The 112,029-nt window shown below is 45.4% G+C and overlaps 1 protein-coding gene across 2 annotated transcripts; it reads left to right on the forward strand.

The window, feature by feature from the left end:
- The first annotated feature begins 8,958 nt into the window (after positions 1-8,958).
- SUFU (SUFU negative regulator of hedgehog signaling) lies at positions 8,959-100,945 on the forward strand. 2 transcript variants are annotated; one of them, XM_026851192.1, is made up of 12 exons: positions 8,959-9,053; positions 9,420-9,554; positions 30,465-30,601; positions 53,738-53,880; positions 56,388-56,473; positions 58,558-58,630; positions 63,451-63,607; positions 65,139-65,250; positions 75,948-76,082; positions 77,554-77,692; positions 90,832-90,900; positions 94,072-100,945. In XM_026851192.1, the coding sequence occupies exons 2-12, from the start codon at positions 9,454-9,456 to the stop codon at positions 94,159-94,161; spliced, it is 1,242 nt and encodes a 413-aa protein (XP_026706993.1). In that variant the 5' UTR covers positions 8,959-9,053; positions 9,420-9,453; the 3' UTR covers positions 94,162-100,945. The 2 variants fall into 2 exon arrangements, with proteins under 2 accessions (XP_026706993.1, XP_026706994.1); XM_026851193.1 differs by having other exon boundaries at positions 8,960-9,053; positions 63,454-63,607.
- The last annotated feature ends 11,084 nt before the right edge of the window (positions 100,946-112,029 follow it).

The following is a 112,029-nucleotide window of genomic DNA, read 5'->3' on the forward strand; positions in this document are numbered from 1 at the left end:
CGGGGAGCAGCGGGGCTGGGGACGCTGCATGGGGTGGAGGGGTACAAGGCAGTGGGGCTAGGGAGCGTTGCAGCAAGGTGAGTGGGACTGGGGGTTGTGTGCGGAGTTTGGTGTGAGATGCAGGAGGTTTGGGGATGTGCAGTGGGGCTGGGGGAGGAGGCACTGGAGATGAGGTTGGATGTCTGGGAGGTGTATTTTGGGGGTGTTCCTGGTGAGGATGCACTGGGAACAGCAGGAGGGGTCTAAAGAGGGGTGCATTGAAGATAGGGGGATGTATTGGGGTTTCTGGGGTGGTTCGGAGCTTCCCTGACCGAGGGATGGCTGGTGAGGGCCTTGGCTGGGACAGGTCATAGGAAATGGAGTGTGTGTTACTCGATGGAGGGGCTGGCTCCCACGGGGGGGGCTGGGTGGGTGGTGGTGTTTGTGGAGTTTCCCCCCTGTACAGGAGACACGAGCTCTGTTTTCTGGCCTGGAGCTTGGGGTTCGAGTATGGCCAGCACTGACCGGAGTGAACCTGCCTTCCAGCCTCTAAGCCGGATGCGTGCCATGCATGTACCCGTAAAGCCCACAGGGCAGAGCCAGCTTCTCTTGGCCTTGCGTGGCCATGTGTTATCGCAGACTGTGAATCTGCTGCTCACCGTCTCTGCTGACACAGTGTCTGACACCAGTAACAGCAATTGTTCATGTGGGAGAGTGGCATGAAGGAAGTACTTGGATCTTCATCTATCGAGATAAACGTCTAGCCCTGTGCAAACAGGAGATCATTTTGCTTTTTACTATCGGTTTGCTGCTCAGCCCCCTCTTCTGGGCCTAAGGAACATGATCAGGTCACCCCGAGTGTTTGCTGGACCTGACATTGACCAGTCCATACTCCAGCACTTGGAAAAAAGATTAGTAAACATTCAACTTCTTTATTTACAGTTTATTTTAACCTGTATATCTTTATCTGATTGACTCCTGAGCAACAGCAGGATATCATCCTCCCTGTTCTGCTCTGACACCCAAGGTATTGCTGTTGTCTTCCAAAGAAGTGTTGGGTTTTTTTTATGTGGTTCTAGCAAGACATGTGTCTGTTAGCTCTTACTGCTTAGGGCTTTTTGTACTTAAACTGGCACAGTGGGCTGAGACAAGATGTTGCAAATCTGAAACCTCAAAATACAAATAATTTCTTAATCATCTATGTGGGTCAGTACTGTGGTACTTTGGTGGTCTGATCAGTCTTCTTTTATACCTGTTTCTAATCTTAGATACTCAAGCTTGATTAGTTTCCGTTCACCTTGATTTGGGTTGGGAGTAAGCACTTCTTTTCTGTCAATGACTTAAACCAATACTGACTACAGTAATGTAAGATTTATGTGGGATGGAGGGAGATTTAGGTCTATAATGAAGAATGGCAGACACCCTTCTTTGGGAGGAAAACTGGTTTCTTCTTTGCTTAAGGGGTTGCTTAGGGCTTCACTGCAATTCGTGCTCAGACACTAGAAAAACTGCTATTGCCAGTGTTGATTGGTTGCAAGTAACAAGTAATGTGAAGGCCTGTTTATCCTGGCATTTTCCACTTAGTCGTTCTTCTGACTGTCAGCTCAGCCGGCAGTGAGAGCTGAGATCTTCGCTTCTAGAAATCAGAGATGAGCTGCTTACTGCTATCTTGTGCAGGAAATTCTTGTGTGAAGTTGATCCTGTGTGTGTGCTACAGGTACCTGGTCTCCCTTTGATAGCAAAGTTGGTAGAATTTGGAGGTTGGTTTTGTTGAAGCCTAGGAGAATGACTTCTGCCACCGCTCGTTCTCTGCTAGTCTGTCCTCCTCTGTCTGGGCTGCCAGCTATTAAATTGGTTTAGATTAGAAGAGGAAATTGCTGAACAAAGTTCCCTGCCTTAGGAGAAATATTGTAACACTAATCAGATTTTAATTATATGTATCAGTTTCTCTATGGTTAACAGCAATTTTTTTTTGTTCAAGGAGCTGAAGTTATATTGTACCACTTGCATGGCAGAGAAGATCCTTACTTTATAATGTTGGAGAATCTGCAGAACCAAATACCTATTAAATGAAGGGGTTTAGCCGCTTGGATTATTTCATGGAATTAGTCTTTTTTTAAATGCTATTTGCATATCTTGTGAGAGAGTTCGTGATTGCAATCGGAACTTGGAAGAGTTCCTGGCTGTATTTATAAAGGCCATGCACTAAGAAAGAGTTTCTCTCTGTTGACATCCAGTATCCGCTTTTATTTTTAAAATGTGGTTGAGTATCTCAAAGTAAAATACCTTGATGCACAGAATTCATGCTAGTGAAAAAACAAATTTGTACTTTTCCTTTGTGATAGGTTTTAAGATCGGCAGAATTTGGGCCGGACTCTTGGTTTTTCATCATCTGTCTTGAATTTAAGCCTTGTACTCAAAAACCAGCATGCTGACCTGTGGTCTGAAGCTGCTTGAGGATCACAGGCTGCTTCTGAAATGTATCTGTGAAAAGCTGTCCTGTTGTCAGCTGCTGTGAAGGGGACTACAAACAATCCACTTTCCACGGTGAATGGATTTGGAATTTTCTGGGTTTTTTTCCCTGTTGTGAAGCTGTTTCCTCTCTGCCTGCTTTGGGTTTCTCCTTCTGCAGAAACTTCAGAGCGCTCTTAACATCAGTCAAGAAAAGACTCTTGATGCAGATGCAAATACAGGCTTTCCCCCGAGGCTGCCCTTCTTGCTCCTGAATGAGCTCCATGAATAGAGAATGTAACAAATTTGTACTGTACCTCTGGCTTTGAAGTTGGGCTCTTCCTAATAAAATCCTCCAACGCTTCCAGCTCTTTGTGTGAATGCATGTACTGATGTGTAGATTGTGATATAAAGTCGAACCCTGGCTGTGGGCGGGAGGATGTACCACAGCAGGCATTAGCAGTGCTTGACTAGTTAGTGTAGCAGTGAAACTTTCCACCGAAACTGGATAAATATCTGTGCTGACTAACTTTTGCTGTGCATTATTGCCATGGGTATGTTACTAGCTGTGCTCCAGGTGGCTGGTTTAAAGCTAGTGCTGGATGCTCCGGCACTTGCAGCAGTTTCAGGATAGGTGTATGGCTTGGACGTGTATTTTTCAAAATGTTATTAGTCACTGCTGCAGGCTTTTTGTCTGACTCTCTTCCTAGCCGACCACATTTCTCAGGGAGCAATGACGGTCTGTCTGGATTGTTGTGCAGCACGTAAACTGGTGGGTAGTTAACTGTGGCTGGGTCAGCTCTGGACAGGACAGAGCTCGGCTGCTATGAGCTTGCTGGTGCTGCATTGCTGCAGCTGTCTCCCAGGTAGTGTGGTGCTGAGGATCCCCAGCGAGGCTTGGCCTTTGGAGAGAAGCGTGGGGTCGCAGGCAGGAGCGAGAGAGATGTGTCTGGCTTACCTGGTGCAGTCTAGGGAGGACTGGCTTGCTGTCTGCATCAGACCTGACAAATCAGTTTGAGTAGCCCTGGGGAAGAACATGCTCACGGAGTCGTCCCTGTCCTGAAAAAGAGCACTGTAAGGCTTGTCTTGCGAGTTGTCGGTGTCAAAATGCCTGTGTCAGCAGTGTTCCAGTGCAAATTGTTTGATATCTAAAATGTTACTAAACCCAGTTTGGAAGCAGGGAGATGTTTGTTGCTTATCAGGTGGAGGTGTTTTCCCTTCATTGCAAATCCTACACATCTGCTCTGAACACTTGCTAACCTCTTGCACTTGGTTTTCTGGTGAGTGTGTTACCTCCCTTACTCTGAAGTCTTTCCTGTCAGGTAATAATTGTATGTGGCTGCTGCTGTTCACTGCCCTTGCTCAGGGGTGAGTGACTATCCCGGCTGGATTTGCTTCTACCTTGCTGTTTCCACCATGGATCTGCAAGTTACTTCTGTGAAGAGCCTGGGCACTGTCCAAGGCATTGGTGCCACACTCTGAACATAGTCACCTGAATAGATATCTATGGCAGAGCTCTCAGCCTCCAGTGGGACCTGGTGCCCGTGAGAGGGAACAGGGGGAGCTGGGGTATGTCAGGGGGGGACTTGTTCTTTTTTGAATATTTCAAGCTGTTGTTAGACTTTGAGAACAGGTTTTCCCAGGCTGCCACTGAGGATCAAACTCTGCTCCATTCCAGGGTCTAACATGCATTCCCTGTGCTTGCTCACCAGTTTGCCTTTTACGCCACAAAGATTCCGCTTGTAATACGAGAAGGCTGCATAACTCTGACTTAGCCTTTGCCAATGGACCTCAGTGCCATTACTGGGGTGGGATGCTCACCCCCTCTGTCCTGCCCTGATGTCCTGGGCTGTATCCTTGACTGACCTGCTGGGAAGCTGGAGCTGGCCTGGAGCCACCATGGTGGCCTTATGTGACTTAAGAGGAGGGAAGCTGTCCTAGGGAAAGTCACTCATGTTAGATAACTCTGCTTTGGTTTATTGGTTGGGGGTTTTTTTTGGTTGTTTTTTGGGGTTTGTTTGTTTGTTTTTTCCAGCAGCACAGCACACTTGTGGAGAGATCCCACAGACCTTTTAATACAACAGACTGATATATTACTTTGTACAGACTCGATAAGGGTGGGCAGCAGTAGGTGAGGAGAGGATTTCAAACTCATTGTCACTAGAAATATGTGTAGAGTATGTAGGTGCCTTCTGGAAGCAACAGGAAACCTGCTCTCATGGTGCTTTCTGGCATCATCTTTTCTGATGATAAACTTGGGGAGTTCTCATGTGCATTAACTTTCCTTAGAGCTCACCCTGGAAAGCACCTTCTTAAAGGTGCTTTGCATGTCAGCTCAACTGGCTGGCTGGCCTCTTACCAGACCAGTGAGCTACCAGGAAGGGCTGGGTCCATCTATCCAGCCATGGTGATGACTTCTCCAGAGAAGTAATCTTCTGTGGAGATGTCCAGGTGCTGCAGCACTGTGGCGAGGATGGTGCAGAATTGCAAACTGACGTTTTAGCACCTCTGTTCTGCAATGCCAGCTACCCCGGCTCTGAAAAACCCTGTCTTCTCAAGGGTCTCTCTTAAATTAACTTCAAGAAATTGCTGTACTTAGTGAATGTGATCTAGGGGTAATTGTCCAAGCTTAGTGTTAAACCTCTTCTGCACTGACTGCCTGTTTTCTTAAGCCAGTGGGTGTAACTCCTGCTTTAGTACCAGCAACCTGACTACTCTCATGCCTGAGGATTGAAATGCTCGTCAACATTTCCTCAGTGCTGCTAGATGGGGCTCTGTGCTGGATTTGTGTAGCAGGGGAGGGGGCTACAGTGGTGGCCCCCCTGTGAGAAGCTTCCTGAAGCTCTCCCGGCTCCAAGTCAGACCCACCTCTGGCCACAGCCAAGCCAGTTAGTGATGGTGGCTGTCTCTCTGCGATAATGTGTTTAAGAAAGGGAACATGGAAGGAGGAATGGGAGTTCTAAGGAGGAGTTGGGGGGAGGACACTTATGTGAACACCAAGGTCAGTGGGAGAAAGGAATAGGAAGGGGTGGAGGCGCACCAGAGCGGAGACCCCCCCCACTGTATTCCCTGGTGAGATGGAAGGGTTGCCCCCCTCTGCCTCCCATGGAGATCCAAAGTGGAGCAGAGATCCACCTGCAGCCTGTGGAGGATCCCATACTGGAGCAGGCAGCTGTGCCCAAAGAAGGCCGGGACTCTGAGAAGCAGCCCCTGCTATTGTAATTCAGAGCTGTGGGGATGACCTACACCAGAGCATCTTGGGAAGAGTTGCAGCCTGTGGAAAGGACTCATGCTCGAGAAAGTTTGTGGAGGACTGTCTCCTGTGAGAGGGGAATCACGCTGAAGCAGGAGAAGAATGCGAGGAGTTCCCCTGCCCTCTGAGGAGGAAGAAGCAGCAGGACTGACTGCACCCCTCCCCGTTCCCTGCCCTGCTGTAGGGGAGGAGGTTGAGATACCAGGAACAAAACTGAGCCTGTGAAGAAGGGAGGGGTGGGGGGAGCTGTTTTTAAGATGTGGTAAGGCTTCTCACTGTCCCACTCTGTTAAGTGGTGGTGTATGAATTAAAGCGATGTTCTTTTTTCTTCCCCTAACGAGTCTGTCTCTTACCCATGACAGTAATGGGGGAGACACAGACACCCCACCCCCCCTAAGCCTTTTACTTTGTTTTCCCATTTCAATTCTTGAGGGGTAAGGGGTGAGTAAATAGCTGTGTGGTGCTCAGTTGCCCCCTGGGCTCAAACCAGACAGACTGTAAGAAGGGTGCAGGCCTTATGTGGGATAATTGCAATTAAGCTTTGCTGTTTGATCATCCCAGAGCTTCCTTGGTAAGGCAAGTTACGGATCTCCACATGTGAAGCACACACACACTTCCAGGAGGCATGCAGCAGTAGTAGTATAGGATGCTACATGACTAGCTAGATGCTGAGAAAGTATTTCTTGCCAAGCCTGCCAGTGTTTGATATAAGGCAGCAGTACTTTATTCTGGGAACAAAACTGAGGTGCTCAAATTCTTTTTGTGCAGTAATTGTCGTGGGCATAATGATGATACACAAACCGCCAGGGCTAGCAAGGGAAGCACAGGCATGCCCTGCAACCTGAAGATGATAGTTAGGGTCTGAACAGACGATACAGATGAGGAGTGTTCATGTGTAACAAGTGGTTTGAATGAAGGGGGTCTCCTAGTTTGGATTTTGTTTTGAACATTTGAGAATATTTTACTTAAAGAAAAAGTGAATCGAAGGTGGGAAACCTGCTCAGGAGAGCAGACTTTGGCCTCTTCAGGGATCTGCTTGGTAGAGTACCATGGAGTAAAGCCCTGGAGGGAAGAAGTGTCCAAGAAAGGTGGTTAATATTCCAGGGTTGCCTCCTCCAAGCTCAGGAGTGATGCATCCTGACAAAGAGGACGTCAGGTAAGAACGCCAGGAGGCCTGCATGGATGGACAAGGAGCTTCTGGACAAGCTCAAACATAAAAAGGAAGCCTACAGAGGGTGTAAGCAAGGACAGGTAGCCTGGGAGGGATACAAAGAAATTGTTCAAGCAGGCAGGGATCAGGTTAGAAAAGCTAAAGCTCTGATAGAATTAAATCTGGTCAGGGAAGTTGAGGGCAGCAAAAAAAAGCTTCTATAGGTGCATTGGTGATGAAAGGAAGACTAGAGAAGATGTGGGCCCTCTCCAGAAGGAAATGGGAGACCTGGCTATCCAGGACATGGAGAAGACTGAGGTACCCAACAACCTTTTTGCCTCAGTTTTCACTGGCACATGGTCCAGCCACACCACCCAAGTTGCAAAAGGCAAAGGCAGGGACTAGGAGAAAGAACTGCCTGCTGTAAGAGGAGAATATCAGGTTCAAGACTATCTAAGGAACCTGAAGGTCCACAAGTCCATGGGACTTGATGAGATGCATCTGTAAATCCTGAGAGAACTGGCAGATGAAATAGCTAAGCCACTATCCACCACATTTGAGAAGTTGTGGCAGTCCAGTGAAGTTCCCACTGACTGGAAAAGGAGAAATGAAAACCCCATTTTTGAAAAGGGGAAAAAAGGAAGACCCAGGGAACTACAGGCCAGTCAGTCTCATCTCTGCCCAGCAAGATCAAAGAGCAGATACCACTAGAAACTATGCTAGGGCATATAGAAAATAAGAAGGTGATTGGTGACAACCAACAACTTAAGGGCAAATTGTGCCTGACAGATGTGGTGGCGTTCTACAATGGGGTTACAGCATTGGTGGGTAAGGGAAGAGCAACTGACATCATATACCTGGACTCGTGCAAAACATTTGACGCTGTCCTGCACAATATCCTTGTCTCTAAATTGGAGAGACATGGATTTGACAGATGGACTACTTGGCAGATAAGGAATTGCCTGGATGGTCGCACTCAAATTGTGGTCAACAGCTCGATGTCCAAGGCAAGAACAGTGACAAGTGGTGTTCCTCAGGGGTTAGTGTTGGGACCCGTGCTGTTTAATATCTTTGTTGGCAACATGGATAGTGGGATTGAGTGCACCCCCGAAGCTGTGTGGTGCAGCTGACACGCTGGAGGGATGTGCCATCCAGAGGGACCTTGACAGGCTGGAGAGGTGGCCTGTACAAACCTCATGGAGTTCAACAAAGCCAAGTGCAGGGTCCTGCCCATGGGTTGAGGCAATCCCATGCACAAATATAAGCTGGGAAATGAGTGGCTTGAGATTAGACCTGTGGAGAAAGACTTGGTGGGTATAGCTGTATGGAAAATTGAATATGACCCAGCAATGTGCAATCACAACCCAGAAAGCCAACCATATCCTGGGCTGCATCAAGAGAAGTGTGGCCAGCAGGTCAAGGGAGGTGATTCTCCCTTTCTACTCTGCTCTTGTGAGACCCCACCTAGAATACTGTGTCCTGCTCTGGGGCCCCCAGTGTAAGAAAGACCTGGGCCTGTTGGAGCGAATCCAGAGGAGGCCATGAAGACCATCAGGGGCTGAAGCACCTCCCTTATGAGGACAGGCTGAGAGTGCTGGGGTGGATCAGCATGGAGAGGAGAAGGCTCCAGGGAGATCTTTCAGCAGCCCAGCCCTAACCATTCTAAGAAACAGTTAAACAGCTGCTCATGCTATTCTGTAAATGCTTGTGGTAGGTGGTTTGATGTCTTGTCTCTTCTTGCTTGCATCTGCCTGTGTGTTCTGTGATTGACAGGGAAAACAGTGAGCAGAACAGTCTAGCCTGTCCTTTCGGTGGGGAGTTTATTTGCCTCTGTGCAGGCAGATATGATGGCGAGTGACAGGAGGGGTGTGCTGTGCTCTCTACTGGCACACCAGCCTTGTTTCCTTCTGCCTTGGGAAGGGGAAGGGTGATTGCTGCTTAACGTAGTCTGGCTGTGCTACATTGACTTTTAAGTAATGTTCTTCTAAGGAACCCATTCTAATGTTGAAGCAGAGGGTGCAGTGATGCTTTTTACTTGTTCTTGATTAATGCAGCTAATATATTTTACAAGTTCTTTTACTAATTTTTCTGAATCAGTATTTTTCTCCTCCACTACTTTACCTGCATGTCTGTGTTCAGAAATATGGATTACTCTCCTCAAAACTTGGCCATTTCAAATTCTGCTTTGAGGAATGGCATCAGTGGTGTTTTTTAATTGAGGTATGTGCCTCTGGACTGAATTAAGAACTTTCAGTGCAGATACAGCTATTGCTCTTTTACTAGTACAATTTTTCATTTTTCTTTGTGTTTTGTGGAAGCTTTAATATGATTTTCCAGATATCTTTATGCTTTAATGTTAAAAACATTGTCGTGTGTAGCACACGTGCGCTTTGCTTTCCTGTGCTTGAAGCTTTCTGGACTTAACCCAACCTTTCTCCTGAATTTTTTTTTGTTTTAGAGGTAACATGAACATGCTAATTTCATTTTTGTCGCTAGCTACGTTTTAAAGCAGGTCTTTGTACAGAGATTTCCCGTTTGTCTTGAATAAACTTAACTTACATAAGAGTCATTCTGGTTTTGATGCAGGTTGGGAGGACCTGACCCTCTGGACTACGTTAGCATGTACAGAAACCTGGGAAACCCAGCACTGAATGTTCCTGAGCACTGGCACTACGTCAGCTTTGGGTTAAGTGACTTGTATGGAGACAACAGAGTACATGAGTAAGTGTCATTTCAGTTCTGTTGCTGCATGTTGTGTTTTGTGTTGTGTTTTGAGGGAGTGTAGGTAAAACCCTGTCCTACTGTTATTATCTGAACAGCTGGTTTTCTGCTGAGATTACCCTAGCCTTTCTCTTATACGGAGCGTGACATATGCGTGTTCTTGGATGTAGAAGAATTACTGTGTTCCCCTCTGCAGCCTTTGAATGCAATATATTTCTTTGTCAGTGTTGAGTGACTTTTTTTTTTTTAATTTCTTTTTAACTGGTTAGGATTTTTTTTTTTTAACTGGATGTCTTGTTGTGTTTTTCACTCTTGGTAGTCTGTTATGGTCATACACTTAAATTCTGACCCCTCCCTGTGCATGTTAAATGCCTTCCTCTGGAAAACTGCTGTAAGGGCATTTTTCCTACTGCTGGCACAGCGGTGTTACTGTCAGTGGACTGCCACCCCAGTGGCTGCTGTACAAAGTGCCAATTTGTGCAACAGGAGCATAAAATTCTAATTGTTTGACTGTCTTTTCTCCAGTAATTAATTGATTATCTTAGCTTGTTGGCATGGATGGTCTTTAGCAGCCATTTTGTATTAGACCAGGCAAGCAGCATGATCTAACCTTATTGTCTGTCTTTTACTGACCTTGCTCCTTAACTCCAGTTAAAATGAGTAGCCGTAGCCAAGCTGTCATGAAGCTGTGAACACAGCCTTCTAATCAGCCAGAAATGGCAGAAGGTTTCTGCTGTTGCTGTTTAGTGGAACTGTCTTTGTGCTGTTTCATAGTTTCAGGCTAAATGTCCTTGATGAATGGTGCACCAAAGTCCTGGTTTGTTCACCCAAGTTTTCCTTCTTTAGTTTGTCTTGGTTAGGATTCAGCCACCATTTTTTTTAACCCAGGTGCTTCTCCTGCAACAGCAGCAGTCATGCAGTTTCTTTAACCTTACCTAGGTCCTCAAGGCAGTTTCTTCTGTTTTGTTTTGGTTTGGGTTTTGGGGTTTTTTTCCTGTTTGTGGTTACAGAACTGTTTTTCAGACGACAAGTCTCTTAAGACTGGAGTTAATATAGGACCCTAGTGTCACAGAGATCTGCCTGGCATATTTAGCCAACACGTCTACTAACAAACCCCAGTCATTAGTTGCTGGGGCAGAGGGAGGGTAGGGTGAGTGAAAGAAATGAAATTAAAGCTTTCCTTCCCTCACTTCCACAAAAGATCCTACCATGGACATGCAGGCCTTTATATGGTGCCTTTGTTCTCAGATTATGATATTTCATCTTTGCCACTGAAAATAGGAGGTTGCCAAGATTGGGTGACCTGTGTTTGCCTACCTTGTTGACTTGTCAGCCTGAGGTTTTCCCATAGTGAGAATATTCTCTTTACTCAGATTCTTTTGTGATGGTTTTGGGTGAGAGCAGGGAGTGGACACAAGGGTCTCAGCTGAAGACATGAAGGGTGATGTGTTTTTATGAATGAAGAAGCAATTTATGTAAGGATGCAGTCTCCTTGGCCCTGGCACATGCTCTGGCTTCTCTCTCCCAAAACCTGTCTGCTAGACCAAAAACTGTTGCTGCTGTAGTGGAAAGCTTGGGGATAGAGGAGTGAAAGCATCACACAGGTGGAATGTTACAACTTCGAATAACTTCCTGGCATGAGACCCCTTAACTCTTCATGCTGTCATATGGTTTCGTCTGGTGATTGGATTGAGATAGTGGAATATACCTTTTGCTGGTTGCAGGGCACAGGAATTGAACCCCCATCTCTAGATATAGGCTGCAGGTGATTTCCAAGGCCTGCTGAGTGAAGCAGGAGCAACGTATGCACTATGCTCTGGAAGGTCCGAAGTCCCTGAATGCCCTGTGTGTATGTGAGCCTGGGAGGAGGCACTGAGACCCGGCGTGCCTTGGCTGCCCTTGGCATTGTGCTGCTGGAGGCTGCTGCAGCCAGGCACTGCAAGCAAATAGCATCCTTGCTGCTGCACTGCTCTGATGGTGTTGGAGCCAACCTCTTGAGCACTGGCCTGTTCAGACTCATCAAAACGATCTCCATGCCTTGAGTACATGCATGTGTTTCCCTTCATTATATGTGGCTGGAACAGTGTTCCTGGTTCCACAGCAGGGTGTCCCTGTGTCACTTGCCCTGAGATGTTCAGATGTCTACAGTCTGTCACCTTTATTTTGGCCTCATTCTTGGAGCTACAAAACTTAATACTACACATGCTGTTAAGAAGGCTGGCTCTGCCTTTATGGTAAAAAGTCATAATGTACAATTATGCATGTGGTAAAGCTTTCAAAACCTACACATCTCTTAAACACTGAACCTGAAGTTATCACGTGATAGGTGAGCACTGTACAGGCAGAGAGAAGATTTTCAAAGGAGCTGAGAACTCACCAGCAATTCTTCTACCCAACAGCAGTTGCTGTTTGCTAACTACTCTTGAAACGTGACTGCCATGTGAACTGCACGTCACCAGACCAGCACTGGGCGCATGCTGCAGGAATGTAGTGGTTTTTCTATGCATTCAGGAGGCTCTTGTTCTCCAGCAGGGAATTTAATAAAGCCTTTGTTAAAGAAAATGGGTATCAAGTCTCTTTGTTGCTTCAAGGACTTTGGGATTCTGCTGTCCCAGGTAAAGCATGCTGTGGGATGGTTGGCAGGAGCACAAGGTGACCGGGGATTTGTTGAAATCTTAGGAAGATTTCCTTTAAAGCTTGGTGTGGCTCTGCTCAACTGCCCTGGCCTCTGGAGATAGGAGTTAGTTTGTGGGGTTTTTTGGTTTCCTCTCTGCAAAGAGTGCAGAGCTGTATCTGCCTGTGACAGTCAGAAAGGTTCTTACGATAGGGATGTGCTTACATAACCTTGCTGTCCTTCATCCTTTAGAAAGGAAGGATAGTATGCTGACAAAGGTCTTTTTAATCTCCCAGCTTGACTTTGAGTAATGTATAGCTTATTTCTTGTGGACCTCTTCTGGTAATACAGTACAATCTAGACCAATTATAATGCAGTATTAAATGAAAAGGACTTTTTGATTTTTTTGAGTAAACTAATGGTGAATTGGAGGCCTGTGTATTTTTATTTATAATGCAATAGCAAACAGATGTAGCAAGTAATGTGAAAATGTTGACTTTAATTTATATTTTTAATAAGAACCTGAAAAGTCTGAAGTGGAGCTCTCCCTGTGCCTCCTTGTTGACAGATTTATTTTCAGTTAAAGCAGCACTATTTCCTGCTCTGCTTAAGTATCAGCTATGGTTTGCTTACAGAACTGGTCTGGTTTTAAGAGTCCAGAGAATAAGATGGAAGAAATCGAAGAATTTCAAACGTGGAAACCTTTTTCATTTAAAACCACTCAGTGTTTCATAGTATAATGGCAACCATGACACCAGCTGTGCTGGGCTGATCACTCTAAAAATCCTAAATCATGACGTCATGACAACATTAGGGAACCGCAGGCCTTTCAGTGGGATTTCACGCCAAGCTGCTTGCATGGAAATAAGTCTCTCCAGTCGAGCATGTTGCACAACTTGAGTGGCAGCAGAAATCCTGCTGGGATATTTTTGCAAGTTATGCTCCATTTTTAACTTTATCTACTTTAAAATCAAAACCAGTGTGTAACTTCTTGAATCTATTCAGCAGGGTTAGAGTAGAGCCTTTTTTTTTTTTTTTTTTAATATTCTTGCTTTCTGAAGAGATTCATCAGTAACGAGTGTGTGTGTAGCATGTGAGCACACTGGCAGGGAGCATCTGACCTGTGCAGTTGTGGGAGAGGAGACAGGTCCTGCACCCTTCTCTGCTGCTGGTAGCTACTGGCCCACAGCAATGTCAGCAGCAAGGAACGTGTCCCCATGCATCTGCACAAAGCACGATGCCTCAGCTGCAAAATGCAGATTCATGCTCTGATACCAGAACATCAGCAGGACCAAGGCATAGGCCCCTGATCCTTTCTGCAGTTTGCAGACATGATGGTGACTTCTGCCTACGTGGAGAATGGTTGCCTGAGGAAGGCAGCGTCAGCAAACCTAGCTGGACTCAGACTCCGTCAGTGCAAACGCCAGCTTCAGCTGCTGTGGTGCCATGTCATGCTCCAGCCCTGGATTGTGCTGGCGCAGGGCTTTGCAGGGCTGTCCAGGGAGCTAGGAAGTGATGTGTGTTTTCACCAGACCAACTTTTGTGTCCAGTTTGCTGTAGGGCCAAGGCTGAATCTCCAGTTAACTGTTCCTGTAGTTCGAGTGCTCACCCTTTTCTGTTAACAATTTAAAAGGTGCATGGAAAATGAGAACCGTGATGTGACAAAATTCCTGAAAACTGTGAATAGTCTTATTTGTATTACATTTGCAAGGTCACAATTTGAGCCACAATAGAAAGCAAAGCTTAAATTACAGCTAGGTTAAGAAATAAGATGTGTATTTGTGTCCTTCCCACATCCTGAGAAGAAACATGCCAACTGTGTTTTGATGTTTAGCTTTTTATGCAAATTCCAATAATTGGGTTTCCTGCTCTACATAAACTTTATATTGACAAGGGTGATGGTTTTTGTTTTGTGGGGTTTTTTGGTGTTGTGGTATGTTGTTTTTTTTCTTGGAAGCTAGCCAGGAGCCAAAGCACAGCATTCCATTTGCATAAAACCGAAGAGATTACAGCTGCCTTCATCTCTAATACAGATGCAGGGTACCACCCGCGGAGACAACAGGTTCCAACTTGCTGTGGTCCTTTTGATTTGTGCTACTTTCCATTTGGATCAGGAGGGAGCGGTGCATGCTGGGATAACGTGTTGTCTCTGTGGGTGGTGCCTTCCTATTAAAGGTGAGGGTAAGCATGAGCTTTTCAAGATCTCCAGTCCAGCTTGTGTTCTGCTTGCTTGTATAGATCCTCTGAATGACCTTAACTTGTAAAAGGGCAGGGATGCTTGTTAGAGCTGGGAGGAAGAAAAAGGAGTGCAAAACTGGATCAGGTAACAAATGCAAGGCTTGCAGAGGGGTGGATGTTTTCTGGAAGGCTTTTTCCGAGTGTGAAAGGAGTTTGAAAAGAGTATTTAGAAAATAGCCTGAAAGTTGGAACGAGTGTTCTCTTTCTTTTGAGTGCGTGCTGGCTTCTTCTTTGAGCCTGCATGAATGTAGGATGGAGTGGTGCTGACAGCTGTCACTTTAGTGGTCTCTTAGTTCTGTAGCTTTTCATAAATTTAAAAGCTCACTGCCCTCAGCTTGCCAGCCTTTAGCCTTAAATTTTGGTATTTAATGGGTCCCTAAGTGCTTTATAAACCACATGCCTAAAGCACTGCTGAAATATTACACCAAACTCCAAGGTGACGGTGAATGCTTTTAAAATGGTGGAGAATGACTCTGCTTCTCTTTGTTTTCATGAAAATGCAATAAAATAAGGGGCCTTTGGGAAGAGAGTAAATTAGAGAGTGGTGGTGGTTGTTGTGGATCTATATTTCAGAGGAGATTTTGTAGAGTTCAGCATGTCTGCCTTGGAAAGATGAAAGATTGAATCAGTTTAGTTTGAGAGTTGAGCCTGGGATTCAAGGAAGATTATTTAAAACTCAAGGTTTTCTTCCACCTTTCATGGTGTCCAGTTTCCTTCCAGTGTGCTGTTGAAGCTTACTTCACACAGATGAACCTGAGGAATTTTTTTAATAATAGCATAGATGTGCAAAGCGTCCCTTACTCATCCTAATTTTGTTTCACTAGGCTATTAGCTCTGAAGTGAAAGGACACCTGCTGTGTCAGCTGGGGTAGCTACTTCAGCACACAGAATAGGGAAGTGAGGTTGAGTTTTGGGGGACATATCCTCAAGTTGAGGATTAGGTAATAGTGGTTGCTTCTGGGTCAGACTTTTGTGAGGTGTGACTGTGATGAGTTGGTTGTGGGGAACAGCCATGACAGTAATGAAATTCTGGGGATTTACAGTCACCCTGAGGAGCTTATTCCGGGTCTCCATAACTTCCTTCTTCATGTTGTCATGACTTCATCTGTGGGAACTGAACAGCCAGTGCACTGAAGAAATGTTTCTGGACGTGGATCATCTGCCCTAGCTAAAGGGAATGACATGGAAGAGGACGCTGGTAAGCATCAGTTAAGGAAGGAGGTACAAGGGCTAGGACTTGGAGGAGGGAAAGTCCAAGATGGGCACTATACTCTGGACTTCCTTTTCCTTCCTAGGTCTCTTGTTTGTCTATCAAAAGATTGACCCCAAATGTAATGGTTATTATTCCAGTTGGTCTTTTTTCTGAGGCAGATGAGAGAGGAAGGTCCATGGCAGAGTGGGAAGGGAGAGGCCACAAAAGTAGGAGTTCTGTGACAAAAATGTATTTCCTTTTAATGATAGTTTATTTGAGAATCTATCAGAGTTGAAATGAGTAGTTTAGCTGCAGCGAGACAATAAGATCTGTTTTTTAATGGATTTATCTTGTGGTTGGATTTTTTCATGTCTATGAAGATATGAGGTAGACTGAGATTTTCCCAAAATGAGTGTACTTTTAAGAGGTCTCACCTGTGTGGATTCTCTGGTGTCAAGAAATAGTTGTGGTTCTACTGAAACTGCTAACTTGGGAGTGCCTGTGGATCCTTCTCTTCTGTCTGGCTGTTTGTTTCTGCCTACTTGATAGAAATGTAGTATTGTGAGGACAGCTCTTCCTTTGAAGAACTTGACTGAATTTGACCAATGAGTTCAGAAATTCTGGGAACATTTTAAAGAAGCACATGAACAAATATGATCATGTAAGCTTCAATTCCCTATCTCCCAGGGAAAAAACAAGCCAAGCATCATGCTTGTTTACCTGCCCCATTGACACTGTCCCTCCAATGACTGAGGCAGTGCACCAGGACTGTCTAAGACTTGTGTTTCTCTGCTGGAGGCAGACCTCCCTTGAAGCTATGGTCACCGTGGGGAAATCTTTTTTTCCCTCCTCTCAGGCAGAGTGTACTTGGCTTCCAAATGTCACTTGTTGGAGGTAGTTAGCACCGTTAATAATATGAAAGATATGAAAGATGTAGGCCACCTATAGAGAGAAGTCCACTTTGTGCTGCAGTCTGTGTTTGCATGCAGAGGTTGTGGAACGCGAGCATGCTTGAACTGTACTAGATTTGGAAATGTTTTTTTTTAAGCATTGAAGGAATATTGTTTAACATTTACAGCATGGTAGTTGAATTTGAAAAGAAGGACTGTTCTCAATAAAAAAAAAAAAAGGCAAAAGATTGGAAGTGGGTTTATAGCTGAGCGTTACTGAAGGCTGGCTCTGCTTCCTGTTCAGTAGCGCATCTGCACGTACATCCCGGTTAGATGAGCTTCTTGCTGCCATGCAGGGGAAGGGGCATAGTGTTCAGACTGGATGATTTCTTTTTATCAGCAGAACTTCGACATTTATGATCTTGGCACACAGGAGGAGAGTTGGCCCAAGGCAGGGCTTCATTACCCTCATCTCCCAGCTGGGTTAGCGCTGAATGACGTGGGAGAGCTTGCATGCTCTGCTCTCCCAGTGAATTCAGACTGCCGAGGAGTGACTGGGGATCAAAGTTGTGTCTTCTAGTGAAAGATTGTTTTACGTGATAAAGATCTGTTTAGGATGTTCTAAAAAGCAAGAGTTAAAAGATAGTGGGTGTTTTTTTCAGTGGGACATGAAGGCAAAAGCATTTTTTGAGCTATGTGGCCATGCTGGTTGTGAGATCAAAGGAGGGTTGACATATTTTTTTTATCCCTTTGCTGCCTGGAATAATGATAATAACAAAATGAATGTTTGAAGAGATGCATCTGAGTGCAGTTATTCATACCTAATCCCCTTTTTTTCCTTAACACAGATTTAGCATTGGGAACATGCTTTCCTGATTAGTACTAGAATAGTCTGTGTTTCTTGATGGGACAGTGGTTACAATTGGAAACCACAAATTATCACTGGTAATAAAATTACTGATTTTGTTTGAAATTGTGAGCTATTGGTATTTCTCTCTTTTAAGCTGGAAACTCCATAGTGATTACCTAGCTCAGCTGCCTCTCTACTGTCATCTCAATTTTGAATCGAGGCCCAATAGGCAAGTGACACCAGCCTAACAAAAGAGGTCTGCAAATCTTTGGTGGTCTCCCATTCAGATGGTATTCCCGTCCTTGGACAAAGGGGTGGCTAGGGCTCCTGAGTGCCACTCTGCCTCCAGGGATGGTAAACAAGAAATGGATCGTCTGGTGGGAGGCATTTTTTGATCACTTGACAAAGCTGGGTAGATGGGATACCACCTGACAAAGGGCTGAAGTTTAAAGGAAGATTTTGCAAGAGCTCTTAAGATCAAAAAGTGGGGGAAAAAAAGGCCAGAAAACTGTTTTTTGGAGGATGTAAACAGGGTGGGCGGAGGTGAAGGGGGACTCAGCCATTCTTGGGGAGCTCTGATTTAAGCCTTGAGGATAGACACAAGGGAAGGAGGGAAGAGTGCACAGATGGCTCATTGTTTTGTCTAGCTCAGCATTCTTGCACTGTTCAAGTGAAGGGCAATTGTTTTAAAATCCCCTTTGCAAAGAGTGCTGTTTGCTTTTCAGCTATCCCTGGTCCCCAAGATGCAAACTGTAAACCAGAGGGGCTGGACTTTAACACCCATTTGTTTTGGAGGGTCAGTGCTCTGTCCAAGGGGCCCGGGGCAGTTGCTGGGCTGCGGGGCATGGGGGAAAGAGTGTGTGCCTGGGAAATGCACTGTGGCAGTTGGGGAGAAGGCAGGAACAAAAGGCTGCGCATGGAGGGGCTGATGCAGAGCGGTGTCTGTCTTGGGGAGCTTCACCAAAGCTATGAAATGTGGCATAAAACTGGCATGTACCTTACCTGAAACAATATCTGATGTACAGTATAAGTTTTTTACAGCATTTCCTTTTTTTGGTGGCAAATAATTCATTAATACAGAGAAATATTGCCATTTCTGTACTGTTATTCTTTCTAACACTCCAGTTGCACTGGCATAGCTCCTTCCCCTTCTCCCCTGTGAATTGTTGTGGCCTTTCTGGAGCAGGGGTCTTTGGCATAATTGACAAAAATAAACTGTAAAGGCGGCTGTTGTTAGGAATAGGAATAAGGCTCAACAGGGGAGTTTTACCAGCAGAACTACAGCAATATAATTATACTGGTAGACTAGTTACAGTAAATTTCCTCATGAAGACAAGCCTTAAGTTGACATTTCCTAGCTAAGTTGAATCCATATGTATAACTTTATTACACAAAAATAATATGTCTCTGGGCCTTGAATTCTTTTTTTACCCAGAAGAGTAACATTAAGCAGAAAAGCAAAGAATTTAGTGTTCAGAGATGGATGGAGGATTTTCTGTAATGGAGTGGCTGTGATGAGCTGTATGCTGAATTGTTTTTCTGGGTAGGTTATTTCTCCTAAAGTGATCAGGAACGTGAGGACCTTGTTTGTGCTTACTGCACTAAAAAGTAAGAGGTACTGAAATATGCTGTAAGATGACATCTCTCTCCCAGCTTTACCCCTGTTTGTAAGAGAAGCTGAGCCATTTTGCAGTTAGTTGCCATAACTGAAGTGGTTTGGCTGCAAGGCAAAAACTATTTTGCCGCTATTCAAATCTTTAAGGGGTAAACCTGGACCCACTGAAAGGAAGCAGGGGAATGATGCTTACTTTCCTCCTTCTCTTTGTTTTAAAGAGGCCAAGATTTATTTTATCCTTTTGGATTTTGTCTTACAGTGGATGAACTCCATGGAACATTCACAAGCGAGGCATTTATTTCTATAGATCAAAAATATCAGCCTATGATTCTTACCTGTGAAAGTTTCCAACACTTCAAAGGAATGATAGTCTTGCAGGAGAAGTTTAACACTTAAAAGGCCGATTTAAACAAAACAAAACAAAACAAGGTACACTTTTCATTGCAGCTGTTTCATGTTTCCTTTTTGGGGGTCTTTCACCATCAGCCTGGTGCTTTCTTTTCCCTGGAATTACAGCTCGAGCTCCAGGGGCCTTTCCCTGCTTGTTTAATTGGTTAAGATCTCTTATAGTGCTCATCGGTATGTTTTTGAATGCACCCTTTACAATGAAATGAGACTATGTAACAGCCCAGCAAGTAAGGAAGTATTGTCTTGATTTCCATAGCTAATGAAGTGAAAGATCAGAGATTGAATCCCAGATCCAGCAGGATACTTGGGTGCCTAGACCCCACTTGAAATCTCTTGGAGTTCAGGCTCCTGAAAGCTCCTAAATACCTTTTATTCCTCAAGCTTATTTATTGCACAGCTGAGAACTTCACTGTACGAGAGTCCTAAAAATGTGCTCAAGAGTGTGCTGAAGTTTTCTGTATGATTTTTTTAAAATTTATGTTCTTTAGCCAGCAGGAAAGTTATGAGAGACACCAGTGTTTATATTCTACGTAATGTATTGGAGACCTTGATCCTTGCCTGAGAATTTTAGGCAATGCTGAAAAAAACCTAACTGTAGCTGTCAGTGTAGCTTCTGGCTTTGTTTTTTTTCTCTTATTCTTTCCACCCTCCTATACTGCTTTTGAAAGCTGCTTTTGTTATGCGAATGGGTTCCTCCCAGCAGCTGCAGAACTTTCCACAGTAGGAGTTCGGAAGGAGCCAGCAGACATTGCAAGGAAAGTCGGTGCCCTTTTCCCAGATGCTCACCAAGCACAGCAATACAGTCCTTCCCAGCCACGCTGGCTCAAACTGGCCCCCTTACTTATGCTCTCTTGCCTGATGAGGTTGCAGCTGAGCTCTTAGGTGAAGTTTTGGAGATGTATTGCCATTCCCTGCAGCTGTGCAAAGAACAGTGTGTAAGAGCTACAGATTCAGTCCCAGAATGAGACAGGATCCGTGTGCAGATGAAAGGTTGTCTTCCCTAGTGCACTGTATAGCACAGTGACTGCGTGCTGTATTTGCAGAATCACATCCAGCTCAGGCCAAACGAGAGCACTGTGCTGCTGGACCTTGGAGAAATGAAGGATAAATCGCTCTGAGTGCAGCATGGTCAACTTAAGTAAAATGTTAAAGCACAGATCTTGATAAGTTGTTTTCTTTTTCATTAGTTCCCTGGCCCTTGTTCTGTGAATGCAATAGTAAATCCTTATTGAACCCCTAGCTATTCTTTCCAGATCCTTTCAGTAGGCATTAAGATGATGCAACTCTGCTGCAACTTCCCCAGGTCATTGCAGTGAGACTTCGCACTACTTCTGTGGCGCCAAGCAGCTCAGCCTCCCTGGCAGTGCTGCAGGTGGTGGTTGAGAACCTGTTCTCAGGGATACCTCAGATGGGTTGGGACCGGTACTCTGGCTGTGCAGTGGGAAGCCTGGGTGACTCTGTGAAGAAATGTGAGCCCTCAAGCTGAAAAGCATGGCCAGTCCTCTAGTCACTTGATTTCACATAGATTATTATTTTTTTAGATGTGTTTTGGGAATCATAAAGATTAAATGGTTTGGTCTTGTCAGTTTAGCTATGACTGTAATGGGAGATCAAACATCACATACTGGTATAGCTACATCCATGCACCGTAAAACAGAGAAATAAAAAATAAACTGTCTTCACATTGGACATCTATCTTTTGCTAGGGTAGAGATTGATGTATCCCATGCAACCTTCTGTTTCATATGTTGTTGTTATAGTCATTTCTCGTGTTCAGTGTTTGTCCATGCTGTGCAGAATGTGGAGTTAATTTCCCAGCTTTTGTGACCTTGATAGATGGAGTATATAAGCATTTCCTATATGATGAGCGTGTCACGTTACTCTTTGAAGCAGGGAGATAGCATTGTTTTACATATGAGAATCAAATTCTTTAGTAACTTTTTGAGGAGGATGGGAAGTTTGTACCAGACAAGATTCAAATTTAGGTCGCTCGGATGCTGTTTTAGGACTTTAAGTGTGTTCTGAATTTTCTTGACTTAGTGTTAGTAATGAAGCAGATAGATCCCTTTGGCACTGACAGGGCCATTACAGCTTTTTGCCCTTAAGCTACACTATCCTTACATGTAATGACTGTATGTTGGCACTCTCTAGAATGAGATGATAATGCTTCCAAGCCTCTAGAGTTCAAAGGGATTAACCTCCAGCAGCTAAGTGGGAGTGGGATCCTATCCTTCTAGATGCTACTACTTTCATGGCATGAAAGAAGCAACCCCTAAATTGGCTTAACTTGCAGCTCAGCACATCAAAGTGACCTGAAAACTGATGGTGGTTTACTTTTAACATGCTAGCCTAGAGACAGCACAGTTCAGGAGCTGCTTCCCATGTGGCTGGGCAGCAAAGTATAGTAACCACTTCTGTCAAAACGAGTTTAACTCATGTGTTGGTGAATTATCAGCTGTGGGTCCTGCCAGCTCAGTTTTGGACACAGAGTATCACTAGTAAAAGTTCGTTGGCTATGATGCTTCACAGGATCATTTGGGTTGGAATGGACCTCTGAACGTTTCCAGTTGATGCCTGCTCAGAGGGTCAGCTTCCACAGACTCCCTGGATCCTGTTTCAGGGTTTGATCTCTACCATGTGAAAAGGATTTCCAGGTACATGTAACTGGAATCAAGCTTTGCCATTTTGCAGTGCATCTTCAAGAAAGGTCTGGCTCTGTCTTCCCTTTGCCCTCCCAATAGGTAGTTGAGCGGTAAGATTCCCCGCTCCTTTTAGCCTCCTTCTGTTAAGGCTGGACAAACCCAGTGCCCAGCCCTTCCTCATGTGATGTAGGTGGCTGTGGTGTGGACATATTTTAATGACACTTGTGTGCCAAATGCTGCTCACATGCCTGATTGATTTAGTGTCTAAAAAGTGGCCAGTCTGTCAGGTTTACAAAATGCACATAACAATTACTGTGCTGCTTGTGTCTAAAGCTGCTAGAAACCCGTACTGTATTATGGTCTAATTCAGGTGACACTCTCATAAGACAGTTGTGTCTGCAGAGTTAGGAGTAAGGTTGACTTGACTCTGTAGGCTGAAGTTTTAGGGGAAAAATCAATTTATCTGTTGTATCAACATTATTTATAGAAACAACTTTTTAAAAACAAAACCTAAACTGTGACTCTTCAGGGGCAAGATTGTCACCAGCTGAGTCTTGAAGAAGCTGAATAGTAAATGTGTGAAATCAGTGTTGGAGTATGTGCAAGTAAAACTTAAACTGAAGTCTCTTCTTTCCCTTCTGCCCTGTAGCAACACTTCATTCGCTAATGGTAGCTCAGTGAAGCACAGTTCTGTTTTCATACTGGCCAGCACAAATCGATTCACAGATTTTGCTCAGATCTATCTCAATGTAAGTTTTCTAAGCGGATCCTATAGGAGCGTTTTAGAAAGCCAAGAAACCTGCCTTGATATAAGTGCAGAGCAAGTGCCTCTGCATCTGTTTGGATTTACATGTTGGAATAATTCTCTAAAAGCAGTTTAAGTTGCTGTTTCCAGAAAGGTTTTCCATTTGGTTGATGATTTACACATTTGATATGATCTACTGCAAGACCAAGCTCTAAGCAACAGCTTTGGGCATAGCCATAGACTGATGTCTCAAGCACCACATGTCACTTGCTTTCCAACCATGATTTTACATGAACAGCAATCTTTGAGCATACGTTCTTCTTGCATTTGTATTTGCCCTGCTTATGCACAAAGCTTTTTCTAAAATCAAGCTAGAAAGGAGTCCATTAATACCCTGCACGCAGGTTTGGGGTGGTGAGAATTCCCTCATGGAATTTCCTGTGGAGTGCTCTGAAGAGATAACCATCTGATGTCCAGATAACCACCCTCTGCTTCCTTCAGATGTTTTTATATGTTTTTCTTTAAAATTGATGCTTTTTTCAATGCCAGGAGACAATCCGGGAGAATATGTGAGTAAGCAGGTGGGTTTTGGCCAAAATAACTTTTCAGGATACTTTTTAAGCCTTTCATGTAGGGCAGTTGCTGTGCGTATTTTCTTATGAAATTGCTTCACAGGAACATCCCAGGATGCTGTCAGAGCTTTCAGATGAGACTTTTATGTTGTTTGACAGCTGCACTAAAACCAACCATTTCCTGTTAGGCAAGATGCTGGAAGCACGAGGTAGGGTCATTTCTCCCCCCCGCTCCCTGAAGCTCTGGAATATGAGAGTCATATGCTTACAGTCGGAAAACACTGTGTAATGCACCTGGAGCTTGAATTCAGAAGACTGACTCTCTGCATAATCTTGTTTGAAGCACATCAGCTCTTGCCTGATGTCCTTTCTGGGAGACGAAGATACTGAGGTGTTCAAATCAGTGGCTCTGACAGCCTGCTGAAGGCTTCTGTCTAAAATCCAAGGAGGAGACCACCATTTGTGTTGCTTGCTTGTAAGCAGGCATGTGTGGGCAGTGAAAGGGAAATTGTATACATCTTGATTTTTCTCAGGGACAACCTGTGAAGTCAGTTATTGAGTACCCTGATGCTTTTTGTTACAGCAGTCCTCTGTGTTGCTAATAGTAGTATCTTTACTAGCTAACAGAAAAATCTTCTGGAATAGTTACTAGCTACAGTCTTAGAGCACTAGTGAGAGTTGGACCTTGAAGTACTTCGGTCTCATCATGCAGAGTGGTGGGCACTGCCTATCAGCTTGGTTTAACCACCTTCTCAAACTTCTAAAATGCCCTGATAGGCTGATCTGGAGTACGGAAATCTAGGGATTGACAGTTACCATGGCTTTTTATTTTGAGGGGAGGTGGATATGGGGTGGCAGTAGAATTAAAACTACTTTCTGATGGAAATAACAGCAGCTCTTCCTGATGCCAGGCTTAGAAATGTAGTGATACTGTATTTCTGCAGGCTTCAAAATGGTATCAGAGTAGTTCACCAGCAGCAGAGCATGAAGCTTTGTATTTGTAGATGGGGGGGAATGCAATTAGGATTTGAAGCAAATGGCATCTGAAGTGGCTTCACAGAAGTAGTGGTGATGGAGCTGAAAACTGAAGCTCAGACAAGTCAGTCCAGGGTACTGTGAGCCTGCCCTTGCTTCCCAGAAGAGACGTGGTTTATCTCCCTGGAGCTACTGAGAGTGGAGCTGTGACGTCTGAAAGTACAGTCCTAACTATCCCCAAATACCTTGAAAGAGCTTTCTTGTTGTTCCCTGGCTGAAATAATCTTAGTGAAGGGCCAGCATTTCCCTACGTAAACTCCCATTTTCAGGGATTGGTTCACCTGATATATTTATACACACATACTCTTAAACTCTCAAAAATAAACACCTAGTACACTCTGCTCCTTGTCCAGAGCTGTGTAGCATTCAAAAGCAGAATTTCAGAAATACAGCCATTTTGCACTGCAGTGAAGCAAACCTTCTCTCATTCCTTGCAAAAGCGAGAATGAAAACGCTTTGGCAAATAGCTTTGATTTAAACTGAAAAGCCTCTGGTTTTCAGAGCTGCTTTTAAAGCAAAGGGCCAGTTTGGCTTTTGATCCTCTTAAGCTGGGTTATTTGATGTGAAAAACGCCCTGGGTACTCTGCTGCAGAGGGGAGCAGCTTTTCAGTTCTCTGTGTGTGGCTTCAGGAGAGGGCCTGGCAGAGTGTGGGGTGGTGGGGGGCTTGGGGGGCCCGGCTGCATGGCTCTGTAAATAAAGGGGCCTCTATTTCTTTGGATTCTTTTGCTGGAACTAAATATCATGATCAGTGAAACTCTTACCTCATTAAAGGAACAAGCCAGGCTCCTTCAGTGTATGTGCAGTGCTGCAATGTGGTCTGTTCTGCTGAGCTGATTTGCTGAAAGGGAGTTTTAACCCAAAGAATGGCATGTAATATATGACCTTGGCTTTCAAAAGGTTTATTTTTGTTCATGCTACAAAATAAGGTTTTAATATTAAATATAGGGTTGGATTTGACTTGGCAGATACCAGAGCCTTCCATTACTGCTGTAGTCATAATATAAAACTATCTGATCTGTGCCAGTGGGCATGCAGCAAGCCAAGAATTTCTCCATCAGTATTTGCTTTTGTGAAAACTTAGCTGGCTGCTTCAAAATTGGGTTGGCTGTGAAGGTGATGTGCCCTCATGTTGGAGGGGGCAAAGCAGTGGTGGGTACAATACAATCTATGCTATCTTTTTAGACTTAATATCTTTAGTTTTGGGGCAAAATATGGAAATTTTTTTCCTTAGCATTTTAGGGGTGTTGAAAAGAAACTTTCACTCAAAACTGCAGAGTTCAGCAGAACCAAGCTGTAAACCATACTATGTGAAATATTCAGATCTGTTAGTACAGAAACTTAATGCTGTGTTGCAACTTTCAGTTTATGTACCTGGGGTCACGCACAGATGCTAAAATACTAATTTCGAGGTTTCCTTCCTGCACATGATCCATCTCAGATCATCATCTTACTGTAAAGCTGAGGCACTTTTGGACTACTGTACTGTAATTGTTTTGCCGAATAAATGACCTGCAAAAAGTAATTCAGTGTTGAGATGCTGAACTGAGCTCTGTAGCTTTTGTTCTAAATCAGCTGTAGTCTGAATTGGTCACCTTCAGATTTAAAAATAAAACAACCAACCAAACCGCAACCCAAACCACGCCAAAACCACCGCCCCAGTCCTCACTTCCCTTTCTCACAAAGAAACTAACACAAAGACTGCCAGAATCTTGCCTCTGTAGAACAAAATGTGTGTAATAAAAATGCATTGCCTCCACAGTTGACACAGCAGTCAGGGTCAGGCTAACCTGCTGTGGATGCTTTGCTGCCTGATTGGAAGGGAACAAGTTAGTACAGGTGCAGGTGGCTGTGAACTTGGGGGGGTTGATGGAAGAAGTCATGAGCAAACCTGGCTTCCCTGTGCAGGACTTCTTTCATCCCTCCACCCAGTTTTCTATGGAAATGAGCCTTCTTCAGTCTGTCTCTTCTGCAACTGTGCTGTTTGGGTTTGTTTTTTTTTGTTTTTTTTCATCTTGTTGCTTGACCGTGGCTGGCTGAAGGTGATTGACTTTTCTGGAAGTTTGGTAAAAATTAGGAACTTGCAGGGAGGAGCATGAGTCAGCATCAACAAGCCTGCAAGTGTGATCCTTTTTTTGGTCCAGTTTCTTGGCAGCCTACTAAGATAACCCCCAGGCAGTGGGGACATACCCTACAAGAAGGAAGCTCCTGTGGGAATCCAGTGTTTCCACATGGAAGTAATGGAACATCTTGGTATGAATTAACGTCTTTATGGGGAATCCCACTTTATTAGCTCCCCAATCATGGATGGGTTTCTTGGTTATGATAGGTGCATCTTTTGTCTTGTTGGTGAGGCCTTGAACAAAAATGGACATATGTGCTTTGGGGGAATCAGCAGCAGCTTACAGCCCAGATATAAGGGAGGAGATTCTTTATCCTTGTGGGGGATAAAAAGCCATTTGCTTAGTCTTCTCTTCATATGGCACAAATATCTCCAGGTTTTGGGCTTCTTACCAGGCAAATTCATTTCCCATGCATTTGTTTGCTGTGGCTGCTACTTGCCTCCCTACCAGCAGACTGATGCATCCGTATCCTCACAAATTTTGGAGTTGGGGCTGGTGTAAGCACTTGTTCCTTAGTGAAAAGGATTTCCATGGGAGAAGCCGAGCTGCATAACTCAGCTACTGGGTTCTTTCTCTGATTTTCATTAGACCAAGCGACAGAGGCACATGGCAGGATTATAGGTTTATTTACTTCCTGAAGCTCACATCTGCCTCCATTCTTACGTACGTCCTCCAAACCTTATCCAGGAGCTCTGGTCCTGGATTGTGGTTCATTGTTCATTGAGAGAAGTTTTATGGCAACTGTTGAAACTCTATTCAACTTACTTTCACATACAAGATTTTTTTTAAGAATAAAAGCAAAAGCTTTGGCAAAAATGCTAACTAAAAATGACTGTCCTAATTACATTTGGAATATTAATATTTATTCCAATGAAAGACTTGTCTGAATTAAACATAAAGGATTTCTAAACTAATTGCAAGCAATTAAAGCCAGTGTGTCGCAATTTCTTCAAAACCAAATCATCAACCTAATATTAAACAAACCTTTGCTTTATAGACTGTTACCTTGGAACAGCTGCACAATACAGGTAAATTGCATGTATTTAAATTTTCACCGTAACAAAGAAATGTGTTTTCAGCCACATATGACCATTAACTATTCAAAAACATTTTAATTCTAATATTTAAATACAAACATCTTACATGCAAATAGGATTCTTCTAAGATTTACCTGTTAATTTGAGAATTATAGGTATTGTATGCTGCTGCATTTTTGAGTGTTTTTAGAAGATGCATCTTTTGATTCTTCAGGGATTTATTTTTTTTTAGATCTCAGAAGGAAGTAACTTACTGCTTGTTTCCTTCTCTTTTAATCTATTTATTTTCTAGTAGTTCTTCTCTGCTTTAGAGTCACTTTCATTCCCCCACAAAAAAATCATGCAATTAACATTGCCTGTCAGTTTTACTGCTTTGTAACTGATATGTTGCTTACCAGCAATGTTCTCCTAAATGCTCATCTTGCTTTAAATTTGATGGATACTCACCTGAACAGTTCTAATACTCAGTGACTTGTGTATAGATCAACATGAAGTATGTGTGGTCTTCTCTTACACAGTTATTTCTGGGAAGCAGAGAGATCTGTGGAACTCAAAAAAAAAAAAAAGCTGTGTTGTTTCAGACCATGCCTTGAAAGGAGGAAGGGGAACCATCTTACTTTCCAAAAACTTTTAACTGTGAAAGATCAGCTCAGAGGCTTTTTGTTAACTTTGATCTTTCTTAAAATTGACCTATTCATAACATATTTCAGTTTCTGGTATATGCTTTTTCCTGGAATCAATCCCTGAAAAGTACCCACTTCGAAATGTTTTGTTTCTCCCTTTAAGAAATATTTCAGTTTTTCTGTTGCTAGCTGTTATGTGAAACTAATAAAACACTACAGGAGTGCTGCATGTACAAAGTACAACTTCGCATTTGTGATGTCATCACCATCCTGTATCAAATCTTTTTGGTAGACCTGCATGACTGAATGCAGAACACGGGATTCGCTGCACACCCAGATTCTGAGAGCTGCCTGGGTGGTTATTCAGTAAGCTCTTGCTTTGTTTAAAAACTTAATGTAATTATTTGACTTGTTGCTTAAAGGTACACTTGTTTCCTAAAACAGGTTTTCTGTGTACTAGTTGACCATTCCAAAATGTGTTTTCTGCTCTGTTCATAGAGAATTTGCTTCTGTAATATGTAATTCTCAAATTCTTTCTTGAGGATAATGTGGAAAGAAACAAAAATGGACATGCTTGTCTATTTTTATACTAATGAAACAAAATATTAGCTATATTGTTTACCCACCTTTACGGCAGATATCTGACCGACTTTCAGTACCACTCTCTCGTTTTCAGTCATAGATTTATTTACTTTTATTTTTCCCCTTCTTAGCATTTTAGAGGTGTTGAAAATAAACTTTCACTTAGAACTGCAGAGTTCAGCAGAACCAAGACAAATAAACCAAACTACATGAAATATTCAGATCTGTTAGTACAGAAACTTAATCTGTGTTGCAACTTTCAGTTTATGTACCTGGGGCCACTCACAGATACAATATACTAATTTTGAGGTTTTCTTCCTGCACATGCTCCATTTCAGATCGTTGTCTTACGGTAAAGCTGAGGCACTTTTGGATGGCTGCTGTTGTTCTCTTTGTCCTGTCCCATAGTCTATTTCTGTCCTGGGGTATGTTTCTTAACTACTTTCATTACATCATTTGGAAGTCTACTCCAGTCAAACTTTCCTTGAAGAATCCTCAAATAAAATTACATTGCATGATGAATGAGTTGTATAGATGCTTAAGTCTGATCAGTTTTAACACTTGTTGTTGGGCAGGGGCACTATAAAACGTTTCTGCTTCAAACCAAAACTCCTTGCTATTGGAACAATCCTTACAATGCTTGGAGCTGGTCACCCCGTTGCTGGTGAGCTGTGTTTTTCAAATGGAAAGTGCACTCATTACTTTCCTGACCTTGTTTTTAGAAATAGTACAATGTCAATGCTTTGTGCATTGTATCTTTTGTATGTGCCAGCAAGGTATCTGTGTCCAAGACATTCGCAAAGTTTCTCCAGAGAATTTGCCAATGGCTGCAAGTGTTGGAGATTGGAACTTGCAGAATGATACTGGTTTATGAAAGGTTCTGTAAGGTGTCTTTATGCGCTCAGTGTAAATCCTTCATTCTTTCCTCTACCTTTGTGGAACTGTCACAGCAGATGAGCGAGGGATGCGATGACAGTGGTAAAAAGGACACAGATGTCCCCAATTTGCTGCCAGGTGTGCAAGCTTACGTATTTGTCCATGAGGTTCTCATTTTCCAGAGGCAAATGTGTCATTTTTAGCTGTTGGGGTCTTGGAATAGGAGATTTCCCATATGTATAAATATTTTTTAAAAAAAGGATTCTTGAGGACTAGTTTTGTGGAAACAAAGAGTAGTATGGGGTTTTCTTTATTTATTCCTTTTTGTTATAGCCTTGATACTTTGATTATGACACTGTTCTCCTGGGTAGACCCTATCTGACCAAACCAAATAAATGGGCACCTATCTCTGTCAAATGGAGAAATGGCCAAACTACTGCTTCTTGAACTGCATCTGTCATGTTCAGTGCTTTTCCACTGTTGTCTCCTAGATACATGAGGAGAATGTGTGCAGGCATATATTGGAGCAAGATAAGAATTAGTGTGTGTATTTCTGTCTGTATCTTCTTGTTCCCCTCTCCCCCGCTGACTCTCTGCAACACAGAAATTGTGTGCTGCACATCAAAATATTCAGCTGTTTCAACCCAGAAACCTACTACCCAGTACTTTAGTTGCATTCCACTTCTCAGAATGTGTAGAAATCTGAAATCACAAGGGTGGAATAATGTTGAACACTTTCTTTGGTGTTCCATTTAGCTATCTGTGCAAAACTTACAATGATGCTTAAAAAGCAAATCCAGGTTGCTGAAAATCCCACCTGGTCTTGTTACAAGGAGTATGTTATGACTTTTTCTTTTTCATTCCCTTCAGGTTTACAGGAACAGATGGACCAAGTGGTTTTGGATTTGAGCTGACATTTCGACTAAAGAGAGAAACAGGGGAGTCGGCACCACCTACCTGGCCAGCAGAGTTAATGCAAGGCTTAGCCAGATACGTCTTCCAGTCAGGTACTTCAGGGTTAAATACACTGCCTCGCTTTTCCCTGCTGTCATTCTGAAGGGCCACATCTGTTAGATGGTGTGATACTTGTCTCAGTGTCACTCAATCAAATCTTGGGAATTATCTTTGTGTGAGAACCCAAAAGAGTGTGTTCCTTCCATCAGCCCAGCTTGCTGGGGATAAAATCCAACTGCCTTTCAGGTAACCAAATTCCTAGTATTGAAAAGCTGAAGATATGGAACAGTTAGTAACCATAGGAAGCCTGCCCAGTGATTGTTGCTTTCCTGTGTTACTGGTTTCATCTTTTCTCTGTAAGAAAACCTCATTTGCTTATCCTGAAATGGCTGAGAAGCACCTATTTGGTAAGGTCTCACTTCTCAGCAGAAGGGCTGTAACTTCCAAAAAAATTGCAGTTCCCTCACAGACACATCTCTTCCTATGGTCTCTGCAGTTGAGCAGCAACAGTGTATGTAAACAAGGAGTTGCTGAGATGAGAAAATATAAAAGTCATGAGGGATGCCAAGGCTGGGAGGGCTAAGGAATTATCAATTGGGAATCATTAATGCAGATGGAGACTTGCCAGAAAACTGGGAACCAGGGTGCCTACAAAATGTCCTCTTGCACTACTGTTTCTGGGTTTTGTTTGTACTAGATTGAATATTAGTTTGTAGCGTGAGAACGTGAAGACTTGTGGAATGGTTGAGTGCATAATGTACTTGAAGGGCACTCTCCAGCATCACAAGAGCTGAATGAAAATATCTGAAGGACTTTTTTTTAATCTAGTTTGAGGTCCTTTACAGGTAAAGTACCTTCTAAATCAATGATTATTGAATTTGTAACATTTAGTCCTTGCTCTACTAGTTAATAAATTGCTCACTGACTTCTGATTCTATTGCTGGTTTTCAGTCAGCTGGCTGACGGCCAAAGGGGGAGATCTGGATGAAAACAGATTGCTCTGCTAACCTCTGACAAATCTCTGAGGCAGTGGCAACTCTTGCAGGGTTTTTTTTCTACATATTGACTGACAAACACCAATGCCAGTGCAGACTATTGCTAATCTTCATATTGGGAATGTCTCTTGTTGAAGTTTGACATGACACCAGCATTTTTTGGTAACCTTTGCTGTGTAGCTGTCTACCTGGTTGCCATCCAAATTTGGGCTCACCTTTCTATCTTGATTTTTTTGCTACTCTTAAACATCTAAATCCATGTGACTGACATCACTTTTGCCATTGTTCGAAGTTTCCATCCTGCCTAAATTATATTGTACAATAGGTTTTTGATACTGACTGTGCTGCAATTATTTCATACATTTTTCTATGTATTGACTGCAGAGTCTGAAGAAAACATCTGAGTCTAAAATCTCCCTCTTAGATATAAAAATAACATACAACATATTATATGTTAACTTACATATAAGACCCATTTTAAAGTTTTCCAGTCCAGTGTAGATTCTCATAACAGTCTCTTTAATAGAGTAGTTTCAGTGCCTTTTATTTGCACATTAAGCATCCTCTCTATAGTAGTTGCTTGTTTGTCTGCCTTTTTCATGGGTGAGAGGAGGTCTGCAAAGTGAAGTGGCATTTGGTAGAGTACTTTAGGGCAAACTTCTCAGTGAATAAACTGTCACTCAGGACAGAGACTTTCCTTGTTTGGTTTTCTGCACTAATGCTGTCTTATCTTTCTGACCTCAAAGCCAATGAACTGTTTTATACTGGAAAGAGTGGTTGTGCCCATGCATATCAGTCTGACATGAACTTCTAAGGGCCTCCAGTATTATCCTTTGCTTACCCATGCTGGTTTTGATTTTCTATCCACCATGACTCTTTAAAGGCACTGCTCAAATATATGTTAATGGATTCTAGGGTGTTTAGTTCTTAATTTACTTTATTAAAAAACCCAGTGTATGAATCATAAATTGACTTCTTTCTTTGAATATGAATTGAGTATGAGCCAACACTATGCTTATCATGCAGTAGGCAAACCACATGCTGGATTACCTTCGGAAGAGCATGAGCAGCAGATTAAGGGAAGTTTTTACCACTTTGTCATGGAACTGGGGAGGCTTCACTTTTAAAATACTGTGTCCTGTTTTGGGCCTTCTGGTTTAAGATGCTGAAAAACTGGATAGAGTCCAGGGTACCTGGGGTCCTAGAGCATGTGAGCTGTAAGGAGAGCTGAAGGGAGCAAGGTTGGTTTAGCCTGTGAAGAGAATGTGCAGGGAGATCTAATGAGAGCCTACAGCTGTTGGGAAGGTAGTTTCAAGCTTGGTGGGTAAAGCCCTAGATAATAGAAGAGGCTACAGATCTGAATTGTAGTATGCGAGATTCTGGAAGGGCTTCGGGGAAAACTTGCTCACAAGGAGCGTGGCAAAGGAAAAGTTTATAAAGAGGTGGTTGATCTTCATTCCTGAAAAGGTTCAGGACTTAGCTCAGCAAAGCTACAACAGCCTTGATCTAGCATCGGTGATGGCTCCACTTCAAATAGGAGGCTGGACGAGAGACCTCCAGAGGCCCATTAAAATATCACACCAGAGTTGGATTTTTTGTTTTTTTTCCATACAGCTTCATGCCCTTCAGCAAGCAGCTGTATGATGTCACCAAGTATTACCAATTGTTCCTTGCCCTGTATAGAAGTAAATGAATTACGCTGTTGTAGCAATTGATCAAGCTCTAGGGTTTTTTTAGTACAAATTTGTTTATCATTTGTCATTTTTGAATAAGAACTTTCTCGGGCTAAAATCTTCTGGCTAATTGTAGACATCAGGTTAATCCTGGAAAGATGATGTGTTTAAAAGTAAGACTTGCAATGGGGCAGGCTCTACCATGCTGCTTCTTGGTCTCTTAGGGCAACACCAGTTGACCACAGCTAGATGCAGTCATTTTCTAATTTAGTGTAAGCTTGCTCAGTCCATTGCTCTGCAGAGTCCCCAGTCCTGCTGCATCTGACATGTCCCACTTTGCTTTGCTGTACTCCTGTGAGCTGCCCCCTCTTGGGCTGGCAGTCTCCAGAGCAATTCCTGTGTTCTGTCTTGCATCACCCCTAATCAGGCACACGGTGCTTGGCAGTGTTGGTCTTGCTTTGTTTTTTAATTCTGCCTAACGGGATTTACCTCAGTCTTAACATGCTCGTTCTGCAAAGCCATCAGCTTCTGCCATTGTCTTTTTTCCGTAGTCTTTTACAGGACTTCTCTGGTCAAACCTAAAACTTTAAAACTGTGAAGTATTTAAAGGGGTGGTTCTTCTGAAGCCCGTTAGGCACTAGGCAGGCTGCGGCGCGACAGCATTGTTTTACATGATGAAAGGTTTCTTTTTGTTCAAGTTCTTTCTGACTGCCACTTGAAGCATTTGTCAAATGCAACAGTGATAAGTGTTGTTTGACTCTGGTGTATGTACCTTAATGTTGTCCTCTTTGGTTGTTTAAAAAAAAACCAACCTGTGAAATCTCTTCAATACTCCAAAATAGCCTTAAAAACATTTGATGAACCAAACCAACTTAATGCTTCCACTCTGAACAAGAAGCAAGAAGAAAAATAACACTGGCAGGAACTTTTTGGATAGGCTCCAAGCACTTTCGCATGTCAAAGGATTGTTTACTCTGAAAGCTATGCTAAGAACTAAATTCTTATCTCTTGAATAGCAAGCCAATTTTTTGGTTATCATAGATGTGCTTTGCTGGGTCCAGTTGAAGTTGGGGGAGAGTAAGGTGTAGTTATGCTTCTGCTGCCAGAGCATTTTCATATGGTGATGGCTGAGTGAGACTCATCTAGCAGCTACTACTGTCCTCAATATTATGTGTATTGCAGTTGCAAAGCATGCCTCATTGCCAAGTGATGTATTTTTGTAACAAACACTTCTAGGTAAATGAATGTTCCATTCCTTCTGTCTCTCCTGCACTGTGACTGTGCTTTAGAAAAGCAGTTTTCTGCATTGAATTTCAGATCTCTTTGAGCCTTGGCTTTTCTGTTCACTGTAACAAACACTTGATGCTTTGTGCTTTTGATTAAGTGGCACTGCTTCCTCTCCTTCAACAAAACCAAGCTTGCAAGTCTCAAAAAATTTTATTTGTGGCTTTGTCTGTTCTTAATTTTATCACTGTTTGACCATGACCACAAATTCCAACTCTGTTACTTTAGTTTTAAAAAAACCCAAACCTGCAAACCTTGAAAATGAAACTTTGCACAATTCAGTGACCTTAACTTGTCATGGTTCATTGGTATACTGAGAGTATCTCATGGTAGAACAAGTTTATACTTCAGTTCAATTGAAGAGGAAGAAATGCTCTTCCTACAGAAAGCTTATCCAGGGCTTACTACAATTTGTTAACTCTATAGGTACTGCAATATTACAACGCTTGATCAGTATAGAGAGGCTGTGGTTTGTGCTTTCCTGAAATTAAAATCTGTGGGGTTTTTTCTTCTCTAAAGTAAAGTTAGGTTGTTTTCAAGGGCCTGCCTGATACACATCATGAGGGAAATATATTGATGTAGCATGGAAACAGATGTGTTGTGTGTATAAGCTTTGCTGCTTCCTTGTTTCTTGGCCTGAAAGAAGATAGCTGCAGCCGTAAGGTACAAGTTTGGAGAAACTGTCAGGGGAAAACTCACCATGCATAGGGCCTAAAGATAATGGTATAGCATATGTCACGGTTATATTCTCCACAATGCATGAATTGTAGTGGGGAGCTAACTAGTGAAACTACCTTCAGAAGAATTAAGATGACATCCATGAATTAGAGGTTTGCAGGTTGGCTGAGCTTGATAGTATTTACTCCAGAGCACATCAGCCTGAGAGGTCTGAGCCGCTGCTGTTGCAGGGGGAACAGGTGGCATTACAGGAGGTTGGAAAATGACAAATGCTGTTCTTCCTCCCCCCCCCCCCAAAAAAAAAAAAAAAAAAAAAAAAAAAGCAGAAACCTCAGGTTTCTAATTGGTCAATCAGACTTCAGGTCTTAAACTGCTAGGAAGAACAAACCATCTAGAAGGCATCTAGGGAATAATGGGTGTTCCAACGTGGATTTATCAAGAATAAATCAGAACAAACTAAGTGTGGCTAAGTAACGGGCACAATGGGAAGCAGTTAATGTTGGTTACCTTGATACTAGTGAGACTTTTGATGTTGTCCCTTCCAACAAGTACGTGAGTTGAGGAAACACAAACTTGATTAAAAACTAAAGGAAGAGGGATGCAATACTGGTTGGATATTTAGACTCTGAGTAATTGTCAATGTGTAGTCATCAACCACAGAAGATATGCAGAGTTTGGCTTCCTCTAAAATCTGTCCCAGAGCAGTTTAGTATTGACCAGGATGATGATATGCAGAGTATCCTGATGAAATCTACAGACACAGTAAAGCGCTGTGGTGCAGAGGGCTAGAATTTGGAACAACCTTTGCAAATAGCAGAAATGGTCTGAAGTACCAATGTGCAGTAAGGTCAGGGAGGCACAAGTATGAGGTCCTGTGCTTATACAACAATAATCCAATGCACAATTATCAGTTGGAGAAAGGCAGAAGTTCTGAAAGGAGAAGAAAACAATTTGGAGTTAGTATCACCAGTGAGCTATACCTAAAGCAACACACTCTTCATGCTGAGTGAGAGAAGTCAAATTACTCTGATGTATAAACGAGGTGTTGTGTGTATTGCATATGATAGGGTCCTACACTGCTGGTAACACCTTGAAGGGAAAGGGAGAGCTTTGTACCACATTTTGGGCAAAAGACTTCAAGTCAGATGCATTGCAGTTGGAGAGATTCTGGAAGAGAGCAATAAGAATGACCCAAAGGTCCAGAAGATATGACCTGTGCAGGAATGACCAAATGAGTTATGTTTCTGTAGTCTAGGGAAGAGAAGATGGAAGTAAGATGTGTGAAGTCTTCAAATATTCAAAAGGTTGGTGTAGGGAATAAAGTAATAAATTTTTCATGTGCCTACTGGGGATAGGAGAGGCATATCACTAAAATTTCTGTGAGGCAGACTTAGGGTTTGTCATTAGGAAAAACTTTAAAATGACAAATGCACTGAAGCACTGGAATAGTTGCAATTCCCCATTGCTGCATACCTTTGAGAACAAGTCAAACTGTTCTTCATGGGTATTTGTCATACTTTAGGTGGGGACAGAGTAGGAGCTGCCTTAGTCTCCTCTGTATTTTATAAATATGTCTTGACTGATAAGGTATCCTCTTCAGGTCTTCTAAACATAATTCTCCATGGTTCTATAAATAAATGATGTATCTTTTTTCATAGTCTCCTGATTACTAGTGCACTAAAAGATATTTAAATATGAGTTTGAAGTCTCAACTAACTTAAAAGTTTAATTTTAATGTTTAACCTTTGACTAGTTGGTAGTAGGAAGCTGTTTGTGTCTTGGGGACTGCAAAACAGTAGTGACAAAATGTGCAAGCAAAGGAAGTAAGCATGCAAGGTGCAATTTGTGGGTGGTGATTTAATGTGGATTTCAACTGATTACTTCAGGAAAAACTTATATCAATTATTCCTTAGAAAATGTATTGATAACATGTTGATAACATGTCGAAACAATGACCAAACTAGCTACAGCTTTGTGATGAGGATTTTCCCATAAACACCTCTCAGCATGTCTGCCTCCTCTGCACTGTCACGGTGAGGGATTCCCTTTTCAGAGGATAAGGTATGAAATACTTTCTCTTGTCCTTTAGTTATTTCTGTGAAACCTGCAAGAACCTGGTATCCATGAGCTATGCTCTCTGTCATGATTCTGGTCTATGGGCCAATTTCACAAAGTTGCTGGGAGAGAGGATTGTTCTGACTGATGTGTGCAAGTGCCTGAGGCAGCACAGCCGCACAAGCCTTTGGCAGTCAGGCTAAAAGCAAGCCCAAAATGAGGTATGTCTATCCTTTCTTAGTTATTTCTGACATGTCATACTTTCTTCAGGTAGAAATAATTGTCTGATGCCTGTCTGTGGTTTGAGGGAGCATGTATACTGTTCCTGCCTAAGTCCATGTTGGCCCGGTGCATCAGTCTGGCCCATTAGGCCAGCTGTCTGTGCTGCAGTTTCTCCCTTTTTTAAACAGGGGTGATTACAGAAGTTGTCAGGACTGCAGGTGTAGATGCATTCTTCTTATTCAGTAGTTTTCATCTGATTCAAGTCAGAGTAGTGTGAGCCACGGAGGCACTTTGTGTTTGACAAGCAGTATAAATTTTACACTGAAAATGGGACTCAGTGGGATTAAGTCGTTTGACTGGGGTCACAGAGCTGTGGCCATTAAGCAGCAGATACCTTGACACTTGCTGCCCTGGTGTAACTGTAGGCCTCATCTTCAGATCTTATGGAGTCCAGAAAGCTTCAGTGTGGTATCCTCAGTGACTCTTTCCTTGCCAATGTTTTCAAACATTCTTGACACAGGCCTATTTCTATGTGTAAAAAGGAAAAAAAAAAAAAACAACCCAAAACCAACACCAAACCCACAAAAACCCCCAACAAACCCAAACCCAAAACAAACTCCTTCCTTCCTTGAATACAAATGAGGCTTGTCTAGCTTGTTTGTAAAACACTGTTTATTTCTTCCCAGTAGGATGACTAAAGCCAAATAAAATCTCCCAGTAATTCATATATATTTTTCCCAGACTGTGCCTGTTTTTTTTTTTCCTTTTTAACCTAAGGCTGATTTATTGTTCTCTTCTGGTTGCTATGGCTCTGTAAAATATATTTTTTTTTTCTATCATCTGTTTGTAATATTGACCAGTTTCCAGTGTAGAGCTGGCCTTGGCTCCTCCGTAGTATTCCAGGATTTTAGATTAAAAATGGGGGGTATTAACTGTGGTTTTTACCTCCACAAAGAAGTATAAATCAACATCAGTTTAATTTCAACAGAACCTGTTGTGTAGTGAACTCTGCTGCACAAACACTGAAACTGTAGCACAGTAAATTGCCATAGGTGAACAAGACTCAACCAAGTGCTCAGGCTGTGTGCCTTTATTCTACAAAGGGCTATGGAAACATTAAGTCACTGGTTCCAATTTAACCCAAGTTTGTCATGGCCAAAAGCTCTCATCATCTGATAGTTATTCAGTGGTCCATAAGAAATTGGTTGGGTTTTAGCCTAATTCCTCTTAGATGTTTCCCATAAAACAAGCTGTTCTGTGAGCAGCAGCGCAGATCAAGCCGGGTCCTTTACGTCTTTGTGCACTAGCTCTTCTACGTCCCACACTGCTGCAATAAATCCACTTCTCCCCATACTGCTGCCTATGACCTCACCTCCCCAATATTTCCCATCCCTCCCCTCCATCTCCTAAGACAGCCTTGTCACATCCCATAGCTTCCAGCTGGGATGTACGTGCTGTGGCTGGTACCAAACGATGTGCTGGCTGATAAACTGGTTGCTTGTATGCAGAGCGGTTGGCTGACGTGCCAGGCACGACAGGCAGCTATCGAGCTCGTGCTTCAGTCTCCAACCTGTCACTGGCTTCCCCTGGTGCTCGATGGAGGCTCTGAAGTTGTTGGGGAAGGGACTGCCAAATGCGACTTTTGTAAATTGTGCTGATAGGCATTGCAGCAAAGTGCTGGTTGCACATGGACCCAGCCCTTTTTACTCCCCCCTGTAGATCACAAATAAAGCTTATGCAGCACTGCTAGTAATCCAGAGAGAAGCATCTGTCTGCAAAGCTGTCAATCAGACAGACAACACTGAAGAGACCTGATGGAACATGTTTTGGTCTGCAGAAAGCATGTCTCTAAGCGAAGACATTTTGTAGGCACATAAATGCATCTTCTCTTGAAATACTGACCCAGGGTTGTGCAGAGAAAACATTGAAGCTGGGACTGGATTTACTCTTTCCATCTTGTTTCTGTTACTGCTTGGGATGCTCAGGGGTTGCCTGCTGGCACAATGTGATCACCCTTTTCTGCCCAAAGCTGAATGCCTGATACCTGTTGCATGTTCTGACAGACAAGGCTTGTTCTGCTGTAGCAGCTCTGCTCACTTTGTGTGTGTGCCCATTAGCTGACAAATGAGGCAGTACCAGTTGCAGGAAACCCCTCCTTTTGCAGCCCAAGAGATAATAGTTTGTCTTATGCCAGCCTCAGCCTGTGCGTGCAGTTGTAACCCATGCTGACTTGCTTGTGTATCCAAGCTCTTAGAGGAAAGATGTTAGTGTTGCAGCATGGCTTTATGTGCTTTTTTTTTCTTCAGTGCACTTGAAAGATGGGGCAGCTAGGCACCTATCCGCTTTCCTGACATAGCAACTCTCAGGCAAGCCTCAAGAAGCCTTCTCTCTGTTTAGTTTTTGGCATCAAACTTTTTTCTCTAATGTTTTGGGTTTTTTCCTGTGACTGTTCTGAATTTGGTCCAGCAGAGCTCATTGAAAGGCATTATTATAGCTCTTCTTTTCCCTCTCAAAGAAACTGTAAACTTCCAGTGCCTGCTTTTAATGTTAAGGTGGTCTTGCCAACAACCCCTAGCCAGGGGTCTGTAGGGAATAAGCATAGTAGTATTGACCATCTACAACATCCAGGCTCTTTGGCGAAGGGAGCATTTCACTTGGAAAGGAAGGAGAGGGCAAGTCTTGGCACTGGTTATGCAGACTGGTGCATGGGTCAGCATGCAGAGGTGCTTCTGGGTTCCCTAAATGAAATTAATGCAGTTCATTTTTGCATGCTTGCAGAGCTTAATATTATTTGTCTGGTTTTATGATTGTAATTTTTGGGACCTTCTGAGTCCAATGCTTTTATCCTTACCTGTGAGGCGGGGAAACACACACAGCTCCATTTTGTTGCTGGGTGCTGAGGCACAGGCTTGCTAGTGGCCCCAGCTGTGGTTGAGGCTTCCCAGGCTGTGAACAGGCATGCACCTGATGGCCTGTCCTTTCTCTGTGCAAGTCCTGTCTTGGTCAGAATGGTTTCAGGTATGGGTGGTAAGCTAGCTGATGGCATAGAGCAGAAATACAGCTGGGAATGCTGCTGAGTGCTGTTATGCCACTGTGCAGGTGGTGTGCCTCTCTTCTCCTTCCTGGCAGCATAAATGGAGTTGCATGACCTTATATTTTGGCTGATTAAATCAACTTCACTTCTCTTTCTGTTCAGAATAGGCAGGGTGCTGCCCCTTTGCAACACTGGAGGCACCCTAGTGCCAGGCTCAGTCCCGCCCTTTGCTTTGGAGCACTGTCACGTCTTCAGCTGCTCATGGGACAAGTTGGCAGTTGTTTAGCTCTTGCTGGTTTTGGTGGGTAACATCTCCCTGGCCTTTGTTTGGGACTTAGTATGACATTGTGCCACACTGGAGAATCTACTCTCCACAACATTTCTTCTGCTGCGGTGATAGAAAAGCCTCTGCAACCCCCTGGCCAGGTTTAAAAAGTGCCAGATGCTTTCTCAGGAACCTGAGAGGTGGGGACCAGCACCACTGCTGTGTGACACTGCCTTTTCTTTGTCAACACTGGTGGTGTGTACCTAGACTGGGCACGAGGCTCCTCCAGGCTTCCTCCCAGTCTGCAGTTCAGTAGTAGGAAAGCATGACTGGAAACCCAGGAGCTTCAGAGGTCACCTGTACTCTCATTTGACTTGGAAAATGAATAGTTTATAGCTTATGTTGTCAGTGAGCTAGCTATATAATATAAAGCCTCTTCTACCTCCCTAACCTCATGCAAGTTTGGTCTTTCTTCACTCCTGCAGTCTGGACTCATGGGTCAGGCTGGATACTTCTGTGGCTTGTCATGGAAGCCACTATCATCTCTCTAACTTATAGCTCTCAGCTGAGGTCTCTGACATTCTTTGGCCCCAAGGGGTAGGCTGACACTGAGGCACAGAGAGACTTTATGCCAGGAGCAGAGGCACAGAAAGTCTTTGTTCCTTATAAAAGACTTTGTTTAAGTAGAAGGAAAGCTGTCTTCCCCAGACTGCTTTTCTGATTGCACAGTAGTTCTAGGTAGTAAGCAAGGGATCTCAGCACTGCCTGAAAGAGAAGGCTTGTTTATAGCTGCTACTGCACTTTAGATAAAGCAGGTTTAGGTCTAGTTTGAGTTGGCTAGATTTCAACTGATGCTGTCCCTTTTAATTCTGTCAACTTATGTCCTATTCCTGCCTGGGAACTGAAGTTGGCTCATTGCTTTTCAGCTGTTCAGTACAGTTCATTCAGTTGGTCTATTTAAAAAAAAAAAGAATAAAAAGGGAAAAGGGGGGAAAAAAGATCTCTCTTCTCTCTCTGCTTTTTATCAGTCCATGTGCCCTTAGGCTGCTCCCAAACAGGGATGGACAGAAGGAACACTTGTAAATCTGATACACGGTTGCATTTATAAGCCGCTGGGAGAGGGAGGAAAGAAATGGGCGTGGAGACCGGGTGGAAGCTCTGTGGCATCTCCATGCTGCAGCAGCTGGAGTGGTAGGAGGGCAGCCAGCAGGCCCCGTGCCCTGGGGTGCATGGATGCTGGCCCCTAGCAGGTGTTTATCCTGTGTGGCCCCAGTTCAAGTTCAGAACTGATCTTGCTAATGCTTTTTGACTGAAGTGGAGGGGAGATGAGCTCTCTGCAGGAAGCCTTTTCTCCATCCTACCCGGAGCCTCCCTGCTGCAAGAGAGTAAGGAGTGCTGGGGACTAGGAGGCCCTGTTAAGAAGAGCATCTCTGACCCCTGTGATAAGGAAGCAGGGGAGAAGCTGCACATGGTCAGCCCAGCCTCGGACAAAGGCTCTGTCCCCTGTACTGAAGGAGAAATGCAAGACAAAAGAAAGCTCGCGGAAGGCAGCAAACTCCCCCTCCTGCTGGTGTGAGGTCCTTTGGTGTCTTATATATGAGGTCTTTGTCCCACCCAGCCTTTCCTGGGAAACGGAAGCAGGCGCTTTAATAGTTAAAAGCTTCTGCACAGAACAGTGTTGCCTCCTTCAATCGAGGAGCTGAAAGCCACAACAGAGAGGGATTGTTCTGCAGTCACAGGAGCATCGTCTCTCACTGCCGGTGTGCAATTGTTTGGGATGTAGAGAGGAGAGTTTGAAGGCTGCATGTACTGAGTAGCCTTCTGAAAAGGACTGTTTTTTTTCCCCTGACAGCTGCCAAGCCCATGTTAGATGAAACTGCAAAGTGGACTGAGCTGGAAGTTGGGTTCACTGTTAATATCCATCTTCTTACACTTTCTATTGAAGATCTGTGCAGCAAGTGGTGCTCAAACTGTGCTTTCTGACTAACCCACTCTGCCTGTGAGAGTGGCAGTATGCGGAGCTCATTACAGACCATCTTCTGACAGCCTCAGATGCAAAGATTCTTTGCAGCAGCCTGCTCAGCCAGGAGTCAGCAAATGGGCACAGCAGGGGAAACGTTTTGTTCTTGGTGGGGAAGAGAAACTGGGAGAGTATATTCAGAGGCTGCAGGCAGCCCAGAGGCTGTGGAAAATGGACTCTCCTGCTTTTTGGTTTAAAATCAGGGGCTTAAAGGAATCATCTCAAAACACTTGGGATGGCATTTCAAAAGGTGCTTCATAAACAGGCTGGCCATTTTGCATTTGAACCATAAATATAGTTCTTGGACTAAGTTTGTGTGTTTCTCTTACACTGCTGTAATGGGTTGGTTGAGCTCAGTGCGTAACTAATATTTTACACAAATATGTGTGAATGCAAAGTTCCTCTGTTTCCTGTCCTTTGACCTCCTGCTTTGCCAAAGGAAAACAAAAGTTTGGCCTGTGCAAACTTTTAAATTCCTGAAAATTTAAGAATAAATAATCAACCACTGAGAAAAATTCTACAGTGCTTTCTCAAAGACCCCTGCCCTTCCTGCCTGTTACAAGCCCCAGAACTAATGCCTGGGTAACTAGAACTCTTTTCTGAAGAGATAATGATGTGATAACTCTGTAGGTGTTTCTCACAGACTGCCTTCCCTTTCTTGCCCTTTATCAAGTAATTTTTGCTAAAAGGAATACCCTAGTGCAGTTTAGCAGTCTTTCTGTCAGACACCTGTGCTGTGAAGGCTATTAAAATAAGCTGCTTGCATCTTCTTTGGGTCCTTCAGAGAAGGATATTGCCTTGCTTTTTTATCAAGCTTCTTGAAAGCTCTTCAAAAGAAACATCTTGTAGACAGATAACTCGGGGAAGATCACAAATGACTGCACAGTCTTATGGTGCTCCTGTGTCCTTCTAAACACCCATCCTTCTTGATGGCTTGCACATGCACAAGTATGTAGGAGGTCCAACAACAGGAAAAAGTTTTTCTCTCCTGCTGCAGTTCATTTCCCTTGCTGAGGACACTTAAGGGTTGCTAAATGCTTGTTCAGGTTGCACCTGGCTGGAAAACATTGAGGTAACAGAAAAATTCTGACTTGCATGTGCAAAGATAGGGTTTTTAAATGAAAGGCAAGTATCTCTTCAAATTGGCCATGGGGGAACCACATAGTCTGTAAATAAACTGTCATTAAGTACTTATTTTGAACTGAGTCCTTATCTGACAGGAGATCCCACTGTATAACATCCTTTCTTGCTTGTGGGCCTCCACCCCAGCCTGAGGCTATTCAGTTTCTGAAACTATTGAAGACATAAATACCATCCTTTGAAGGGGAGCTGTAAAACATCTTGTTCAGGTGAAGGATGCAGAAAGTGGGTGGCAGTGCAGCTGGACAGAGGTGGAAGGGTCTCTCTCCTGGCTGGGAGATTTGGCAAGTGGGTCACTCCTGCTCCATTGTGGTTGCTGGGATGGGGGATGGAGAGGATAAGGAGAAGATTGTCCCACTTGCCTGTTGGAGGAGGTGTAAGCAGTCCAGCCCTGCAACACCCAGGGGCGATGGGTTTGAGTGACAGGGTATAGAGGAGCAAGAGCTTGGAGCAGGAGAGTTTTGTGGGGCTGTGACCTCTGCCATACTCAGCACTGGCAGGTAAGTCCTTTCATGCTGCTGTGCCTTCCTCCAGCCTTCCCTCCCTGTGGGAGGGAACCATGCAGATAAATCTGTAGATAGGTGAGAAGTGTGTTGTTGGAAAAGCAAGGTGGGAGATGCATCCTGCTGCAGGGCGTGCTTATGCAGAGGGGATGCCAAGTTCGATGGATGTGCCAGCCCCTACCTCTTGCTGGCTGTGAGGGGAGCAGAATGAAGCTGTGGGGAGGAGAGGAAGCGTGGGAGGAGGTGGCTGGCGAAGCAGGGTTTATGGAGTCAAGGAGAGGACAGGGGGCCCACTGCTTGCAGAGGGTGGGAGCATGCCCTGGGCATGGGAGTCACTCACTGGGAGCCTGTGTGAGAAATTCTCGGAGGCTGCAGTCATGGAAATTGTATACATGCGTAGAGATGGGCAGGAGCAAGCCAGACACGCAGATATGTAAGGGATGGAAAGAAATGTCCTGGAAAATAGAAGAGGTAGAGGAGGCCTAGAGTAGTTTGTATGATAGTATTTTAGCATTTGTTTTTTGGCTAAAATATTACACTCTGCAGTGTCGCATAAGGCATCCGGATGCCTGGGATCTACTTTGTGATAAGAAAAGCAGCATTTGCAACTCCATCAGCAGAAACTGCAGTACAGCGAGACACATTTTCCACCATCCCCCTGCCAGCCGGGTGAGTGCCAGCTCTGAGCCAGGCACAGAGGAGTGAAGAATCATGCTGTTCTGCTGGTGATGTACATGGGGAAGACATGGGAGGCCCTTCATTGGGTTTTCAGTCCAGGAGATTTAAATGATCAAATAAGTTTATGTATGCTTGCATAAATTGATGGGGCTCTTTTGAGTGGCTTGTTAATTTTCCAGACTTAACACCCTTGAGCTGTGCCTTAACCACCTTTGTATTTTCAACCTGCTAGTCAATTTTTTTTAAAAAAAATGCATCACACTTCTTTCTAAAACTGTCTTCAAACCTCAGAGGTCAAACAGTCCTTACAGTACTGATAATCTTTTTTTTTTTTTCCACGCTATGGTTTTTTTTTCAAAGAACCTTTTGCCTAGGCCCCTTGTTTCTAAAAGCCCAATTTGAATCCCTGCAGTGGAGCTATTGTTTAATTGTGCTACAGGGATTTAATTCTTCCTAAGGCATCTTGTCTGTGCTGCATGTCTGCAGCGGGTAGCAGCACTGTATGAATTTGCACCTCTTTGGAGTGCCTGGGCTGGGGCAGTTCCTGTTTCCCAAACAGGAGATAAGGGGCAACAAAACTGAACTGAGAAAGAAAAACAGGGAGGAAAAGCATTATTTTAATGTAGTGCAAATATTTAATTGCTTGGATTCTATTAATTGCTTGTATCTTCTTAAAACATGTTCAACTTGACTTGAAAATAAAATTATAATTGCCGGTGGGCCTCACAGATCATATCACAATTGTTTTTTCCCTTTACCAATCCATGTGTGCAGTCCTTTGTAGGTTAGGAAACTAAGCAGACAGACTGAATTTAGCATTAATTTGATTATCCCTAGATTATCTTAATTTAATGTGGCTGGCAAATGAGTCTGAATTAAGTCTTTGTACTCTTGGGTTTTTTTTAATTTGCATCTATATAATGAGTTGCAATAACAGTATTACTTTGAGATTTTTAAACACGATTTTCATCTTTAGCTTTTGTATTGGTCTGTTATTGCTACGTCTTTGCCTGCATGCTTATATCCATTATTGAGCTAGTTAGAAATATGTTAAGTAGCTCTGGTGAAAAGTATAGCTAATACATTTCAGTGTTGGACTCTGTCTGCTCTTAGTTTTTCCTCAATTAATTCTAGTTGTCCAGTCTGCAAAATGGTACTGAAAACCAGCATCAAATCTTATTTGTGACAGATTGCCAGATTACCTTTTTTTAACAAAGCCAGACTGAATATTAAAAACGTGTTATAGAAAATACATTTATATAATAAATTATACAGACTGTGCATGGGGTAATAGAAATGCAATAAATTACATTGTTTCTCTAAGTATAGGATAAGCTGCATTCAATTTAAATGTCTGGCTGCATCACTGTCATGCTGGTCAGGAACTCACTGGGGGCCTTTTTAACATTCCTGCACCCATAAGTCATGGAGTCGAAATCCTTCTTTGCTCTGCTCTGAAATACAGAATTTCTTTGAGTTACAGGGCCTGACGTCTGTGACTCACTGCCTGCAGTTTAGCTGAGATCTCACAGATACAAAATGCAGGTTTGTACCCCTTAGAGCAGCGAGTGTTCAAGCTGCTGAGTGATGTGGATAATGTAGGTCTGCCTCACGTGAGGGATGTGGTCATCTTGTTTGTGTGCCGGCATCCCCAGTGTCGCACACTGTTGCAAATTTATTTTTTCAGACCAAGCTAGCAGAGATGTGCCAAGTGTTGTGCTAGCATAACTAAGCAATGTTACTGGGGATGATCCAGTAACATTGGATGTTGAGGGGATGATCCAGGTAGCTACTGCTTTCTCAGAGGGACAGGCAGGATTGTTTCTTTCAGCATCAGCTTGCACATATCCCAGAATAAAGTGACAATGTAATGATGGCTGGGCTTTCCACAGAAACAAGAGAGGAACACAGAAACTTGCTTTTGAAGGATATGAGTGTAGTAGAGCAGCTGTTTTCCCAAAACCAAGCACACTTAACTAGTTAATGTACTTAAGGCTTTTCCCACTCTGTGCCGTATCAGCTCATAACCTGTGACACACTGTCCAGGTGGATTTATCTGACTGATTAGTCAGAACAGTGTAACCCTCCTGTTGCAGATTTTAGCTGGCATTTCAAAAGAGGAGGTGTCTTAGAAGTGATACAGAGAAACAGTCGGGCTATAAATCTCTTCTCCTAATTTGAAAATCTATCTAGCGAATTGCATGGTGTGATCAAGTCAGAAGTTGGAAGTTTCTGGCCTTTGGATGAATCAGGGTGATGCAGTCTGAGCTGCTGTGGAGCCAGACATAGTCTGGGGACTGTATGCCAGGCCATGCATGGCCAGGAGATAAGCTTCAAGCTCCCCTTGCTGTTTCATTGCTAGTGGAGAAGCATCAGCTCCTTGTTTTCTTCCATACAGTCCCCTATGCTCAGAGAAGATATTTGACTCCCACATGCCCAAAGGCCTATTTCCTATCTGCTCAGGGTGCAGGGTGGCAAGCTCACTGGAGATGTTTCCTGACTCAGATTCAGCCTGGTGCCGTGGTCTGGATGGAGCTCTCTTAGCTCCTAGTACTTGTCTCGGTTTGCCATCCTTTTGAACTTACTCCCTGTGGCTATTCAAGGGAGTAAGAGCTCCTAGCAGGATCCAATACATGCAAAACTGGCAGGTTTAAAAAAATAAATTGAAAATACAGTGGGAAGTAATCTATGTTTCTCTCTGGAGCTAGGTAACACCTCTTGAGTATAGATGGCATCCATTACACTGTCTATAAAACATCTCAAGACCAAGAATATGACTTGGTTTTATTTCTTTAGGCATCAGCTGTATTTAGCAAATTAAAGATGGGAGGGAATGCACTCCAAGAAAATACATGAGCAATGTTACACAAAGAAAATTTACTAGTCTAAAGTGGAATTGTTCCCTCTGAGTTATTTCCCCAGTTCTCATTATAGAGCAGTTGGATAGTAAAGTTAGGAGAGATTGCGCAGCTGAATTATGACCATTGCTGCATGAAGGAACCTCACCTGCTTTATGTGGGCTGTAAAAGAAAATGGATAATGACATTTTAAAGACTTCAAAATACGGAAAGCTTAACAGAGTGGTCTGGTATAACTGTCTTACAGGTGCTGCTTTTGCATAATAGAATGGTAAAAGAGCTGGTCTATGGGAAATTTAGAGACTTCTCATTTTTGTAGAGCTAGAGAGAGGCTTCAGATTTGCTATTACAAATTATGAAACAAAATAGTAAGTTTGAAATGAAATGTTTTAATGATTTCCTTGTTGAGTTCTTATGAAATCAATACCTCCCTGCGAAGCAATTTGATTTCATGGAATCAGCATTCCCTAACAGAAAGAAAAACTAACAGTAGAAAAAGAACCAGTTTTAAATCTGTGAGAATGGGTCACCTTGCTGCATTAGGTTTAGGTCCTGTTAGTGCCCCTTCCAAGCAGGAAGGGTGCAAGTGTCCGAGAAGTTACTGTAAGCAAGTCTGTGTATTTACAACATATCCAATGCACCCATGGTAACTGCTGAAGGATATGTATTTATCCTGAGGCAGGTCAGGTAGCTTAGCTCTTCCTTCCATGGAGGGAACATGTAACCACCTCAGGTTTACTGTGAGGCAGAAGTATTCAACAGCAGTCTATTTTGAGTCGGCTTGTACGCCGTAAATCAGAGCCTCAGTTTCCTCCTGAGGATTTGCCATTTGTCCATACACTAAAGTAATTTGGATTTCATTTTTTATCATATTTCCTTTCAGTTCCTTTGCTATTTAATTCCTCATGTTGATGGCTAGATTGTTTCTGTGCCTCAGCATATGTCCTATTGGCAATTCTGTGGTGAGGTCCTGGTAGCTTTTTCCCATGACTGTTGTTTTTGCAGTGCTCGCCTAAGGAAACAAGGCTTATGCAGTCATGCTGTTCGCATGTCTAGAAGACTGACCGTGCTACCTTAATGGTGTTTGAACCTGTTGGCCAATGTCAAACAGACCTAAAAGAGTGGTAGGACTCTTGGAGAGACTTGGTTTTTAAAGGATTGTAAAAATGAGCAAGTGAGAATGCTAACTGTGTCCCCTGCACTGGAGAAGAGTGAAGATGTGTTATGCTTGACCTTAAACATAAGTGAACCTAGATAGGGTCCTCCTATGCATGCCATAGCTGCAGTAAGAGCTTTAGTCAGAGCTTCCTCCTTAGGTGAGGATGAATCCATCCACAGTGTGCACAACCACAGAGAAGAAAGTGTCCATAGTTCCACCCCTTCATAGAAGTCTTCTACAAGTTTAATTCTGAGCATGGCAACATGCCAACTGGTTTGAGGCCTTGCTATTTATTATAAGAATATGTCAGGTTCCTCCCATTATATAAAATTATTTCTCTGGATGTGTCACATCTCTTGGCTTTGCTGTGGAGTCAGGTAACACAGAAGTTCAAAGAGGCAGAAATCTCACGATGCCTGAGTCCTGGCATTTGCTGCTCCCAAACTGATTGTTGCCCTCTTGTAATGGTAGAGAAAGTGCTTGTCAAGTAGAAACCCATGATTTTTCACAGCTACCACTGAAAGCCATCTCGCCTTTTCCTGGATTCTGAATGCAAATGCATTTTGTCTTATTAAGCAATATAGTGCAGAAGGACTTTTGTAACATCTGTTGTGCTTCAGTCCCTCCTCAAAACCAGTAAGAAACTTGGCCACAGGTGCTAATCTGCACAGCGTTGTAGCAGGTCAGAAAGGTTGTGGTAGCAGAGCTGGTTGAGAGTGAAAAGTGTTGGATCAATAGTTGCCCTTAATGGGTGAGGCTGTTCCAGAATCTAGGAGGGCCCAGGACAGCATCAGTGTTGTGATGTGATCCTTGCAGAACCAGCTTTGTTGCTGAGGCTGTAAACTTTCAGCTTTACTAAACTGAGATAATTTGCAAAGGAATGTTCTGTGCTTATCTGAAAGGGGAGTCATGTTTTGGCCTAAAACTAGAAATTGTTTTGGGATGCTTGTAGCATCAGACTTGGGTCAGTGCTCCATGGACATAAACCTCTTCCTGTGATCTTTTATTTTACATACAACATTTCTTTTACCTGTTTATTAATACTTATTTTCATGTCTGTATTTTGAAGTATTTTATATAGAAGTGGCTTACAGTTGTTAGTGTAGGTGTCTCATTTGATATCTGCAGTAGGCATCAAAATGTACACTGAGAGCTATGGCTATAAAACTGTATGCTGTTGAGACAACCATATTGGCATCATTATCACCGGAGGTCCTAGTCTCATCCTTGGTTCATAGCAGTGCAAAACAGAGATCTCAAATTAGTTTGGAGATGACAAGCTACTTCTCCAGTTAGTCCACGTGGTATGGGAGATACAGGGATGCATTTTTGGGAACAAAAGGAGCTGTCTTTAGTCATGTCTGATTGAAGCGTGTTGCCGAGTGCATGTGTCCTCTGCCAACTCATCTCATGCTTCTATGGAAATATGTATGTACATTTATGAAATATGAGCACATGGTACATGTTTGTGGATGAAAGGCAGGTTGTACAAAGCGTGTTACTGACAGCACTGCAAATTACAGAAAGGTGCAAAAACCACAGGAGATTTTTCACATCCATCTGTGCTGTGATGACTGAGGATTTATCTGGATGTTTTATGTTCTAGCTCAACATTTGTGAGAGCCATAAATTTAGTTATAAATTTACTTTGAATGAGTCATTTATGAAAACTTTAAGTTTTTCTGGATAAAACATTGTTTAAAACAAATGCATAGCAAGATTTTGATTGTCTTGTTTTGAAAACATGAGTGTGAAAGGTCACAAGGGAGGATGCTCATCTGTTTCCAGCATGAGGCAAGAGAAAGTGGTTATCTAGTCTTTTGTTTCTGTAATTTCTTAGTTTCTGTGGCTAGAAGTCCTACAGTTCAAGCTGTCCTCAGTGCTGTAATGGTCTCTGTACAAGGACTGATCTTGTATTCCATATGGGTTACAATGCAGCAAGCAAAGAGCCGAGTTTCAGGCTGTGATTTAGTTTCTTGCACTCTTACAGGTTTTAATTTGGCTTAATGTTATTTGCAGAATTTTTTTTTTCTGATTTAATTGAGCAGTCAGTGTGAATTTTGTGGTGTTCATGTGCATGCGAGGGAGAGGGAGATTTTCTAAGTGTTCAGTGTTCACATGGACATAAACAGGTGGGTTTCCAGCAGAGACATTTGCATTTGAAAACCTGCTCTAAACGGGCTGGGCTTTCCCAGGAGAAGCAGCACCAGCAGTGAGACACAGCGATCGATCAGCATAGAATTGTGTGAGCATTTGATGGGCAAAATGTTGTGGTATAAAGACAGGACCCAAGAATAAGCTCTTTGTGGCTTTGTTTCATTCCTGAAAACTGTGACTGAGAGGCTTTTATCATTTAAAAAAATAAATAATCAGCCACATTTTGTCTAACCTGGAAAATATCACAAGATCTTTTGCAAAATTCTAAGTGCTCTTTCTTTAATCCAATTTTGATACTAAAAAAAAAAAAGTTTTCCATTTCTGTCTGCTTATCTTTTCCCAACGCTAAAAGTAAAGTAATATCGGAACCACTCCCTTCAGTCGCAGAGCTGAAAGCATGTAATTTAGTGTACATAACGATAAACTCTTTCTTTCAAGCAGCTTGCATCCGCTGTTTTCTTTCTTTCCTAATTTTAACTAAGGAAAACATTCCCTTACTTATCACAACACTTCTGTTACATGCCTTGTTTTTCGGGCCAAGTTCCTTATGGTATTTGGAGTTTATTTTAATTCTTAATCAAAAGAGCTATCCAAGAAATTAATCTGAAAAAACATATATAATGAATGTTCAAATACACACCAATGGGGACACCTGGTGGAGAAACTATGAGTTGCCGAGGACGCCCTGCATGAAACCCGTGAATGGGTGAGTGTGAGTTAGCTCATCAGTGAGATGACTGAGAGTATTTTTAACTACAGTAACTGCGAGGTAACTCTCGTTAGTTTACCTGCCTGCCGCTGAAGGCTCCCTCGAAGCATCCTGCACTTGCTCCTGGCCAAGAGTCTGTGCGCGCAGCTGTAGTGGTGCTGATACACAGTGAGTGGTGTGCAAGCACTCAATTCCTTGGTGCCTGTTATTTAATGTGACTGGGGAAAAAGCTGTAATTACTAGCAAATGCTGTTTCTCGCTTGCTGCTGCAGCTGCTGCCGTGTCCAAGGATTCTCAGGTAAGCCTTATAGATAGTTATTTAAGAAAGGTCCTACTGACACGTATTTGGAAGGTCATATGGGAAGGTTAGTTCAAGATCTAGGATCGCGTTTGCTCGTAGCTGCAGGGCAGAGAACACTCCTCTGAACTGGATCTTGTTCTCTTTCATATGAGGTGCCTCAATCTCAACAGACAGCAACTGAAGTAACCACTAACATTTTTCAGTCTGCAGTGGAAGTCCTAGTCCTCCTCCAGTGAGCAAGGCCTCCCTTCCCACTCCTCTGTAAGTGTGGCCTTGGAGAGACCATGGTGAGGGCAATAGCCCAGACTGCCTGCATCTATGAGCTTGGTCAGGGAGAGGGATGCTGTGCTTGCCACTGTCCTTGGAAGCAGTCAGGCAGTGCTCCGTTCATCCCTGGAGCACTGCACCTATTTCAGAGGGCAGGATATGGATTCCAGGCTGTTTATTTGTATGTGCTATAAAATCTCTACCCAGAGTGGGATAAGCACAAGACCCAAGGACAAGGTAGTTGGCTAGGCAGCATTGTTGCACACATGCTCTAGGAACTGTGTACAGGAGCATGCTTTAATTGGTGTGAAAATGGTCATGGTTGGTTGTTTTACTTCTAGTTCACTCAGAAAGCAAGCATTAGCTTTTCCTGTGATGGGACAGTGACATACGGATGGGTTCTGGTGTGCCTTCTGGCATGCACCAGCTGTGGAACATGGGATTATCTGGGGGTTTTGTCTTTCTAAGTAGGAGAGGAGGAAAAGAAAGGAATGCTTACAGTCTTTTGAAGAAAGAAGGATAATTTCTGGTTCTTTGTTTTGATGCAGTCTGTTCTGACATAGAGGGAAATTTATAGCCTACTGGTTTTCTCATTGTTTGGGAAAGAAGGAACATATTAATTATAATTCTGCACCAGAGCCACCAGACAATTGAGAGAGAAAGTGACTTTGACTTAGACCATTACAAGTTAGGCAGCAGCCTGTGGATTTTTATTAGATATAGCAGAGTATTATTTGTGTTTAATTCACATTTCAAAACCTTTTCTATGTGGCAAATCAGAGCTGAAAATTAAGTATGAATCACCGTCCCATAGGCATCCAGTACGGACTGCTGACTTTCTCACAAAATGAGACCAATAGTAAATGAGACACGAGCTAATTTTATTTGTTAGTATTCCTGTGTTGGGATTAATATAAAAGCAGGACACAGTTTTTTGTCACAGGACTCAAGAGTGGGCAATTTTCAAGTCGGTGCTTGAATTCAGATGGCTCAGTGGGACTCCTTTTCTGCTTCAGCTGACTCAGAGACTCAGCAGAGCTGGCTGGAGGTAGTCACTGTGAATAGCCACCAGCGACTGTCCTGGTCCAGACCAGAGGTCCCTGCCTGACAGCGGTCAGGATCGGATGCTAACAGAAGGAATAATCTAGCAGATTTTATGGACTAAATATTTCTTGCATCTCTTCCTTGCAGAAAACACCTTCTGCAGCGGTGACCATGTATCGTGGCACAGCCCTTTGGACAACAGTGAATCTAGAATCCAGCATATGTTACTGACAGAAGACCCTCAGATGCAGCCAGTTCAGACTCCTTTTGGGGTTGTCACTTTCTTACAGGTATGACCCAGCAATGGTGGCTCTGTCATCTCCTGGGCATGGAATGCAGCTATTACATTTCATTTAGCTTTGATAAGTCAAATGCTTATCCTGTCTTCCACCTTTCCTTTTTATTTGATTACTGTGGATCTCATCTTTGAGTTGTTACTCTGGAGGTATTTAGTAAGCATTTTACTAGGATTAAGCAATGACACACTCAGTTCTCAGGATGGAGGTCTATCTGATAGAGAGGAGGTTTACACCCTGAAACAGACCTGGAATTGAATATTACATTACTACTCTGAAATTTCAAAGATGAACATAGGGAGAAGAGCTGAGATAAATACTTTTAAAAGGTAATGTAGAGCTAAATTCAGTTTAATTCTGTGGCAGCGTTGGTAAGCGATCCACTGGTTTGTGTTCCACAAAAAGAAGAGTTTGAGGCAGGACTTGAGAGTTGCTTTAGCATTATTTAATGTTACAAATGTAGCTTGCAGCATTGACACAAAGATTCTTCAGGGGCTAAGTGAGTTTTCCTGTACTGATCTACTGTTTAAGAAAGGTTCATGTTTGCTTTGAAGAAGAAACCTTTTTTAAATCCCTTGCGATTTAACCCTACTGTTCAGTGAGAGGAGCTTCCTTGGCCAAACAGGTTTGCTTGCTTTCCCGAAGTCCTTCTTTTCAGTGCTGTCTCTTAAACATGGGCTGCTTTGGATATCTTTAAATTGCATATGGAGTTACTAACCTTAGTGGAAGAGCTGGCATAGTTTATGCCAACTGCTGATTTCTCTCTGCTCCATGGAAAAGGTTCCATCCTTTGGGAAAACGCAAGCATCTGTATTTTACATTTTAAGCTTCAAGTTGCTCCTGTTTGTCCTTGGCTGTAGTTTCAACATGTAAGGGGAAGCTCCATTTCCACAGACCTGCACAAGGCAATTGCTATGCAAGGGCAAAGGCTTTCCTGCATTTTCTGAGGTACCCAAAGGTCTGCATTTTATCAACAAGAAAGAGACAGGTGTGGGGTTAATCAGTGAAAGGTTAGTTGTGGGACCTTGAATCAGAGACAGAGCACCAAGCTAAGCAGGGTGATTCCTGGCTGACTCTCCAGTTAGTGCTGCATTAGTTCGCATCTCTCTAGTGACCAGCTATCCTGGATTGGATCAAAGGACAGTCAGCTTGTTTCATCCTGAGGCTCTTGGCCTCAAATCTTCCACAATGCATACGTTTGACTTGGTTTTCCCCATTGTTCGATGCTTGTTGTTGTGAATTTATTTTGACCCATGGGATAAATGATTACAAAAAGAGAAGAATGAACACAAAATAATTTCCTGTTTAGAGTCTTGCTGTTTGTATGCAATTAGCGAGTGAAGGCACAGGGAGGGATGTCCTGAAGCAAGGATGATTCAGGCTGTTCATGGAGGAAGCCTGGGTGGGGATGAAGTGCATCTCCAAGGGCTGGGTCCTGAGAAAGTGAGCTCCGTGAGAGGCAGGGGAGGTAGGGTGTGCAGAACTGGGGACATGCTGACGTTGGTGTGTTTTCCACACAGTTATCTCTCAGTGCAGATAGGCACATCATGCACTTCTGCTTTCTGCTCTTCAGAACTTAGTTTTCAGTTTTCATCTCTACTGATAAAACATCAGTTGAACAGATTTTGACAAAAAATTCAGTGTCATTGGAAAAGGCTTAGAGTATTGAGGAAGAAAACAGGTGGCCATGGCTAAAATAATTTTTCATCCCAAAGAGTGAATCATTGTGCTCAAAGGCGTGAGCCAGCGGTAGATGGATCAGGAAGAAACTGCCTTCCTCTATCAGCTGAAGGGTGTTTCACCCCTCCGTTTGAAGCGGCTGATCTCAGCTGCTGCGAGAGACATCTGGTATTGCTCAGCATGGCAGCTCCTATCCTGAAAAACAAATGCATTTTGCCTTATACAGGAAGGCAGAAGTCTGCATTTGCCTGCAGTGACGAGTGGATTATGCTATGTGTAAGCAGCTTTACTTTATGGTGCTGGGCAAGATGTGATCAATCAGCAAACTGAGTTGGTCAAGGATTTATGAGCACCAAAGCACTCCCTTGTGGCAGCGAGTCCCTTGCCTGATTGAAATTGCTGGTGCAGTATTGCATTTGCCCCTAGCAATTGGCTGACAGAGCAACGTTTTGCATGTGCTCAGACCCTAACCTGTCCTGTCTTGTGTGGACTAGATTGCAAAGTGAGAACAGACTAGTGGATCTTCAGTAAACCCTGATTTGTCACCAGGCCCTACTCATAGTTAAGTTCACACAGACGATGCAAGATTAAATTTGTCATGACCAGGGCACTTCACACAGCACATGTAAATAGAGGGCATAAGGAATTGCAAAATCCCTCTGTTGTCTCAGGCTCCATTTGTCCTCGCTCATCTAGTTAGTTTAAAGAAATGGTGCTTCTCTGTGTCTGCACTGTTTGATCCAGCACCATGTGATACATTTTCTCTACAGTTCTTGCACAGTTCCCATCCAGTTTAGTATCTGTTTTTTTGTTTATTCCAGATTGTTGGGGTTTGCACTGAGGAACTACATGCGGCTCAGCAGTGGAATGGACAAGGGATCTTGGAACTACTTCGGACTGTGCCGGTGTAAGTGCTCATATAGTCCATGTAGGGGAGCATTCCCATAGAGGACAATGCAGTTGTTTATTTTTATTAACAAACCTCAACTTGTTGATGGAACTTATTTAATCCTGTGCTGTAGCAAGAGACGGGAATTCATTGAAAATCTGTTCTCACACACAGACACTTAGAGGCAAATTAATGCATGTGGAAGTCCACATGTTCAGGGTGAAACAGAATGAGGTCTTGAAAGCTTAATTTCCTTCCTCTTACGCCTGCAGCATTTTCTCATTGGTCTTCCTGAGAGAGCTGGGATAACTGTTACTGGTGACCTCCCTGTGTAGTTCAAAAGAAAGGAAGAGAGGGTCTGACTTAGAGTGCCTAGCAAAGCTTGGGTACTGTCTGAAAGTTAAAAAGTCACTCTCAAACTGGTCCCACTCTTGGTGGGCCAATTTGCAACTGAAAGAGTGTTCATGCAAGTGAAATTTATTGTTATTTTTCCCGTGGCAAAGCAAAGATGTTGTTAGGTTAAGGAGGAAATGGGTTTTAAATGTTAAATGGTAAGTTGATGCTTTATTTGCTGCCAGGTTGCAGCTAAACTTTTGGGGATTTTAGGTGGGTTTTTTAAATACTTTTCTCATACTTAGTGGAATATATTGCCACGTGATTATAGGTCAAAAGATTTTTTTTTTTTTTTTTAAACAAAATGATACTGAACATGTATTCTGGGCACAATAATATGCTCTCTAGTGTCATAATGGCCTTTGATTATTTGGAAGAACCTTTGCTGCTGGTCTTCTTAAAGTTGAACTTTTCCCTTTTAGGCACAAATGCAGATAATTCATGAGAATGCCCTAGAGTGGAGTGAATTTGTACAGCTGCAGGCTTGTTTCTGGGACCCCAAGACAATAAACACTGGAGCCTGCAGCTCCCTTGGCTCCTCTAAGTCAATACAGATACAGCACCCCTTTCCTCAGTCTGTTCTCATGTTGGATTTTGGCTTTTGTGCTGTGGTACAAGCACCTTTCCAAGGATAAAATGAAACCCAAATGTGCATGATTCAAAGGAAAAGCTGCAGACTACTAAGCTGCTGGTGTGGAGTTAGGGTAAAAGTCTCTTGCATCCCACTGAGGAACCAAAGCAGTTCACACCTCTAAAGTTAGTAACTAACAGCTTCCAAAGTGATGTGAAAAAAAAGTGGCTAACAATGCATCTGAAAAATTATGAAATATTAACTTCTATTGCTCCCACTCCAAGTGCTTTAGGAGACTATAACATGGACAAGGCCAGAGGAGGGGGCTTTTGACTGCAATAAAACAAAGTATCTCATGAAAAAAAAAGAAAAATTTTATGGCAATTCCAAAAGACTTCAGTTTTTACTTCAAATGAAAAGCACCATCTAAGGCTGACATATGCAGTCTGCCTGCCCTGTGACCCAAAGTAAAGTCTCCCAAGTAGTTCATCTTTACAGTAATCTGTTTTCTATCACTCTTGTTGGGAAACATCTTGACCCTTCCGACTTTTATTGCTAATGGAAACAAAGATTTCCCTGAACCATCTGAGTACTTGGCCATTAAGTACCAACTGGGCAAAATGTCTATTGTGAGGATATTTATCAGAGCAATAAGCTTTTTATGGTACTGAACATGACTGCCTATCTCAGCAAAAAGCGCAGCCCATTGGAACCCTGCTGCATCTTTAGATATGTAATAGAGGTATAAATCTCAACCCCATGCCTTGCCTATCTTTCTTAGACCTAGGCTACACTGGCCTTCTCGGTCCCAATTCAGTTACCTGTAAGATTAAAACCCAGTTCAGTCTTAATCTAAGTGTAGGGGATAGCCTGTGTCAGTCCTGAGTGCTTTGTAAGACTTGGCAGTGCCAGACACTAGGCAAATAACAGCTAGGTCATGGAGGGCTTTCATTATGTATTTGGGAAATGCAAAGGACAAATGCATGCTCTGGGATGTGTACGCAACATAGAGGGGCTTCTAGGCTTGTTTTAAACTGTCTTGTGCTTCCTTCCAGTACAAGTCCACTCTGAGGACTCAGTTGGGGAGTACTGGCTAAAGTGCTTGTTTGGTTCATTACCTTTCTTTCTTTCTTTGTAGAGCTGGAGGCCCCTGGTTGATAACAGATATGCGAAGAGGAGAGACAATATTTGAGATTGACCCACATCTGCAAGTATGTCTTTAGTTTATAAAATGTCATGTCTTTTCTAGTAGCCAGGGAGAATTGGCTTAGTGGTATAAACCAGGTCTACTATTTTCTGTAAAGGTGCTGTGATCTTCTCAGTGTTTGCAATAATCCTGGAAAAGTCTTAGAGATTCCCTTTGCTTGTCAGAGGTGGTTCAAGAGTGCACATGTCCAGCCACAGGTAGATGGCAGCTCTAGGAAGAAAGTTAGAGAAGGGAGACCAGGAAAACAGAATCTCATATATGAGACAAATTGGTTAAGATCTGGACTACATCTTTTAGAAAGGAGGAAAATAGAAGAAGATAAAAAAATAGAACAATATAAGATTTAGAGATGGTAGATCAGGAAATTCCTCTCTTGTTTTAGGTACAAGCATAAGGAGATATAACATGCAGAAAGCTCAAAACCAACTAAGTAATATTTTTTTCACAGCAAATGTGACAGTGTACCTCATTCCAGTAGGGTGTCATTTGAAGCCAAGTAGTTAGTGTGATCTGAAGAAATAATGGGAAGCCAAAAGTATCTCATGCAGTTATTAATAATCCATGCAGGAAGATATATTAAACCTTCTGCAGAATTCAAGTTAACTTACAATGTTTACAGATCAGAATAGGACCTCTGTGGAGGGGTTGCCATCCCATGGGCTACTGCTGATCCATGCATTTGGGAGACAGTTCTGCATCCCTTCAGCAGAGTCACGGTACTGGAGTACATGGGTCCCAGGCAAATCCGGTGTGGTGCTGACCTTGTTTCAGTGAATCACTGAGTATTTGCCTTTAACAGAGAACTTATGGCTTAGCCTGGTAGGGCACGTGCATATGTGCACGTTTTGTACAAGCTGTTGCGTTTACTTATGGTCTGCATGTCTGCATCTGATTACCCTCAGTTGCCTCACAGCATCTTTTATTTTGAAAGCTTAAGAACAAAACCAAATTCTACTTTTACTGTTTTTAAGGATTTGTTCATCTAAAATAACCCCAGTCTGAGACACACACATACACACAAAAATGTTCCACAATGTGGGAACTAATACAACTGCAAGTCTTGTAAAGTTTTTAGACTCTTTAAAATTTTGCCCTCTCCTCTCCTGGAGGGTGTTTCTGTTCCCTGCACACTGGTGATTCCTGATGATAACAGGGTTTTCTTCAATTTACTGTAAATGAAAAGTAGCTCAGCTTACTGGAATCTGAGTCAGCCAAGGCAAGTCAAGGCAAATAGAGTACCTCTGCCTCACCAGTGTGTCCTGCCACTGAAAGCTGCTATGTCTGTGGTCTTTCCGGACTTCCTCACATTGAAGACATTCCTGTTTCTGTTCTCTCTTGCCCTTGCAGAAGTCTATATGTGCAGGTGTGTGTGTGTGTGTATGTGTGTACCTCCTTCCTGCTCTGCAGCCGCAGCCCCTGGGGATTCACAGGGCAAAACCTGCTGCTGTGGTGCTGAGTCCCGCAAAGAGCCTTTGCTGAGCGCAGGATGCTGGGCTGTGCCAGGCTGGGTTCAGCTATGTCATACACCTCCTGCTCTAGTTAGTTGGGGAAAGGATAAAGTGTCATTCGCGTGGCATTTTCTCAGTGGTGGTACAGGGTGTGTGAGAGCTGAAAGGCAGCAGTGGAAGATAGGTGGAGGGGAGGGAGGGAGCAGGCAGAGCAAACTGGACAACTTTCCTGGGAGAAGGCAATGTTGACTGCCTGGGAAGCAGGCAGAGCTTGTTTTGAGGCTGCATTGTTTCTTGTGGGAATTGGTTGAGGCCTAAACCCAGCCCTGGCAGGAGCAGCTGTACTTTCTGTTCAGAGTCGCTGAGAATGGATCCCAACTAAGATGTCATCCCAGGATGTCAGCAATTAACACTGTGGCAATGCTGGCTGTTTTCAGCCAGGCTTCCCTGTAGGCCATTCAGATTTCTCTGGCAGCACTGTCAAACAGTCCATGTCGGTCCCCAGCTCTGTGCTGATTCTCGGCGCTTTGCTTCTGTTTTAGCAGATATCTCAAAAAAGAATAAAGCTGATTTGAATTTCCTGAGTTGTGGTTGACGCTCTGCGGGTCACGCTGCAGTGCTCTGGCTCGTTTAGAAAGGGATCAATGACTTATAAGAGCCTCAGAGCATCCCTCCCACATGCTGAGAGGAAAATGGGACAGAAACATCCTTTCTTTGAGGAAGGAAAAAGCTGAACCTCCTTTGCCCTGGGCTCCTCCAACCTCCTGCTCAGGCTGCCCTTTCAAGAGAGGAAGAACAGCCCCTCAGCCCAGGCACATTTTTGCTGTCTAAAAATGGGGTAAAGCTGTGCATTGCTCCAGCTGAGAGTCTGCACTGGTTAGAGTTTTGTGTTTTGTTTTTTTTTTTTTTCCCCTTTCAACATCAATACTCGCAAATGTTACAAAACAGGCATGCAAATTAGGCTGTCTTAGGCCAGGTCGTTTCCATCAGCCCCCCTTGATCTCCAAGAGATGCCAACAGAGCAGCACTTCTTCCCCTGAGGAAGTGCTTTGCAAACCGGCTTAGAAGGAGATGACGTGTCCCTTTCCCCCTCCCTGAGGCTCTGCACACTGTTCAGACACCCTGACTCTGTGAGCAGGGGCCCTGGCCGCGGGGATGGAGAAGCACATCCCACCAGAGCCTCTTCCCAATGGAGTCCTCAGGGTCCTCTGGGCTCTTCTGTTCCTTACTCAAGGGCAAGTTTGGTGGCTCTCCCATGCTTCCTCAATTACTGAAATGAAAAATAACCATGCTGACAAGTTAAACCTCCCTGTGCCAGCTGATTTGGGTCCTCACAGAGTGCCACAGAGAGTCCCAAAGGAGCCACGTGCTAAATCTCACTTAGAGCATTGTTTGCGTATGCAGGATCAGATGTATTTTTATTTCTTCTTCCACAACTTCTATTTCTGGGTGAAACAATTTTATGTTTAGGCTATAACAAAAGAAAATCCCAGCAGATTTATTATTTCTCAGATTTTCCCATTACGTTTTCATAGAAGCCAGTTTCCCCTGACGCCAGAGGAAGATCCCAATGAGTAGTCTTTCGGGGAGAGCGGCAGAAGGAAGGCAGTCACTTGAATGCTTAAATCTAAGTCAGGACTGCTCTGGTCCTGCCTCCAGCCACAGGCTTCTGCCTCTGCTCTTGGGCCAAAGAGCCAGTTTAGGGAGGTGATTCAGCTGAAAAAAAAAAGGAGCTGGCTCAAGGGAAGGGGTAGGAGCACATGGAGGAGGGTGGGACTGCAGCCACTGCGAATTACATCAGATTAAACTGCTGTGCAACCACACCCTGGATGCCTGTGCTTATCTTTGAGCTGCTCAAATCCTCTCTTGAATGGTCACAAGAACAGGCAATGCTCTTTCTCAGGCACAGCATGTGCAGCTGGGCAAGGGGAGGAACATATGTGGGCTTTAGTCTGGAAACTGCTTCTTAAGGAATAGATTTTGCAAAGCGCTGGATGCTCCCACGGTCTCTTGACTCCAGTGGCAAGGTCAAACTGGAGGGTGATAATAATGAGCAGAGAGATCCGCTCCCATTGTGTGTAACGTGGCTCTGCTATTTTCTCAAATCTTTAGTTTCTTGTCCTGGAAGCAGTGGGACTTACCACCTATTTTGAGGTGACCCAGATGTATGCAGTGAGATGGAGATCTTGCTGATGCCACTGAGTGGTACCAGAAGTGACAACCCTTCAGAAGAGGGGAAAATGAGCCGGGTTGATTCAGTGCCAGAGGAGAGGTGACAGTGGTAAGAGCAGCCATTCCTCTGAGTAGCTCAGCTCTGAGTTTGTTCAGCTCAACATTACCCCCTTGTGGGATATAGGTGAAAATTCAGACTAATGCCATTTCCTCTAGCAGGTAGGTAGGTCTCCTGTGGAAGTTCTGGCTATAGTTTAGGGCAGTCTTGCTGGCAGCAGATGCACATGTCCTTGAGAGAATGCATGGTGTCTGAGAGCATCCAGCTGCATGTGGTTGGTGTGTGACACCTTCCAAGACCCAAACGGTGGTTACATGCTTGGAAGGTCCAACTTGCAAGGGACATTAGACATTATAGGAGAATGGAAAAGTGAAAAGGATGCATCTGAACTGCATCATTTGAGGTTTATTTTCAAATGTGACCTTGAGGCTAAAGTTTACCCAGCATAAAATTCCTTTCTTTTGTGAATCTTGTTGTTGTGTATTTTGCCAATAGAGAAGGCTGTGTAAAATTTTTGACATTGTGAACAGACCTGTGTCTCTTTGCACGCTTGTCCCTACTGAACATCACAGCACGTTAAAAAGCAATGGTTGTCTGGGCAGTTTGTAAATGACGAACTTTTGTGAACGATGAGTCTCTCTGTAAGCTGTTTTCATTGTGGGACTCCTTGGTAAGAGAACTTCAGTTCAGTTATTCAGGGGTTTGTTATCATTGACCTATAATACGTAGACTATCAGGCTGTGCTTTGTACAGGAGTACGTAGTGTCATAAATACTTTGAGTTGATGTAAACCCAAACTAACACTGGAAGAAGCAACCCTGCATACCCCAGGTTATTGATTTCCACTTCTCTCTTTCCCTGCTTTGTGCCTGCCAGGGCAACATAGTGAAGCAGTGGGGAAAGGGGTAGGAGTTCAGACCAATCTGCTATGGAAAAGGTTTGTTCCAGTTTAGACCAGCTCCCTGATTTGTCTCAATGTGCAGTCACTGTTAGCTGATACATCAAAGCACAGGGGACAGAGAGTGGAAACTTTCTGTGAAGGAGGTATATGCAGGAGCTGCAAAAGGCTGGGTTGAGCCAGGGTGGGTTCCAGCTCAGGTTCAAGCCACACCCAAAAAAGTCTTGGGGGTTTTGGATCTTTTCAAGCAGGAGAGAGTTGACAAAGGGATTGAGACAGATGGCTCAAACCTGAGTGGAGTGAGTGCCAAATGTGCCTGGGATGATCTCAGCCGGCCCCCAGAGGATGACGAAGACAGCAGGAGCATTTGCATTGGGACCCAGCCGCGGCAGCTCTCTGGGAAAGGTAAGAGGTCCTGGGCTGAGTTGCTGTCATGGCCTTTCGGCTTGTTTCTGATGGGCCTGGGCAGCAGCCTGAGTCGTGCAGTATCTTGGGGCTCATAACAAACACCACAGTTACTGGAAGGCTCAGTATATCAGGAGTGACATGCGTTTTGGTGTGGCCTCTTTGAGGAAGGCAGGAGGGAGGAAAAGAGATCTTTGCATTGTTTTGTTGAAATGTTTCTTTTAGGTTTTAGGCTATTTCTAATCTAGATCTGCAAAGTTAAACTAAGCACTGTGTGAAACCAGGACTGTAAACATCTGCGAAGTGAAATGACTGCATTTTCCTAGGCTGTGTTTCCTTATTAACATTCTCACTTCTTGGGTGGCAAGTTGGACTGACACTGCATATTGCTGTAGCTGAACTCAAGTGATTCTTGCAAATACGGAACTCTGGAAAGAAGAAATAAAATACGGTGGAGTTCCCCTTTGCAATGAGATGCCATCTCGGTACAGATGTCACAGACATTACATATGCTTGAAATGATGCATTTTACTTTTCAAATGGGTGAAGCAGTATAAAATCTGAGGGCTTGAGATTTCCTGGAGTTAATGATGGTTTCCACATAAATGGTATCTTACTTGTTTTTAAGTCCAGGGTAAAAAAAAAAAAAATTAAATGCTTATTGGGTTCCTTCTGGCTCTGTGCAAATATTTTGAACTGCACTGGATCTAAAAAGGTTATTTTCCATCAGCTCTGCAAATGAAAAGCCCAAGAGAGGTATACATAATGATATTTGTATATTCTTCAAAAGATTTTGAAATAATTTGGATATTTTTTCTGTACCCAATTCCCACATTTCTCAGAAAAAGATGAGGAAACTTCTAAGAAAGGTAGGAAAGCATCCTATTAAAGTATTTGGCCATTAGACATTGTAGGAGAATGGCAAGGTGAAAAGGCTGCATCTGAACTGCATCATTTGCAGTTTATTTTCAAATGTGAGCTTGAAGCTAAAGTTTGCCCAGCATAAAATTCCTTTCTTTTGTGAATCTTGTTGTAAATTAATCAACAGATTTGCAAAGCCAATTGCAAAAACTCAGGAACTTCCTTGCACTTGATTGGTAAAGGAACAAATTCCTGTTATGCTTAATGGGAAAGTGACTTCCAGCACAAAGGCTGAAAGTGTCAGGAGGTTCTCCGAGAGCTGCAGAAAACTAAACACCTCATTTATGAAAGGATACAAAGCTACTCAGAATTTTCTCATCAGGAGGACTCAGTACCAAAGGTTCCAGCCCTCCTTGCCTGACATAACATCACAGCCCAAACCAAGAGAATTCAAGCTCACCTTATAAAGTGAATTAACTCCTAAGGTGCAGGAAGAGCTGCTAAGAATTCAGCCTTAGCACATTCATTTCTTTCTGAAGGGGAAGAGTTTAGATGAAACACACCATAGAAATAAATGGGCCTTTAAAAAAAAAAAAAAAAGCTGACATCTCTTTGTGTCTGTAACGTTTCTGGGGACTCTAAACCACATTTTAAAAAATTATCTTTGCAGATACAGAGCAAATCAGGGAGACTCTGCGGAGAGGGCTTGAGATTAACAGCAAACCTGTTCTACCTCCGATAAATGCACAAAGACAGAACGGGTTGACCCATGACCGAGCACCGTAAGTTTCACTGCACTCTCAAATGCTGGGAGGAGGGAGGCTGAAGAGCTCAGAGTGGAAAACAAAGTTAACGCTGGGTGGGAAGAGACTTGGCAAGGGGAGAGGAACGCTAGCAGCAAATACTCACGAAGTGCAAGGATAGAGGGAGAAGAGGGCAGGTTTTGACAGGGGTTTTGGACAATCCTTGTTCATGCAGAGTGGCTCTGTGTTCTGTAGAACTTGCTGTTCATGGTATACAGTGTTTGAAATCAGACTGGACTGAGCCCTATGAAATGTATTGTGGTGAACAGTGTTAGGTATCCAAAGAGCTAGGTGGCATAGATGAGTGTTTGCAGATATTTTTGCCGGAGCATTTTGTTTTCAAGCTCATAATTGCAAGCCTTTTTGTTAAAATGTTGAGGTTTTTACTTTGATCTTGCCTTGCTTAAGCAGGCAGGTACTGGCAGTGATTACATGCCAATATCACCCTAGTCTCTAACAGTCTGTAGGCTAACAGGTGATTTAGGTGGGACCTGTGGGCCTGTAAATCGCTCCTCATTTGTAACTTTTGACTTCAGTGAATCTATAGGAAATCATCTGTGGCTTCAAGCAATCTGCAGTATCTGCACTTCCATCTCTTTGGGTTTCTCCCCTTCCCCTCTTAGGCTTATTTCAGTTGCTAGTTAAATGTCTTCCCATAAATTTTGATGTTTTCATCTAAATGATACAGAAGAGCATGCATCTTTGCTGCACTCTTTCATCTTGGTATTTCCTTTGGTTTCCTAGTCTCTGATAAACATTTGTGCTTTCTTGTTCCAAAAGTAAAGATCATCATGAAATCAGCTCTTTCCTGTAGTGCCAGGCAGGGACAGCATCCTGCTCTGTTTCAATTCCTGTTTGTTTCTTGATTCAAGCATTTCATGAGAAAAATATTCCTTATACTTGGTTAGGACCCTGATGTTCTTTCTTGTTCCGTTTTGTGTGTGACTTCTGGTTTGCCTTATGTATGAATGTTTCTGAGTTGCCTAATCCTTTGGGGGAAGTAGTATGTCAATTGCTGATGCTGTGTACTAATAAGTAATATGAGAGATTTGTGCTTATAAAAAAAACCCAAACCAACACCTCAAGTGGCTTTATTATTGCATTAGGAATAATCTTACTTTTGCTATATAGTAATTATATGGAGCCAGATTCTGACCTGACTCAGATTTTGAGTAGTACTTCCCTTCCTGAAGGTTGGTCCCACTGGACCATTGGTTGGTCCTGTTGGCCCCACTGAAAAATTTAAATTTTACCATCTGATTTGCACGAATCACACCCAGCCTTGGAAGGCTCAAAAGTGCTGAGCAGGATTTCTCACAGATGCTGGGCTCCTGCATGAATCTGCATGCCCAGTAAAAGCTCTGAGTTCAGAGTCCTTGGGGACAACCAGAAACATTTAGGGTGTGCATCAGGTCAGGGAGGCAACTGATGTGTAAGCCTTAATGCTGGGAGGCAGTTGTTGCTTAGATAAGAAAGCTTTACGTTATTCAGGGTAAGATAAACAGATACACACAAGACAGAGTGGTGAAAGGTTAGGAGAGGTCTAAGATGAAGCACACAAATATTTACCTGGGTTTTTAACTGTTCTGAGACAGAGAGGAAGGCAGGTCAAATGCAGAGCCTCATATCTGTGACAGTGCTCTTTGCAAATCTCTCTTACCTGTAGCAGCTGTGCACTCACCCTACCTGAAGCCTGAGTGGTAGGAATGGTGGCTCCCAGCATTTGCCTCCTGGAAGATCAATACATTTCTGAGGTCTGTGGTTACCACTATGGAAACTGATTGCTAGCCTGTTTCTCCATAACAGCAATTCAGTTAAGGAAAGAGCTATCAGCTGTGTGTCTTGTCAGTGGTTACTCTGATGATAGTTAGTATCGGAAGAATAGAGGAGATCTCCTCAACTTAAAACAGCAGTGTGTCCTAATACTTTCTTCCTCTGTCTTACTGACTACTAGGAGTTTGGAAAAGGTCTTATTCTACTTGTGCAGTGGCTTTTTTTCTGCAATTCATGTAGCGGATACAACGAGACTTGTTCAATGCATTGACCATACTGAGAGGGGTGGTTTTGTGCTGGAACGCAGCGTTTACTTACAACCTCTAACTAACTAGTGCTTAAATCAGACCTGATGATTACCCTTACTGTGGGCAAAACTTATCAGTCAACATATTTTCCAGCACAGTGTGGTATAGATGAAGCAGAAGAGGAAGATCTTACTAGGTCTCAGCCTTTCTTAATACACTGTCTCAGCATGTCTTACATGTTTGAACAAAGTTGTTCAACGTGCTGTTAAGAACATGAGCATGATCTGGAGACTCTCGTCTCCAGCTGCTGCAGAGGGATGTAACTTAGGAATTCATCAGTTGCATGTAGTAATAAATCTGCATCCATGTTCCCCACAGATACCTGCACTGGAAAAGGCTGAGACACAAAAGGCACAAACCCCAGTGTAGATACAGTAATTTCATAAGACTTAGAAGCACCTGAGATGAAGGACAGCTCTGCGCATAGATCTGGTCCTGGTGCAATCCTTGCTTAGGCCTGGTAGGGATGGGACTCAGGTCTGTCCTTCACTGTAAATCAAAGGCAAGTAATTTAGCTATTGAGCTTCAGTTCTGAATCTATAAAATGGGACTAACAACAGTGTCATCTTCTTGAGGCACCACAAGGATAAATACATTAATGATTACAAGGTGCTGGCTTATGGGAAGCAGGCTTGTGTGTAATAATATCCTGCACTATACACACCAGACCATAAAATATCAAACCCGTGGTTCATTGCAAGGGTCCTGTGAATAACTGGTGCATTAGAGGCTCCTCAGGAACTTGACAGAAACGCTCCGTTGGGGCATGGCAAATGCCCCAAATCTACTTTCCATAGGGAGCACTGCAGAACCCCAGGCCATCAAATTTGCACCCAGCTGATGTTAGGATGTTAAAGCCTGACACGGACTCTAATGACTTTGTGAAGAAGAGGAATGTGCTGTTTATTTATGATAGATTTGAAGCCACCAACTGCTTTGCTAGTAGCTTTTTTCCTTTCTTTTATCCTAACCCTGCCACCCACACACAATAATCTATCAGGGTTTAAAGCAGACAACCTGTTCTGCATTCAGTATGACAAAATAGTGTCAGAAACACTCAAACTTTCAAATATCTATTTGTATAAAATGTGGAGGATCCAGATTCCATACAGATTTCCCTGTCTTTGTGTAGATACAGTTTTCAGCACTTATGCAAAAGCCTCACATTATCTGGTTGTAGATAGGGTTTGATTCAGTGTTCTGGCTCCAGCAAAGCACATACTTACATGTTAAGCATGCATATTACCCGTTGTTCACTGTCCTGGAGTCCTTTTAAAAAAAAAAGTTCCTTTGAGAAAAAGCTGGTTTCTGTCAAAACCCTGTTGGGCAGCTGTAGTACTTTGATTCATTAGTGTTATTACTGTAGACTGTGTAGCCCTTTTTCTCCTAAGGATATGAATAAAAGCACTCTTAATGCTTAAAACTGCATTGGACATCTGTTTCTCAAAATGACTGTTAGCTCAGTTCATAAGCAGCCATTAAATCAGTTCATATGCATTAAACAAAAGAACATGTAAATTAATCTTTGGAAACATCACTAATCATTTCAACCATAGGTAACATAATACTCTTGATTACCGCTTGGAAGAATGAGGCTTGTATGAATACAAATGTACTTTACAGTGGCACATTATTTATTTCTTAGGAACCATCAACTTAGTAGGTGCTGCTCAGACAGACAAGAAAGGCCAGGCTTTCATTCTCCTGAACCATACAGATTCACTCTTGTTGGGTACCACAAGCTGTTACCTATAGGGAATGTTTAGATGTAAGAATAAACGCTGCTGCTGTTACAACCTCAGTAGGCTGGAAGCTCCATATGTCAAAGTTCAGTGACACTTGTGGAGTCTTACTTCATTTGGTATTTTATTTCTTGATGTATTAAGTTCTGGGGCCGAGTCTTTAATTGTCCCTGACAATTAGTTCTGTGCTCTGCTGTGAAGTGAAGTAGGTGAGTAGTATCTCCACTTTACAGACGAGGACAGAGGAGTTAATTTGCCACAGTTGCAGTGAGAGCCAGGGCTGGGATAGGGGAATTTTTGACCTTTTCCACCCCTCAAGGGTCCCCTTGATCGTGTAGTGTTGCTGAAAGTGATGTTTTTCTGCCCCTTGGCTGACTCAGACTGTTCTACTGCTCCAGTCAGCAGAGGCATGGAGTGGAAACCTAGAGCTAGCATGCTGCATTACTACACATGTTGAGGCTAAAATTATCAGTAATTGCTAGATTATGTTGTGCCAGGATTCAAGTATTGTCCATGCACATCCCCAGTGTCTGAAGGTGAGGCTTGAGTGGTGGAAGAAGGTCTCCCAAGGCTGTGTTACTTTGACAAAACGCAAGGTTTTACCAGCATCTCTCTACTGTTTATTGCTCTCCCCCTTCTCAAGAAGGATAAAGTGGTGTGGTTGAACACGCCTGATTCCCATATTTCTGTCTGGGTTTTCCCAGATAACTGTACGTGCGCTGTTCCCTTCATGCACTGTGATCATTTGTCCAGGGACCCACAGACAGTGCCGCAGAGACCTCAAATCCCATCTGCATTCAATTTCCAGGCAGAAAGACAGGTTGAGTCTAGGGAAACCTGAACATATGGTAGCTCTGTGCCCATGTGCTAATTCCATCCAGCCCTGAACAGTTTCCAGCTGTGCAGGGAAATGAAGGCAGGTTCCTGGCAAACAGAGCAGGGAACAACCCTCTGGCAGGTGGGGCTGGCAGGACTGTCCTGGCTGTGACCTTGTGGTGCACTGCACCCTGAGCATCTCAGGTTATTGCCCTTCCATTGTGGAAAGAGGGAGGAGTTGTATCACTCCAGAAGTCCTCCTGGGATAACCCCAAACCATGTGCCTGGTTTGGAGCACGTGAGTAACAGTGGCACCACTTGCAGGACTGTAGTCCACTGCCCATGTAGTTCCTCTGGCCTGGTAAATAGGGCATGCTGATTTCTCCTTTCAGTGAGCAGCATTGGGTTAATGCACATTAACAAGCTCCATCTGAGCAGCATTTTTGAGGAAGCTCTGACGGTAATATCAAGATGTAGGATTTGCTTCAAGGCGAGTCTGCACTTTGCTTCTCCCAGTTGCACTGGGTTTTGATTGCCGCTTTACTTGGGCGGAGGGGAGCTGCTGTCTGTGTAGCTGGTTTCCTGTGTTCAGTTCTTGGAGTCAAGCTTCTACATAAAGGGGAGCATTTCAGCATTCTCTGAAACTGTCTAGTTCTGGCTAGACTTTCTGATTCTGCAACCACTAAGCAGTAAGTTTCCAATCCAGTCCTGCTTATTTAGGCATGCTCTCTCATCGAGATGCCATTCAGTGGTGTCTTGCTTGAGTAAGGAATGCTGAATGGGGGGAGGCGATATACTTTAGGGAGTGTCTCTCAGTATGAGACTGAGTGCTGGGTGACAAGCCTGCGAACGAGAAAAGCAAATGTCTGGAAAACCAGTGTCAGTAGAAGTACAGAACAGTCACCGTGCTAATAATTTGCACTTCTGCATAGCTTTCCCCATCTAAGAATCCAAAAGTGCTTTGCAAACATTGACTTAATCCTTGCAACACCCCTATGTGGAAAAATGTCTCAGTTTTACAGACGGGGAACCTGAAGCATAAAAGAGTTGTTTGACTTTGCCCATGAGTCTGTGGAGTGCCAGTGGCACAGCCTAAATCTCTCGATCCCAGTTCAGCTGCAGGTCTGGAACACCCTTACCCCTGCAAGCACAGATAGTAGTTATTATACAGCTTTCCAAAGGGATATGTGAGTGGCAAGAAGATTGTTGCTACTGGCATTGTCCTTGGAGCCCTTCTGTGCCAGGAAATGCACACAGAACATCTTCACTGTCCAGTTTAACCAGGATGGTGAGCACCCAGGCCTGAGCGCTTGAACTAGTCTTGCCTTGGTGTGACCACAGCAGAAGCTGTGTAACCATGTCCTCTACGTTTCTGCACTTGCCTCTGTGTGTCTGTGACGTGCGCCGTAACTCTGTTTGCCAAGATGCTTAGGGCTCTTTCCCACAACTGCTGGTTTGCCCTTCAGGGGAAGCTGTGGGAAAGACACTGAAAGATTGCTGGTGCTTAAGTGATCTTTGACCATATCTTCATTAAGGAGTGAGGAGGTTTGAAATAGCCACAGTTGGGAAGGGAAGAAAGGAGGAATAAAAAAAAAAAAAAAAAGGGGGCAGGGGGGAGAAGTTGTTCAGCCTTTCTCTCCCAGCTGTGTAAGCTTGCACTAATAGTTTGTATTTGCTAAACTCATGGTGCTGGGTTTTGTACCGAGGAAGCAGGGAGCAGTGACTGTAACTCAGGTTAGTGATGCAGTGGGCACCCACTCCTACAAGGAGTCCCTGTCGTGGCCAGCTTCCAGCAGCATGTCGTTTGTGATTTCGGTACCTGGGAGGGTATCTTGGAAATGCAGCAAAATTATGCTCCGTGTCAGCAACAGAGCTTGGAAGGGAACTGAGACCTCCTTCCGTGACAGATCCACGAGATCAAGTGCTCTGATCATAAAGCAAAACACAAATGCAAGAATAAATAAACATTTCTTAATCCGATCAACCTGGTTATTCCTGAATCCCATAAAATAACAGCCAGTGGGGTTGCTTGAGAATGACTTATAAGGAGGGGACATCCAAACTTTGTGCAACCCAGTGATTGCATTGGCGATCTTCCAGGATCCCCACGGGCTGCTGCTAATTGGCATAAAATTAATCAGGTTGCAGTCACCCTCATCTTTAATACAGAGAGAGCCCCTGGGAGGCTACAGGTTCCAGCGTGTGGCTGCTCACATCGACGAGGAGCACAGCACGCTGGGACGTGTAGTCTCCTCATGCCTCTTCTCCCTGTTGACAGAGATCTGGGGAACTTGCAGGCCACATAGGACACCTTTGCAATGGTTTGACTACTCCTCTCTCTCTCTCTCTCTCTCTCTCTCTCAAAAAAAAAAAAAAAAAATTAATCAGTATTTATGAGATTTAAAAATAAGAAAAAAAAAAAAAAACAACAAATATCATTTCCTCCCTTTCTCCTCCACCCAGAAGCAGACTACTGGTAGAAACCGAAGCTGGAAAAAATAGTTGAAAGTCAGCTAAAGTCACCTTGGTAACTGCAGAAATACACTTGCCCAGAACAGGAGACATCAAACCCAACTACAAACAGCTTTAAAGAAACAAAAAGAATGTAATCATCTAAAGAATTAATCTGACAACTGCCCACGTTTACACCTCCCACAAGCTCCCAATCAGAGGGAAATGTGCTTTAATCTCCTCCAACTCCCCTCCAGTTTCACAAAACACGAGATGTGCAGTCCTTAAAGTGGGGCATTTCCGGCATGCTGCTTCCATTTAAATCTACTGCCTTTCCTAATGCAGCAGCCCTGGCTTTTGCAGACTTGTTTTTTCTGGACACTGAGAAACATGAATTTTTTTGTGTGGGTTGGATGAAGTATTAAATCTGGAATAGACAAAGTTTGCAACATTTTACGTGATAGTCAGCTAGATCTTAGTCATAACAAGTAAAACTCCACAGGCTTTTGCTGCTGATTTATTTGGTGATGGGGTGGAGGAAGCAAAGGCTTACGGGTAACTGACAGTCGTAAAACCAGGGATGTTAGTGTTAGAAAGCAAACTTTTTCTACATTTTCTTTTGAGGCTGAAAACTACAAGCTGTGGATGGCAATCTGTGTTATGACATGAACTTCTTTTTAACAACAAACCTAGAAGTCCTGCTGACCCTTCATCTGGGGCATCACCCTTTGAAAGGGTCAGCACAATGATTTCTATTCCCAAAGAGAGAATTTTAATGGGTCTTGCCAAGTCCTTGTGTCATGTGACATGTTCCAGAGTCTGAAAGTGATGGCGCTGTGGCCTCTTGATGTGTTACATGCAGTCCACAACACACAACTCTGTTTAGGAGGGTATAGCTTAGATAGAAGGTTATTTGATTTCTGCTATTGAAGTTTCGCCCTTAGCTTTAAATAGATGAAATTGTGTGAGCTCCACTAAAGTGAAACAAGTAATACAGAGACTGTGACTATTTTGGAAAAGTTTTGTGGAAAAGATTAATAATTTCATGTCATTCAAAGTAATAACTACCATTTTGCTTCACTCCTTCACCTTTTTGACAGAAGGGCTGGTTACTTATTAATGTGAAGTCATAATTATTGACAGCCTTAAAGTCATGACAGTTCCGTTTGATAGTTATACATTAGTCAACATCTTCTCTTGAGCATGTAATGACAAACAGCATTTGCTGGTTTTAATAAGACTTAGAAAGCTTTGCCCCTTGCCTCCAGAATATTGTCGTCATTCCTATTATTGCATTAACAACCGGAGGCTGTTTCTTCTCCGGACTGTGGCCCGATTGTGCTAGCAGCTTTACTGGCTAGCATGGTAGAAGCCTAAAAACCCACCTTCAGCTCAGGGGATTTGGAGTCCAGAGGTATGGGGAAGTGTCCTGCGTCAGTCTGTCCTTCCGAAGCATGAACCTACAGCAGCAATTGCCTGGGAGGCTGTGTTATGGGACATGTCCGGCACGCTTAGGCAGTCCAGGTGAGAAGGGCACAGTCTCTTGTCTGTAGCAATCACATTGCTGTAAAACTCCTGATCTGCTCCAGGGTGCATAAACTCTGGAACTGCATTTAACAAGTGCAAGCTTATGGCCTGCTTGAAAATCATGCGTTGCTAATGGCTGGCCCTTTGGTAGGGATTGATAAATGAATGATTGGAAGGGGTAGACCACAGGCTGACTTTCCCACAGCTCACTGTGTATATAAGATCTGATAAGGAAGTTGAGGCAAAGCTTAGCTTAAGGTCAATTGATCATTAATCAACTGTAACTGCACTTCTCAGGTAATCAGCCTACGAAATGCTGGCCATTCCCTCTTTGAAGACCCCACCTACAAAGAGCTGTAAAATGTTTGCTGAAGTAGATTAAACAAGTGCCACCTATAGACTACAAAGCATGTTGTGTCTTTGCTTCCAGGGTTAACCTACCAGACTTGCACTCTGCTGTCAGTCCATCAGCCCACCCCTGTATCCTGACCTGTTGTGTCCTTGCTGGGTCCATTACTGCTTTTTTGTGTTGCTAAGGCAAAACATGGGATGTGTTTTACAGTTTTTATCTTGCAGGGAGCTGAGCTGCCCTGATTTTTTTTTTTTTTTTTTTTTCTCTGACCTGGCCACGCAGAGTATTTGCAGGAAGGCACTGTGAGATTATCAGAGTTTAGCCCCTGTCCTCATTTCAGAGTGGGCAGCTCAGCAGCCTGGGTGAAGGCTCCCTTCGGACTAGGTGACCTGGCAGAAGCAATAGGCTGATCTGCTCTGGAAGCCACACTGAACTGTATTACTATGTGTGTGGTGGATGGGAGTAATTTTGGGACAGCACCCAAATGTAAAATCAAGTAGATGTGTGATCTAAGTCAGCTTATGAGGGTCAAGCTGTTTCTTTACAATCATTTCCAGATGTACATTAAAGGTGGCTCCACTTGGGTGGAGGAAGGATCCAGACTTCTTGTAACAGTATTCCCAAATACAGCCACAGCCTGATAGCCTTGTTTGTCTTTTGGTCTGTCTGGCACGGTGGAGCCACATTGCAACGTTGCATCTCTCAGTTCCCTCCTGCTTGCCCTGTCCCTCTCCTCTGGTGATTCTGGATAGAAAATTATCTTAACAAAGTCATACCTCTGTTATGTTTGTGTAGCACACCAGGTATAAATCACATATCAGACATATCATGTCAGTCCATGTCGTCTGCAAAAATTGTAACACACCCCACACCCCCCCTTCATTCTTTGTTCTGGACTATCAAGTAAGGGATCACACTGATGCTCTTTGCTCACATAAAGCGTTTATGGTCAAGTATTTTGAGATATACTGTTTGATTATCTAGAGGATTATGTCTGCCAAAGTTCATAATCATGTAACAACATAACCTTTAGTCGTAGCTTCACAATATGCTGGTCTTACAGAAATGAATAAGAAAGCAAAGCTGAATTGTTTTAAAGCAATCCCACTTACAAAGGAAAACAATCTGCAGATGTCCTATTCGTTGCATGTAGAGTCCATCTTTTGGCTGTTACACTTGTGTACACTCCGCTGGTGGAAGCGGAGCATTCTCAAAACCTTTTGGTTGAACTGTGCAAAGAGGTGATTTGGAGACAATTGTAGGGATACCTCAGACCTCAAAGATATTTGAACAAGGGCGCAAGGGACTGGACAACTCTTTCCTGCAGGCCACTGCCTAAAACATCCTGAAGAAAAAGCAGAAGTGGGAAGGAGGGCACACCTGGTAATTCTTTCAAGCCATTTTATAGTGGTTTGGGGTTTTGGAGAGTAGTTTTGCTCCAGTTCCTTCCAGAAATTTTTATTTCTTGTATGCTGGGAAGGGATGTGTGTGCACTAATTCAGATTCTAGGTCATCAACTCAAGGTGAAGAGGTGCATGCTGGGTCTGGTCGTCTGACAGAGGCTCTGTCTCTGTAGGGGTGATGGAGACTCAGATGTGTCTTTGTAACAGTTTACTCCTATGTCCTTCAATATTCTCACAATCGCTCTGAAACAGCAGAAATAGCACACAGCACTGGGATCCTAAATATGTGCATTTTGTCTCTTAGAAGCCGTAAGGACAGTTTAGAAAGCGAGAGCTCAGCAGCTATCATTCCTCATGAGCTAATCCGCACGAGACAGCTGGAGAGTGTACACCTGAAATTTAACCAGGAGTCCGGAGCGCTCATTCCCCTCTGTCTAAGGTGAGTGAAGCCATCCTCCTCCTCAGCTTGCGCTAACATGCCACTTTTGCCTTGTGGCATTGTTTCACCATACAGACATGCATGCAATGGGTCTTTAAAGGCTAGAGCTGAGATATTTTGCCAGAACACATTAGAAACAGATGATTCTTTGCATGTGTGTTCATCGTGGTAAGATTGTTTCTCATTCTTTTTATATCCTACAGTGTATTTAGAGTGCTGAAATAGGACAGGGTTAGTACAGGGATTTTTTTATTAGTCTAATGCTGTGATAAAGAAGGGATGCTTTACTGTATTCTGTCAAAGAAAACTCTGACTTTAATTTTGGCTTATGGACTCAGACACAAGTGGTTGTGCAAAGACTGTTTGCAGTCAGTTTATGCATGCAAGTGTGGTTTTTAGACAATTTGTGTCTCTCACATGATTGAAGGAACAAAACAGTTTGTGCATACTCTACACGTTGTCCTTTGAAGGCTCAAGCTGTGCATGCCACTGTAAGTGACTTTTCTAGGTTTCCACAATTTCAGTCAGAACTATTTTAAAAAATACCTGTGGCAAATGCAATCCTTAACATAAAGACGAACGGTGGGGTAGAGACAAATGATTGCAGATGATTGGGTTACTTTAGCTTAATGAGTTACATGTCTGTAATATCAGAGTTAGCAGGAGCAGGTGCACACTCGCCTGTGCCTGTTGAGAAACCAATGGGATAGTTAACATGAACATATTTTATTTTGCATCACAAACGCGTGAACAGTCTGTCCTGATCAGTTACCACAGCTCAGCTGACTAGCAGTAATTCATCAAACAACTGTGACTCTGTTAGATGCTATATATCTTACCTGAAGTTTTCCCCCTTGCATGTTGGAAGCCATGCATGCATGTCACACATGCTCTGAGCCTAAATACCAGAGTCATAATTTTCCCTGTGCAAAGCATTGAATGAAAAAAAGGGAAGTGATACCATAGATGGTCATGTATGTGTATATTTTCTAGGCATTTGCTTAAGTTAATACAGGTTATTTTTGTCAGGACAATGGATTATTAGTTATTGTCATGGTAGTTAAGTTTGGTCCCACCACTGAGCCTGCTTAGAAATGCATCTTCGTATTCCCACATCATGTGGTGTCTGGATTCTCTAATGCAGTTTTCATCTCACTGAAAGACTGGCAGTCCCCTGCCCTTACATACTTCAGCACCTCATCATGGGGATCGTCATGCAGTGGGGTTTAGATGTATTCTAGTTTTGTAACAAGGCCCGGAGATTAAGGGGGAGAAATAAAGAGGAACTCCTTACCTCACAAGGAGGCTTGTGACCTGCTTTGTGGAGCAAGTCATTCCTGAAAAATTAATAGTGGCTGCCTTAAAAATGCTTTCCCATGTTGATGGCAGAAGCTATAGTGATATATCTTCATTATTCTGTCGAATGCTGCTCGCACCCTTTCAATTCACATACATGTATTTTATTCCCCAGGGGAAGGCTCTTACATGGACGGCACTTTACATATAAAAGTATTACAGGGGATACAGCAATCACATTTGTATCAACAGGAGTAGAAGGAGCCTTTGCTACAGAAGAGCACCCCTATGCAGCACATGGACCTTGGTTACAAGTGAGCCTCCTTCCTTTTTCCCCCATTCCTCCTTTACTGGGTCCTGAAAATGATCCTGCTAGGAGCTTATGTGGTTTAAAAGTGCAACAAACCTGTGTTTTCTGCTGCAACATATCTTATAGCTCTTGCATAATATTTTCGGTAATTATGGACTCAAAAAATAAGAGTGAACTGTTACTATTTATATTAATGGAGCTCAAATTGATAAGCAGTGACTGGAAAGTTCAAAAATCATCTGTGAATACAGTAATGTCCATTTCCTGGAGGCAGCAAACACTTCACAGGCTGTATTTACTCTTGATTTCTTCCAGAAAGGAATTTGGGGAGGCAGAGTGGAATGACCTAAACAAGAATGGAGCCAGGGCGGAAGAGCTAGAAAGCTGTGGGACTGTGATCCTTCATAGCCAAGATCTCAGTTTTACATCATCCCTAACAGGAGAGCAGCACAGAGAGCACTGCTTCTTTCAGTTTTATCTCTTTCCTATTGAAACTTTGACAAAAGCTTGTGCTTGCTTGAAGCACCCACACATTTTCTGCACCCAGATTTTTTCTGTATCACAGATTTTCCTTGGAAACTCCCCATCTGCTTGGTGTTGAAGGTCAGCCCTATGGAGCAGTGATGCACTAATGATAGGATGGCATAGCACCATTCTAACCTTGAATTTCTTTATGGTTATAAACGTATTGCAAAAATAAAAAAGCTTTGGGGAATGTGTTTATGCAGAAGAGCCCATCTCTGAGGGACTATATGCATACAGTATGTCTCTGCCTTCACTGTTACTCTGGTGTTTCTGCCTTCCCTTCTGTTTTGAAGGCAGGGGTTTGTTTTAGCACTGCAGTGTTGCAGTTAACCTTCCAGTGACTTGTTTTCAAGGCATTCCACTGCCTGTGTTCATATGTCTGGAGGACATCATACCTTGAAATCTGTACGACTTGTAAAGGAGCTGATCTTGGCTAGAATCATCTTGTGTGTAGGAATTTTCAAAGAGCTTGCGTGCTTTGATTGTACTGACTGGAAAGTGCAATGCTCCTGTAATGATTAACAGCAAAGGGTCAAGTTTAAGGGTGGGTCATTTGCTGTTGGTTCCTGTGCTTGCCAACACATGATACACAGGATCTTGTGACTGTGTTAACTCCAAACATAAGAGTGTTTGTTTGCATTTACATCACATCTTGAAATGTATTGATGTGTAGAGTAGTCAGTTAACCTCTAAACAGTGAAGAATGGCAATAATTAGGTCACCATTCAAACATGTAACCAATATTAACCCTTATAAACCTGGTTGCTTCTACGCCTGTTACTTTGGTGCTGAAAATTATGGAAGTTTTTTGGAGTAGTTGGAGGGAAAGGTGAAGAACTGCTGGATTCTCAGGGTAGGGAGAAGTAAGTTCCCTCGGTTGTCTCCTACACAAGGTCGACTTATCGGATCTTTTTGTCTGACATGACCAGCTCTGCTGCTGGCTCCTGCCCCATCCTGTGATGAGAACGAAGGAGGGGAGGAAGGGAGGCTAAAAGCAGCATGGGACAAGAGGAGGAGCACCCGATTGTGTGAGATACATGTGGGAGTGTCTGATGCTCTTGGCTTAATATGCAATGGGAGGCTCGATCTGTGCTCAGCAGTCCCTTGTGGCGTTGGGAGTGGAGGAGGGAGGTTCATGTGGCTTTACTTCAGAAGTAAAAGAAGTTGTGGTGCATAAAATTTCCAAGGAGGCGAGCTGTGTTTGGTTTAGTCCCTTGCAGCCTGGGCTGTCCAAGTTGGCAAGCCCCGCAGAGCTTTCACAGCGAGGCCCAGAGAGGATTTTCCTCCTCCCTCGCTTGGGACCCCAGGCACAGCAATATGCTCCAAGGAGAGTTGGCAGCTGAAAGCAGATCACTGCAACGAAGGGGGGCTTGTTGCAAAGACAAGTAAATGGAGGGACTATGGAGAGGAAGAGAGACAGCAGGCATCTCCTCCTGTGGACTTTTTCCCTATCTTCAGGGAGGAATAAGAGCCTGGAAAATCCTGGCTTCAACTCTGCATCAGCCAGAGAGTGACTCCCCTTGAGCCTGAGCTCTGGTACAATGAAAGTCCAAACCTGCAGACTAAACACAGTACCTCCTGTTTACATCTTGTGGGCTGGAGTGGAGCGTGTCCAAGGTGGGACAGCCTGGAGAGCTGCTGCACAGTCTATCCGGCCCTGCTGCCCGGGCTGAGCAATGAGCTGAGAGTCGCTGGGCTCCAGTGGAGGGTTAGCAGATGACAGGAGTTTGGCAGGTCCCACCACCATTCCTACCAGACAGGTGTCCGTATCACCACCCCAGCTGGTACTCGGCGGGAGCTGTTTTAGCAGTCTCAGCAGAAAAATCAAGGAGTCATTAGATCATGGAGATTGTACACCCCATTTCTATCAACGGTCTTTCCAGGTCACGTTCGAGGCATGTTAGTAAAGGAAGCCTATCCTGCTGCTGCCCATGCTCTGGGGATGATTAGATTATTTCATTCTTCAGAGCTGTCAAATTGGCACCTTTCCCAAGTACTTGGATGATTTTTTTTTTTCATTTAAGTAACATTTAATTAGTTCTAAGAAGCTAAATTCTATTAAAGGTCTAAGCATGTCAGGCTGGTTTATTTCTGTACTTCTTCCACTGTGTCATGTATTGTTGAGTAGGGAAATTGCTTTGACTCAGAAATGTACAAACATATTCAAGAAGTTCTCCTTGTTAACACTAGACTCCTGTTTATGTGCTAGTTACTGTAGCAAAGTCTCTGATGTGTAGCACTTGCATTAACATTGCACATGATCAAAGGCTTCCATGGTTCCTTCTTCCACTCCCACTTCCCCCAGTGCTGTGGCAGCGGAGCCCCCACACCTCCTCTTTAGCACCCCTTCTCTCCTTTCCAAGGTGTAGATGTTCCAGATGCACAGAGAAAGGCTGTGCAGGAGGTCTGTGGCCCCATGTTGGAGGGTTAAGGATGCTGATCATGCAGACAGATTCTGACATTAACTGCCTCACAGTGACGTTTGTATTTGTGGTGAAGTGTCCAAGGTACTTGGTTCAATGTCTGAGCTGTGCCAAGCGTGCAATTCATCACAGATCAACCTTGTTTATCTCTAAAACCTACCCAAAGCAAGATGAGGTGTTGTGTGTGTTCTCCTTCCCTCCCTTACTTGTGTTCTGGGAGATGATAGAGACGCTCTGTTGAAATGTGTTACTGATCAAGCCCATCCCAATAAAGTTGCCTGAGCCTTTAATACATATTAATATTGTCCTGGGGTAGTTTGTGTCAAATGCTGTCAGCATGCATCATCCTTTGGGAATTACCATCATTAAGTCTCCAGTGATGGGAGTCAGGACATGCTTCTGCAAAGCTCCTCTGCTTTTATGTGGAGCTCTCTGCCCGTCTAGCACAAAGCAGATTTCTCCCCTCCTACCTTGCTCACCTGGACTGCTTACTCTTCCCAGAGGGGAGAATGAGGTTTGTTTAACACTACCTTTAGATAATTTTTGCTCCTGGTGCTTTAGGCAGTCATTGTTCTAGGGAAGAAGATGACACTCAAGTCTTTGATCATGTGCACTGTACATGTTACGCATCAGATACTGCTGCAGACTCTGACATATGAGCTGATACAGTGCAGTAAAAACAAACCTATAGTTAAAGAGTCCTCTAACTGCAAAATCTAGCACACAGAATTTAAGAAATATCTCTGCACTTTAGTCTTGCCCTTGTTACACGTGTGTATTTCATTACTATATCTAATTGAAAGATCATACATATTTTTTTACACAGAATGCTTGCCTCATTCAGTGCACAAAGATGCAGCATGTTTGGGGGGTGAATCAAGAGTGTGGAGTAAAGTAGACTCTCACCTATAGGACTTCCACTGCATTCGTTTGTTAAAATTAGAAGGTGTGTAGTGAATGAGGCAGGTAGTTGGAGAAAAGTCACAATAGTCTTATGGTGAAGCCTGTTAAAGGTTGCCCTAGAGAACTGGATCCTGTTCCTGCCTCTACTACTCTGTTCTTTCTCAGTGCTATTCCAGAGTCTTAAGCTAAAATGTTCTCATGAGGCAACTGAGTTTGTGTTCCTCTTTTTCTGGATACTATGCTCAAGACTTGAAGTCTGATCTGTGTTCCCAGTGGCAGGAGGAATTCCTCTGCAGATATCGCTGTGCCCTGCAGGGCTGAGTGGGCTGGAAAACAGGGACCTTCAAGTCCTAAGATGGGCACCTGCAAGAAGTAGACGTTGAGATTCCATTTTCTTTTCATCATTTTCCCATGTCTGTTCAGGAAAACCTTCTTCCAGTCATCCTGTGAAAATTAAGTCAGCGCTTGCCAAGCATTCCAGCTCCACAGATGAACCCCAGAAACAATTTCAGGAAGAGATTAAAATTTGTTCTTGCAGGTCAGGAGAGAGAAAGGATGTCTCTGGGGTAGGGGGTCAGCCTGGGAGTCCAAGACCCCTGTTCAGTTCTCTGCTCTTGCAGATTTTCTCCGTGACTTTGTTAAGTCTCTTAGCTTCTTTTAGCCTCCCGCCCCCATCTGCTGCACGGAGAGGAGCGCTTCCCTGCCTCGCAGAAATGTGAGGCTGAGCACGTCAGAGGCTGTGAGAGAGTGGTAAAGACAGTAAGATTAGGTTCTTCCAGTGTAATCCATGCTGGCAGTAGTTGGATGGAGCATACTAAATAAAGGGGAAGAGAGTAGGAGGGAATGGGGAAGCAACTTGAATGATAATGAAAAGAAAGGATGACTAATGCTGCATTCAGTGAGCAGAACCATCCTGAGGACTGAGCAGGGCAGAGGTCTTGTGGGAGAAAAACTGCAGGCAAGCCTGTGATTACAGATTTGTTTTGTGAGGCAGACATATGCTGGGGCCAAATTAGCATGGCGCAGACATCTCTGTGCAGCCATTTCCAAAGTTTTATATGCCCAGTGTCACTGGTCTCTGAGTATAGAGGTTTTTTTCCCAGGTAATTTACTCAGTTTTGGGACAAATCCTGTTAGACAGATGGAGGCTATGGTTCATTTGTAGTTGGCACCCTCTAATTCTCAGCACAAGGTCTGTGTCTCGGTGTGAGCTGAGGAGCTCACAGCAGTGGTGGGGTATTACCCCTTGCACTAGCCGCTGCTGGAGGACACTCTTTGCTCACCTCCCATGCCAGAAGGTTTGCAGTGTCCAGCAGACAGCATGTGGATGATGAGGCTGTGGAAATGGGGTTCTCCTCCAGTTTCCCTGCCCTTTGTGTCGCCTCCAGCTTTGGCCTCTGATCTGCCTTCCATCCTGTTTTTCTGTGTCACCATCTTCCCTCATCCTGGCCTGTCTCTGCTTTCCTTTCCTCCCCTTCATTCAAGCTGGCAAATTCCTTCTCTTCCTCCTCCACATGGCCTGACTTCCAGCAGAAACACTGAGAGCACTGGAGAGTTTCCCTGCCTTTAGTCCTGATGTGCCTGGTGCCATAGCAATCCATCACTGCTCAGAGGAATGATCAGAGGGAAGAATACTCCTTAGCTACCTCTGCCCTGTGTTTGGGGCAGAGCTGCCTTGGGCTGAGACATGCTCCATGAAGAAGGGCTCTTCAGTACATATTTCTGCCTGTCTTTGAAAGGCTGTAGATGAACAGTGACTTTCAGAAGCCTCTGACTGTGCAAAGCATTTGGATGATCAGGAGAAAGACCTTAGCTTGACCTCTAGAGCATTTTTTATTAATCTTCATCACCCTCCTCATAAGGGGTAATTCTTGTGCTTTGCAACAGAATTATCATATGCATTGATTAGTACTGTCAAAAAATACTTTTTCCAAAATACCTCTCTGAGATAAACAGATTACTTTTCCCCTAAAAACCTTAAAAAAAAAAAAAAAAGGCATCCAGCATGGAAAAATAAGTTGAGGCTTAGGGCACAGCAAGGTCAAACCTCACAGAAAATGTTAAATGTGCCTGTAGGCAGGATAGGTACATGGAGGCTGTGCGAAGCATCCAGCATTCAGGAGCTATCAACATATGCTATCTATGCTGGCAGGGGGAGGGGCGATTACTGTGAGCAGGGTCATGGGGGATGATCCATTCTTCTGGTTTGGCAACCTAAGTGAAAAATCTGGGAAAGAAGATCAGACTGAGCCCAGTCTTTAAATATTTTCAGTTTTTCTTACTGAAACAAAAGCCTTAAAGAGACCAAAAGCTGAAAAAAAAAATCCTTTTGTGTTGAATTAAACCAGAAATAGAAGGTTTTCTTCAAAAAAAACAGCAGAGAAAAAAAAAATCTAGTTTTGCAGAATGAAGCTGGAGTTGTTAGAAGTTTTGCCCTCTCTAATCAGTGTTTGAGGGATAAAATGCTTGTGTAGGGTATGAGAAACTCATGTTTTGTTCCTTTCTTTTTATTTGATCCTCTATTTCTACTTCTTGGCTTTATGGGCACTACAGCTATAGGGTATTTTGGTTCTTCCTCAGCTCATCCAATTGGAGTTGTTCCACATCATATAAAACACTGAATTAGTCACAGAGACAGAGAGCACAAGAGAATGACTCTGTTCCGGTAGAATTAGGACATTCCCCTGGAAATGAGCACATCTGGTTCTTCTCTCTGCTGTACCACATGTTAAATCATTTATGTATATTGGCATAATGGCAGCAGCAGAGGTTCAAAGCAACATTTGAAAGAGCTACTCTCATGCTTGAGATGCTCACTTACAAGCGACAGTTATGGTCGAGTTCTCTCTTGAAGAGATAGGGATTGATTTTTTGGTCTCCTCAAACTTGAATAGGTGTGTTATACCTAGCATGGTGAGTTTAAGGATGACACCCGTAAACGGGTGTAAGTTGTGTACAATTACAAGCCGCTCTTCTCCAAAGCAGTTTTATGCATCTACCTCAAGAAAAACGTTCAGAAACTTTTGGTTGGTTTCCCCCGAATTCTTGAGCAGGTCTAGGAAATCTAAGCTGATGCTTTTTCAGTAAGTTTATTGTCTTCCCTGAACACTCCCCAAGACCTCAACTGCATTATCCCTTTGTGTTCTTCCTCACTGCTGAATGAGACACTGGGAGAAACTTAGACTAGGGTAGAAATGTCCCGTTAGGTCATTACAGTCCTCCCCATATCAGCTCTCCTGCAGCAGTTCTCTAGTACTTTGTCCAGGCTAGTTTGGATGAGTCAAGTCCTTTCATCCTTCTTAAGCCAACTGACTATCCTGCCGCCTCATGCCCCTCCCTTGCTACTCAAACTGCATTTTGGCTACTTTGTGTAGGTTTTCATCCACCCACTTGGAGCATTCCCTGAAATGCCTGTTCTTCCTTTGCTTTTTCACTCTGAAAGAATTGGTATTGCCTGTTGTCTTGGCTCCCTTGTCAGCCTTCTCCCCAACTCAGCCAAACTTTATGTGTTCACTGAAAGCAGCTCTGTCTGCAAGAAGGATCTTGTCAGGCTGGGCTCTGAGGAGCCCAGGTCCCTGAGATCAGCCTTGTAATTGGGAATGTCATGGAGAGATTCTGCAAGGTCAGAATCTTTCAGTGTCATCATATACTTCCTCATCTGGGGTTGTAATATCGTGGTGTGAAGCAATGTGAAGTTCCTGAGGCATCTGTGAGTGGATGTTTTTCCTTTACAAGGAGGATTGTGAATCTCCTGGAAGAGCAACAGTGGAATTTCCCGTCAAAGGTATTTGTTGCAATACAGGTACCTTTGAGGCTGTAATGAGAGCTGTGGTAGATTCAAGCAGCAAGGTGGCCTCTTCAGATAGTGTCAGGGCTGGGTGTGACGTAGAAAGATGCAGTGACAAGGCCTCTGCCCTGAACCACTTTGCAGTCAAAGCAAAGCAATGCAAAGAAGGCCAAGCCAAGGGGAGAGCAAAAAGTTGGGCTGGGGGACGCTCGTGGCACAAAGCATGATTCATCAGGGGGTTTTACTGGTGATGTTTCATTTCAGTGGGAAATGCTGACACACTTTAACTTCACTTTTTGCTCTGCTGTTGATGGGAATTAAGCTGAAACATTTTCAGGGCAAAGGGCTCCAAAAAGTTGTTGAATGTTTGCAGATGTAACAGATGACATGTGGCTGAGGGTACAACTGCACCACCCATTCTAGGCATAGCACCTGGGTGGATGAACAGTTTCTTAGAAGAGTTGGTATGGTTTACATAGGGGTTTATTGGCAATGTGTCCCCACCTCCTCTGGCTGAGCCATACAAGCCTGCTCTGTGCTAAGTCCAGAACTAATAAAATATGGCTTCCTTTCTTTGACAAAGCTGCTAGAAAAGCAAGTGGCAGTGTTTAATGCAAACAGGGCACTAGGGCAAAGTGTGAGATTGTTTAGTTTGTTTCTAGGTAGGCAAGAAAATTGGGTATTACTAATAAAAGCACCCTTGCTTAATTGTCACTTGGCCAGTCACTTGTGTCTTGCCCTGGACAAAGCATGTTTCCTAAGGTTGGACAGAGCTGCAGCTCATTTCCTAGCTCAGTTTCTGAGGGTCTTCCTTGATCAAAGACTTGTCAGTTGTTCCAGGCTTTCAGCATTGGTGTGACCTCTGGCCCCAACCAGCCTTTCCTGAGCTGAGAATTTCAAGCTGTCATGGTAGTGTTGAACCTTATAGCGAGAGATGGGGTGTTAACTGTGGGGTGGTACCTATAAGCTGATTATAAAGTCTTTAATGTTTTACTAAGCACCAGTTGCTTTCAAAGTCAGCCGAACTTGTCTGGAGCCCCATGACCTTGAGTATATTTTTAAATCTCGCCTGTTTTCATACATTCGCAGTCGCGTAACGAGTAACAGGTCATGATACAGGTTTCTCAACTATCTGCAGGTATGAAACCTGCAACACTGAAAGCTTCAACACAAGCTCCTTCACTTGACCTGTAGGTAAGCCCTGTAGGTAAGAAGTAGGTTTCAGCAAGCTCAGGTGAGACTTGCCACGAGAGGGAGACATCATGCACGCAGCCCGTGTGTTCCCTGAACACATCCACCTGAATAAGACAACCTAGCCTGGTATTTGATAACATGTCTGGACACATGCAGCTGTTAGTGAAGCAGTGAGAACCCAAACTTCGGACCTCAGTTCTGCAGTAGGTACCTGTGATAGAAAACAGGGACTTATCTTTTGGCTAGTCATCGTTTTCCAAGCATCTGTAGCATGACTAACAGCCACAAAGCACACAGAAAATGGAATCTAGATCTGCTAGTAATGGGATAGCATGTGTCCAGGCCTCTCTGGGTCAGGTCAGGGAGATCCTGGTGCAAGAGGACCGTGCAGCACTGAAGGAGATCCGCAGCTGGCTGGCAAGGCCGTTCCCTGTTCGTACTGCAAACAGCCATTACAAAGGCTGAGCTACACCCTGTAACCAGCTTCGGCAGGCTGGGCTGGCGGGAGTGTTTGCACAGGGCTGTGAAAACACAGTGCTGCGAGTGCCTGGCCACTGCAGCACCCAGGACACCCGCCGCCGCTCGGGAAAGCTCCTTTGCTTCCTCAGCACCAGCCGAGGGATTTCATGGGAGAAAAGGCCTGTTCAGCGTGCATGGGACAGCTTCGTTTGTCCTCCACATTGTGTTGGCTTTTCCCATGGCTGCAGCACAACAGCAGAGCTCTGTTTTCCTTTGGGAAGGGAATAAGCTGCTTCATCATTGTGATCTCTGTGCGGTGTCCTGTTGATAAGATCAGTTAACAGCATCGGAGGAAATCTCTAGACTTCAGTCTGAAATATAAAGTGAACAGGGCCTATTTGTTTAATTTGAGCTTCTAAGGTTTAAATCCCAGAGGAAATTAAATTAGGTGCCTAGAGCAATGGCAGTCTGTCATGTTTATTTGCTGGGAATGTCACCTTTAATATCATGCACATATAACGTGTGTGTGTTAATGTAATGGGGTATCATACTGTGCAGGAGCAGGCATGCTACAAGAACTGGAAACCTGAAATATTGTGAGTGAGGGAAGCTGAGATGGGATTGGATTTATTCTCATCCTTCTCCGTAGGAACAAAGACTCACTCACCAGCATAAAGGTGGTTTTGCTGATTGCAGGTGAGGATGGCAGTCTGATCTATGAGCACAGGCCTTAATGCTCTTGAGCTGTTTTGATTGGGCTACTTCTACGAGGAGAAATCTTGTCTAGATGTGAATCCAGGATGACAGTGCTTCTTGCTTCAAACACCTCTTTAGCAATTGGTGTGCTGTGGACACATGCCTTCCCCCTGCATCCTCAGGAGAGCTCAAGAGTACCGGTTTCCTGTGCCAAGGGACATGGCTGCTCGTACGTTTGCTTACACCCGTGCTTTGGAGACCCTTCTTCTCCAGGAAGGAGAGCAGGTCTCCCCAGCAGCATGGGGTCGTAGGTTTTGGGGTGGTTTTCTCTGACTCAGGCTGTTAAGGACAGGGTCTGAGTGACACACTGTGTGAACGTCACTGCAGCAGTTTGTCATTGCTGCCTGTGATGCCTGCCCTCCACCAAAGTTAACTGTCTATGCAGGGCTTGCAGAATGGCACTATGATCTTTTCTCACTGTGCTGCATAGAGCAGGCTGCCATTGCTTTGATTCAACAAATGGAGTCCACAAGACAGCTGATCTGCGAGCTGTGGCCTGTCCCACCCCACTTGTCAGACCCTTCAGGGAGCCAGTTCAGCTCACTGCATCAGTGGAATTTGGTTTTTTTTCAGCTGGATTACCAAAATTCCCTGAGATGGCTCAGCCATCTCAGGGGGTTGTACCCCAGGTCAGTGCTAGCCACAGTGCTCCACATAGGTTTGTCCCTACTCTGGGAGTCTGTGGCTTATCAAGGACCTGACCTGTCCTCCCCTTCACTCTCTGCACCCTTTGCTGTTTACCCCTGCATACCCTGTCTTGTTTTCCTCCAGCCTCAGAGCAGCTGGCTGCCTTGCACACATGGTTCCCATTTCTCTCCTGCCTCTGGCACCTTGGGAGCGCCCAGGGGTCTTCCTGCTGCGCTTGTCTTCTAGTCCCCCTGCCAAAGCTGCGGCTCCTCATTCCTGCTCTCTCACCCATCCCAACCTCTGGCATTTTTGCTCATTCGTGGATGGCTGAATATTCATTTCCTCCTTGCCTGATTGCTGTGAATACCAATTCCTCCTCCTTTTTCCGGCTGCTCTGTAGATTTTGATGTCTGCCAAATTGTTTTCATTCCCTCACCCCATTGCAGGCTGCACCTCCGCAGAAACTGATCTGCTCCATGCAGAGACCCAGCTCCCCACCCAGCTCCTCCTTCTGAGCTGAACGATCAGGTTGCCCTCCTGCCTCCAACACGGACAGACAGCTTCCTCTTCCTGCAAACAGTCAACAAACGAGTGTCTCCAGTTCAACAGGCAGAATAGTTACAGACTCCTGCAAGGAGACTGCAGTAGTTTGCGGTGGTACTGCGTGTTTCAGCTGTTTCTCAGCTTGCCAGTCTGCAGCTTGGTGCCAGCTTGCAGAGTCCTGTCCAAAGCAGCAAGCTCCTGGCTCCTAGCTGAACCAGGGTTTTTTCAGGCTCGAGGTATGATCAGAAAGGCCTGATGGAGGTGCCTGCATTCATGCTGAGCAGCTTGGTCATAAACCCTGGCCTGCAGCCTGCTGCAGGTTGAAGCTAAGTGAAGAGGGGAATGTGGTGGAGAGGGGAGGTTGCAGTTCCCTTATTCCCTGCGAAATTTGTGTGTAATGGCAGCAGGGTGACAAGGTTGAAGGGGAGAGAACTGCAGACACCTGGTAGCTCTTGGATCTGAATTTGGTGTTTTCAGATCTCTTCTCTTGATAACCGAAGGAAGAAAGGAAGACCAGAGTCTTACCTTTCTGTCCAATAGCCCTGCCTGTGTGTTACCAAACTGTAGACCAAAGGCTTCCACTTGCCAAATAGCCCATGGCATCCTGGCAGTCACTCACTCCCCACTGTTACTGTCACCAAGGAGCTGGTGGATGTGGGAGGTGGCTTTCTGAATGGGACAGGCTGGCTGCACCTCTTCCAGATGTGAGCAGGAGGGGACAGCGGAGAGTGGTGGGGCTGGGCACTTAGCTCCATCAGTGTTTGGTGCTGGAGTAGTCCCTTTTCTGGGGGGAGCACGGAGCTCATGGTTGCAGAGAACAGGGAAAGGGAAGGGTGAGAAAAAGGGGCATGAGGATGGTGATTGCTTCAGGATGGAAAGCAATGCCAGAGACAGAGGAAAGGGTGAAGCAAAAGAAGGAAAGGAGGAGCAGGTGGGAAGAAACAAACCTGTAGGCTGAAATGGGAATAATCTGCTGGATACTGCTGCAACCTAACTCCCAGGAATGCCGCTCCAAGGCCCCCTCACGGTGTGGGGATGTTTGCCTGGTCCCGCACTGCCGTGTCTGCTCCTGTGCCAAGCCAGCTGGCCGGCCTGGAGCTCTGGCCTTTATGGCTGTTGTGAAGAGAGGCAGAACATGTTTGCTTTTGGAAATCACGTGCTTTTTTAAAGAGGGTCTGAGTTCATCCCCTTGAATTCCTGGGGCTGATTTTCCTCCTGGTATCTCTGGTTTGTGTGACCTGGGGGCTCCATGGAGCCAGAGTCATGGCCCTCAGCTGGGAATTTTGGCCTGTTGGCAGCTGCTTTCATGGGCTGCTTTGTGCTTGCCAGCCTGGCCTTGAGATGAGCCAAAAGCTTTCCCTGCACAGGCACACGGGATGGGCATGTGCAATAACACTGTGGAGGTGCCTGGTGCAGGCGCCTCTGGGAGCACTTCCCATACCCAGCATCTGGTTCATCTGAACAATGTGCAGCACTCGGGTCAGAGCCCTCCCTGTGCCCAGAGCACCAGCTCTGTATGGGTCTCAGGCTCTCCCTGTGCTGCTGTTTCCTGATTAAACTGTGAGTTTAACTTCAATGGATCGGATGAAAGTGGCTGTCTCCCACTGTCTCTCCAACAGTTGTTATCTTGACCCTTTTTTTCCTTCCCCACTCTGTCTGTTGAAAGCCGAGCCTCTAATTTTAGACTGAGGAAGATAATTGAGGGTCAAAAAAGATTACTGTATAATTTTAACATTTTTTTCAGTGGTTGGGGTGGGAGGCAAAGTTAGGAGCTCCTTGCCCTCAAACCTTTGTATTACGGGAAAGAAGAGCACAGGGGAAGGAGTGAGCTGGTACAGTCTGCTCTCTGCAGAAGTCATTCTGTTTCTTGGCAATTAGCTAAAACTAGGAGTGTAAAGGCATAAAACTACTGTATTTCCTTTGCAGATCCTATTGACTGAAGAATTCGTAGAGAGAATGCTGGAAGATTTAGAAGATCTGAATTCTCCAGAGGAAGTAAGGCTCCATCATTCCCGTATCTCCCCTGTCCTGCCCCAGAGAGCTCAGCCTGTCCTGCAGCTCGCCTTTGATCCTCCCCTAGGCTTGAGGCCTTGCTAAACCTTCACATCTGCTGTGAACTAAGGCACTGAGAGAAGGGATTGCAAGAGAAATAGAGGGCAGGATGGGTATTAAGGGAGACTGTGCATTTCCTTTCTGCCAGCATCTTTCCCAGTGTGGTATCTGAGCGCCCTGAACCAAAGTGGTACAGCCCCTGGGGCCAGGTGGTAGAGTTTCCTCCATGCAGTGCATAGTATCCTCGGCAGCAACTCCAGGCACATCACCTTCCCCACTTTCAGAAAGACTGAAAGCAGTGGCAGCACATTTATTGCTGAACAGTCTGTTGTAGGGGGCCTCCTTTTTGGGGTTTGGGAAGCAGGGGGGGAGCTTTTTCACATCTGCTACTTGGCCTTCACCTGCTGCCCCTGCACGGTGTGCAGAGGAACATCACCAGCTTGGAAGCGTTATAGCAGCAGCCAAGGGAGCTTTATAAAGCTTTGCTGTGCAGTACTAAACTTCCCCCTGCCATGTGATCTCTTCCTGGGGAACATTTAACACCCTGTCTCCCATGCATGCCATATAAATATTCTGCTTGACTTCAAAGAGCAGTGGCAGAAATGACATGTAATATTTTTAATCCCATTTTTTACAGCTCCCTGCAGACTCTAAAGAAACTTTCCTTGGCTTGTAGAACAGCCCTCCCATCCCTCACCCTGCTCCCCTCCCCCCAGGAAAATCTCAGGGCTCTAATTGTTTAATCCAGAGTTGATTTAATGCCAGGGTGTTCTTCACTGTGTGAGTGAGGGGAGCATGATGCTGGCTGTGCAGTGACTTTCAGGCCAGCTTTTATCCAGTTAAACCTAATCCAAAGCTCATTTTTGCTAGTGACATGGAAGCCCAGGAGCACTTTGGTTTGAAGGCCCTTTAGTTAAGGCTTTGGACGGCTCATGTTCCTTCGCTCTCCGCTGAGAGGCAGAGGCAGTGAGCATGGCAGCTCCTGGCACAGCAACTGGGCGTTTGGTTCCGAGTTACTGGGACTTCGCTAAATTAAAAAGTGAAAAACAAACAAATGCAAAGGATGACTTCTCCGAGAGGATTGCTTTGGAACCACTCCTGTTTATAGAGAGGAAAATACTTGAGATGAAATGTGATCTTTCAGCATCCAGATTCCTCCAAGGATTTGTAACTCGCAGGATCCTGGTTTGGGCCAACTGAAGGCGTTCCTCAGCAGCCCTGACTGTTGCTGGTGATATCCATGTGGTAGAACGAACCACTTCTGCTGCATGAAGAGCCACCTGTGTTAAGTGAAATTAAGTGAAATGATCTGAGTATCTTTAGCATGTTTTTCACATAGCCTAGACATCGAACTCAGAAGAATACCCTGGGCAGTGTAAGGCAACTAGATTATATGGTGCAAGCTATACACAGGGTTTGAGTTTAAAAAAAACAACCATAAGTGGGACTTGGGCTGTTTATGTTTCCTAGAGGAGAAAGAGTAGGAGTTTATGGTAGCCACTATCCTGAAGGATCCTCCTGCCATGCCCCCAGATCATGGGTCAGACCCTGAACTGCCAGCCTGGCATACTAAGGTCAGTGGGTACCAACTGCAGGTTACCCTCGTACACAGCTACAAATGGAGCAAGGTCAGGCACAAATTTGTGTTAGAACTGTCCTTGCTGTGGAGCAGGCAGTTGGAGAGGATCTCCTTTAGCAGGAACCTGCCACTGAAGATATGTTAATGTCCTTCAGAAATGGGGCACTTATGGGAAGAAAGACAAGTAATTGGATAAAGGTGGATGATGTGTAGGTCACTGTCTCCTTGCACCAACTCACTAATTCACATATTTCATGGGCAGTTTATGGTGCTGCTGGCCTCCTGGGAGGGGACCACTGTATCTGTAACAGTTCTGAATTAGCTGCCTCCAGGTCAGATTGTCGCCTGTGACGTGGGGTTCCTCCCTCGGAATCCCTGTATCGGGGACTATCAGTGTCAGGCGCTGCTCCGCTGTAGGTACAACAGAGTTGCAGAGTTTTAAAAACAAAATGATCCTGCAAACTGGCTTCCAGAGCTGTCCCCCATGGGGTTTGGACCCTCAGCCTGGGCACTGGGATCGTGTGAAAGGTGTGTGCGGAACTGGTTGCATCCAGCTGTGGATGGGGCAGATTTGTAGCCTAAGAGATGCCACCCCCTACCTCCCACCACCCCCACAAAGCTGGTTTGGGGAGATCTGCGTGAAGGCATGGGCCCTGGTCAGATGTGGTTATGAGAAGGGTCAGTGGTGAGGCTTCTTGGAGCTCTGTCCCTACATGGTCATGTTTGGGATAAGAGATGTTGGGGTGATTTCCCAGCCTAAGGTGGGGTGCCCTGGAGTGACATCAAGATGGGACCGGTGCACTTGCCTTGTTTGGAAAACATTGACCAGAGATGGTTCTGTGTAAACCAGACTGGGGCAAAAAGTCTCTGTTCCATGTGCTTCAATGAATGTTTGCAAAACAGCCCGAGCAGCCGAGTGCCTGTGTGAATATGAGGCATTGTACAGGCACTCTGCAGAGCCTTTGTGTCAGAGGTGGATAGGGTTGGAGCAGAAATGCTGTTCAGGCACACTGGCTCTCACCAGCCAGGGCAGCACAGTTTGCCCTTCCGGAGGTGGTGGCCATTTACAAGCCTGTCAGCCAGCAGAGCCATGCTAGCTCATGTGCATCCCACCCTATATGAGCAAGAGTTTGAAAGCTGCCATAAGACTCCCTTTAAAGCAAACAGGGGGCTTTGGGGGCGGGGGTAAGTGAAAGGAAAGGGACATTGACAGGTAGGAAGGAAGGTACTTGTGCTGCAAATTGTCAGGGAGGGGAAATGGTGATGGGGGCAGAAACCCTTCAGAATCAGTCTGATGAAATAAACAGTGCTTGGGCTGAAATATCAGAACTTTACTTTGGCAGCTGAGGCACAGGCCACATTATCTAATGTCCACTGCTGTCCAAAACATACTGATGGGGAAATGCTTTCTTAGTGGCCTCTTGTTTTAAAAAATAATAATAACATGGGGCTGCCTGCCTTTGCAAAGATTTTGTTTTTTCTGTGGGTTAGGTTGCAGTGATATACATTAACTGGTTCTCTTTACTGTCTTACAGTTTAAACTTCCAAAGGAGTACAGCTGGCCTGAAAAGAAACTGAAAGTTTCCATCTTGCCAGATGCCGTGTTCGACAACCCGCTGCATTAGAGCTGAATTACACCCTTCTAACAACTGGGAGAGCCAAGTTACTGTCCATTACCCAGTGACTCACAGGATAATTAATGCAGTAAAAACTCTGCCTGCAAATAAGAGTTTGCTGCACAACCACTGCAAACAGAAGAGAAGCTACTCAGCACCAGCCCAGACCGAACTGAGCCCTTTCCTTTATCCTTCCCAAGGCTGAGCTCTCTGGGAACAGCCTGCGTATGTGTGAGTGCGAGTGAGAAATATTTAACTATGAAAATTAGTAGTAAGAATCCTTTCTCTCTCCTAGCTACAGAACTTCCCTCTGCCTTAGCCCAGGGTGTAGACGCTCTGCACGCCTGTATTTACACATGCATTTCTGCCAGGTGCAAGCCTATAATCCATGGATTAAATGTTCTTTACGTGACTCTGGAGTCCTTTTGTTAGCCAAACTTTTACTGACTGCAGAACTGTTCTTCCATGTGTTTTTTTTTTTTTTCTTTTCAGAAACGGAATGGTATTTCCCCTGTTTAAAGGAGGCCAAAAGCTCACATGCTTGAAGCTGAACAGATTTAAAGATGAACTTTCTAGTTCAGTCAAGAAAAACAAACCCAGATCCTCCCTGCCCTCAAATTAGGCATGTTTTAAGTGTTGGTCTTGGTGCTATTAGCTATGGTATCGCTGCAAACAGAGGCAACTTTATTCTCACGCATCCTGTCCTTGTGCCTGAACCCCAGGGAAGGTCGCAACCTCTGGTTTTGCACAAGCAGGAGGAAGAAAGCTACCGGGGCGGGGGAGATCTCCTGTTTACAGTGTGTTTATCTTTAAAGAGATACTGTCAAGTATTTTTTCCTTGCTATTGTACAGAATTTGAGAAGCTAGAAAGGACCATTTGTTCACAGGGACAACTTCAGCAGCTCTGCAGGATCCAGAGGGCTGCTTAAAAGCATATGAAATGGAGATCTCCACTGCCCTGACGTAGCAGAGAGGAGACTCGGCCTCAATAAAGCCAACTATTCTCTCTGTTCCAGCAGGGTTGTGCCCTGGTGCAGCTCCCATTTTCCCCTCTAGCCTCACTGTGGTGGCTCTTGTTGCTGACGTCCATCCTTTTCAGATAGATTTGAACTGTAAAGAATCAAAATCTTTTTGAAAAGATGCTCTTTCTAGATCCCTGTGGCTTCCTTCTTGGAGCAAAATGTGGTGTGTGGAGGAGATGGTCTCTTCGAGGTCAGGTTGTGTCTCTGCATCGAGATGCTGGCCCCTGTGAATACACTGCAGCAAACCACTGCAGGCTTTACCCCCTGCTGCTGTTGCAGGTTGTTTCTCATGCATATTCCCCAGCCTTCCTCTGCCCATTGTCTTTTGATGACAACTCTTCACTCCTTGTCAGGGGAGGTGCAGCTTTTCTTCCACCCCTTTCTGCCTACAAGATAACTTGGCAATTTATGTGCAATTGCTGTGTGATCATAATACAAGTATAACAAAAGCTTTTAACACTTAACTCCCCTGATCAAACAGCAAAGTCCAGAAGACCTCCCCAGTACCCCAGGGTTGGTTTTCTGTTTGCTGATTTAATTTCTTCCTGGCACAGTCAGCTTTGATGGTTTTTGCATATATTTGAGACTGGTTAATGTTGGTCAAGAAGCAGAGCTAGGAGCCACAAAGCTTTCCCTGGACTTGCTACAGAATTCCTCCATGGCCTCAGGCAAGTCACTCAATGTCTCTCTGTGCAGAGAGGGTGATTATTGACTAGAGGGCTGTAGGACCTACCGAAGCATGCCAGGGTTTTCAGGGGAGGGCGTGCTTCGTGTACAAAGTAGTATTTGTATTATTATAATTGTTGTTTTATTATAATTTAAGGCAGGCCAAAAGCAGGGTCCAACACTGCTCAGCAGAACCTTCCTTTCTGCAAACCTACGAAAGCAATTTACATGTAAATGAGTTTGTCATTTTGTCTGAACTCGGAGGATCATCTTAAAATCCTGCTGCGAAAGAACAAACTTTCAGATATCTGCATGTGCCAGCCAGAGTGATTTCTGTGCTGTGGCAGACTGCATTCATCCGTGGGATCTCTTGGCCAGTTTTCATTGTCCTGGTTAGCACTGAGCATCCCTTCTGCGCTGTAGATGTATATGCAGGGGACAGCATGGGCGAGAAAGTGGCATGAAAATGTACCAGTCCAGCTTCAAAAATGACGTGCCCAAGTGTCCCACCACAAGATAATGAACAGACAAACGATTGTGGCAGTCGGGAGAAAGGCAAGGGCAGCAACTACAGTTTTGTCCCAAAGCCATCCGCCAACGGTAGCCTATGGACTGCTCTTGTATGAGCTTGCTGGGGGTGCCTGCAGCAGAGCTGGCCCGTTGCCATGATGCTGGCTGCTCTTCCTTGTTTCCAGATGCTAGCTCTCATTAAAAGGAGCTTAAAATCCACATCTTAGTGGAGAGGGGACATTTGGAAGGTCAATTGTTGCTGTTCCTGCAGAGATCAGCACGGGGCAGAGAGAAGTCCATCAGACCCTCTCTGGGCTCTGACACACATCTGGAAAGCTTAGGACCTCCTGCCCTATGAACTCTTTGAGCCTTCGCAGCAGGGATGTGGTGCTGTACGCAGGGAAAGCACATCCTCCAAGCTGGCTTGTGCTCCAGTTCTGCCTTTCTTATGTGTATGTTTTTCTCACCATATTTACTCTCATCAGACGCTCTGGGTTGGGTTTTCATTGACTTCAGAGGGAGCACGCTGAATGCATTTGAAAATCCACCCAGTATCCTTGTGTGTGTGTGTATTTTTGTTCCATGTCATGTATTTATATATAGTTCTGTGTATTTGAGTTATGAACAGGTGGCATGCCAGAAATCTCTATTTCTGAGACACTTTCTCACAGATCTTTGCTGGTAGCCAGATAACAATTGAGGGGAAGGTTTGAAGGGAAGGAAATGAAATCTTCCTACTTAGTTAAGGGGAAAAATATTAGACAGCTACTAAAATAGAAATCTCTGTCTTATTGTTAAACCAACTATAAGAGCAAAACTGGTGAAAGTCAACCCTTAAGCTCCAAGGTCGTGTCACTCCCTCTCAGCAGTTATCTAAGAATAAGAAAGTTGCATGTTACTCAGTATCGTGAAGAGCTGTGCACCCACAGGACCTCCCATCCCCTGATTCACATCGAGTCTGCAACTGTGCCAAAGGCTTACTCATTGGCAAGTAAATGAGATCTCAAGTTTGGATATTTTCATCTTGGGGCAAGAGGACATGCCTCTGTGTGAAGAAAATGGAAAGAAACCTCAGTATTTTAGTGAGCAAGTAGTCTGAAAAAGGGAAATGTATCAGTGTTAAACGCCACGGTATTTTTGTAGCCCAAACCTGCTAGGGTGGTAGGTCCACTGGTGCTGATTTTTTCTAGATTGTATAGAAGGTCTGAAGCAGGATTGTATGAAACCAAAACCTGTGAGGCTTGTGTTGGCTAAAGATAGTGATCTGGATGGAAACAAATGCGTTTAGAAGCAGCAAGTAGAGGTTTTCTCCCTCCTGGAGAAAACTTGCGATGCAGGTCGATAGGGATATTTCCAAAGATGAAGAGCCTTATGGCAGACCCACAATGCCTTGAAAATCCAATATGTGACAGCAATTCTGAAACAAGAGAAGTCCCAAAAGCCAGGACTACTATCCCTCTCAACTCATGATTAAAAACAGAAGGAATGTATAGTTTCAATATTAAAGTATGTGGGATACGATCTAAGCAGAGCAGTCAGTCTTGTAGCTGGTGTGACCTACAGTGATATTTTCAGTGGCTTAGATAGGTGGTGCCTGCTGTGCATAATGTCTTTGAGGATGGTGATATATTGGTTTTACTGTACATAGATTTGCCAACAGTGATTTGAAATTATATTCTGAAGCTCTTCACTTCAAACATTCAGTTGCTTTTGGATGGCTTTTGAAATTACACCATCGGGTCATCAAATGGTCTTTGAAGAAGTGGGGGTTGTGTCGTTTTTCATCCACAACCAGCAGAAATATTTAGGGGGTGTACCTTTTTAAAAAAAAACCAGTTAAAAGCGATGCTTGGCTTGGAGGGGGCAGATTTCTGGCGAGAGGTTGTGTGATGAAGGGAGCAGGTTAGCAGCCTCCCTCCTGCACCCAGGGCTCAGGCTTGTTCAAGGCAGTGCAGTCCTTACGTATCTCATGGGTGCAGGGAAGCTAGAAACCAAAGTGAGAATCATCAGGGCCTCAGCACAGCATGGGGTCCCTGCCGGCAAGTCCTCATTTCCATGCCAGGACCCACTGAGATCCTGCACGCGCGCAAGCAGCCGGCCATGCATATCCCATTGCGTGTTCACACCCTGGCCTGGACCCGTCCCTGACAGTAGAGACTTCAAATGGTTGCGTTAGCTGCATCTGAGGTCGAGTCAAAGATGGGGTGTGGCAGTGTGGCTGCTTCAGTCTCATTTGTTATTCTAATTAGTGTGGGTGGGGAATGGAGTTCCTGCTCCACTGCCCCTCAGGAGAACCTCTGGGCTGGTCACTGAGTGAGCTGTATTGCTCACCCACCATCCTTTCCCTTCATCAAATGTCTCTCCAGCTCCTCGCAGAAACCTTTCTCAGGTGCTTCACTGGAAAATGTTTGTCTGACTGCATGCTTTGCAGGACGCTGGGTTAGGTGACAGGTCAGCATGGGATCATTTGTCTGTCCTGATGACTACTCCCTCCTCCTAGATAGGCATCTCAAGTCCATGACCCGCTTTGCCAGCTCATATCTTGCTGGTGCAAGGCAGCATCATGTTGGGTGGGGAGAAGAGATCCGAAGACCTTCAGGCCAGAGGAAACCCCTAGACCCGTGTGTCTGATTTTCCCCTAGCCTGAGGCACAGCTGAGCACCCTGTGGCTCTGCTGTATGAAGTCTTGGGCTTCACAGCCCTTGTGCCATCACAGCCAGCCGAGGAGGGTGTCCAGCACCACGAGAGCCCTTCCACCTCCCAGGGACTTGGTCCCCTCTGTGACTGCCCTCAGTTTAGAGTATATATTGTGCCTTAATTCTCCCTGTGAGTTAAGCTGTAAGGGCAGATGACTTGTCAAGCAATTGGGAATCTCTTTTGTGCATCTGTCCCTACTGATAAACACCATCCTGTGCAGGAGCCAAACTGTATCCACAACATTCTCAACCTGCACATTTGCCAGTGGGGTTCACCTCTCAAGATTTTAAAGCTGGATTTAGGTCTCTGGGATGATGTCAGCTTTTAATGAGCTCCGTAGCAACCTACTATTGTTGTTTTTTCTGTTGTGTAGTGTCTGCTTGTTCTCTTTTCTTTTTAAAAAATATACCTTGTGTTCAACATGAGTCCAAAATTTCAAATGGAGAATAAGCCTGAGGTTGCAAATGTGTTTTAAACCTGGCCCCGCATCAACCTGTCTCTGTCAGGCAGTGAACCTGTCGTGTATCGTGCTTCACCACCTCTTCATTTCTACCATGATTCTGTTTCCCCTAAAATCGCTGTCAGACCATAAAATCATCACAAGCAGCACATCAGTTCAGAAACATCATTTCTAGTCTGCCGTGAAGGCAGCACCTTCCTTTTCCCTGGCTGAAAGACCAAGGCGTCATTCACTGTTCAGCTTGTAGGGCCCCAGTAGCAGGAGAGGAACATCAGCTCAGAAAGGGCTGCACGTGGCAGATGTGGCTGGCCAGTGCCTGGTTGTTTTTAAACTGTCCTGACATTGTGTCTCCTCTCTTTGAAAGGAGGAAGAGAGAAAAAATCCCTAGCCTCAAAAAGCTGGAGGAAAATTTCCTGCCGATTGTTGTGTTTTGCAAACACTGGTCTTTTCTCTCGTGCTCTCTCTCTCCACTCCCGGCGAGGCTGGAGATGAAAATGGCTCCTTTGTTCCTTTCCCTGGGGCCCAACTGCAGCGAAAGTGCGGCTCCGGAAACCCTCTGCTGCAAGAGCGGCGAGGGTGGGAGGGACCGAGCTGTCACCGTGTGCGGTAGGTCCTACATAAACACGGCATGTGTTGACAATGCCGCAGGCAGGATGGGCGCAGAAGGACTTTGTGGTGCTGGCGACGAAGCTCCTGCACCATTCCTCCTGTGGCAGCAAGCGGGCTGCAAAACCCGCGGGGGGCAGAGGAAGGGGAGGCGGGTGTGAGTGGCCGTGTTGTCCTGGCAGTGACTGATCACAGGCTGGGGGGCTCTGGGCCCTTTTGTTCTCAGCTTTTGGCTTTCCCCAAAGCAGCAATTTGCAGCCCTGTGAAAAGCAGATGGCATCCCGCTGCGGGTTTGCACCGATGCCCTGGCCCCCGTGCCGGGATGCTCCTTGTACCCATCCAGTCCTGGTGCTCTGTGTTCAGCCACAGCCACACTCCAAACCCAAGTTTAGTCATTCAAAGCTCTTCTCTCATCCAGCCCAGGTTGGACATACTGGCTTTTCCCTTCTTTTAAAGGGATGGACCTTTTGCCGCTCGCTGGGAATGCTACTTGTTTTGTATGCTGGATGGTTTCTGCAAAACCTAGAGCTACAGCAAGCTTCCCAGGGTGGGGGATGTGGTGTGACCAGGACCACAGCAAACCCTGACCGCGGGGGACTGCCCTCGCAGCCTGGAGGTGAACCTTTCCGTAGTTCAGCCGTGTGCGTGTGCGAGTGCAAGTGTGTGTGGTCTGCGTGCGCGGGGTCGTGTCGAGCGAGGAGCCCGAGGACGCTACCGATGGGGCTGGAAGGAGCCCGCGTTTCTGCAGCCAGTGTATCAGTACCTTGTAGATGGCCTTTCTTCCCCCTCCCCTCCTCCTTTTTTTTTATAAAAGACAAAAAACAAATGGAAAGCTAAACTAGCAGAGGTTTTTAAATATTTTATATTAGTTTCTAATGTAAATTCTTACATTGTTATTGCAGTGCTGGGTATGTTTCGCCTGCACGTGACTTTTTGTAATATTTTTGTGAATCACTAAACATTTTTTTCCTCCCGTGTATTCTAAGTGCATTAAACGTATTTGCAGAATTGTCAGTGTCCTTCTCTGCAGGCGACGGTGGGATCACCTGCCTCCTGCTCGGCCCCACGGCTGCCTCAGCAGCCTCTTCTCCTTATTGGCACCTTCTCCCACCCCCAGGGAAAGGGGGTCTGTTGCCCGCAGCTCCTGAGTCCAAGTGTGGGAGAGAAAGGGAGCTTTCTTTTCCCAAAAATCGTCAGCAAAACTGCCATTCATGGGCTCTGCCAGGTGCAGGATCCTCCACGAGCATCCACTGGTGAAACCCCTCGAGCCAAGGCAGCTTGAGCTCCTGACAGCCAGGGTTTTCCATGCCTTTTGGACAAGTAGGGATGGGGAGTGCTTGCACGTGGGTCTCAGAACGCGGCTGGTTGGCCAAGGGATGGCAACCTCGTCCGCCAGCACGGGAAGGAGGGAGCTGGGGTGAGTGCCGGGTCAGGTCCACGCTCCGGTCCTCTGCCAAGTGCCTCTTGGCTTCAGCAGGATTTGTGGGGGTGTAGATGTGCGCGTGGAGACCGAATATGTCGGAGAAGAGACACAGCAAACACTTATGAAAAAATATTACTGAGCTAATGTTGCAATGATTTCCCAGTAACGCAGAACGATTTTGCAGTAATCTTTTTACACTCCTTAGTAATAAATTCCTATAAGGTCAGAGAAGAGAAGGGTGGAATATCTCGGGGAGGAGGGGAAGGGAGATCTCTGTGCACAGAGGAAGGGTGACAGGGAAGGGAGTGGATGTGTAGGGAGCTGAAATCCAGCTTTGGGCAGGTTTTGCACTTGCTCTTTGAGGGTGTTATCTCAGCCCTCCCTGCAGCAAAAGGGGAGAAATCAGCAGGAGTTCCTGCAAGGATTTGTTTTCTTTTAAAGTCTGGGGTGGAAACCATCCTTTCTCAAAGAACCTCCCCCTCAGCCATATCCAGACACGAACTGTCCCAGCCCCAAGACAAAGCAGCAGAGTCTCTGAGTGTCGCTGGTGTGGAGCAGCCTGTGCTGGATGTGCTGAAGGGAACATGGCTGTAGCTTGGCAGTTTCATTGTGTCACTTCAGGAAACTTGCCTGTCAACCAGGATCCCTGGCAAGGTTATTTGCCCAGCGGGGGACAGGGGGGACAAGAGGCCACCTGCAGCTGGTCCCCTGGCCCAAGACCGCCCATGCCCCTTGCCTTCCCAGGCCTCGAAGCATTTGCAAGCACTGGGACATCCCAGCAAGGACGGCAGACCTGGGACTGGCTGGGGACCCCGCTGCTTGTGCAGTTCTGGGAGCCCTCCCTGCCGACCCCCCTGCCACCGCTGCCCCTGGCACTTGGTTAATTTAGTTCATGAATTAAGTGGTCTGCCTTTGCCATCCCTGCAGCGGCTGGGCAATCCCCACTTTGCAACAGCACATTCCAGTTGGTCCCTTGGTTCAGCCCCAAATCCAGAGGGGATGGGGTGTTGGGGGGGACTGTGGCACAGTGGGGTGCCCCTTTCCCGCTGTCACCCTTCACCCTGAGCCCCACCTCTGGCGCGGCCATGCCCAGCCTGGGCAGCCTCACCACTCTGCCTCCACCCCAGCCAAAAGCACCTTCAGGCAGTGAATTTAATTAAGGTTTCTGAAAAGCGGTGTCTGGGAGCTCCTCCTGATCTGCGGCTCTGAACTTCGTTAGGAGTGGTTTGTTGCTAATAATGCTGGCAGCTTCTCTAATTAATAATGGAAGGACTGTGAGCAGAGCAGATGACAAGCCAGGAGAGGGAAGGGATTTGTTTGTTTATTTCTCTCCTCTCTTGGTTTGGGTTTTGGGGGGTTTTTTGAGTGCAGAGGGAGGGCTGGGGCTCTATTTTCCATCTGAAAAATGAACAATGGGACCTGGGAACCTTGACAGGGAAGAGGGTGCACCTGCAGGGCGGGAGGGCAAGATGGGGTGGGTGGGATGTGAGATGGGTGCCCATGGGGCGGATCGAGGGGGCAGCCCCACGGCAAGGGGCTCCTGCTCCCACAGTGCTCCCTGTCTGTCCGGGACAGAGCCAATATGGCCACCGGTTGTGCTGGACTTGGGCACCCAGGGATGGTCCTGACACCCAAACCCCTTCCCAAAGTGTCACCCCCACAGCATGTCCCTTGCCATGGCATGTCCCCCATTCCACCGCATGTGCCCCAGCCCATGGTGCAGCCATGGGAGGGAGTGGTTCTCTGTGCTTTAGCCCACCTGGACCACAAGGATGTGTCATGCAGCACCCAAAACATGGGCTTGTGGGGGACTGGCACACCAGGTCCCTTTGCATTTTTCTTTTCCCTCACTCTTTTTGCCTCATTTTTCTCCTGCTTGCTATTTTGTCCAGCTGGTGTTTGTGGCACAACCAGCTGTGGCAACACCTCAGTGCAGAGGAAAGACTTCCAGCACACCCCAGCACACAGGACCTGCACATTAACACCCTACGCTCCCAGGGGCCCCGTGGCCAAGCCATAACTGGAGAAGAGCCCAAAGCAACCAGGCTGGGCCAGGTCCTGCTGTCTCCCCCTAAGATGGGACAAGCACCCCTAGCCCCACCGCCAAGCCTTGAGGACAGCAGGCAGCTCACAAGCATCCTCGCCTGGCTGCAAGCCACCGCCTCACCATCAGGTGCAGGAAACCAGGGGTGGGAGAAGCACTGTAGGGAAGCCCCCCGCATGCCCTAGCTCCCTGTCTAGGAGCCCACGGTGTGCCCAGAAGCTCCGGCTTCTCCAAATAGCTTTTGGAGCAACTGTTCCCACTGCTGAGCAGAGTTTGCATTGGAGAAAAAAATGGCCTTATCTTGCCCCAACACCTCGTTGCTCATGGTTATTGAAGCAGTTTATGAGACAAGCCACAGCAGCATGGCTGGCGTGGCCTTGGTGTGGGCTCTGCCCCCTCGGTTCCCCCACCGCTCACCTGTGGCAGGGATGCGCTGGCTGCGGGTACATTTCAGGCAGCAGCCATTGTTGTTGCAGCTTTCCAAAAAAGCATAGTTTGGGTTTGGTTTTGTTTTTCCAAGGGGATAAGTATCTTTAATGCCCTTTCCCGTCATTCACATTTCCTCAGACTTCCAACACTCCAGCCACAAATAAGCCGGTGGAGGGCAGCAAGTGAGGGTGCTCCGTGCTGGAGATGCTCCTGCTGCCAATAATGGGGTACTGGCTCTGGAGGAGCCAGGAAACAGGGAGCAAAGGGGAAAGCTCAGTTAGATGTTAATAAACCTTCAGGAGTGTCCAAGGCCAAGGCAACCAGCTTCCCGCCTGGGCTGGGATCATCCCTGTCTGCTTAATGCACAAATCCTTTCTCTGGCTGCTGGAGCGAACACAAGGCTGCGGTACCTCGTACTCTCCGCTTGCTTTTTGAACAGGAAATTTATCCAAAGCATCCAGCAAAAGGGGAAAATTAAAGGCAAAAAGGGCTCAGAAGCAGGGGGGCTGGCTGGGCCATGAGGCAGGGAGCGTCCCCGGGGGCACGGGGTGGCGTGGCAGCCTGCCCGGCCCCGGTACAGGCAGCTGAACAATAACGCAAGGCGTCAGGAACATGCTTGGTGGTGGGAATCCCAGTCCTTGCCTTAAAAGGAGATTTCGGGGGACGCTTTTATTGGAAAATTGTTTTCTGATTATTCAGCTTATTGAGAGTTTTATTTCATTATTTGCAACATGACGTGAAGGGGGCTTTAGCTACGCATGAACAGCAATGGCCAAGGATGTTTCCATGGATTTCCAGGCCAGAAGAGCCCATTAAATCATCCTGTTTGACCTCCTGTGTTCACAGACAGAAAATGTCGCCCAGTTCTTCTTGCACTCAGCTCAGTAACTTGTGGTTTTGATTCAAGTGAGTGGTCCAGGACGACGTCCTGTCTCAGCTCTGTGACTTCAAGAGAGGAAGAATCTGCCACCAACTTCACTGGACTGTCGTGGTGGCAAAAAAACCCTGCACCCCCAAGAGCAACACTCCATGGCTGACTTATTTCTGATGTGGCTGCATTCTGCTTGCTTTGAACCATTTTCAGGCGAAGCGGGATGTCCACGTTGCCCCTCGGTGCCTTGCACACAGGTGTGCTTGCTGAGCTGCACAGATTAATATAGATAAATAGCGGGATCCCTCCCGGTCTGCTGTTAGCGAGCAACTCAAGAGTTAATAAACTTTGAACAGATGTGACCAACATGTCAAGACACGAGAAGTACGTGGTATGGATGTTTATAAGTACATCGACAGAAGGCATTCATAAAAGGTTATAAACCGTGGTAATAAGCAACCCATCAACTTGTTTGGACTCTAACACTTGATTAACCATTTATTAAAAGGTGCAGTAATCATTTATAAGCCATAAGTGGGACCAAATGTAAAGTACGGACTCTTTATGTTAATAGATGCCTCAAGAATTTCCTCTCCCTCCGTGCTGTGTTTTTGGTAGTTAAAGGCTAACCCTGGCCTCTGGGCGACCCAGCCCCTCCTTTGCTGCCTGCATGGGCCAGATTCACTCCGAGAGCCTCCATGGAGGGGGTGCAGGTGCCCCTACCCCAGGTTTGGCAATACCCTGGGGTTTTGCTCATGGGAAGCCCTAGGTTTATTTTGGTTGGCCTCTGGGTGAGCACTGCCAGCATCTGGACGTCCCTTCGGAGACCCTGGGAGGGATCTGCCTGGTGGGTTCGGGGCCACTCCGGTAGCAGGGAGGGACGATCAGAGCGGCAGTGTGGTGGGCAGCACAAGGGGGTGGGCAGCAAGGGAAGCCTGGCAGGCCACCGGGGAGAGGAGGGCTGCTGGTGGCTGCACAGACAGCTGGGAGAGGAGCTCGGGCACTTCTCCCAGGCTTTCCTGGCACAGCCCAGCACCAGCCCTGCTGCCCACTGGTCCCCACTGGACACCAAGGACGGGCTGTCAAGTGCTGAGCTGAGCAAGGTGGATCAGGGATCAGGGATTTTAAAGGGGTTAAAACCACCTGCCTTGAGCCCCTGGTGTCCTGGGGTGCCTGGGAGAAGGAGCAGAGCACAGGGAGAGCTGAGAACCTGCTCCCTGCATCCCCCTGCATGAGAGTCATTCCAAGCCCTGGGCTGTCGACACACCAGGATGGGACAGAAATGCCTCTGACGTGAAGGCAGCTTCATCCTTCTGTCAACAGGACCCTCCTTTTTTGTTTGCCATCACACTCCTCCTACCCTCAAACAGACCGTGTTTTCCTTCCTGGTGTCTTACCAAGGCCTAAACCCATAATTGCTCCCATTACACAACCAGGAGTGACAGTTTATTAGCAATGCTTCCTGACCTAATTTACACCGATACCCTTGTGCCCTTCCCTTCGCTGTGGGCAAACAAACCTCTTGGCTTTTGGAGAAGAAGGAGAGCCCCAGCAGCGGGGAGCGCATGGGCTGCAGCTCAGGGATGAGCCCCTCCCCTTGCCCTGCCTCAGTTTCCCCAGGCTACACAGAGCTGGAGCTCAGCAGCACCAGTGGAATCAGGGGGTTGGGGTTTGGGGGTTGCATGGGGCACAGCGGTAGCAGATGCTCTGGCCTTCAAAGGAAACCTCAGTAGCTGCCTGGTGGGGGGCTTTTTAGCATGCATGTGGCACTGGGTCATTTGGCTGTAGCTGGCTTTAATTGCAGGGAGCATGCAGAAAAGGAAGAGGCAGGCTGAGAAATTCCTCCAGAGTGAGGATTACAAAGGTTATACCTTGGCTTGGGCAAGGACCATGGGGGCTTTCTGGTGGGAGGGCAGTTGAACCAAACCACAGACGGGAAGGGGAGGTGGTGGGATTGTACCCCACTCCCACCCTCAGTCTCCCATGGTCAGATCTGGGGCCACTAACTTTGTGTGCCCAAGCTCATCCCTGGGCTGGCAAGGCTGAGGAGCTCCATCTTTCCCCCAGAGGGATGCCCAGCTGCGGTGCAGGAGGCTGTGCCAGAGCTTGATGCACTGGGGAAAGGGCTGGTGCAAAGGGAGAAACAGGGCCACTGGTAGCCACAGGCTCAGGGCCAAGGAACGGTGCTTTCTGCCCAGATCTCGCAGGCAGAGAGGGGCGCATGTGTGGGACCCTGCGCCCAGTGGGCAGAGGGGCAGCAAAGCAAGAGCCCCGGGGCAGGAGGGCTTTCACAGCCACCAGGGAGGCTGTAAATCCCTGCCTCGCAGCTACAACAAAGACCAGGCAGGAAATGCCTCAAAAAGTGACTCTTCCACTGGTGGCACAGCCTGGGCTTAGGGCAGCACCAGCCTGGATGGGGCTGTGGGAGCAGCCAGAGGGATTTGTTCTCGGCATCACCTTCCCCTGCCCCAACCTGTGGTGGGTGAGGCATCACACTAGAGTCTGCCAGCGTTTGCTAGTGTCCCTTCCCGACCCCATTGCGACAAATGAGTTACTTTAACCCTGGCCAGTACATTTTTTCAGGGTGCAGTGGTGAGGCTGCCCCAGAGCACAGCCAAGGAATAAGAAATACCCGGAGATCTCCAGGGCTGGCAGCTCCCTCGAATGCTCACACCATCCATCGCCCGTTAAAGGCTGCCCGCTGGCAGCCTGGCTCCAGCAGCACCTCTCCAACTGGCAGCAGAGGGTAAAATTAGACAGAGCTGCATTTTTTTCCCCTCTGCTGCCCAGCAAACTTTTACAGCTCTTCTGCCGGGTCCCATCTTGTCTCGGGGTAAGCAGCCACCCCAGCAGGGGGAAAAGCAGAGGAGCCCGTCTGGCCACCAGTCTCCCTCGTGCTCAAAAAAAAAAGAGAAAAAAAAGAAAATTGTGCTGGGTTTTTTGTTTGGTTGGGGTTTGGGGTTTTTTTTATATATATGGAGGTTTTGTGGCTTTGACGCAGTTTCCTGAAAATCCTGCCTCATCCTGCCAGGGGCTGAGTGAATGCACATCCCAGCCCTTAGCGGTGGGGGAGAGGAGGAGAAGCCAGGGAGGGAGAGAAGAAAGCCTCTGCCAAACTGGCCTGACCAGAATGTGACACAAGAGCAGGAAATGAGTCACGCCGGCAGGGCAGCTGCTCCCAGGCATTTGCATAGAAAGAAACCCCACCAGGCAGGGAACCACATCAGCCCTCGTCCCTGCTCCCCATGTTCCAGCCCCACAGCTGCTGGACCCACTGCCATGCTCACTGGCACCCATTGACACCCCGAGGCTGGCTAAGGTGGCAAGCCGCGGAGCATCACCCTGGCCCTATGGCTGTCTGTGCAACCCTGGAATTGGCCATTCAACCTCAGATGGGGTTGTTGCACCCTGGATTTGCCCTGAGCCAAAGCAGAGCTCCCCTTCACTGGCCCCCGTGCAGGCCCCCTTGGCCAGTCCTCACTGTCTGCTTTGCCCCATGCTTTAGGCTTGGGGAGGAAGGGAGCAAGCCCAGCATTTTTGCCCCAAAAGGAGTTCCAGCTGTGCATCCATTGCACAAGGGCAAAGCTCTCCTGAGGGGCCCACAAGGGCATCACCATGCTTGCATCCAGCGCAGGGTTCCAGTTGCCAGGTTCCACGGTTCCAGTTGCTATGTGCCAGTGTTGGATGCGGGTGTTGCTGGGGTGACTGGGGCAGCAAACTTGAGTTGTGTGCTGGTCTCTTTCGAGTAGTCGTAGGTGATCGGAGATTTCCTCATGGACAAACATGTGCATCTTCCTCTAGCAGGAACCCAGCTGTGAAGGGGCCAGGGCAGGTAGGTGACAGTGTGGGATGGACAAGTGTGGCACCGCAGGGGGGACGTGAGTGGGATGGCTGGTCACAAGCAGTGCAGGTCAGCAATGTGCCCTGGTCTGGGGCAGGGGATGACTGCCCGTGGGGACCTCTGTGTTGTGACTGTGCATGGGGTTGTTTCCCTCTTCCTCCACCCCAGCCAGGAATGGGGGATCGCCACAAGCAGACAGATTTAGTGCTACAAACCAGGCTGCTGCCACCCTGCAAGTTCCTTAAATCCTTAAACCCAGTCTTAAAACTTCAGTGAAAGCCTTCAGCACATTAATCATATGGAGCAGGGTGGAGGGAGCTTTCACCACTGCACTAAGCCACCTCACTGGGCTTACGTGGAAGGGGGACAGAAGGGCAGCAATGGCTTCTCTGTGGCTGGTTAACTGAATTATAAAGATACAGGAAGCCCATCACTTTGTGCTACTTTTAGAGGGCTCAAAGCTTCCGAGGAAGGCATCCTGGGGACAGGGTAGTGGCAGACAGGGAAACTGTCACTTTAACAGCCAACCACTCTGTAAATCAGTTCAAACACCCTCCCTCTCCCATTAGCTCAGTAGGGTCCACAGCCCTAAATAGCAAACAGAGTTTTTGTACGTCTGCAGGCTGGTTAAATGTCGCTCAAGTCTGCCTGGGAAAGCAGAGGCAGGTCCTCAATGCCAGCAGCCAGGCATGACCCCACTCGTCCCCTGCCCGCAGTGACAGAGGCACCTTGGCTCCGCGGACAAGCCAGTGCATCCCTGCTTCCCGGGGACGAGGTTCCTCTGTACCAGGCAATGTCACTTCAATGCCAGATCTTGGTAACAAGTCCCTGAGTGTCGTGGATCTGCAGGGTGTGGGACAATGCTCTACCAGCCCTTTGTGGGTGGGTACCCACAGCCCAGTTAGTGCTAACTGGGGCCCCAGCAACCAGCAATCAGCAATTGCTGATACTTTACTAGGGACACTGGTGGGAGCAATGGTCTCTTGAGGGCAGGGCTAAGGGCTGCCAAAGAGAGACAACCAGCAAAGGGGAATAATGGGCCGGCTGTGTCTGGGAAAACCAAGGCTTGGGGAGTTGAGGGATGTTCGCCAGGACTCAGCTAAAAATTGCCTCTGTGGCCTCTCAGTGCTGTCTGGGGCACCCACACAGGGCCAGATCCTGATGGAGGGGAGCCCAAAGCGCAGGCAGACTTTCTGCAGCTCGCTCCTCCTGGTGTCCATCAGCCACCCAGCACTGACAGGAGGGTATCTGGGAGCTGTGTGGGCAGGGGATCCCTGCCTCCAGTCCCCCTGGGCAGCTCCTGCTGGCTGCAGAAGGGTTGTGATGACCATCCTGGCTTTGGGGCTTCCCTTGCCAAGGGGGTTTCTCAGGGCTGGGCAGGGAGATGGCATCATTCAATGCAGGTGTGATGACAGCAGGGCCAGTGCTGGTCCTGGGGCAGCAGGATTCTTAGCTGAGAGCAGGATGAGTCTTTCAGCTTGGCTCAGCTCCATCCCATGCACCTTCCACTCTTAAATCCTGCTAAATATTTACCAGCTGGCTTCCCCAGCTCACCCGCAGTGGAGGGCACGGGGAGGGAGGGGCCCCAAGCATCCCCTGCAGGAGAGCCATGCGCTGCTCAGGGATGGGAATGGTGAGTGTTACTGGGGGCTGCCCAGTACGGCCTGTGTTTATAAAGAAGTGAGAGTCACAAATAGTTTTGCGCTGACTTTTCAAGGAGAGGTTAGCTTCTGCATGGGCTCGGCCAGCTGACAGTGGCTCTGACGCATCCCGTGCTGCCCTGCCCAGCTCCTGCCAGTCCTGGCTGCTGGACAACTGGTAAAACCCCAGAGAAGTACAGCCCGTGGGCTTCGAGGCCTGGCAGAGTAATTACATGTCAAACTGCTCCCTTTGCAGGAATTGGTGCTTGAGCCCTGGAAGCCATGGGCTGGGTGTGTGGGGATGGAGGGTACAGCTGAGGGGTGATACAGGGTGAGCCCCAGCCCCAGGGTGGCCCAGCTGTTGACTTCCCCATGCAGGCAGGGACCAGTCGGCTGAACCCAGAAATAGGTTTTAGTGTGGCAAAGAGGCTGTGGGGGCCTTACTCTGAAATGAGAGCCAAGGAAGGCGTCCCGAGCCAGCCTGGGCACTGCACAATCAGCTGCAGCCTCATCAGCATTGTGGGGTGTGTGACGCTGTTATTATTTGTTATTATTTGCCCTGGGGCAGCACTTTGAGACTGGGGTGTGCTGGATATAATGCAGGCAGCAGGTAGAGGTGTTCCCCAATGTCCCATCAAAGGATGAAGTGAGAGGGGAAAGGTGGAGGCAGAGGAATGGGATGGGGCATCTCAAATCCAAAACCAGCCCAAAGATAGCTGGTATCTATCACTCTGTCTCCTTATCAGGGTGTCTCTTGGCAGGACCCACCTGTGCACAGGGAGTTCCTGTCAAGGGAAGTGTGGAAGGACCCGGATCACCCCCACCCTGGGTGTGCTGTAGGATGCTCACCCCTCTGTCAGGCAGCCACCTGCCCTGGGTGGCCCATGGCACTGTGGCTATAGGGTGCTATAGTAGATGCTAGTGGGTGGCATCTCTGGACAGCTTGGTCCATGGCTTTGAGGCTGTGATCTGGAATTCCTGCTAAACCCCTCCCAGAGGCAAATTGCTATTCAGTTGAATATGACCCAGGGGCAAGGTGGGAGCCAGATCCTGAAGCCACCACCTGAGCCTTTGCCCCTTATCATTCCACCACAAACCTGACTTTGCACCCCGAGTGGTTTTTTTTTTTTTTTTGTCTAAATACTCTGTTTTGAAGCCATTTGTGATCCCTTTGCCAGCGGGAAATGGATTTACACCAGCAATGTGCTTTATTCCCAGTGGCCCCACACATTTGGCAGGGGTTGGATATACAGCATCCCGCAAAAGAGCTGCGGAAACATTTGGTGGGAGAGCTGTTAACAGAGACGCCTCTGTGCCCCAGGCTCTGGCTGGGGCTGCTGGTTTTGGAAAGACCCCTCTGGACAAACGGCTGCTGCTCTGCACGGGGAGGAAATGCACCTGAGTGGTCCCGTGCAAAGTAACACCCCGCCCAGAGGGGAGCTGAGAGGGCGTAGGAGGCTCCCGAGGGCACTTCTGGTACGCGGGGCCACCTGTGGCCCAGGGGCGAGCTGGTTCCAGGGCAACAGAGCCCTTTATATGGGCCGGCAGGCTGAGCAGCCCTGGCTCCCGGCCCCACAGGGCCGCTGGTGGGCAGGCAGGGCGTCCCTCCCGCTGACGCGGTAGGCAGCAGGGACGTGCCAGCTGGGGACAGGCCTGGGCTCCTCGCAG

The sequence above is a fragment of the Athene cunicularia genome (assembly GCF_003259725.1).
Source record: "Athene cunicularia isolate RWA chromosome 6 unlocalized genomic scaffold, athCun1 chr6_part1, whole genome shotgun sequence".
Taxonomy (NCBI): Eukaryota; Metazoa; Chordata; class Aves; order Strigiformes; family Strigidae; genus Athene; species Athene cunicularia.

Coding starts and splice junctions, on each gene's coding strand:
- SUFU (XM_026851192.1), top strand. CDS start 9,454: ATGTACAGAAACCTGGGAAACCCAGCACTGAATGTTCCTGAGCACTGG. Junction 76,083..77,553: donor CTCATTCCCCTCTGTCTAAG/GTGAGTGAAGCC, acceptor TTTATTCCCCAG/GGGAAGGCTCTTACATGGAC. Junction 77,693..90,831: donor CACATGGACCTTGGTTACAA/GTGAGCCTCCTT, acceptor TTTCCTTTGCAG/ATCCTATTGACTGAAGAATT.